The sequence below is a fragment of the Mus musculus genome, chromosome 15 (genome assembly GCF_000001635.26).
Source record: "Mus musculus strain C57BL/6J chromosome 15, GRCm38.p6 C57BL/6J".
Lineage (NCBI taxonomy): Eukaryota > Metazoa > Chordata > Mammalia > Rodentia > Muridae > Mus > Mus musculus.
In genome coordinates this window covers 81,559,185-81,702,563 of record NC_000081.6, presented here as the reverse complement: position 1 = coordinate 81,702,563, position 143,379 = coordinate 81,559,185, and the positions used below count along the sequence as shown (strand labels likewise).

General features: G+C 44.5%; 3 protein-coding genes, 1 non-coding gene and 1 pseudogene across 14 annotated transcripts; 2 read left to right on the top strand and 3 right to left on the bottom strand.

Moving 5' to 3' along the window:
- The first annotated feature begins 5,190 nt into the window (after positions 1 to 5,190).
- On the top strand, positions 5,191 to 16,398 carry Chadl (chondroadherin-like). Of its 4 annotated transcripts, none has more exons than NM_001164320.1 (6): positions 5,277 to 5,335; positions 6,540 to 6,714; positions 7,321 to 9,030; positions 9,411 to 9,577; positions 10,258 to 10,456; positions 16,162 to 16,398. In NM_001164320.1, exons 1-5 carry the CDS (start codon positions 5,328 to 5,330, stop codon positions 10,442 to 10,444), a joined length of 2,247 nt encoding a protein of 748 aa, NP_001157792.1. In that variant the 5' UTR covers positions 5,277 to 5,327; the 3' UTR covers positions 10,445 to 10,456; positions 16,162 to 16,398. The 4 variants fall into 4 exon arrangements, 3 of the variants coding, with proteins under 3 accessions (XP_030104318.1, NP_001157792.1, XP_006520805.1); XM_006520742.4 differs by lacking the exon at positions 5,277 to 5,335 and adding an exon at positions 5,891 to 6,049 and having other exon boundaries at positions 16,162 to 16,387; XR_383996.4 differs by lacking the exon at positions 9,411 to 9,577 and having other exon boundaries at positions 5,191 to 5,335; positions 16,162 to 16,387.
- Positions 14,249 to 38,675, bottom strand: L3mbtl2 (L3MBTL2 polycomb repressive complex 1 subunit). 4 transcript variants are annotated; one of them, NM_001289711.1, is made up of 18 exons: positions 38,540 to 38,675; positions 35,168 to 35,405; positions 33,801 to 33,934; positions 32,314 to 32,437; positions 31,417 to 31,496; positions 26,932 to 27,049; positions 26,172 to 26,306; positions 25,651 to 25,739; positions 20,413 to 20,644; positions 19,917 to 19,993; positions 19,507 to 19,611; positions 18,574 to 18,721; positions 18,181 to 18,263; positions 17,616 to 17,850; positions 17,118 to 17,183; positions 16,243 to 16,353; positions 15,573 to 15,624; positions 14,249 to 14,718 (listed from the first exon to the last, which is right to left on the bottom strand). In NM_001289711.1, the coding sequence occupies exons 1-18, from the start codon at positions 38,561 to 38,563 to the stop codon at positions 14,550 to 14,552; spliced, it is 2,220 nt and encodes a 739-aa protein (NP_001276640.1). In that variant the 5' UTR covers positions 38,564 to 38,675; the 3' UTR covers positions 14,249 to 14,549. The 4 variants fall into 4 exon arrangements, 3 of the variants coding, with proteins under 3 accessions (NP_001276640.1, NP_666105.2, NP_001276641.1); NR_110362.1 differs by having other exon boundaries at positions 14,249 to 15,624; positions 20,090 to 20,644; NM_145993.5 differs by having other exon boundaries at positions 14,249 to 15,624.
- Positions 27,668 to 28,632, top strand: Gm18284 (predicted gene, 18284; annotated as a pseudogene).
- An 11,811-nt stretch (positions 38,676 to 50,486) lies between the features above and the next one.
- Ep300 (E1A binding protein p300) lies at positions 50,487 to 116,355 on the bottom strand. Of its 5 annotated transcripts, none has more exons than NM_177821.6 (31): positions 115,842 to 116,350; positions 101,019 to 101,656; positions 94,191 to 94,367; positions 91,948 to 92,209; positions 91,041 to 91,154; positions 89,149 to 89,394; positions 86,439 to 86,532; positions 85,701 to 85,838; positions 82,447 to 82,564; positions 81,328 to 81,502; positions 79,039 to 79,116; positions 77,930 to 78,039; positions 76,089 to 76,226; positions 75,030 to 75,461; positions 74,092 to 74,271; positions 73,827 to 73,971; positions 72,445 to 72,563; positions 70,711 to 70,950; positions 70,052 to 70,140; positions 68,480 to 68,560; positions 66,330 to 66,386; positions 65,721 to 65,798; positions 63,517 to 63,584; positions 62,673 to 62,823; positions 62,423 to 62,569; positions 62,011 to 62,124; positions 61,139 to 61,304; positions 59,373 to 59,537; positions 57,528 to 57,689; positions 53,944 to 54,225; positions 50,487 to 53,762 (listed from the first exon to the last, which is right to left on the bottom strand). In NM_177821.6, exons 1-31 carry the CDS (start codon positions 115,933 to 115,935, stop codon positions 51,582 to 51,584), a joined length of 7,239 nt encoding a protein of 2,412 aa, NP_808489.4. In that variant the 5' UTR covers positions 115,936 to 116,350; the 3' UTR covers positions 50,487 to 51,581. The 5 variants fall into 5 exon arrangements, with proteins under 5 accessions (NP_808489.4, XP_006521152.1, XP_006521153.1 ...); XM_006521089.2 differs by having other exon boundaries at positions 50,492 to 53,762; positions 68,480 to 68,590; positions 115,842 to 116,355; XM_006521090.3 differs by having other exon boundaries at positions 50,492 to 53,762; positions 68,480 to 68,590; positions 70,711 to 70,929; positions 115,842 to 116,355.
- Positions 110,365 to 110,473, bottom strand: Gm22067. The gene has a single exon (XR_003951735.1). It is a non-coding gene; the product is annotated as a U6 spliceosomal RNA (small nuclear RNA).
- Positions 116,356 to 143,379: the final 27,024 nt, after the last annotated feature.

Here is a 143,379-nt window from a genome sequence, read left to right as displayed (position 1 = left end):
CACAAAGGATCCGGTGTGTTTCTGGGCACCCGCATGGCATTTCACAATTCTAGTCCTAGGGGATCCGAAGCCCTTTGACCTCTGCAGCGACCAGGCACACACATGTTGCACGGGTACCCATGCATGCGAAACATTCATACACTTAAAAGTACATAAAGCTAAAGAAGAAAAGCTGGTACCGAGCTACATGGTGATATTTTGTCTCAAAGGCACATGTGGAAGGCAGGAAGCTTGCCTAGGCTCACGGCCAGCCTAGCCTGGTTTGCATGGTTCAACTCCAGGCCAGGCAGGGCGGCCTTTAAGACTAAAAAACAAAACAAGGACTAAAAGATGGTTAAGTTTATATACTGCTCTTGCAGAGGGCCCTGAGTTCAGTTCCCAGCACCCACACATGGTAGCTCCAGAAGATCAAAGGATCTAATATCTGGCCTCTGAGGTAGTCAGCATTCATGGACTATAGCACACAGGTACACCTACTTTCAAATAAAAAGGTAACAGATTGCATATAGGAATATGGGGGGCGGGGGGCGTTAAGAGCACTGACTGCTCTTCTGAAGATCCTGAGTTCAAATCCCAGCAACCACATGGTGGCTTACAACCATCTATAATAATATCTGATGCCCTCTAATGCTGTGTCTGAGAAGACAGCTACAGTGTATTCATCCATAAAAATACTTAAAAAAAAAAAAAAAGATGGGAGGGCTAGAGAGATGGCTCAGTGATTAAGAGCACTGACTGCTCTTCTAGAGGTTCTGAGTTTAATTCCCAGCAAACACATGGTGGCTCACAACCATCTGTAATGGAATCTAGTGCCCTCTTCTGGTGTGTCTGAAGACAGCAATGGTATACTCATACATAAAATAAATCTTAAAAAAAAAAAAAACAGGGCTGGAGAGATGGCTCAGGGGTTAAGAGCACTGGCTGCTTTTCCAAAGGTCCTGAGTTCAATTCCCAGCAACCACGTGGTGGCTCACAACCATCTATAATGAGGTCTGGTGCCCTCTTCTGGTGCGTAGGCATACATGCAGGCAGAACATTGTATACATAATAAATAAATCTTTAAAAAACATGTAAAATTTAAAAAAACATATGGGCTGGAGAGATGGCTTAGCATTTAAGAGCACTGACTCTTAACTCTTCCAAAGGTACTGAGTTCAAATCCCAGCAACCACACGATGGCTCACAACCATCCATAACGAGATCTGACTCACTCTTCTCGAGTGTCTGAAGACAGCTACAGTGTACTTACATATAATGAATAAATAAATCTAAATATATATACATATATATATATATGTATGTATGAACCTAGCTATGCTAGCTCACACCTTTAATCCCAGCACTCAGGATACAGAAGCAGGTGGATCTGAGAGTTCAAGGCCAGCCTGGTCTACAGAGAGAGTTCCAGGACACTCAGGGCAGTTAGGGCTTCACAAAGAAACCAGGTCTTGAAAACTATTTTTTAAAAAAATGCACTTTTGGAGAGATGGCTAAATGGTTAATAGCCACACTTGTTACCCTTACAGAGAAGCCGAGTTCAGTTCCCAGCGCCCCTGTGGCCATTCCGCAGAGGAACAATCTGCAAGAGGCAAGAAGGCAGTTTGCTTCAACACAACCAAGTAGCTATCGATTCAAACTTTGGGGGAGTTTATTTTAGGCACACTTAATGACAACAATCTGTAAAGTACACGGACACGTTCAGAAGATCGGTTCTAGAGGCTGAGAAAAACAAGCTCACACCGGTCTGGGGGAGGATCCCACGTGATCTTGGCCACACAGATAAGTGTAAAGGTCACCCGGCTATTAACCAGCCTTCTGGGTGGGTAAAAGGTTAAGCATCCTTTCCTTTGAAGGAACAACCCAAGAGTTGTTCTAATGCTGATCTGTGAAATCTCTGTGCCTCCTACAGCTCAAAACCTTACAACAAAACAAAAACATGATTTGGGGCTAGGGAGAGGGCTCAGAAGTTAAGCATAGATACTGCTCTTGCAGAGGGCATAGGTTCAGAACCCACCTAGGAGCTCACAATAGCCTTTAAGTCAAATTTCAGAGGGTTCAACTCACTCTTCTGCCCTCCATGGCTGCATGAATGCACTTGATCTGCATATACTCAAGCGAGGAAAGGTATGAAATTACCTTACTGTTGTAAAAGCCAGAGAAGGCCCACAGCTCACACCCTAAAGGAGAAAACGGAACTGCTTGGGTGTGGTGATCCACATGGTTGGGGAGTGAGGCAGAAAGATTGCTGTGAGTTTGAGAACAGCCTAGACTGCAGTGTTCAGAGTAAGATTTCATCTGGGGGGTGGGGGGGCAGGAGGCAAAACTTTACAAGACAAAGATGTCCACTTACAAGTGGTGCATACCTTTAATCCCCACACTTTGGGAGGCAGATATCCAGTTCAAGGCCAGCCTGGTCTACAAAGTGAATCCAGGACAGCCAGGGCTACACAAAGAAGAAACCCTTTCTCAAACAGAAAATAAAAGCGCATACTGCTCTAACAGAGGACCTGAGTTCCATTACTAGCACCCATGTCAGGTAACTCACAACTTCCTGTAACTCTAGCTCCAGAGAATCCAGTGCCCTCTTCTGAACTCCCTGGGTACCTACATTCATGCACATACCCACACACATAATTTTGAAATAGGGTTTCTCTGTGTAGCCCTGTAGTACTCTGTAGACCAGGCTTGGCCTTGAACTCAGAGACCCTCCTGTCTCTGCCTCCTGAGTACTGTGGTAAAGGTGTGTGCTATCTATCACTGCCTGGATTTGAGCTCTGGAATTTAAAGCCAGCTTATGAAATAGAGATGCCATCTGAAAAGAGAGGAGGAGGAGGAAGGAGGAGAAGAGGAGGAGGAGGAGGAAAAAAAGGAAGAGGAGGAAGAAGAGGAAGAAGAGGAAGAAGGAGAAGAGGAGGAGGAGGAAGCGGAAGAGAGAAGAATGGAATGGCACTCATTGTTTGGACCAGAGAGCACACGTACTTTTCAAGAGAAATGAATTTTAAGCTATTCTAATGAATTGCCGTAGGATTGCCCTTCATCAACAGCTGTACTACCGGCTTATACTCCATAGAAATGAAAGCAAAGATACAAATGAACACTGTGCACTAGTTCTTTAGATCTATTCTCAGGCTAGAATCAAGAGGTAGAAGCAACCCAGTGTCGCATCCGCCAGAGGACTAAGCTGAACAAAGCAAAGCCGCTCATACAAGGGAGGTCCTCTGCCACAGAGCCGACGGGACTTCCGTTGGATATAAAACGGAGGTGGAGGAGATGAGTAGTTAAGCTCACTTACATTTAGTATGTTTGTGGTATATTCATCCATACATTGGATATTTTGTAGCAATAGGAAAGGCTTAGTTTTTTACATCCCTGCCCCCTGGCCTTGAGATAGGCATACACCTTTTATCCCAGTCGTTGTGAGTCAAAGGATGAGGATCTTGTGTTCTGAGTACTCCTTGGCTACAGTGTATTGAAGGCTAGCCTGGGCTATGTGAGACATTCTTAAAATACACCCAGGCATGCTGGGCAGTGGTGGCGCACGCCCTTAATCCCAGCACTTGGGAGGCAGAGACAGGCAGATTTCTGAGTTCAAGACCAGCCTGGTCTACAGAGTGAGTTCCAGGACAGCCAAGGCTATACAGAGAAACCCTGTCTCAAAAACCTAAATAAATAAATAAACCAACCAACCAACTACGTATCTCAGTGGTGATGGCACATACCTTTTGTCCCAGCACTTCAAAGCTGGAGCCAGAGACAAGAGCCATCTCAGATGCATAGCAACTTTGAATCCACCCAGGATTACACAACACCAGGATTACACAACACTGAAAACTGAAAGCTGCCATGCACCAGAACCACGGGTCTGAAATGTATGTGAGTGTCTGCTGGGATCCAGCTGTGCTGTCTCTTGATGCAGAGTGTCTGTGGGTTGGTTTGTTTTTTAGACAGTGTCACACTATGTAGCTGTGTCTGGTTGTTAGTTCCTGGAACTAAAGGTGTGTACTACCATATCCAGCCTTGGAAGTTTTGAAATATATACATATATATCCTCCAGAGATGCATGCTTAAATACACCTTTTCTTTTTCTTTTTCTTTCTTTTTTTTTTTTTTTCCGAGACAGGGTTTCTCTGTGTAGCCCTGGCTGTCTGGAACTCACTTTGTAGACCAGGCTGGCCTCGAACTCAGAAATCCGCCTGCCTCTGCCTCCCGAATGCTGGGATTAAAGGCCTGTGCCACCACGCCCGGCTACCTTTTATTTTCAGGACAAGGTTTCAGTGATCCCAGGCTGGCCTTTAACTTTCTATGTAGCCAAAGTCTGGCCTTGAATTTCTAACTCCACTAACAGAAAAAAGGGGAGGGGAGAAGAGGAGCTGTAAAAATATCTAAGACAGGACTAGACAGGGGGCTCATTGTAGAGGACCTGGGTTCAAATCCCTCACATGGAGGTTGACATATCTGTGATTCTACTTTGGAGGCTCTGGCGCCCTCTTCTGGTCTCTATGGGTACCAGCCATGCTTCAATGCACTCTACACATATAGACCACTCACATATAAAGTTAAAAAAAAAAAAAAACTAAAAAAATGTAAAATATCTCAGATGAACCGGTAAGTCTGGTATGTTCTTTAACCCTTCTAGTTCCATCTCCTAAGGTGTACACAACCACCTGGTTTACGCCTTAGGTCTGTTTATAGAATGAAACACCATATAATCCATTAGAAAGTGGATATAACGCTAGGCACCAATTTGGATATCCTCAATAATACGTTCACATGAGAAGGAGAATAGTTGCAGGATACAGATTTATGTGTGTGTAGCAGCTTCAGTGTGTGTGAGTGCATAAGCTCACGGAAAGGAAGGAGTTAAGGGCTCCCCTGTGCCTGGGTTCCAGGCTCCTACCTTAACTCCTGCAGCAACCTCCTGAGCTAGCTTTTAACTTTCAGTTGCTGAATAGTTCTTCCTAGGGTCGCGCGGAGTCCACAGGAGCCCAGTGATGCTCACCCACCAAAAGGCTCCTCCAGACACCACCCCCCCCATCTCCATCGCCACCCATGCCCACCGGCCAGTCCAAGGACTCAGGCCTGAGCCACGTTGTTAAGCCTGTGCTGCAATGGCAGCCTGTAACTCCAGCCTCTGCTCCCACCCCCTGCCCACAGGCTGGGGAAGCCCCAGCTCGGCTGGGCTGCTTACAATGCTTCCCATTCAGCTCGGTCCTGGCTGCCAAGCCCATGGGCAAAGGGGGGTGGGTACTGCCGGTGGCCAGGCAAGGACTGTCCCTGGTCTTTCCCTTGTGTGGGGCCTCCAGACAAGGCTGGCAGTTCCAGTCGGCATGGAGAGGTGAGTTTTGGGGCCCAGGGAGTTAGAACTAGATGGCTAGAGAGGGTCAGTTATCTGCTTGTGCCTCTGAGAGGCCAGCTATGGAGCCACGGGATCCTCCTGTACCTGAGGTTCCCCAGAGGTGGCCCCTAAACCAACCCCAGAGGTAGCTGTGCCTGTGCATCCTGTGGGGGTAGTGCTTTGTAGCCTTATGAAGTGGGATCTGTGGCAGTCCTCTTCGCCCTGAACCTTTTTCCTCTTCAGTTATCAGCCTAATAGGCCTCCTTCCTACCCTGACCCTCAAGCCAGAATCTAGAGAAGGCCGTCAGCGCTGAGAAAGGGGTGACTTCTGGGACTAAAAGGAGACAAAGCCAGACAGTAACAATCCTGGGAGCAACTACAGGGAGGTCCGTGGGATCAGGGAAGGCAGCTCAGAACTTACCTGCGACCCAAGCATATACCAGGGGGAGCTGAGTGAATTCGCTGCTGCTCGGTTTGAACAGTGGTGCCACTCAAGGTGTGTGTTGGAGAATCTAGACATTCTTCTTGAGGCACCAGGAATTTGGGACTTTTCACTCACAGGGACAGCGAGACACTAGGGAGGTTTCTGGAAAATTCCCTCTGGCTGTTGGGTGGAACAGGGGTGGGAAGAGGCCAGGAGAGCCATGGTGGCAACAATCATCCCTAAGAAGAAATGGGCAAGTGGCTGGAGTTGCAAGGTGGAGAGATGGACAGGTAGGTGGGTGCATCAATAAATAGACATGAGACCTACCTTGCCACCTCCCCCGTAGTACATAACTCAGGCCCTCAGTTCCCCTGTCACAGGCCAGTCAGCTGTGTGGACTCAGGTAACACGAGGACAAAGGGGAAGCAGGCACAGAGGCTTGGGCTGCCTGCTTTACCGAGACAGCATCTCTCAGGCTCTTCAGCATCTGGACCTCCTAGTCCACCCTAAAACCTGGGCTAGGTCTGGGCCTTCCCTCCTGCTGCCAAACCAGGGCTGATAACAGAAGCTCCTCTTCCCTCCCCCCATATGACGTGAGGGAAGAGAACCAAGCCGTAGCACTTTCCTGTGCCCAGAGAATGAAGGCCTGAGTCCGGAGTGGGCTGTCCTGGGTCAGGGGTTCAGTGCCCACTAGCATTGGTGTTCCCCATGGACAGCAGCACTCTGTCTGTTTCTCTCTGTCTCTCTCTCTCCCCCGCCCCTTCCTCCCTTCTCTCCCAGGCCCCAGAGCTCCATCTGGGTCTTTATGCTGTTGCTGTTCATGGTGTTGCTCCAGAGCCCAGCCTGGCACGTAGCTGCCCAGCGATGCCCACAGACCTGTGTCTGCGACAACTCAAGACGGCATGTTACCTGCCGGCACCAGAACCTCACCGAGGTGCCAAACACCATCCCTGAGGTCAGGAGAGGGAAAATCCTGGCATGGGTTGGCAGTGTGGCAAGAAAGAGTGGCAGGAGCCTGGGCTACACCAATGGCTCTACCACTGGCTGGCTGGTTCCTGCTTCTTGAGCCTGGGTTATCTAGGTCTGAATGGGAAGAAAAATAACCAGTGAGGGCCAAATCCAATGACACACACACCTTTAACCCCAGGACTCAGGAGGCAGAGGCAGGCAGGTCTCTGAGTTCAAGACCAGCCTGGTCTACAGAGTGAGGTCCAAGCTAACCAGACCCAGGTTTACAACAAATAGCAACAACAAAAATAAACTAAACAAGCCAATAGCAGTATAATTTATTTAAAATCCTTTTCGTGTGGCTGAGATACCTAGATGACCTGCAAATAATAATGTATTTGTGTCAGGTCCTGGGGTGAACTGGGGCGGGGGGTGTCTGGATAAGAAACTTTTTTGCCCGGTGGTGTTATGAACTAATGGGTAAGTAAGGCAAGAAGAAACGGATCACAGTAAGGGCTGCTCTGTGGCTAAAGAGACTCGGAAAGATGATGGGGAGAGGCCAAGGCTCGAGTGCCCATGTGGCTCATTCTCCCTTCCCCTCTCCTGTCCCCAGCTGACCCAGAGGCTGGACCTCCAGGGCAATATACTGAAGGTCCTCCCTGCAGCGGCCTTCCAGGACCTGCCCCACCTCACGCATCTGGACCTGCGGAACTGTCAGGTGGAGATGGTGGCCGAGGGTGCCTTCCGTGGCCTGGGTCGCCTGCTCCTCCTCAACCTGGCTTCCAACCGCCTGAGCACCCTGCCCCAGGAGGCGCTGGACGGGCTGGGCTCGCTGAGGCGCCTGGAGCTGGAGGGGAACATGTTGGAGGAGCTGCGCCCGGGGACCTTCGGCGCCCTGGGCTCGCTGACCACTCTCAACTTGGCCCACAACGCCCTGGTCTACCTGCCCGCCATGGCCTTCCAGGGGCTGCTGCGCACCCGCTGGCTGCAGCTGTCTCACAATGCGCTCAGCGTCCTGGCCCCCGAGGCTCTGGCCGGCCTGCCGGCGCTGCGCCGTCTCAGCCTGCACCACAACGAGCTGCAGGCCCTGCCCGGGGCCGCCCTGTCCCAGGCCCGCAGCCTGGCGCGGCTGGAGCTGGGTCACAACCCGCTCACCTACACGGGAGAGGAGGACGGCCTGGCGCTGCCCGGCCTGCGGGAGCTCGCACTGGACCACGGGTCCCTGCAGGCCCTGGGGCCCCGGGCCTTCGCCCACTGCCCGCGCCTGCACACCCTCGACCTCCGCGGGAACCAGCTCACCACCCTGCCCCCGCTACAGGTCCCCGGCCAGCTGCGCCGCCTGCGGCTGCAGGGCAACCCGCTGTGGTGCGCCTGCCACGCACGGCCCCTGCTCGAGTGGCTGGTGCGCGCTCGGGTGCGCTCGGATGGCGCGTGCCGGGGCCCGCGGCGCCTGCGAGGCGAGGCCCTGGATACGCTGCGGCCCTCTGACCTGCGCTGCCCGGGCGACGCGGCGGCGGGGGACGGGGATGGGGACGAGGACGAGGACCGGCCGGCCGGTCCCCGCGCTCCTCCTCTTCGCTCCCCGCACGGAGAGGCCGCGTGGGCCACGCCCTGCCCTCCAGCCTGCGCGTGCGTCGCCGAGACCCGGCACAGCACTTGCGACGGCCGCGGCCTGCAGGCCGTGCCCCGCGGCTTCCCCAACGACACCCAGCTCCTGGACCTGAGGCGCAACCACTTCCCCTCGGTGCCCCGCGCGGCCTTCCCGGGCTTGCGCCACTTGGTGTCGCTGCACCTGCAGCACTGCGGCGTCGCGGAGCTGGAGCCCGGCGCCTTGGCCGGCCTGGACCGCCTGCTCTATCTCTACCTCTCCCACAACCAGCTCTCGGGCCTGAGCGCCGCCGCCCTCGAAGGGGCCCCCAACCTGGGCTACCTGTACCTGGAGCACAACCGCTTCCTGAGGATCCCGGGGACCGCTCTGCGGGCCCTACCCACCCTTGTCTCGCTACACCTCCAGGACAACGCGGTGGACCGCCTGGCGCCCGGGGATCTGGCAGGAGCGCGGGCTTTGCGCTGCCTTTACCTGAGTGGCAATCACATCACCCAGGTTTCACCCGGGGCGCTCGGTCCAGCGCGGGAGCTGGAGAAGCTGCACCTCGACAGAAACCGGCTGCGAGAGGTGCCGACTGGAGCCTTGGAGGGGCTGCCGGCGCTCAAGGAGCTGCAGCTCTCGGGGAACCCGCTCCGGGCTCTTCCAGACGGCGCCTTTCAGCCCGTGGGGCGGTCGCTGCAGCAGCTCTTCCTGAATAGCAGTGACCTGGAGCAGGTGGGTGCTGGCTGATGTGCAGGCAGCAAGCACGCGTCCCTAGGAGGCATTCCTTCGGCAAGCATTTAAGGCAGGGCATGAGAACGCTAAGATAATCCAAACGTCCCCCTCAGCCCTTAAGGAGTTCAGGTGCAGCTAGAGGCATGGGAGAACTTGAGTCTGAGCAGTTACCTGCTCTTAAGAGTCTTGGCCGTCATAAGGGTGGGGTTCCGGCCTAACTGAAAGAACCTGGGCATTGTGTGACTTGGAATAAGATCAACCTGGGTTCTAACCTCCGGACTACCCCTCCACCGTAGACCACCTTGGGCCTTCCATCTCTCTCCTGGCACAGCCCAACCCTGCGGTGGAGGCTCACCACAGGACTGGGCTCTTCCTTGCAGATTTCTCCCAGGGCCTTCTCAGGCCTGGGAAAAGGGCTGCGGAGCTTGTACCTGCACAAGAATCAACTTCAGTCCCTGCCTGCCCCGCTGGGGCTCAGCGGGCTGGAGCTGGTCGACCTCAGCGGTAATCCTTTCCACTGTGACTGCCAGCTGCTCCCGCTGCACAGGTACACCCCCGGCGGGACTCCCACCCCTGGTCAGGACCAGCTGTCTCGCCAGTCAAGCCCAGCTATCTCCTCGGAGGGACTGTGGCTGTGCGCCACTGAGCCTTGGGATGGTGTTTAGCTAACAGGTTACTTATAGTTCAGCAAGGAAAGCCAGGATGGGGGCTTTAGGCAGGAACTTCTGGGAGGCAGAGATGAGGGAGGAACACTGATTTCAGGTGTGCTCAGCTTGCTTTCCTATATAACCCAGGACCACCTACCTGGGCTGGCAACTGCTCTTCCAAAGGTCACGAGTTCAAATCTCAGAAGTTGGCCTGAGCTTCGTGAGACCCAGTCCTTGTTGTTCTAATAGAACAAGCATCTGTGGGCAAGCGAGCCGACTACTCTAGTAAGTTTAGGCTCTGAGTCCTGTGAAGGGATGGGGAGCAGCCCAGCCACGTCGTTGTGGCTGCTGGAGAACCAGTGAGGCAGACTGTGCCTGGACATGAGAGCACTGATCTCCTTTCTATGCAGAAAGGATCAGAGGCTTGAAGTGACATGGAGCTGAGCCAGCCAGCCAGCACGCAGTAGACTGCTCCTCTGGTACACTGCCTCCAAGCTCTTGAGCTCTCCTCATGCTCCCTCAGGGCTACTCTCGCCCACATTCATCCAGAGTGGGCTCCCCATCTCTCTCTCTTCCTCAGGTGGCTCACTGGGCTGAACCTGCGGGTGGGTGCCACCTGTGCCACCCCTCCCAGTGTCCGTGGCCAGAAGGTGAAGGTTGCAGCTCCTGTCTTTGAAGCCTGCCCAGGCTGGACTGCCAGGAAGGCCAAGAGGACACCAACCTCCAGAGGCAGTGCCAGGAGAACTCCCAGCCTCAGCCGACATTGAGGAACAGACAAGGTTAGCCCTGGGAAGCTGAGCCCCGACTTTTCCCAGTCCTGCCTTGTGATTCTTGAGCTGGGCAGTGACCCATGGTCTCCTTGCATGATGCAGTAACAGCCCTTCCCCTCATACTCATGACTTGACGCTTTTGTCCCAAGTCACAACTTATTCATCCCATCTCTGTTTTTACTCCATCTGCGTGGACCCCGCCCTTTCCCATCCTGACCTCAGGGAGGAGAGGGGGAGTTCAGGCCTCCCACCCACCTGTCAGTCACAGGCTGAGATGCCACTTGATGGGACATTCAGGTCCTGACCCAGCCTCAACTCTCAACGTGCCTTGATGTAACTCTGAGGGCTGAGCAGGCTGCTGCAGGGTGAGCCCCTAGATGCAGGAGGCCCCAATGCAGACGCGTAAGACCAAGTGTGGAGTCCAAAGGGAGGAGACCGTGTCAGAGAGGAAACGAGCAAAGAGAAAGGTGTTGGGAAGGTGGGGAGAAGGCTGTGTCCCGCCCCCAACTCTGGGTTTGAAGACTTGAGGCAATCAAGTGGTGTTTATATTAGTTCCCCCGAGGTGGCCATGAGACTGAACTGTGAACTGGGTACAGCACAATGTGCCTGACTGTCCTTGGAGGTTTGAGGTTGGAAATCAAAGTGCTGATTTTTTTTTCTTTTTTTTTTTATTACGTATTTTCTTCAATTACATTTCCAATGTTATCCCAAAAGTCCCCCCCCCCCACTCCCCTACCCACCCATTCCCATTTTTTGGCCCTGGCATTCCCCTGTACTGGGGCATATAACGTTTGCCTGACCAATGGGCCTCTCTTTCCAGTGATGGCCGACTAGGTCATCTTTTGATACATATGCAGCTCGAGTCAAGAGCTCTGAGGTACTGGTTAGTTCATAATGTTGTTCCACCTATAGAGTTGCAGATCTCTTTTAGCTCCTTGGATACTTTCTCTAGCTCCTCCATTGGGGGCCCTGTGATCCATCCAATAGTTGACTGTGAGCATCCACTTCTGTGTTTGCTAGGCCCCGGCCTAGTCTCACAAGGGACAGCTATATCACCGTCCTTGCAACAAAGGCTTGCTAGTGTATGCAATGGTGTCATTGCTTGGAGGCTAATTATGGGATGGATCCCTGGATATGGCAGTCTCTAGATGGACCATCCTTTTGTCTCAAAGTGCTGATTTTCAATTGCAGCCTGGAATAAAGGAGCCCATCTTGCTGTTGCTGGCCGGTGGCCTGTGCCATTTTCTAACCTGCCTCTTTCAGTGTGGTACTCTCCATCCTTCTGTTCATCAGTCAGTACACTTCTCCTTTTCTTAAGGATGGCAGCTCAACATATAGTGACCTTTAATTTATCACTGTCATTTAATAGAAGACCCTAATTCCAAGAGGTCGGGTCCTGAGTTACTGGGAGTTTAACTATCTTCTACAGAAACATAATTTAAGCCACAAACTGTTCCTAGTGGAGGCAGGGTTAGAGTGGGGAAGGAATACCTCACTGTGGGTCTGGGGTACACACCTGCCACACAAGCATGAGGGCCTGAGCCCCCATAAAAGCCAGACACACAGCAGGACCGTCTACAATCCTAGCGCTCCTACAGGGAAGTGGGAGGCTGAGATAGGAGATTCCCAGAAGCCCATGTGCCAGCCACCCTGGCCTCACAGCAAACAACAGAGACCCCATCAGGGGCTGGGATGTCTGAGAGCGTGCACTGCTCTTACAGAGGACCCAAGTTTGATTCCCATCACCCATGTAGGGCAGGTGGCTCACAAATGCTTGTAACCCCAGCTTCAGGGGACTTAACAGCTTTGGCTTCCACCAGCACTCACAGGAGAGGTAGAGCTGTGTGAGAGACAGAGGTGAGGTGGTGGTGAGACAGGCAGAGACAGTCTTAAGGTAGAAGGCAGGAACTAGCACCCGTGCTGTTCTCTGATTCCCACACACGTATGTTCACACACATGGATGAATGCATGCGCACACAAGAAAAGATCTCTAAGCTACAGGATACAAATCCTCCTTCGGGCCAGGTGGTGGCTGTGGCACACCTTTGCTCTTTGTATTTACATATATTTTTCACATTTACCGGTGCATGTGTCATTGGTGTGCGTGAGAAGGTCTGAGCATAGCCCAAGGGAGTCGTTTTCTCCACCTCCTATGAGGGTTCCAGGGATCAAACTTAGGTACTCAGCTTCATGCAGAGTACCTTTACCCATTCAATGCACCCCTCCCAAGTATGTGCGGACTGGACTAGGCAACTCAGAGTTCATACTCTGAGCCAAGGTCATTATCCATAACCCCCGGGGCAGACAGATGATGGCACTCCAGGGCTGTTCCCTAGCACCAGTGCCTGGAGGGAGGCCAGGCCACACTGTGTTCTGGCACTCTGCATGAAGCCCAGCAAGCTTGCTGTGTGGTCCATGAACGGTATACTTAAGGAGTGTCCCAGCAATGGTGGTGACTGCAGATCAACCCAGGCTCAGCACCACCACTGTCACTTATCCTGTGCAGCTAAGCAAACAATTTATATCCTCAGCCTTCCTTTTTCACATCTGTGAATGAAACCAAGATCTGAAATGAAGTAGTGGGCTGGAGAGATGGCTCAGTGGTTAAGAGCACTGACTGATCTTCCAGAGGTCCTGAGTTCAATTCCCAGCAACCACATGGTGGCTCACAACCATCTGTAATGGGATCTGATGCCCTCTTAAGGTGTGAAGACAGCAAGAATACTCCTATAAATAAATCTTAAAGAATTATCATCCCAGTGTGTAGTAGCCTAGAATCTAGCATGAAAGGTTCGTCGAGACTGGGTCTGCAGAAGGCTGAGAAGCAAAGAGTGGGCTCCTGAAGTGTTGAGATTTGGTCTAATGATCACTGAAAGCCTCCAGTGGAGGAAGTAGGGTATGTGGAAGAATGATGCCAGCCAGGAACTCAAATGCTAAGACTCCAAGACCTTTGGTTCCCATCCAAGGGCAAGCTGGGTACTGGGTTTCTCTGTATAGCCTTGGCTGTCCTGGAACTCACTCTGTAGACCTCAAACTCAGAAATCCGCCTGCCTCTGCCTCCCAAGTGCTGGGATTAAAGGTGTGCTCCACTACCGTCCGGCTTCATCCTACAACTCTTCTGAGGGAAGGTTGAGCTCAAGGCCAGCCTGAGCTACCTAGTAAGACAAATCTGACCCCTTGACATCAGCAACATCAGTTATGTGCATTTCTTAATTTCACCAACACTGCTACTCCAACTTGGTGCCAGGGTTGGAACTTGGGACAGGTGAGCTCCAAGAACCACTAATTACAATACAGATACAGTTATGGAGATGGAGGCCGGTCTTTGTTCTTCCCTTCGAATAGTAACTGTCTTCACACTCGACACTGAAGTGGCATGTCAGAATATATATACCCTGTGGGTTTGACTTTAGCAAGGGACTTGTCTCATAGAGGTGTGGTAGCGCACATCTCTACCCCCGAACTCAGGAAGCGGGAGATCAGAGATTGAGGTTGGCTCAGGCTGTATGAGAGCCCGTTTCTGTTGTTCTAACTGAACGAGAATCTGCAGTCAGCCTAAGCCTGGCCAGCCCCAGCTCTCAAGTTTTATCAATGAGCCCACAGCCTCCCTCCGCTCATCTGTGAAAGGACGGGGAGTCTGGGGGCCAGGCAGGCCTGGAGTGGAGGGCAAACATCCAGCTGCACCCTCTTTTGTCAGGGGTCTCATGCTCAGATGTCTATCTCAAGGCACACCTGGGCCACCTTCCTCCCTCTCAATGTCTGCTCCTAGAGGCCGAGGCCCACTCATCTGATATCATCACATTGTTTTCTTCAAAGATTTTATTTTTATTTACATTTAAGGATGTGCACATTTGTATCCACGGAAACCAGAGGCCCAGGCTCCCTTGGCGCTCACGATGCAGGTGCTGTGAGTGGGTGCTGGGAATTGAACCTGCCTTTTACTGTGGACTTTCATCTTCTTCCCTTTGAGGAGAGCAGGCAGGCAAAGGCCTCTTTCATGGCCTAGATTCTGCACAGGGTGGGCTATCTTTAGCGGATAGATCAAGACCAACTTCTCTCAGAACCTGCCCAGTCCATGATGACTGGCCACTCACATCTCCCCTCAGGGATGAACAAGACTTGACTGGCGTAGGCCCAGAGATGGCCACACGGCACAGCCACAGCCGTAGGGAGCCACTGGCCTCACTGCTTCAGTCCAAATCCCAGTCAGACACAGGGGCACTGCAGGAGCCCCAGGGCTGTTCAGGATGATCCTGGAGGGCCAGGCCAAACTGTCTAGCCGGGGGCTGGGTGCACAGGCCTCGGAAGGCAGAGGCAGGGGGATCCCTACCGGTTTAGAATCTGCATGGGCTGCATACCAAGCCCCAGAACAGCAAGTACTACATAGACCCTGTCTCAAAAATAAAACAAAAATGTGTCCAAGTGAGAAAACCAAAGGCCAGATGCTGTGAAGGGGCTGAGCAGTGGCTGGGCTAGCCAGGCAGGGAGAGGGAATGTTAGTTAGCCCAAGCCCCGCTCTAGAGAAGGATGGTCTCTCTCAGGCAGTTCCCCGACTACATGGACCAAACTACTGTCTGATCCTGTACCTGACAGCAAGTAGCCTGGCCCGAGTCTCCCTTAGGGGCTCAGGTCCCTGTACATCTTCCCAGCTGTTCCCTCTCAGAAAGGAAGTCAGTGTTCTTGTTATCCCTGAGGTCAAGGCCCAAACCCAAATCTCTCGAGCCCGCTACTTGGTCAATTCCCTGCCACAGTGGGGCCCCTGGGACATCAGGCGGTGCAGGGTGCCCCCAGGAGGTACATGACCCTCAATTTATTTTGGGCGGAGGTGGCTCCGTCCTCACCCAGCGTCGGCTGCTCCGTAACCTTACTTCTACCACTTGCCTGGGTAGACCATGGGGACCAGTCTAGTTTTCCAGTGTGCTGAGGGTGCAATGAGTGCCAGCCAGAGGGCAGAGGCAGCCCTGGAACGCCAGGCTGTCCATTCACTGCACAGCAGTAAAGCCGGGCCTCCTCTCTGCTCCATGCTTGGCTTCAGTTAGGGTCCAGGCTGATGCCAGGGAAGTCTCAGTTGTTCCTCTCCTGCTTGATGCTCTCAATGGGAAGAGGCAGCTGTGGACTGGGCGACCTGTCAAGCGAGGAAATGTCCTGGTGCTCCTCCTTCACACACACAGCGATAACTGTGGAGAGGGAGGGAGGCAGAGAGGTGGGAATGAGCGTGTGAAGGTGTGACGGGCTGGGGGTAGGATGAGAGGCTGCTGAGGAAGTTAGCTTCCTTCAGAGAGGACTTTGGAAGTTGCTGGGAGCCACAGGGAAGGCTCAAGGCTGCAGGCACAGCTGGTGAGAAACTAGCACTTGCAGCCAAGCTGACAGCCTGCGGGAGACCCTATGGAGGGAGAAACAACTCCTGAAATTACTGCTGATGCTACATGTGCTATGGCACGTGATACCCCAAATACACCGCAGTAAGATTGAGGACCCCAGGCAAATCCTGGCCAGAAATCTGGCACCCGAGACCCTGCTACACACTTTAGTGAGCCTGGGGGTATTTAGAGGCAGGGGAGGAAGGGAAAGCCAGGACACATGGCTGGAGAGAGAGACTTCTCAGTTCAGAGCTAGATGGGGTGGTTAGGAGATTTTTTCCAGTCCAGTGGTTTGAAAACTATTCCGTGCCTGGAAAATCTCCTTTAAGCTTGACTCTGTTCTTCTGTGTCCAGGTAGAGAAACAAAGAGACCACATCTGAGAGTGGAGCAGCCTGCCCCTGACCGCTGACCCTACCCAGCCCACCGGCTCTTACTGTCATCAGGAACTGGTTCCGAGACCCCCAAAGCCTCAAGGTTGTCCTCCAGTAAGGGTTTCTTGGAGCCCTGTCTGAGGGGCCGAGTCTTGGCTGATGGGATTCTTTTCCCTATGAATAAAAATAAAAAAAAACAAAAACAAAAACAAAACCAAAATACCTAGCATTAGTGCTAGCAGGCAGTGTGGAACCAGCACAGTGGACCTGGACCCCAATTTTCAATATCCCTTCCCTTATCAGCCAGGTGCCTGAGGTCAAAGTAGTGTGGATGCTAGCTAGCTTGTGTGTTGCTTTCTTTTCCTTCTTTTTTCAAGACAGGGTTTCTCTGTGTAGCCCTGGCTGTCCTGGAACTCACTCTGTAGACCAGGCTGGCCTCGAACTCACAGAGAGGCCCTTGCCTCTGACCCCGAGTGCTGTGACTAACGGCGTGCGCAGCACTGCCTGGTGATGCTTGATTTCTTACGGAACATGGCGTGTTCAGGTCCCCACTTTGAACAGCACAGGCTCAATTCAAATGCCACTCCTACCCTGGGACACCTAGTCCTGCTGTGGCTCTGTCTCACTGCGGAACATCCTCTTCTCTGCTTGATGCCCGCGCTGTGTCACTACCTTTCACACTGGACAGTTGGGAATGACTTTGTCCCCTACCCTCCTCTCCTGTCCAGGAGTGAGTGTTGGGAGGGGGAGGGTTCCTCTCTCTCTGCCTTTCCCCAGAACAATCTAGAGGTTGCTTGGCAAAAGCAGCAGCAGGGACAGGATGGGACCCCTTCTCTCTTCCTCAGCACACACTGCATTCCTATCCCATTACTATGTTCCGCGCGGGGCAATGTGTGGGCAGCGCCAGGCCGGGCTCAGGGCTTTGCCGCTTTACTTACTTTTCTTCCCAAACTGTTTCTTCTTCTTCTTTGTGGTGTCCTTGCCTTTCTGAGGTGTGTTTGGTTCTAATGTTTGAAAGAACAAGAGATGAGATGAGAAGAGAGTTCTGGAAGGTCACAGGGCACCTCCATCGGAGGGCACTGGCCCTCATTTTTGAGAGAAGCCAGACACTGAAACAGGATGGGGAAGTGGCAGGAGAGCAGCTATACCATCCGCCCCCGTCACCAGGGCTGCTCGAGGGGTGTGGGTGGGTACACAAGGGCCCAGGCACAGGACAGAGCGGGCAAGATGTAGGAAGGTGCTCTGCAGGGCAGGGGAGAGGGAGACACGACCAGGAGCAAAATAAGAGGCAGGGCACACACTCTGCTTAGTGCAACCTGGAGCCTTCTCCGTCTCATGCTAGAGGACGCTGGGCATGTGGAGGAGCAGCTGGCAGAAAGGGAGAAGCCCGGAGAAGCATGCTCAAGAACTGTCTGAGCTGGGCAACCCTGTCCCACCTGCGGACACAGGCGGCTGGAGCTGGTAGCCGGTGAGCTCACACCAGCCGACAGGGTAGATGTCCGGGGATTCGCAGTCCACCCACTGATCATACTCATTGTCCCAGCCGTCGAAGTGGATGCTGAGGAGCCGATGCACCACCCGCTTCACAGTGGCCACACAGATGAGCCGGGGCTCCATCAGGTCCACAGCCTCCAGCTTCATGCCCACCTTGAAGCCATGGTTGGGGCAGTCCTGGATGGGAGAAGAAAGCAGTTGCCCAGCTGGCCAGTTCTAGGCCTTAGCAAGTGTCCAGGTGGGCAGGAAGCTGCTGGCGGAATGGAGTAGAGAGAAGGGCCACTGGGAGAGGTTCCTTCAGGCAGCAATCCCATTAAACTCTCAAGTGCCAACCCCTCTGTGGAGAAGGGACAGGTCCACACTGTGGTCCAGCAAGTATCCACATTAACAGTTTTCTAGAAGCCGCTTTCCTGATCCCAGCAATAAAGACTTAAAGAAGGGGGTTGAAATTGCCCCTGGCCGCCCCAGACTCGCTGACCCCAGCACTGGCATCTGGAGTCTCCTCACCATGTTAAAGAGTCTTGCTGGAGCAGCTTTTGACTTGGTCTTCTCTAAGTAGGTCTCCCAGGCAAAAGGCTGTGTCTCATACCCTGGGTGGGAGAGTGTGATAAAGAAGAATGAGGAAGGGGGTTAAGGGCAGCGCAGCACACTGCAGGGACCCCGCAGCTGAACCCCAGCGTGGTCTGCAGCGATCCTTCTCTGCAGCATGACATCTGCTCTAGAACAGTCCTGCTGCTCAGCTCCTGGATGGCCCTAACACACAGGAGTGGTCCTGTTCACCAGCTACACATCGATCGGCTGGGTCAGCCCAGGCAGTGTAAAGGTAGTGGTGGCCAGAGAGGCCCATCCCCTCTCTCATGCCAAGGTGCCACACATCAGGGATCCGGGCTGTGGCCTCACCTTTTGGGGGTGTGAGCTCAATGTCATTCTTTTGGCAGAAGGTGGCTGGGAAGATGGCATGGGAGGAGGCGTGGTAGCAGAACCAATCGGAGCCATCCGTGGAGGGCCCCCCATCCACACAGATCATCAGGTAACCATCCAAGAGCACCTAGGAGGGGCCAGCAAGATGGCTCAAAGGGTAAAAACTGCCCAGCACGACCTGTTTTGATCCCTAGAACCCATACAGTGGAAGGACACACCAGCTACCACAAAACTGTCCTGACTTCTATGCACATATAAATGAATGCAATTAAAAACAAAACCAAAGCAGCCCTAGGGTAGGGTACAAAGAAATGGATGGCATGTGTCATTAACTGCAAATCCAACAAGGTGGCTATGATTGGACATGAGACATGGATCCAAACAGATCGTTGAATTCTGCCTTCTGCCAAAACACCCCAGTTTTGGTGTTTGGCAGAGTACTGAGGAATGGAGGGATAGTGTATCCTCTCCACCAGATAGCCGACCCGAGGCAGTCAGGACTGCACCTGCCTTACTGCCGCCAGGCTCTGAGTATGGAGCTAGCATGTGGCTGGACACAGAGCAGGCTAGGTGGACAATTAAGAGTGTCCTTAGGCTCAGCAATGGTGGCAGGTAGGAGCAAGAACCTGGGCTGAGGCTCTGGGCATGCAAAGGTCGGGCTAGTGGCAGAAAGGTCTACTTGAGGGGGCAGTATTTAGCCGCTACCTGATACAGGACAACACTTAAAAATATTTAGTCTAAACCCTAACAAGAAGGTTCTGATAAAAAGCAGGAGTGAATAGTCTCCCTTTACCATACAGAAGTTACGGGCAACAAGCAGCCAGTGTCAGAGGCCCACGACCATACAGTGAGAGCACAGCCCTGTGCCATCTGACCTTTAAGCAGCCATGCTGGCAGTGGGAAGAGGCTCACCTTGCAGATGGTTGCTACACAGATACTGCCCAGATTCAGAGGGTCAATGGCCTCTAGTTTCATTCCTTCCTCGAACCAGCCACCTTCTGTGTAGACAGCGCGGACCTTAACGGAACGATGCAATTGTGGATTCAGGAGAAGGTAAAGGATAATCTTCTCATACTGCAGACCCGGGATGGCAACAGAGGGCAAAGGACAGTCCCACTGGGTGTGGTGGTGCCAGAACTTAGGAGGCCGTGACAAGCCAAACCAGGCTACAATGGGACCTTGCTTCAGTCTACTCTCCTAAAGGTTCTCAGCATGTTAAGGACGGTGGGACAATCTCTTACAAAAGAGGCAAGGGACAGTCCCACAGAGAAGCCAATGAAGGAGTATGGCCAAGGGGAAAGTGCCCACAGGCTGTACCTCACCTTCTTGAAGAGGTAAGGTACAGCATCACAGTAGATTTTCCGGAAGGTGGGGTGATGAGACATGTCACATCGTCTGTCTAGGGAGATGACGGAGAAGATGGAGGAAAAGGGAGGTGAAGGCAGCCCCTGGTTATCCCATGCTTCTCCCAGAAGTGTGTGACCAGGCAGGCTACCTTTGTTCTCAGTTGTGCCCCAGCTGCTTCCCTAAATGGGAAAACAGAGGACCCTGGAGCAGTAGTGCGGACTATGCAGCATGGGGGATCCAGGCTCTCTGGTTCTGGGCCAGTGGCAATACCATCTGTGTTACATCTTGGTTTTGCTGTTCATACTGAGCTGAGTGACCTGAGTCACTGGCCTCTCTGATCCTCAACATTGTCACTTGCAGGGTAGCAATGACAGGCCACTTCATCGCACTACTGTGGGGCACAGCAAAGGTCCTGCTGATCTTTAGGGGGAGGCTGAACCTGGAGTCGCAACAGCCAGGGGTTCTACTGACCTGACATCTTGATGCCGTGGCCAACACGCCGGGACCAACCCACTGGGTGGATCAGGGGACTCCACATATGGCACCAGAAGTCGTCATCACTGTCACCATCCTCATAGAGGAGCCGGAGGCGACCCCCGATTACTGTGTCCACCACGGCCATGCGGGTACGTGACACCTGAGTCTTGTCTACAACCTCTAAGCGCATGCCCTGTCGGAAAGGGTACTTCATGCTTTCCACCATCTGCAAGGGCACAGGAAGGCAGTGTGTCAGTCACCAACCCCACGTCCCTGCTGTCAGCAAAAGCTGAGTGTGCTGGCACAGGCCTTTAATCCCAGCACCGGGGAGGCAGAGGCAGGTGGATCTGAGTCTCAGGCCAGCCTGCTCTACAAAATGAGTTCCAGGGCCGAGCGGTGGTGGCGCATGCCTTTAATCCCAGCACTTGGGAGGCAGAGACAGGAGGATTTCTGAGTTCGAGGCCAGCCTGGTCTACAAAGTGAGTTCCAGGACAGCCAAGACTATACAGAGAAACCCTGTCTCGAAAAAACAAACAAACAAACAAAAAAAAAAACAAAAAAAAAATGAGTTCCAGGACAGCCAGGGCTACACAGAGAAACCTGGTCTTGAAAAACCAAAGCAAACTAAACAAAAGGTCAGCAAAGAAGGGATGCAGAGATGACTCAGCCGTTAAAAACATGTCCCTTCCTAAGGATCCAGATTAGATTCCAGGCTTATATGGCAGCTCACAACCTTCTATAACTCCAGTTCCTGGGGACCCAATGCCCTCTTCTGGCCTTCAAGGGACAGCATGTATAAGACACAGACATACATGCAGCCAAAACACCTATACACATAAATCTTTGTTTTAAGGGTCAGGACAGGGAAGGGTGGTGAAATCTCAGGGTCTCTGAGCCCTCCCGTCTTGCCTGAGCCCCAATCCCTCAGAACAGCACAGCGGGCAGACCTACAGTTCTCAGTTAGGCAGGATGATGGAAATCCCAGAACCTACTTCAGACCAAGGAAACTCAAATGACCTAGAAAAGTACAGGCAGACTTAGTTCTGGTGTCCGCCCTAGGCTTTTCACAAGCTCTGCACTGATCCCTTGGCACCTAACTCTTTCTTCTACCTCTGGTCCTCTGTGGGCGGCACATGCAAGATTTCGTCCAGTGATATGTAGCATACACATACATACATGAAACAGTTTGCACATGTGACTCCTAGGGCTTAGCACACTTGAACAGCAGTCTACGAAGTGCAAGAAAGCAGGATGTCTGTATCTAAGGTAGGCTGTCGGGCTTTTTATCATCAGGACACAGTTGACTAAAGAGCAGCTCGGGCCTACAGATGCTGATGCTGAGCAGGGTTGTTTCTAAACATGCTGGAGGGGGCAAACTCAGAGATTACAACGCAGTAACAGAAGAGCTAACCCAGTATCCTAAACCAGACAGACCTTGCCTTTCCAAAGCTCATGGCTAGACTACCTCCTGCCACCAACCACAGGTAACAACAGCTCATCTAGGAGAGTAACAGGCCTAGGCCTGTCATGACATAGTCCTGGACTTGTAAAGCTTAAGCCACTTCCTCTACCTGGCCTTCTCTAACACATTCCTTTTAAGGCTCATTCTCAGCTCAGAGCCAAGACATTCAGTCTGGTTTGCAAGAGAATGAATGAATGACTGCATGCAGGCATGCCTGACCCAGTGAGGAAAAGACATTACTGTGGGCTGGGCATGATAGTGCATACCTTTAGTTGTCCCAGCGCTCAGGAGGCAGAGGCGAGTTCAAAACCAGTCTGAGCTACATACTAAGTTCTGGGACAGACAGTACTACGTAAAGAGACCCTGTCTCAAACAACAAAACCCCTAAAACATTACAGCATTGGGTTTGGTGGTTCCTGTCTGTAATTTCAGCACTTCAAAGCCAGAGGCAGAAGGATTAGAAGTTCAAGGCTCAGCCGGGCGTGATGGCGCATGCCTTTAATCCCAGCACTCAGGAGGCAGAGGCAAGCGTATTTCTGAGTTCAAGGCCAGCCTAGTCTACAAAGTGAGTTCCAGGTCAGCCAGGGCTATACAGAGAAACCCTGTTTCAAACCCCCCCCCCTAAAAAAAAAAGAAGTTCAAGGTTAGGCTTGCTAAATGGTTAAATGGTTCAGTGGGTAAAAGAACTTTGCTGCCAAGCCTGAAGGCCTGAGGTCAATCCCTGGGACGCTCACGGTTGTCTTGACTACTACTTCTTCTTCTTCTTCTTTCTTCTTCCTTCTTCCTTCCTCCTCTTCCTCTTCCTCCTCTTCCCCTTCCTCCTCTTCCTCTTCTTCCTCTTCCTCTTTCTCTTCCTCTTCTTCTTCCTCATCCTCCTCTTCCTCCTCCTCCTCCTCCTCTTCTTCTTCTTCTTTTTTTGTTTTCTCGAGACAGGGTTTCTCTTTACAGCCCTGGCTATCCTGGAACTCACTTTGTAGACCAGGCTGGCACCTCGAACTCAGAAATCCACCTGCCTCTGCCTCCCAAGTGCTGGGATTAAAGGCGTGCATCACCACGCCCGGCTGTCTTGACACTTCTACCCACAAACTGTAAATAAATGTAAAAAGTTCAAAGGCACCCCTCACCTACATCAAAAGTTTGAAGCCACCTTGGCCTGTATGAGACTGTCTCAGAAAACAAAACCGACAACAACCCACACACATACTGTGCACTTACTGTCTGGGGCACTCTCTACCAGCCCACCCCATTCTGCCCTACCACCCTTGCTTTCAGAGGCGTCTGGCAAAGAGTCAGTCCAGTGCTTCTCATTGGGGACACCTAAGCTGTGATCACCCTGTCAAAGCTCAGTACTTCAAGTCTTCTCTGAGGCAGTGCCCTCCCAATGAGCCTGTCTGGAACCCTCTACTGTCTGACAGCACCTTGTTCTCTTTAGTTACCTTCTAACCCCAACTGGGGACTAGTAGTCCAGTTCTACCCATGGTCCCTCCAGAGTGCAAAGCAGGATGGGCTGGGAGCAATCTGCACAGGTTTGCAGACTGGTCCACGTGGAACACGCCCATATTCTCGTGAGTGTGCCAACCCCGGTGGCCGCACCACCTGCCATCATCTGTCTGTAAGAGTGTTGGCTGAGCAAGAAGCAGTTGCCCCAATCACTACATATGCCAACTATGCAACGAGGGGTAAACAGGAGACAAAGCTCCACTTGGCTGAATATGGAGCATGGGAAAGCCAACAGGAGACACAAACAGCCAAAGACACACAAACCCAGGAAGTTCAAAGGAAAAACTATCTCCACTTTGCAAAAAAAAAAAAAAAAAAAAGGAATGCTCCTGTGAAGTGCACCGAGCACAGCGTGGGAGAGACTGGTTCTCTACCAGTTCAGGCGACCCACACCCAGGACCTTGTCTGTGACTCCATCTTGTTTCAGAGTCGGCTTGCACAGCATCCATGCAGGAACAATTCAAAAGCTACTCTCTGGGAAACCAGTTGGAAAGCTGCCCCTCTGAGAACATGTCCTGGCGACAGCAAGTGTTCCACGCCGCGCCCCCCCCCCAATCCTGCTGGGACGCCTAAAGATGCCATGAACGCCGCGGGCAAGAGACCTCAAGGTGTCCCGGGTACCATCAGGGACATGGCCCAGTGAGGTGGGAGACAGTGTTCTGTGAGCCTCAGGTCTTCTCATCTACGGTTCCCACGAACACACCCTCGGTCAGGTAAAGCAGCTTTCTAAGCTTTTGCTGTTTTATAAAAGAGGATCTCATTACAGAGTCCCTGCCTGCTTACAACTCCTTATGTAGACCACACTGGCCTTAAACACACAGAGACCCATCTGCCTCTACATTTCAAGTCCTGGAATTAAAGGCCTGTGCCACCATGGCCAGCCAAAGCAGCTTTCTCTGGCTGAACTGCTATGTCCATACAGATGGTTGAGTAGCCCCAGTTCAGATGGGGGCTGTTTTTATCACTATTTGTGTGCACGACTCTTACTTCTCCTACCAGGTTGGAGAATCTAGGCAGATATATATTTTCTTTCCTTGTATTCCCACAGTGCTGTTTTTAACTCCTGCTTATCCATGTGTATCTGCCCTCGTGTATGTGTGTGTGTGTGTGTGTGTGTGTGTGTGTGTGTGTACCTGTAGAGGTGAGATGAGGTGTTAGATCCCCTGGAGCTGGAGTTACAATTTTGAGCTGCCTGATGTGGTGCTGGGAACTGAACTTGGATCCTCAAACCGACCTGGACTCATAATACAGACTCAGTGTAAGATCCACTTGCCTTGGCCTCTCGAGTGCTGGGGTTAAAGGCATGTGCCACCACGGCCAGCCTATGGTGCTGTCTCTTACCAGCACATAATACCATCTCTGAGTGATTACTCTGCGTTGCCCAACTCTGTTTTATGCCAACTGGACACAAGCTAAATGCATTTAGAAGAGGGAAACTCAATGGGGAAAATGCCCCAGCAGACTGGGCTGTGGGCAAGTCTATGGTGCGGTTTTCTTTATTGATGATTGATAGGGAGGGCCCAGCCCGTTGTGAGCAGTGCCACCCCTGAGCTGGTGTTCCTGGATGCTACAAGAAAGCAGGCTAAAGTCGTGCAGTGGTGGCACATCTCTTTATCCCAGCACTCAGGAGGCAGAGGAAGAAAGATCTACAGTTCTGAGGTCAACAGAGTAAATTCTAGGACAGTCAGGGCTACACAGAGAGACCCTATCTTGGACAAACAAATGAGTAAGTAAGCAATCAGACTGAGAGAACCGTAAGGGAGTGAGCCAGCACATAGTTATCCACCATGGCCTCGACTTCAGTTCAGGCCTCTGGGTTCCTTCCTGAACTCCTGCCCTGATCTCTTGGATGTGGAAGTATAAGCAGAATTAGCCGTTTCCTCTCATGGTTGCTTTGTGGTTAGGGTTTTATCACAGCAATGGGAACCTCAGATACATTGAAAATGCAAGGGCAAGAATCTGGGATGTTAAATCCCAAAGGCCAACAAAGCAACATAGTTGATATGCTGTACCAGGGTCTTGGCAGGGAGGCAGGTGGCCAGCAACTGCAGCAGCACTGGGCTGAAGGCTGCCCAAGACGTCTCAGAAGAGTATTTTGATGGGGAACGAGGGGCTGTACACATAGTGCTAGTGTATGGAAATCCCTAGGTCCCACCCCCAGAATCATAAAAACAAAACAAATGCCTGAATCATATGAAGGATGGAAAAACTGACCGATGGAAGTGGGAGGAGGGAGGGAGGGAGGGAATGAGCTGGGAACCCAGCCAGACCTTGATATGGAAGTCTGCAGGAAGTGTCCTGGAACCCACCAACCGCTTCATGAGGTAGCTCTTCCAGTCAGTAAACTTGGCATGGATGGCTGCAGAGACACCGGCAGAGACTGTTGACACAGACTGATCACACCTTCACCAACCCAGAGATCAGCTACACAGACATAACTATTAAGTTCTGCAACTTCAGGCCAGTGATGACATCATCTTATAAAACCAGCCTCTGGGAGCCAGAGAGACAACTCCCTGGTTAGATGCACTGGCTGCTCTCCCAGAGGACAAGGGTTCTGTTCCCAGCACCCACATGGTGATTCACAACATCTCTAACCCCAGTTCCAGAGGATCTAACACTCTTCTGACCTTCTAGCACACACAGTGAACAGACATTCACTACTCAGGCACACAATACCAACAAACAGGCTCTATAAATGCAAACTGTCCAGGGACTTCTAGACTGGGTAGGGAAGGCTTCTGCCCAGAGCCCTACAGGAGCCAGGATGGGAGCTTTCTCCTGAACTCACTCCGTGGAGGTACCAGGATCTTGCTGTTGATGGCACACCACCCAATGGGGTGGACATCCACAGTTCCCAAGTTGCACCAGAAGTCATGACTGGCGTCATTTTCAAAGCCTTCATATCGGAGCAGCACCCGGTACCCTGAAAGGACAAGGGACTTGTGATGTGGGGAAGGCATGGGACCTGTGACATCGGGAAGGCAGGTTCTCAGACTTTCTTCCTTCTCTAGCACCAGCCAGACTTCCTACTTCCTATCCAGGAACTCCTTCCAGGCTAGTGGGGTCCCCGACATACAGAACAAAACAATATCCACGCTGCACTCTTAGAAAGCATCCTGAGCTGGCGATTGCTCCTATGCCCTCATCATCCCCAGAATAAACCTTATAAAAAAAAAATCTAGGTGGTGGTGGTGCACACCTTTAATCCTAGCACTCAGGAGGCATAGGCAGGCAGATCTCTGAGTTTGAGGCCAGCCTATTCTAGACAGTGAGTTTCAGGACAGCAAGGGCTACACAGAGAAACCCTGTCTCAAAAAAACCAAAACCACCAACTAAACATTTAAAATACGTAACAAAACAAAACTAACTTTCAAGATTTAGCCCTGTGTTCTCATCTAAAGGAGGAACATCCCTAAGAAGGGGAGAGAAAGCTCATGGGTGACATTTTGATTTATGAAACCCATTTCACCCTCTAACACTAACCACCTACTAGATACGACACATGGCAAACAAATTTCAGACCCTGCCGTGGCCAGAACAGCACCCACCAGCTGCCTGGATGACAGTGGCGATCCAGTACACCCGGCTGGGGAGCACAGCATCGCTGTTGAGCACTTCCACCTTCATCCCCTTCATGACGTCTTCCCACTGGTCATAGAGGGGTACCTGTGATGATGAGAGCATTGGTGGGCTGAGAAAAGTGAGCCCCATGGGCCTGGGCCCACTGTCCTCTGACCCTCACCCCACATCATGCATGGTGCAGAAAACTAGGAATAGAGAGATAAATGGGGCATGCCCAGTGTCCAGAAACATGGAAGCACCATCAGGGAGGGCCAGAGACACAGACCTGCTTCTCATCAGTGCAGGGCCAGCTCCTGACTATCAGTGTGGACACTGTGGTGCACCTGGGTATCTGTCGTTTGGCCAGCTGTACCAGTGACTCAGCACAGACATTACCTCCCTAATACCATTCCACCTGGGCTGGCAGAGCTGGCAGAGCACACCCACAGCCTACCCCGTCCCTTCCTACTGGGTGGCTTCTCCGACCTTCCCAATGCTTAATCCTTGATTTGCTGCCAATGAGAACCTGATGCTCCTTTAGGAAAAGCATCTTCTTTCTCTCTCAGACCTGACCTAAACCACTAACAACCCATATCCCTAGGTGACAGGTTCACAGGGACCTGGGGAAGCACAAAGAGGCCCGGACACACGGAGCAAGCACTTTATGGAGCATCCTGAATCTTACGTTAAACATGATCTAGTTCCCTACAATAAAAAGGCTGGGAGGACGCAGTGCCCAACATGGCGGCTGCCTGGCCCGCGGGCCGGGCTTCCCCAGCAGCCGGGCCTCCGGGCCTTCTCCGCACTCTGTGGCTCGTGATGGTCACCGAGGGACACTGTGGGGCTGCTGCCTCTGGCGCTGTCGGGGGCGAGGAGAGGTGTGAGGACCTCAGGGTGGGACAATATATTTGTAAAAAGAACCAAAAATAAATGATGCTACGCAAGAACCAGTTAATTGTACAAACTACACAGCTCATGTTCAATGTTTTCCAGCACCCAAAATAACTTATAAAGGATTTGAGTGGTAATGAAACACATTTTACTGGAAGTGAAGTCGGTTTTCTCAAGCCCATAACTTGCCGAAATGTGAATGGCTATTCGTACAAAGTGGCAGTTGCATTATCTCTCTTTTTGGGATGGCTGGGAGCAGATCGATTTTACCTCGGATATCCTGCCTTACGCTTGTTAAATTTTTGCACCGTAGGATTTTGCGGAATTGGGAGCCTAATTGATTTCATTCTTATTTCAATGCAGATTGTTGGACCTTCAGATGGAAGTAGTTACATTATAGACTATTATGGAACCAGGCTTACAAGACTCAGCATTACTAATGAAACATTTAGAAAAACCTAGCTGTACCCATAAGTGTTTAATAAGATAAACAGATTTGAGCCTCCCTGATTTCAATCAAGAGCCCTGTGTGCGGAATTCCAGATTTTTCTTTTCTTTTAATATCACTTTATGGGTTCTAGATGATGTTTTGACATGTGCTCAACCTTGATTTGTTGATTTAGTTAAAATATACTATTCCAAGATTTAACAGTCTTTCTTAAAATCAGTATACTATTTTAGTGGACTTCTGTCTCTATGAGATAGCTCGTCCATTACTGTTACTATTGTATTACTGTCATGTTCTTTACATGTCACTAGTCATTTTTATTTGTGAAAAAATAAAAAGATAATTTATTTTAAAAAAAAGGCTAGAACTAGGAGAATTTGGGGGCAAGAGAGACACATTCATTAGCAACTCAGAGAAGGGCATAGTAGGACCTAGGACCAACTTGTCATAGCGCAGGACAAGCAGGACAATCCAGGAAGGCCAGGCATGGCTTACTGAGGTCACAAGACAGCCTCAGGAGGCCTTCTGTCAGGTTTTACGAAATGGGGTTGAAAGCCAGAAGAAACTGGGCTCGATGTCTGACACCTGTGAGCCAGCACTTGGGAATCCGAGGCAGGAAGACTGCTCTCAGGTCAGCCTGGTATACACAGTGAGTTCTAGGCCAGGCTGAACTATAATGCAAGACCCTGTCTTAAACTGAAAAAAAGTTAGAGACAAAAGAAGCCCTGTTGTAGATGTTGCTCTAGGCTAGCACAAGGTACAGCTGCTGGGCACAGTTAAGTTCTTGACTTTAAGGCGGGTGTGTTGGCTCACGCCTTTAATCCCAGCACTTGGGAGGCAGAGGCAGGCTGATTTCTGAGTTCGAGGCCAGCCTGGTCTACAGAGTGAGTTCCAGGGCAGCCAGGACTACACAGAGAAACCCTGTCTCAAAAAAACAAAACAAACAAACAAACAAAAAAGTTCTTTAAGTTCATCCAAAGCATCCACACAGAGCCTCAACCCTTCACCCTTCAGAAGAACTGGGAGCCCCACTGAGTGTTTGGCATCAGAAAGGGTCTGAGACAAGGGCTGAGGGTGCAGCTTGGTGGTTAAATTGCATTCAGTTCCTAGTGCCAGCAAAAAGTAACATGGGCCCTGAGAGTTAACTAACGGAAGACGGGGCATGGTGACACATACTTGGGAGGTTGAGTCAGGAGGACCAGACATACAAAGCTATCCTCAGCTATATAGCAAGTTAGAAGCCAGCCTGGGATACATGAAACCCTGCTTCAAAAACAAAACCAAACCAAAAAAAAAAAACAAAACCCAAAAAACAAACAAACAAAAAACCCAACAAACAAAACAAACAAAAATAATACCAGTCCATGGTGGAGGCAGAGGCAGGCAGATCTCGGTGAGTTCCAGGCCAATCTCCTCTACAGAGTGAGTTAATGAGTTCCAGGACACCCAGAGCTACACAGAGAAGCCTTGTCTTGAAAAGCTAAAAACCAAAAACCAACCAACAAAACAACCAAACAAACAAAAAAACGCACCAAAATTAAAGCAACAAAAACCAACCCCTCAAAACCAAAATCAGGGCTGAAGAGGACCAGGATTCAGTCTCCAGCACCCACCCACACAGTGGCTGACAACCATCTGCAGTACTCCACTTGTCCCCTTTGTCCCCAGAGACAGGGTTTCTCTGTGTGGCCCTGGCTGTTCTAGATTTTGCTCTGTATACCTTGAACTCTGAAATCCACCTGCCTCTGCCCCAGAGAGTTGGGATTACAGGAATGTACCACCACCAATGCCTGGCACTAATGCCCTGTTTTGACTTCCACACACACCAGGCACACATGTGGTATACACACACACACACACACACACACAGACACACACAAATAAATGTAGAAAAATTTAAAAATGAACAAACAAAATCCCACAAGTAAAACAAGTACAACTTTCTTGTTTTTGTAGACAGGGTTTCTCTGTGTAGTCCTGGCTGTCCTGGAACTCACTCTGTAGACCAGGCTGGTCTAGAACTTAGAGTTTCACCTGCCTCTGTCTCCTAAGTATTAGGGATAAAGGTGTTTGCCACCACCACATCACCAACAAAAATAATTTTAATGGAGGAAATAAAACATGAAGAATAGAAAAAAAAGAACACCCCTGAATTCAGACCAACCAAACTCTGTGTAAATAATGTGTCAACCTTTCAAAAACCAGGAGCAGTTGTGTATGGCTCTTATTTTTTAATTTTTTTTTTTTTGAAACAGGCTCCTACTAGTTAATTCTGTAGACCAGGCTAGCTGAGAGATTTGCCTGTTTCTACCTCTCAAATGCTGAGATTAAAGGTGTGTGCCACAACTGGGCAGTGGTGGTGCACACCTTTAATCCCAGCACTTGGGAGGCAGAGGCAGGTAGATTTCTGAGTTCAAGGCCAGCCTGGTCTACAGAGTTCCAGGACAGCCAGGACTGCACAGAGAAACCCTGTCGGGGGGGGGGGGGGGGGGGAGGTGTGTGCCACTACATCTGACACTACTGTGTATGTGTATATATAGATAGATATGTATATTTATGTGTGTGTATTACATATACATCACATATATAGTTACATATACATAGTTATATATGTAGATACATAATAAATTTTATATAATTATGTATGTATATAGGTTTTGTTTGTTTGTTTATTTGAGATAGGGTTTCTGTGTAGCCCAGGCTGTCCTGGAACTCTGTAGATTTCTCAAACTCAGAAATCTGCCTGCCTCTGCCTCCCAAGTGCTGGGATTAAAGGCATGCTCCACCATGCCTGGCATGTATATATATAGTTATACCCACAAACACATTGGTACTTTGTCTGCATCTGTGTCTACACCCCAGAAGAGGGTATAGGAACCCATGAGAATATAGGTAGGTTGTGAGCTGCCATGTGGGTGCTAGGAACTGAACTCAGGGCCAGTGGAAGAGCAAGTGCCCTTAACTGCTGAGCCATTTCTCCAAGCCTACAAAATAAAGGCAGATTTCTGGCCACTCATCTCAAGGATGCTGTCCAGCCTAGAGCAGCTCAGCTGAAGTGTATGGGAAGCAATGAGGCAGGCAGCCCGAGTTGTGCTATCCCCTGGCAGTCCCTCCCCTGTTGCCAGACACTCACATGTTTAAAGCAGCTGACAGGAGCAGCCTTGTAACTATGATCCTTCAGGAACTTGCCCCAGTCGAAGCCCAGGACCAGAGCTGCAGAGCACAAAGGAACAGTTGAGGCAGGGAACGCACAGCAACCACGTTACCACAGCAACCACGTTACAGCGTGAAGCCGGAGGCCCATGGGGCTCTAGGAACAAGCCCCTGGCCACTGATAGCCACCAGGAGTGTGAGCAGCCACAAACTTCTCTCCCTTTTTGCTCCACAGAAAGGGAAATCATGGGGGCTGGTGAGATGGCTCAGTGGGTAGGAGCACCCGACTGCTCTTCCAAAGGTCCGGAGTTCAAATCCCAGCAACCACATGGTGGCTCACAGCCATCTGTAACGAGATCTGACGCCCTCTTCTGGTGTGTCTGAGGACAGCTACAGTGTACTTACATATAATAAATAAGTAAATCTTTAAAAAAAAAAAAAAAAAAAAAAAAAGAAAGGGAAATCAGATATAGGATGAAATTGATCCCACTGCACCCAGTCATTGGCCACGCCTACTTAGCAAGGGCAGGAGCAGCAGCGACAGCTGACCTGGCTGCACAGTGCAGTTTCAGCCTCTCTGAGGCTCAGCGATCACTATGCCTGGAAACCTGAGAGCCCTTCCCACCTGCTGCACACACCCTGGCTTTGCTCTGCACCAGGGAGAGAGAAACCATGAGGACAGATACTAAGAGAAGTAAAGTGGCTGACTCTTGGTCTCTGTGTGCTGGAGGAGGCAGGCAATAGAGCCACTCAAAGGAGTGCCTACGGTCATTTCCACAGAAGCCAGCAGGTGGAGACAGTTCACTGTAGACCTGGATCCCCAACTTCCCAGCAGGCCATCTCCACCCTAGTCTCCCATCCCTGGATTCTGTCTCACCATCTTGTCCAGTGGGTGTCCCATCTGCTAGTTGTCCTGTTCCCTGGGCATGGAGAAAGGCTCCAATTTTGGCAGACCAGGCTGCCTTGTGCAGGACTTTGGCTTTCTTGGTGGGTGGCTTTCCCTGCAGGGCAAAAAAAAAAAAAAAAACGAACTGTCGACTATGAACTTGAATCTGTTTCTATTTTGCTTTGTTATTTCTTTTGAGATACGGTGGCCTAAATTTGCAGCTATTGTGCTCAGCCTCCTGAGTGCTAGGGTCCCAGGCATAAGCCACCATGCCAAGTAAGGAACTCCTGAGGGTGAGCTCCTGGTGCAGCTATCTAACCTCTGGGCTTGAGTTTCCTCTGTAAACATAATGATGAATGAGAACACTCAGGAGACACCTGCAGAAGGCTGGGGTCAGCAGAGCTGCAGCTGACAGACACATGTCACTCAGGCCTCTGAGCTCTCCCTAACATCTCACTGCAGTCACTGCCCTCCCTCCATGCTCCCGGCTCATGGAGAGCTAAGCTGAGTGACTGAGGGAGAGCCGGAGACAACATCCTGTACGTGTAAATGCTCTGGAGAGAACATACAGAGGGCCTCTCCTGGGCATCTCAGGGAACACTCACGTCCACACCTATAAGACAACTAAGCTCCAATGATAAAGGCCAAGGCCAGGAGTCAAGGCAACACACCAGCCAAGTGGAGGCACAGCTGCGTAAAGTCTGACCTTAAGGAAGTGAGTCTCAACCCCTTTGATTGAATATGCGACCCTTTCAAAGAGGTCATATATCGGATATCCTGTGAATCAGATACTTACATTATGATTCAAAACAGTAGTAAGATTACAGTTATGAAATGAAGTAGCAGTGAAAATAATTTTACGGCTGGGGCCACCACAGCCTGAGGAACTAACTGTATTAAAGGGTCACAGCATTAGGAAACTCGAGAACCACTGCCTTAAAAGACACCAAAAGCTTTGGCCTTTTAAAACAGGAATTGCTGGGCGTGGGAGGGCACACCTTTAACCCAGCAGTGAGGAGGCACAGGTAGCCAGCTCTTTGTGAGTCTGAGACCAGTCTGGTCAGCCAGAGTCACACAGTGAAACCTTGTCTCAAAAATAATGTAAGGGGCCTAGTAAGACGGCTACTGCTTAGAGCACTGGCTGCTCTTCCAGCCGATCCAAGCTCAGTTCCTAGCACCCACATGGTGGCTTACAACTGCCTCCAACTTGACAGGGGACTTGACACCCTCTATTGGTCTTCTCAGACACTGTACGCATGTAGTGCATAGGCATTTATTCAGGCAAAACACTCATACACACAAAAATGAATAAAACATAAATAAATAAATATGGGCCACTCTTTGAGGGAGGGTCTCATGTACCTCAGATGACCTCTAGGAATAAGTCCCCCAAGCTGGCTAAGCCGTTCACCTCCAGTCACATGATGGCTCCAGCCCAGCATCCAGGCCCCAGGATGGGTGTCAGGGGCTCTTCTCACCTGTAGTCTAGCCAGGATACTGGCTTTCTTGGAGTTGGAGGAGTAGCTCCTGGAACACGAGACGCTGCAGAACCTCTTGGTCTTTGAGAAGAAAGCTTCTCTTGTGCCCACGATACCACACATCTCACAGACAGCTAGGAAGAGAACTCAGCATGTGACTCCCTGACATAACTGCTTTAAGTCAAGCAAAACCTTCCAGAGCACTGCATCAACCATGTGAGTGTCAGGCTCTGAGGCTGACAGAGAGGAGGGCGTGAGCAGTGGATGGAGTTCTCTTCCAAGAGCAAGTCTCAGTATGTGCTGCCCTCAAACTTGCAGGCTCAACTGACCCTCCACCATCAGCCTCGCCAGCAGCAGAACTCCAAGTGTCTGCCCCTCCACCTAGGCACCTCCGTAGGCTCTGTACCTAGAGCTGAGGCTAAGGGACTGGAGATCCACATGAACGAGTTTTAGAGAGAGGAGCGTGACCAGAGGGCAGGTGTGCTGTCTGACCTCACACTAGATCACCTGAGGAGCCTTCTGTATACTGCTGAGGCTGGAGACTGCCATGCCCTGGGCTCCAGGGACACAGCCATCTGAAGGGCTTCCCAGATGGGCTTTCCAGCTCCCCAGATGACGCTAATCTACAGCCCGGGTTATAAACCAGCCCCTGGGGTCAGATGCTCTCCCTAATGATTCCTGCTAGTCTTGACGCTCTCAGATTCTGAGAGAAGGGTGAGAAGAAGACAGAGGAAGAAAGAGGAAAAAGAGGAAAAGGACACGAAAAGGAGAAGTCAACATGGGTGGAAGGAAAGCTGGCCACACGGCCCGGCCCAAGAGTGCCGGTGTGAAGGGATGGGAGGGGGTGGGACAGTCCTAAGATTGGAGCCTGCCTCTTCTCAAGGACACACGGCCCACACTCTGGCCGCCCTCACACAGGGTCTAGCAGCCATCCAAGTGCTACCTCTTTGAAGTCAGCTGGCTTCCAGATGATTCAGGGCCACGCCCTTCTGCCCACCTCCGTGCCTCCCTCTCTGTGCCTCCCTCTGACCTGAAGACCACTTTATCCTGTACACCTCCTACCCCACACTTGTCAGCCCACAAGCTATTTCCTGTTCCTCTGTTCAAAAGCACTCACACCACTGAGTCTCACTGTCTTCATACCCAGACTCAGGGACTGCCCAGCCTAGTCATACAAATGTAATAGAATTTAACAAGTGCCAAATAAACTCAAGAGGCTTTGGAGAATAAGACTTTAAAACTAGACTGCAGAGAGGAAACGACCCTCAAGGACAGTGCCTTAGACATCTGGCTGTCTCCACCCACATCCTCAATTCTTCCACAGCCTCCTCCTGCCTCCTCTCCATCTCAGGCCACTGGGAAAGCACCTGGCTCAGAACCACTTCCATCCAAGGAGCGGTTGTTCGCAGAGCTGAACAGATGGAGAGGTGAGGTGGGCAGCTCCCCTGCTTCCCGGTCCTCGTTCTCTGCTTCACTTGACTCCTCCAAGTAGGAGCTGCTCTCGCTGCCCGCACTGCTGTTGTAACTCCGGAAGCTGTCGTAGCCCCCAAAGAGATCCAAGTCATCTTCCTCCTCCTCTTCCATTGGCTCTGAAGATGGCGCCTCCTAGTGGGAAAACGACAAGAACGAGAAGTTACAAACTGGCTAATCCATCCAGCATGAGTTGGGGATTTGAATGTTGGTCCTCTGAAAGAGCAGCAAGAACTCTTAACTGAGCTGGGGGTGGGGGGCTGGCACGCCCCTTTAATCCCAGCAGTGAGGAGGCAGAGGCAGGTGGATCTCTGTGAGTTTGAGGCCAGCCTGGTCTAGGACAGCCAAGGCTACACAAAGAAATCATGGCATGAAAAACCAATATACGGGGCTGGTGAGATGGCTCAGTGGGTAAGGGCACCCGACTGCTCTTCCGAAGGTCCGAAGTTCAAATCCCAGCAACCACATGGTGGCTCACAACCACCCGTAATGAGATCTGATGCCCCCTTCTGGTGTATCTGAAGACAACTACAGTGTACTTACATATAATAAATAAATAAATCTTAAAAAAAAAAAAAAAAAAAAAAAGAAAAACCAATATACGGCGGTTAAGAGCACTGACTGATCTTTGGAAGGTCCTGAGTTCAAATCCCAGCAACCACATAGGGGCTCACAACCATCCATAATGAGATCTGATGCCCTCTATCCTCTTCTGGTGCGTCTGAAGACATCTACAGTGTACTTAGATATAATAATAAATAAATAAATCTAAAAACCAACATATATATATACACACACACACACACATATCTATATACATATCTATATCTCTATCTATCTATCTATATATGTATATATTCATTTAAAACATCTAGGAGACTAGGTATAAGAGGCTAGGTATTGTGGTACACACCATTAATCCTAGAACCCTGAGCTTGAAACAAGTCTGGTCTACACAGCAAGTTCCAGGTCAGCTCAGACCGCACGGTAGACCCCAACACCCCCACCTCTCTCTTCACTCTCTTTTTTCTTTTTGTTTGTTTGTTTCTTTCTTTTTTCTTTTTCTTTTTTTTTTGAAACAGGGTTTCCCTCAGTAGCCCTGGCTGTCCTGGAACTAGCTCTGTAGACCATGTTAACCTAGAATGCAGTGATCTGCCTGCCTCTGCCTCCCAAGTGTTGCGATTAAAAGTTTGCACCACCACCCTCTGGCTAGTAGATCCTCTTAAAAAAAAAAAAAAAAAAAAAAAAGAAGAAGAACAAGAAGAAAGAAAAAGGCAGGTGTGGTAGTGAACGCCTTTATTCCCAGCACTCAGGAAGCAGAGGCAGACAGATCTATGTGAGTTTGAGGCCAGCCTGGTCTACAAAACAAGTTCTCCAAAAAACAAAACAAGAAAAGAAAGAAAAGAGGACGGGAGAAATGTCTCAGCGGGTAAGAGCACTGACTGCTCTTCCGGAGGTCCTGAGTTCAAATCCCAGCAACCAGATGGTCGCTGCTCGCAACCACCTATAATGAGATATGACGCCCTCTTCTGATGCATCTGAAGTCAGCTACAGTGTACTTATGTATGATAATAAATAAATCTTTGGGCCGAGGCAAGCAGGGACTGAGCAAGCAAGGGTGACTGCAGAGAGTGGGGTTGACCAGAGAAAGCAGAGGTCCTAAAATTCCCAAAAACCACATGAAGGCTCACAACCATCTATCTGTACAGCTATAGTGTTCTCACATAAATAAATAAATAAACAAACAAACAAATAAGAAAAAAGAATGGACTGTTTCCTCCAATGACCATCTGTACAGCTATAGTGTACTCACATAAATAAATAAACAAACAAATAAGAAAAGAGAATGGACTGTTTCCTCCAATGACCACATGGCTAAGTGCAAGCTGTGGTTGGTTTGAGCCTCTGCTCAGCACCAAGACCCCTCATACTGGTAGCTTGGGTACAGAGCAAAATTCCAATTTCAAAGAACAGCATCTATTGAAAAGATACTGTTTCCACACCACTATCAGGTCAAAAAACGCTGCCAGGGATCAGAGATCTACACAATAATGTGGAAATATCCTAAGCACCTCAAAAAATTTTTACTGGGCTAGAAGGCATTTGAAACTCTTTCTTCCCTCTTCTGTATATGTACATCCAAATGATCTCAACTCAGAAACAAATTTAAGACTGCCAGGCCCTCTTGCTGCTGCCTAGACCACTGCTCCTTGCAATGTATCCAATAAACCTGTTTTCTTCCTTAAAGGAAAACAGGGAAAAGAAAAAAAGACTGAGAAAATTGAGACCCAGGCTATCCCAAGGAGGCTTTGAGTCAGATGACTAATTGTATGGTGGTATGGACCACAGCCGTGAGTTGAGCTCTGATTGAAATCAGCTACTGATCCTGGGGCAAGTCACTTAAGGTCTGTGGGACAATTTTCTCATCCACGACAGCTGTTGGCTCACAGAATGTGAGGTAGCGATGAAATGCTACATAAAAACGTACCTAGCTTGTAATAGGAAAAAACGTGCCTAGCTTGTTGGGCAAGACAGAGGTAAAGAGAATGACGCTTTGGGCCAAGGTTCAAATACGATCTCTAGTGCTTCCTAGCTGTACGATGCACAGCGAGTCAAATGCACTGCCTCGGTTTCCACCAAATAAAGACAACACCACTATTTAATAATATTTTGGGAAGGGATGATAAACGTAAAACACTCAACAGTGCTCAATAAAGCTTAGCAATTATTACCGCTAGGAAACGGCAAGAGACTTCAAATGCAAGGTGCGGTGGGTCACCGGCTGCGGTACCACGGAAAAAGCGTAACGCAGTTTTGGAAACTGACGTACTTGGTGACAACCTCTTGCACTTTGCAGCTGTGTCGACCCAGAGGGCTGTTTTAATCCCTCCCTAAAGAAGATGGCTGTGAGCGTACGGGGAGACCAGCACGTGAACGCTCCCAGCGTGGAGTAGGAATCAACTCCGATCTTCCTCCCTTCACTTCCCGCGTGGAAGGGACAGGCCGCACGATCCTAAAGCTCAGAACCATGAAACCAAGACAAAGTTCAGAGCCCAGTTTCCCTGCCCCTGGCTAGGGAGGCGTTGCCATCCTTCCTTCGTCACCAGACCAAAAGGAACCTCGGGGGCCTCTGGCCGAGGCTAAGCTCCGTACCTCAGTTTACCAATCCTGCAACTGTCCACCACTAAGACATCGCTAAAACGGCGCGTCCGCCGAGCGAGGCGTTTGGGGCTCCCCTTCCCGCTTGGGCTGAGCCCTTTCCCTCTTACCTCAGTGCCCCGCGGTTTCTCCATGATACCAAATTCAATTCCCTCAACCGTCACCAGGTGCAGGAAGCCATATTGCCCTCGCCGCTCTCCGAGAGTGTGCTCATTGGCTGCTGCGCCCGAGCTGCGGGCCAATCATGCCGCAGGAAATAGGAAGCCGGTTCCGCGCTCGCCCGCGCCCCGCCTCCATTAAGGAGGGGCTGGGTAGCCGTGAGGATTAGGGGAGTTGTAGTTTTCTCCTGGGTGCACGAAAAGGGTCGTTGCCTTAGTAATGCGAAATCTCCTGAAGGGTACTTCTAGGGTTTTGTTGTTGTTTTTTCAGAGACAGGGTTTCTCTGTATAGTCCTGGCTGTCCTAGAACTCACTCTGTAGACCAGGCTGGCCTCGAACTCAGAAATCCGCCTGCCTCTGCCTCCCAAGTGCTGGGATTAAAGGCATGCGCCACCACGCCCGGCGGGTTTTTTTGTTTTTTGTTTTTGTCCTTTCTTAGTCAAATTTCAAACCATCTGAGCACAAGGGATTGGACGTGCCAGCCCCCCCCCCACACACACAAAAATTCGCACTCTCCCCAGGGGCCCCAGACAAAAATTCACACTCTCCCCAGGTAGGAAGTAAAGGTGCTCTTGGACAGGAATGCCTAGCAGAAATGCCTAATCCCTCTTTCAATTCAGACAGGAACAGGAATATTCTTAAACTCTATGTCCGTCTGCTCGCTGGGGCTTATGAGATGGTTTAGTAGGTGAAGGATCTTGTTCCATGAGCCTTTCTACCTGAGTTCAAATCTCTGAGCCACAACATAAACCTGGAAGTCAAAAAGCTACTCACAAAGTTGTCCTGACCTTTGTGTCACGCACATAAAACAAACACACAAGCTAAATAAATAAATGGGGAAAAAAAAGCCTTGGACTGGAGAAATGGTTCAGTGGTTACTGGCCACTTTTCCAGAGGTACCAGGTTTGATTCCCAGAACCCAGAACAACTCACAAAATTCTATAAACCCAGTTATAGTGGATCCTACTTTCTCTTCTGGCCTCTGATGACGCCAAGCACTAACATGGTCCATACATATGCATTCAGCAAAACCCCCATATCCACAAATAAATTATACGGATAGATGTTATAACCTTAAATCTAGGAGAGATGACTCAGCCTGTAAGTGAGTACAGCCAGAGCATGGAAAGCTGAGTTTTGCCCCCCAGTGCATGACAGAGCATGCCTGTGATCCCAGCACTAGGTAAGCAGACACAGAAGGATTCCCATGGCCTGCTGACCAGCCAGCAGCGATACAGTGGATAGCAAGAGATTGAAGAAGACACCTGAAGTCAACGCTTTTGCCAACTGGAGTATACATGTGGATTGAGTCCCCTATAGAACTACTCCTTCCCATCCTGGGTTCTCAGGAATTGTATGGCCTTACAAGCATCTAAAGTTCAGACAGGTCTGGATTAGTTTACTTATCCTACGTGAGGGCTCCCAGACCCACTCCCAGCTCCCTGCCTCTCTGCGTTGCTTTTTATTTTTAAATTTTTATTTATTTACTTTTTTAATGTGTTATAGGAGTTTTGCTTGCACGTATGACTGTGCACCATATGTGTGGCCAGTGCCAACAAAAGCCAGAAAAGGGTGTGGGATATCATGGAACTGGAGTAACACGGTGGTTATGAGCTGCCATGAAAGTGCTGGGACCGAACCTGGTTCTCTGAAAGAGCAGCCAATGAGCTTAAAAACTGAGCCCTCTCTCCAGCTTGTTTTTATTGTTTCTATTGTTTTGATTTTTTTTTTTTTTTTGAGACAGGTTCTCTGTAGCTGGATTGGCCTTGGACTCAAAGAGATCCTCCTGCCTCTGCCTTCCAAGTGAGTGCTGGAATTAAAGTCAGGCATCTTCATTCCTGAGTTTGTTACTGTTTTTTTTTCCCCCTTTAAAGCTTTTGAATACAGTCTGTGCCACCCTCATCTTCCTCCCTGTGGAGCCGTTGACTGGAGTGTGGTTGACCTACCAGGAGCCACACCTTAAAGAAAACTGACTCTCCCCCCAAAGTCTGTCTACTGCCCTAGTGCCTCATCTAGGGGGAGGAACTCACAACCCCCTTCCCACCCTGTGCTGGGTGTTGACTGACCTCATCTGGTGAACTCAGGACCTTCGGAAGAGCAGTCAGTGCTCTTAACCACTGAGCCATCTCTCCAGCCCCTAAACCCTTCTCTTGTCTCAGATTCCTAGCAGCTGGACTTGGAGAGATGACTCATCAGTAAACAGCATCTTGCAGAGGAAACAGAGGAACCAGGTTTGTTTCCCAGCATCCATGTTGGGTTGATCACTACCACCTGGGACTCCAGTTCTAAAGGATCCGAACCCTCTGGACTCTGCGGGCACCTACAATCATGGGTATGCACACGCTCACACACACACACACACACACACACACCACCTATACATGGAATTTAACAAAAACAACAACAAAAAGACCAAAATAATCAAAAACCAACAACAAAACTCATAGGGTTGGAGAGAGGGCTCAGAGTTCAATTCCTTTTTTTTTTTTTTTTTAAAGACTTATTTATTACTATATCTAAGTACACTGTAGCTGTCTTTAGACACACCAGAAGAGGGTGTCAGATCTCATTATGGATGGTTGTAAGCCACCATGTGGTTGCTGGGATTTGAACTCGGGACCTTCAGAAGAGCAGTCAGTGCTCTGAAAGGCGGAGCCATCTCTCCAGCCCCAGAGTTCAATTCCTAAAATCTACATGGTGGCTCATAACTCTCTATAACTTCAGTTCCACAGTCTTCTGGCATGGACACACACACACAAAGTCCATAGATTAAATAAAAGTAAACTTAAAAGTCAAAACAAACTAGGCAATGATGGCTCACGCCTTTAATCCCAGCCATTGGGAGGCAGAGACAGGCATATCCAAGTTCGAGGCCAGCCTGATCTACAGACTGAGTTCCAGGACAGCCAAGGCTACACAGAGAAAGCCTAAACATATAAACAAATAAACAAACAAACAATACATCAAAACAAAGTCAAAAAAACCTTGTTTGGATTTCAAGTAAATTCCTTAGGACTCGGTGACATGACCTAAGTTCTCTTTCCCGCCTTTACACCTTTGCCAGGTGCATTCCTCTGTTCTTGGACACCGAGCTGAAGCTGACCTTAAAGTGAGGACCAGAGGATGAGCTATAGTTTTCATAAAGCAAATGCATTTTTTTAAAGATTTATTTATTTATTATATGTAAGTACACTGTAGCTGTCTTCAGACACTCCAGAAGAGTGGAGTCAGATCTTGTTACAGATGGTTGTGAGCCACCATGTGGTTGCTGGGATTGGAACTCCTGACCTTTGGAAGAGCAGTCAGGTGCTCTTACCCACTGAGCCATCTCTCCAGCCCACAAATGCATTCTTATATTCAAAAGTTGATCTCAGCCAGGAATAGGGATATATACACCTTAATCTACCGCCGGGGAGATAGAGGCAGGAAGATGAGCAAGTTCAAGTTTATCTTCTGCTATATAATGAGTTTCAGCCACAAAGATCACTCTCCGGCTGCTGTGTGTAGAACAAACCTAAGGTAGGTCAGGAGAAACAGCAGGAAGGCCAATTAGAAACTTCCTGTGATAACACAGGAAAATGATGGTAGGTTCAACCAGGGCAGAGGCTGATCTGTGAGGACAGTACGCTTGGGGGGGTGGAAAGGGAATGGAGGTTTTTTTCTTTTTCTTTTTTTAAAGATTTGTTTATTGTATTTATATGAGCACATTGTTGTTTTTTGTTTGTTTGTTTGTTTTTGTTTTGTTTTCTTTTGGTTTTTCGAGACAGGGTTTCTCTGTATAGCCTTGGCTGTCCTGGAACTCACTTTGTAGACCAGGCTGGCCTTGAACTCAGAAATCTGCCTGCCTCTGCCTCCCGAGTGCTGGGATTAAAGGCATGCGCCACCATGCTCAGCATATGAGCACACTGTAGCTGTCTTCAGACACACCGGAAGAAGGCATCAGATCCCATTACAGATGGTTGTGAGCCACCATGTGCTTGCTGGGAATTCAACTCAGGACCTCTGGAAGAGCAGCCAGTGCTCTTTTTTTGTTTGTTTGTTTTGTTTTGTTTTGTTTTAGAATTTATTTGTTGGGCTGGTGAGATGGCTCAGTGGGTAAGAGCACCCGACTGCTCTTCCAAAGGTCCAGAGTTCAAATCCCAGCAACCACATGGTGGCTCACAACCATCCACAACAAGATCTGACTTCCTCTTCTGGAGTGTCTGAAGACAGCTACAGTGTACTTACATATATTAATAAATAAATCTTTAAAAAAAATTTATTTGTTATATGTAAGTACATTGTAGCTGTCTTTAGACACCAGAAGAGGGCGTCATATGTCACTATGTATGCTTGTGAGCCACCATGTGGATGCTGGGATTTGAACTCAGGACCTCTGAAAGGGCAGTAAGTGCTCTTACCCGCTGAACCATGTCTCCAACCCGAGAATTTTTTTGAGAAGGATCTCATGTGTTTCAGGCTGTCTTTGAACTCACTATGGAAAGGGGATTACAGGCATTGAGGCAGGCTTTGCACTACCTGAGCCCTTATGTCAAGCACAGTAGAACTTTAGGAAGAGTAACTGAGTCTGGGTGGGAAACAGAGGGAACCGTGAGAAAATGACCTCACAGTTAGAGGGTGAACTCAAGCAGGACTGAAAGTCCTTGCGACTCTTGCCTAAAAATCTCAGCACCCAGGAGACTGAGGAGGGAGGGTTGTCCGTGTTTGAGGTCAACCTGGGCTCCAGAGTGATTTCCAGGTTATAGGGTGTTCCAGTGTAAGACCTTGTTTACAAACAGAAGAGAGAAAAGGTAGTGGGATGTGGATCTGGAGAGATGGTTCCATGATTACAAGTGGTTGCTGCTCTTCCAGAGAACCCATGTTCAGTCTTTTTTTGTTTCGTTTTGTTTTGTTTTTTTTTTTTGTTTTTTTTTCGAGACAGGGTTTCTCTGTATAGCCCTTGCTGTCCTGGAACTCACTCTGTAGACCAACCAGGCTGACCTCGAACTCAGAAATCTGCCTGCCTCTACCTCCCAAGTGCTGGGATTAAAGGTGTGCACTACCATTGCCTGGCATGTTCAGTCTTCTTTCTTATCAGACAGCTCACAACAGCCTGGAACTCCATCTTCAGGGGCTCTAACACTCTCTTCTGGCCACTGCAGGCAAAAGGCTCAGGTAACACACCGACACAAACACACAAATTACAAAAAATAAATAATAACAATAGTAACAAGATGGGTATGGTGAGGCTTGCCTTTAATCCCAGCACCCAGGAGGCAGAGGCAGAGACAGGAGGATCAATCTGAGTTCCAGCCTGGTTTACATAACAAGTTCTAGACCAGCAGGGGCTACAAAGTGAGATCCTGTCTCATCATATTATTAACACTAATATAATACATAATGATAAATCTGTTTTTTGAAAGAGGGGAATACAGAAAGGGGTTGTAAAGGTTAGTAAGCAGGTAAAAACACCCCCCAAAGTTTTCCTCTGACTGCCAGGTGTGCAGTTTGGCATGTGGCAGCCCACATACACAACAGCAAACAATGAACAACTGGGAAGCTGGACACGTAGCTCAGTTGGCACTGCGAACCCAGACCTGGGTTTGATTGCAGTGGCACAAAACTGTAACCTCTGAATTTAGGGTGTGGCGGCTGAGCCTGAAGGATGAGAAGGTTCAGAGCTAGCCACAGACAGCTACATAGCAAATTCAAGACCAGCCTGGGCTACATGAGACCCTCTCTAAAAGCAACAACAAAAGAATTGTGCTTAGTCCTGGACACCTATGCTATAGTAGAGCAAAGACAAGAAGGTAGCTGGGACTATAGGACCCAGACCTGGGAGCAGGCGTCATGGAGCTTCTATCACTTTGTTTTTTTAATTGGTTTTTTCGAGACACTGTTTCTCTGTGTAACTCTGGCTGTCCTGGAACTCACTTTGTAGACCAGGCTGGCCTCGAACTCAGAAATCCACCTGCCTCTGCCTCCGGAGTGCTGGGATTAAAGGCGTGCGCCACCACCGCCAGCTTCTATCACTTTTTATTGAGTTTGAATGAATCAGAAAATCCATCACCCCATTTTATTACACTGTAGCTGTCTTCAGACAGACCAGAAGAGGACATCAAATCCCATTATAGATGGTCACGAGCCACCATGTGGTTGCTGGAATTTGAACTCAGGACCTCTGGAAGAGCAGGCAGCACTCTTAACCACTGAGCCATCTCTCCAGCCTAAATTTCTAACCATAATGTGTTTCATCCTCCACTTCCTGAAAACAGAAGCCCAAACTTTCCAGTTTCATGGATGGAAAAGAAGAGCTGGGTCCCCAGTAACAAGAGCCCTTACCTAATTTAAAATGAATTAGGAGCCGGGTGTTGTGGCGCACGCCTTTAATCCTAGCACTTGGGAGGCAGAGGCAGGCGGATTTCTGAGTTCGAGGCCAGCCTGGTCTACAGACTGAGTTCCAGGACAGCCAGGGCTATACAAAGAAACCCTGTCTCGAAAAACCAAAGGAGGGTGGGAAGAAGAGATTCCGATAGTCATCCTTTCCTGTATGGTGTGCGTTTGCATGCCTTTGTACTATGGTAGCATTTGCATGGTTCTTGTTATGGGTAGGGAGACAGGTAACTAGGCTGAACCATCAGGATCCCAAGTGTCTGTGGAAGAAATCCCTGGATGGCAGTCTTCATCTGAATGGTATCAGGTGGCATGCCTGCTTGATGAGTGCGGTCTACCATGTGAATATGGAGATGTTCTGACAACAAAGGTTTAGGGACTGGAGAGATGGCTTGGTGGTTAAGAGCACTGACTGCTCTTCCAGAGGTCCTAAGTTCGATTCCCAGTAACCACATGGTGGTTCACAACCACCTGTAATGGGATCTGATGCCCTTTTCTGGTGTGTCTGAAGACAGATTGCAGTATAACTCATGTACATGAAATAAATAAATATTTAAAAGAAAAGATTTAGCGGAAAATTTGCAATCTTTGAGATTAGTGCACAAGAGTGGAACCTGGTGGCAAGCAGTGGCAGAGATCGCCTGACCACTGCTGTGTAGTTAGAAACTCATCTGAGGCCCTGAGACGGTGTAAGAGTTTTTTGGTTGAAAGGAACAATTGCCACAGAAATGGAGCTGTGGCTAGGCCAGCCTCTGATTTGGCAACTAAATTAGATCAACATGAGGATGAGAGAGATATGGTAGAGTTGGTAACAGCAATAACGAGTTCCTCCTCTGCAAGTTGTCCTTGTGTAAGACTGTGGCAGCTCAAAACGACCACTGTTGTAAAAAGTTAAGTAAATGTCAAGATGTTCTTTTCCCAGAATTGGCCTCCGGTTCTTAAGTCTGCCCCTTTTAATGCAGTTAAAGGTTAGCCAATGATAAACTGCCAGCTCTAAACTGTGACTGAGAACTGCTCTAAAAAAGATGTATAAAAGGTGTACACTTTAGCTACTAGCGGTCGCTTCCATCCTGATGTAAGGACGACCCCAGCATGCTGGACCAATAAACCTCTTGCGTTTTGCATCGATCTCCATCTCTGCGTCTCTGTGAGTGGGGCATCCTGGACGTAAGGCTTTTCGGGTCTTACACTTGTAACTCTGCTGTGTTCTGTTCACGTATCAGTCAGAAGTCGCCAGAAACCAGATGCTTACTGAAGAAGAGGCACGAAAGTTAAAGAGACAGAAGATTGAAAATATCAGAAGGAACCATAACTACCTGCCTTTCATCACGGAATTACTAAAGACTGTAGCAGAACACCAGCAGTTAATTCCACGTGGGGAAAAGGCAAAAGAAAAACAGAATGCAAAGACAGCTCAGGAAATTACGTGAAGACACTATCCAGACGTGTGTGCACTGTGCTGCACTTAATTTCACGGACACCATTAAATTGAAGGAACTTTGAACAACATCCTAACTGACTCAGTGCATGTTTGACATAGCACCAGTCTGTTTTGTCCTTTATGCATGGAGTTAAAATTTTTTCCCTGTCTGTATCATGTGCATGTAGTACATACTAAATAAAAGTGATATTAAAAAAAAAAAGCAGCAATGGGTCCCCCTCAAGTCCAACCTTGAGTAGAAGAAGAGGGAAAATCTGATGCAGCACACAGATGTGGGCACTAACCATGGTCCAATGTAAGGCAAGAGTGTGGCAAGCCTGGCTTGGGAGGCTATAGGACCTGGGAGGAGATAGGACCAGTGTGACTTGTGTGGATGCGGGAAAACGGAATAATGTAACTTCCTGTTCCTTCTTAAGGCAAAGGCTGAATGGCCTGCGTCAGGGTCAGAAAGATCAGGTCCTGATGCGCCGGCTTAGCAGAGCCACTAGGAGCACTTGCCTATATCCATCTCAAGTCCTCACAAACATCAGGAGCTGAAGAGCCACAGAGAAGCAGCAGATACAATTGAAGAAATTAGGAACAAGGAAAGCTGTGTTTGAACCCCAGTTCACTGGGCTGTACAGAACTGTGTTCACAGAGGAGAGAAAAGGCTGCTCCAGCCGGGTGTGGTGGCACACGCCTAGAGGAGACAGTAATGAGGGAACGCCAGAGAAGTCTATCTGGGTTACTTGAAAACAAATGTTGAGCAAAATTTATGTTGAGCTGGAGTTGAAAGGAAAACAATGTGATAGAAAGCCTGTTTGCGCTGTGCTAAAGAACCCCAAGGGACAGCAAACAGAAGACATCTGTGAGAGAACAGTACAGGTGAAGAGGATCCAGACTGTCCTAGGAGTAGACCATTATCCCCCCAGACTAAGGAGGGGACATTTACCTCCAGCAAAAGGTTATACTAGGGGTGAAATTAGTTTGCCCAATCAGGAACTCCCCCAACCACCAGGGATGGTAGATGGTGTCTCAGCAGTTACTGCTACATCCACAGAGCCAACCCAGGGCAGCTCTGACCCAGGGAGCCCCAGGTAATGCTGGGAGAGCTGCGTCTTCTGCTCTCTGGCTCTGAATAGGTACGAGCAAACTAAGGCCCACAGCGTTCATCAGGTGTGGAGAATGCTTCATGGAAGAGCTCCAGGATAGGGAAGCCTGGTAGTTCAGAGAGAATGGCTAAGGATCAAGAGAGCTAATTACATCAGCGCTTCCTATCTATGCATGCAGGCTTTGTACCTTCATTAGTGGAGGAAGCAATTGATTAAAAAAAAAGGATGAAATCCTCTGGGCTCACCCATCACTGCGGAGAACAGATGACAGCAGACCTTCAGAGTGCTTCACCGTTATCTTTGTTGTATGGTGGTTCAAGATGTTGCCTTGTCCTTCCCACCTCCTGTACACATGTGCACACATCCACACACATACACAAACAGTGCTTGCAGATTTGGTAAGCCATTGGAGAGGCAACCAGTATATTCCATCTATCTTATGATCCTACTGGGGCTGGGTTAATTAAAAAGAAAAATGGGTTGCTAAAACAACAGCCAAATAGTTTAATTCTAAAAAGTACCTTACATGGGTGGACAAGGACACTCCTGGAGGCCATATAGTTACTGAAGGAAAATCCCAGTGCCAGGGGTGGGCTACCTCCGAGTTGCTGCCCAGGGAAGCCCCTGAGGCATCTCCAGCCATAAAGCTACTCCCTCAATTCTAACCACTTCTAAAGCTCTTAACAAGTGGCTGTTACTGTGGCATGGTGGCCCATTACTTAGCCATGTCTATAGTCACCCCAACCCCAAAACTCAGGGATTACTGCAGAATAAGGGGCACAAAGGATGTAAAAGCCCATGGAAGGAGTGGAGTGTTAACAGTCTCCTCAAAGATTAAAATATTCCATCTTGAAGGGAAGTTCCTTAAGCAGGGAGGTAAACAACAACAAGAATAGTCTCAGGAACTCCCTGAAACTGAGCAGATTCCCTAGGCTCCTCCCTGACAGAGTAAGCAGGGAGTAAGTCTTCAGAGAAGACTCAGAACAAGAAGAGCAGCCTTCGAGAGATTTAGACCAACTGAGGCACCTGAGAAGGATATTCTCCAACCTGCTGAGCTGCCTGCAGGCAGTGGGAAGAGCTTTAGGTTCCCAGCTTTGTGAGCTGTGTAACCCACATGCTGGTGGGCTTTGATGATGCAGCTGTCTCTGAGTCATTCCTGCTCCTGTAAGTAATCCCCCCTCCTAAACTCCTTAGTTCACCAGGTTGGACCTTTGGTGATATCTTTATTTTGGTCTGATGTGGGTTCCCTATTTTGGGTAAGGCCCTGATCAATCAGTAGCAGCTTGATTACAATAAGTTTTTGTCATTTGCATTGGCTAGGTGTTTGAGTTGGATCAAAGCAGACCCCATAACAAGTGGATAAATATTTACCCTCTCCAGGAAAAGGTGTGTCACATAAGGAGCACCCACATGGTGACCCACAGCTTTCTATAACTTCCATTCCAGGTCATCTAATGCTCCCACATGTGGAGGCACATATATACATTCAGGCAGAACACCTATATACATTTTTTTTTTTTTTAAGGATTGGTAGGCCGGTGGCACACTGTCTTAATCCCAGCACTCTGGAGGCAGAGGCAGGCATGTTTTGAGTCTAAGACCAGCTGAATTGACATACTGACTTGCAGTCTGTCAAAGAGGTATACATAAGTCTTTTGTGTGTGTGTGTGTGTTTTTTTTTTTTTTTTTTTTTTTTTTTCCCGAGACAGGATTTCTCTGTGTAGCCCTGGCTGTCCTGGTACTCACTCTGTAGACCAGGCTGGCCTTGAACTCAGGAATCTTCCTGTCTCTGTCTCCCAAGTGCTGGGATTAAAGGTGCGTGCCACCACTGCCCGGTGTTCAAACCCATATCAAAATAATGCTCTTCTATTTCAAGACTTAAATTGTATGAAGAACTAATTTGAGTCATTAGCGTCAGAATGCCTGCAATCCCTGAGGTCAGGATTACGTGGTGAGTGCCTGCATTAAAACAGAAAAACCTCTCAAGTCATCCATGGGTCAGAGGGCTGACCTGGTGGATCCTTACCTCCTGCCTGAGTATCAGTGAAGAGCTGACTCTGGCAAGTTGCAGTAATTCAATTTATTATTAATCAAATGTAATAGTTTTTAAAGGGTATTCTTTACAGTATAGGACGTCCTGAATCAAAGTGGGAAAATGTTAGGGCAAGAGGTAATAGTCTCTCTCTGTTCCTCCTGGTTGTTTGGGAACTGGATTGGGTTAGCCTCAAAGTCTGTGTCTGCCTTTGCCTCTTAAGTGCAGGAATAAAGATGTGTGCCACCACCAAAGGCTAATAAATAGCTTTTTCCATGGGCCAGGGTTGTCTCAACTGTGTAACCCAGGCTGGCTTGGACTTGCAGTGGTTTTCTCACGGGGCTTCCTCATCTGGTAGCTAACCACACTTTGACATTTGGCTGGTAGAGATGACTATCACCTGAACCTTGGAAAAACTCATCAAAATGTAATAAACTATTGCATGCATTTCCCTTTTCCTCTTGCTCTAAATAGTAGGCTTGCTAAGTAGCAGGTTTTTCTTTTCCTATTGTGCCGAGATCCACTAAACTGGGTCTTCATAAGCCTGGGCTTCATGTCCTCCAGTTTGCTACAGTCGACAATGACTTCCAGCTTTTTTTTTTTTTTTTTAAGATTTAGTTATGTATGTGAGTACACTGTAGCTGTCTTCAGACACACCAGAAGAGGGCGTCAGATTTCATTGTAGATGGCTGAGCCACCATGTGGTTGCTGGGAAGTGAACTCAGGACCTCTGGAAGAGCAGTCAGCGCCCTTAACGGCTGAGCCATCTCTCCAGCCCAGTGTTTATCTTCCTGCTTCTACCTTGTAAGGACTGGGACTGCAGGTAGATGCCCACTGTGGCATTCCCAAGGCTGGTTGGGGTCTAACTTATACACATCAGGCAAACCTGCACCAGCTTCATTTCCAGGCCTAGCCTTGTGTTCTCTAAGAAAGAAGATGAGCCCCAAAGAAGTGACACCAAGCTCAGGTGTCTGTCTCACACAGTTTATTTAACAATAGGTAATAAGAAATCAAATTTAACAGTCTATACAGTGATCCAAAGTTCATATTTATAAGTAATCAACCTTAATTGCATGATTTACAACAGTTGAGGGTTTTTGCTTTCTATTTTCAAGTTTTACAGAAAGTGTACGTGTGTGGGGCAGAGTAAGGAAGAAAGCAAGTGAAGAAATCTCAGACATTTGCATGTTAAAATCACCCCACTGGAGTCATTTCTTACCCTCTTTTTAAATTTTTTTTCCTCTGTTAGATGTAAAAATAACAAAAAATTTTTCTCAAGAAACAGAAACCACAATATTATAATACATCAATTTGGCAGCTGCCCCTGTATATTATGAAAAAGTCATTTTTTTCTCTACATGTACAAATTATCTTAATACTTGAAGTTTTACCCTTAGACTTACAGAATAGAAAATTTTCTGGAGCACAAAAGTTGACTTGAGGGATGGAAAGAGGAGGCTTTTTATTTTATTTTTTAAATGTTTTTAAAAGAATGAACATCTTTGCACCCAGAGAAAAAAATTGGTATTTTAATATATTTATATATATTTATATATATATATATATATAATGTAATTTTACGTAACATTAACCCCTTTTGTCCTCTGGTTTTAGAAATGTTCTTTTTTTTTATTTAAATTCTTTCATAAAGTGAGGAAAATAGGGAAAAATGTCAACCATCTGCACCAGTAAATAATAACTATTAATATTACATATTTTCATTAATTTAAAAAAAATAATAAAACCTATCGGCAAGGCAGGAGCATATGGTTGGCTTCAGACCTCAGTTGCCTCCCAGTGCACACTTGAACCACACACACAAGGGGAAAAAGAGCTGGGGTAACCAGCCATAACAAAAATATATTCTTTGTAATCTATTATCCCTCAGGTTCATCTGGCCTGTTTACTTTAAACCATAAATGGCTACTGCACAGTTCTTACATGTTCCAAGGAAAATGGGTCTTTTAGGCTAAGAAAGATTCAAAAAAATTGTTTTCAGTACAAAAAGTCTTGTTAAGAGAAAATAATCTTTTGCTTCCAAAATACTACAAGGTGTCTCTAGTGTATGTCTAGTGTACTCTGTGAGAGGTTTGAATTCAAGTCTGCATTATCGCTGCTCAGTCCCAGGTCCGTGGCACTTGCCCCGTGGAGGTTTGCCATGCCAGGATTGCTAGCGAGCTGTGAAAGCATTGAATTCTGGTCTGGGCTGGCAAAATGCCCTTGTTCCATAGGGTTGGCAGCCTGGGCAGCTACCAGTCCAGGATGTGGGGAACTGGTCTGTGGAGAAACATGGTGTGGAGAAGGCTGAGGCTGCATCCTCGGAGATGGGCTGGAATGGGGGGGCTGAGACTGTGGTCGAGGAGAAGGGACAGGCTGGGGAGAGCGCACTTGATTGGAGAGAGAATTAGGGATTTGTTGACCTTGTAGGTGTGGGGACTGTGCCTGATTTGGGAGCATGTGCTGCTGTGGGCTCATAGGGTTGGGCTGAGCAGGAGACCCCATCTGTTGTTGAAGAAGTCGCTGCTGATAGGCCTGTAGACTGGCTCCTGCCTCAGCCCCCAGAGCCTGGGGAAGCTGACCCATTTGTCCCATATTTCCTTGCTGCATTTGCTGCATGTGATGCTGCATTCGCTGCTGCTGCTGCTGCTGCGGTGGATAGCCAATTCCTTGGGGCTGCTGGAACTGGTTGGCCATTCCAGGGCCGATTCCTGGCCCTGCTCCCTGCTGTTGCATCATCTGCCGTCTTAAGATGTCTCTGAACTGTGAAGGCATGGTATTGTGATTCATGTTCATTTGCTGAGCTTGGGGACTCATTGCTCCCATGGGTGGCTGGAGCTGCTGCTGCGGCTGCTGCTGGGGCAGGCCAGCTCTCTGGACACCTGCCTGCAGAGGATTCATGTTCTGCAAGGCTGGGTTGGAGTGGACACCTTGCTGGCCAGGCATGGTAGGTGGCTGCAGCCCTGGCTGTCCCTGGGTCATGCCAGGCTGTCCAGGGAGAGGCTGTGGATTAGGGTTGGCATACTTGGCAGCCCGCTGCTTGATGAATGCAGCCAACAGTTGGGGGTTGGCATGAAGGATACTAAGCACCTGTTGCTGCTGTAAGGGAGAACTGGGAGACCTGAGAGTCCGCAAAAGGTTTTGTAAGGCTTGTTGAGACACAGTGCCTGGCTTGAGAGGGCTCACACCCACTTGGCCCAATCCTGGTTGTGGAGCCATGTTTAAAGGCTGACCATGCTGGGCCACTGACATCATGGCTGGCCTTGGCATCCCTGACTGCATCTGCTGGGGCTGAGGCATTCCTCCTTGGGCCCAAGGTGGCTGTTGCTGCATTCCTGCTGGACCTATTCCTGGATCCAAATGCCCACCAGGACCTCTGGCCATAGGAGGTGGGTTCATGCCCATAGGGGCCATGGGTGACATCTGGGGCATCTGGTGCTGGATTGGCCTTTGGAAAATCTGTACATGGGCCATCTGGCGCTGTGTCTCTGCTGCCCTCTGAATTTGCATTGCCATTTCTACTGCTGCAGGTGGAGGCCCTGGAAGGGGGGCCTGAGCAGTCTGAGGTGGGGTAGGTGGGGTCACCTGGCCTGGTGCCTTACCCTGGGACACAGGGCCAGTAGTCTGAGTCCTGGGTAAGTAGGGTGTCATGTTGTTGGGAGGAGTGGGCTGTGGTTGAGAGGTGGGTTGGGGCTGGGGTGTCTGTGGGGTGGCTGGCTGTTGGCCAGTAGGGGTAGTTGGTGTAGCAGGAGTTGGGGACGGCAGGCCCTGCTGCTGCCCCGCCACACCAGTTCGTTGCATGCTGGCCATCCTCCTACGGAGCATCTGAGCCTGTTGGAGCCGGTGCTGCAGCTGTTGCTGCCGGAGCTTTTGCTTGATGTTGAGGCAAAATGGCACCGGGCACTTGTTCTCCTGGCAGTGCTTGGCATGATAGCAGCAGAGGGCAATAAGCTGTTTGCAAATGGGGCACCCACCATTGGTTTTCCGTTTGCAGCCTTTGGTGTGCTGCACAACCCTCTTCATCTTCTGGCAGGAAGGCAGGGAGCAGTTGGCGTTGCGGCACTGACAGGCATGCACCAGAGACTGGATGCAGCGTTGGATGCTCAGGCGGCGGGAGTCTCCTGGGCTCTGTGTAGCTGCAGCTTGCTGGTTATTGCTCTCATCATCTAAGCCAAGGCCTAGTTTCTCCATTTTGTGGTCATGATTTTTAGTGTTATAACAAGTGATGCACAGGTCATAATCCTGAAGGAGAAGAAAAAAACCAGAAGATGCAGGTCAACTCTGCAAAAGTGAATAAAAGCTCCCTTTATAAAACACAACCAATCTCTTCAGTTCTGTCCTTCCCAACAAGAGGGCAGAGGTTTGTAACACATGTTTACATCACAGCTCACACAATGGGGACCTTCCCACATGTAGTGCCTACCTCACACACAGTGCAATGCCAGCGTGTCTCCACGTGGTGCTTGCACTCGTTGCAGGTGTAGACAAAGCGATCCTGACTCTGTGTATGGAGCTCCACCAGCATGCACATGGTAGACCACTGGGCTCTTCGAAGTGAAGAGAACTCCAGGTGCTTGTCCCTTGCAAGGGTGAGAAATGCATCTCTACCGTCCATCAGGTCACAGGGGATGAGAGGGTCAGGATCAACAATGGGAGGCAGGGAATTGGGAGCAGGACAAGCGATGAGGCGGATCACAAAGAAAACCTGCCAAAAGAAAAGCTCATTGTGACTTTCGAACTGCAATGCCACTGCAATAGAAAGGCACCTGAGGAGAAGAGAGGAGAGCACAGAAGGGTTAGTTGAAGCCCTTCATCCTTGTTCATTCTGAGACTTTAAAGATCTCACAACCACCTGTAATGAGATCTGATGCCCTCTTCTGGTGTCTGAAGACAGCTACAGTGTACTTATATACAGTAATAAATAAATCTTTGGGCTCTCTGGCAGGGGTCAGAGTGAGCAGGGCCAGAATGAGCAGAGGTCCTGAGTTTAATTCCCAGCAACCATATGATGGCTCACAGATGAACCATTTGTACAGCTACAGTGTACTCATATACATAAAATAAATAAATCTTAAAGTCTTTAAAAAAAAAAATCTAAAACTCAGGCCAGGTATAGTAAGTGGCTCACATCTTTGATCACAGCACTCAGGGAGCAGGAGTTTGAGGCTAGCCTGGTCTATGAAGAAAGTTCCAGGATAGCCATGGCTGCTACATAAAGAAACACAATCTTGAAAAAAATAAACAATGCCTCCCCCTCATATCCTGTTACTTCATTTCAGTAAAACTTCAAGGAAAAAAACAAACAAAAGCAAACCACAGACCAGCTCAGGGACAGAACATGTGCAGTGATTAGTATACTTTAAGATGCAGTCTGTGGCTTAACCTGAATCTAAGTACTAGAAAGTATACAATTAATCTAAGTGGAGACATCCTGTAAAACCTGTATAGAGGTCTGCTGTAAACAAACACATGCAACAAAATCATAATCAGTTTGGATGTTTTTCTCAGACAATAAGCCAATGGCACACAAAGTCCACATACCTTTCCGATACACATATGTATGTGCATGTATTTTCCTCTTTCTGTGCATGAGTGCTTTGCTTACTTGAGTCTGCACCAAGTGTGTGCCCTTTCCCCAGACCCTCTACTCTTGGCCAGTTTTGGAGAGGTTGAAAATTTGTATGAATTGGCATAAAATCCTAGTCATAAACTTGAAATGCATCTCCAAAGTCTGAGATAGATAACCTAAGCTGCTTGCAAATGGGGCATCCACCATTGGTTTTCCATTCGCAGGATAGCCTAAGATTTGATAAATTAAGTCAAATAAAGGGCTGGAGAGATGGTTCAGTGATTAAGAGGACCAGAGGTCAAGCCCCAACAGCCACACGAACGTCCCATGTCTGTTACACCAGTTCTCTATCCCCTCTGCTGGAACTATGAGCACCTGATGCATGTGGTGCCCGCGCGCGCGCACGCACGCACGCGCACACACACACACACAGACACACAGACACAGTGGTTGTCGGAGCACTGGCTGCTCTTCCAGAGGACCTGGGTTCAATACCCAGTACACACATGGCAGCTCAGAACAGCCTGTAACTCAAATTTCAAATTCTAGTGGACCAGCCACTCTCATACAGACATTCATGTAGGCCCAACACCAAATGTACATAAAAAACAAAAACTCAGTCAAATCAATCACTATTAGCTCTTCAAGCAGTACTACACTCTCAACATTGGGCAAGGCTATTAGTAATATTTTCTGATAGTGGTATCCATTAGAATGCAGGAGGACCTTCCATGCCAGGGGCATGGGTGAAGAGATGGCATTGGGCATCTATCTAGCTTTGGTTGTATCAATCTGTTAGAACTAGAGAGGAAAAATATGGGGGAAAAATGCTTTGAGTATTTGTACTTCCCTCACCATACTGTCTTTTCTAGAGATGGCTAACTAACCTAATTACAAAAATTAAGTCATCAGTCTTCTCACAACATAACTGTTAAGTTTAAGAAATTCCTTATGAAACTGGGCGTGGCGGTTCATGCCTTTACTTGGGAGGCAGAGGGATCTCTGGTAACCTACAAAGTGATAACTAGGGCTGTTACAGGACAGAGAAACCACTTCTTGTAGAGCAAAATAAATATAAAATAAAAAAAAGGGCTGTAGAGATAGCTCAGTGGTTAGGAGCATTGACTGCTCTTCCAGAGGTCCCAAGTTCAATTCCCATCAAACACATGGTGGCTCACAACCATCTGCAATAGGATCTGAGGCCCTCTTCTGGTGTGTCTGAAGACGGCTACAGTGTACTCATATAAATAAAATAAATAAATCTTTTTAAGAAAAACAAAAAAAAAAAACCCAAAAAATAAAAATAAAAAGGCTATTATTTCATCTTAGAATAGAGCTGAACTGTGATAAGAAAAAGAACACAGAGCTGGGCAGTGGTGGTGCATGGGCAGTGATGGTGCACGCCTTTAATCCCAGCACTTGGGAGGCAGAGGCTGGCAGGTTTCTGAGTTCGAGGCCAGACCAATCTACAGAATGAGTTTCAGGACAGCCAGGGTTACAGAGAAACCCTGTCTCGAAAAACCAAAATAAATAAATACCCCCCCTCCCAACCAAAACAAAAAACCACACATGGCCTAGGGATATAGCTGAGCTCGGGAGCCTGGTCCTAGGTATGATTAGACTAGGCATGTAAGACTGTCCTTAGCTACACAGTAAGCAAAGACCAGCCACATCATAAAACGATCTCAAAAACAACAAAATATTCCCTTCTTCCTTATCATGGTTTGCTCAGGTGTTGCTCTTTGTCACTAGTTGCTTTTGTAGAGGACCGAAGTTCCATCCCCAATACCTTCATGGTGGCTGTCTTTAACCCAGTTGCAGAGTATTTGGCATCCTTTTCTGGCATGCAAGCAAAATACCCATACACATAAAACTTAATAAATAAATAAATAAGCAAGCCATGTGAGGAACACTAACTAACTTGTCATTTAGAGGGTTTAATATGATTATGAATGTTTCGGAGTCAGTCTTAAGTCTAACGCTAAGCACTTACAAACTGGGATGAGAGTGGGGCTCTAAGTAACATACAACATTTGAAGAGCAAATCTGAAAAAGCGTTGGAACAGGATATTGATCTCAGAACTAGGAAGACAGAGGCAGGTGGCCCTCTATGAATTCAAGGCCACCCAGGGGGTTACAGAATAAGACCCTGCCTTAAAAACGTCAGAAACCCAAGCAAATTTATCAACAGGACTAGATAAACAATGCTTATCCTTTAAGACACAATGCAACACCATGTAAATTTAGAACAGCCTCAAAGAACATTTTTCATAAGCAAACTCTATATGCATATTCTCTTCATCTCAGTCAACCCTCTTCCAGTCAAATCATTTCTTCCCTCTGAATTTCCAGCAACCTGGAGTTTTCATCATGCCAGTTGGGTGAGCAGCTTAGAACCCCACCTGCCACATCCTTCCACCCTGGTGGCTGCCTCTCACCTCTTTATGCTTTTCCATGGTGGCATACAGTTTCTGAGAAAGGTCATTAGACACATTGGGCATACCAGGCTTCTTCTTATTGCCCCTACTCAGGCTGCTCTTGTTTTTGCTGGTTTTCTTGTTATTCTTCTTCTTAGCATTTTTGCTGTCTCCTTTTGTTACCTGTAGGGCAGCACAGAGGAGAAATGAAAAGGCTAGGTTGTTAGGATTGATCTGGATATGAGGCTGAAGTCTCTCTTTAACTCTTGACCGAGAATTCTTTTTATTATTATTATTTTCTGCAGTTACTCATCACTCACTATTTTCCTTTTAATGTTTCTTTTCTCTCTCTCTCTCTCTCTCTCTCTCTCTCTCTCTCTCTCTCTCTCTCCTTACTTCCTTCCTTCTTTCTTTCTTTAACTTGCAAGCAAATGCTTAACTATTTTTTTTTTGTTTATCTGTGTAGCTTGATGAATGTATGCCATCTGTGTGCAGGTTCTCTCTCTGATAACAAAACTGGAGTTACAGAAAGTTAAGAGATGTTGTTTTGGGTACAGGGAAAAGAACTGAACTGGGTTCCTTTTGAAGAACATCAAGTACTCTGAAGCCTTTCTAAGTTGCCTGCCAACAAAGACCCCAAGCTTCATTATGGAAATGAAAGCTTGTAAACTTGTATTTTTAGAAGAAGTCTCAATTTGCTGGGCACTGGGGACCGATGAATTTAATCCCAGCACTCAAGAAACAGAGGCTGGCAGATCTCTGAGGTAAAGGCCAGCCTGGTCTATAGAGTGAGTCCCAGGAAAGCCACGGCTACACAGGGAAACGGTCTTTAGAAAACAAAACAAAAAACAAGAAGAAAAAACAGAAAAGCCCCAGTGTGCAGAAGCCATTGACTAAAGAGGTCAGATACAGACAAGACTGAAGAATGAGTGGCACCATGGCCGGTGACCAAGGAAAGGAAGAGGGAAACCAGCAAGCTACCAAACACTCTCACCTATTCAGTCATGAAGTTACCCAAAGGATAAATCTGGTAAATAAGGGGTGGGGTGGAGTGGGGGAGGGGAGGGAGAGGGAGAAACACAGAGAACTTGAGATTACGGATGGGCACTGCCATGCTTGCCTTAAAAGGTCCTGGAGCCAAACTTAGTCATCTAGGGCCCTTGTATTTGTGCATACCATGGCACACACCTGTAGAGGCCAAAGGACAACTTATGGGAGGCTGATTCTCTGCTTCAACCATGTGGGTTTAGGGAATGAATTCTGGGTTTGGTGGCCAAGTGCTCCAGCCTTTTTTTTCCCCTTCTTTTTGGACAAGGTTTCACTATATAGAAGTCTGGCATTGGAACTCAATGTGTATCTGCCTACTTCTGCCTCCTGAGTGCTGAAATAAAAAGGTGTGTGTCACTCCTTCTAACCTGCCCCCGTTTTATTAAGCTGAAATCCAGAGAACAGTCAAGATGTGTCTGGTCAGTAACTGACCAGGATACTATGAAGGAGACAAGTTAACTCTGTTCCAGGCTTTTGTCTGCCTGTGATGCTCAGCACTTCTGGGAAAATAAACTAGAGAGCATATGCCTGTAGTAGCTATAATTTGGCCTATTAGATGTATTTTTCTGTACAGTTTTCCAGGAACTTATATTGCTCAATATCCAGGATACTACTTAGAAATACAGAGCCTCTTCGTTCTAAGATAGTTTGGCTGCTATAAAGCCAAGGTTGGCCTTGAAGTCTGGGACCCTTAGTGCTGAAATGAAGCCCATTACACTTAGCAGAATTTAAATTTTACACCAAATTGAGAGTGTAAACTCCTTTCTGTATTGTCAGTGAGGTGTCAAGGTAGACACTGCAGACACAGAAAGCCCTTACATCAGTACTCTCGTTGCTGGTGTTCTCTTCCCGTTTCCTCTCTTCCTCTTCCTGTTCAAGCTCCTTGATGCTTTCTTCTAGAACATTGGGCCAGAAATCACCTTCAAAGTAGGGTAGTTCCTTTGCACTTGTTAATCGATCTTCAGTAGCTTGTTTTAAAATATCCTGTAAAAAAATTCCCATGATTAGAATTTTTTTTTTATTTATAAAGGTTTATTTATGTCTGTAAGTACTCTGTAGCTGTCTTCAGAAACCAGAAGAAGGTATCAGGATCCTCCCATTACAGATGGTTGTGAGCCACCGTTTGTTTGCTGGGAATTGAACTCAGGACCTCGGAAGAGCAGTCAGTGCTCTTAACCACTGAGCCATCTCTCCAGCCCCTGATTAGGAATTTCTATGCTTTCTTTTTAAAATATCTATCTATCTATCTATCTATCTATCTATCTATCTATCTATCTATCTATCTATCTGTTTTTTGTTTGTTTTTTTTTCGAGACAGGGTTTCTCTGTGTAGTCCTGGCTATCCTGGAACTTACTCTGTAGACCAGGCTGGCCTCGAACTCAGAAATCTGCCTGCCTCTGCCTCCCAAGTGCTGGGATTAAAGGCGTGTGCCACCATGCCCAGCTCTATTTATTTTTTGAGACAGGGTTTCTCTATATTGCCCTGGCTTTCCTGGAACTCTATAGACCAGGCTGGCCTCAAACTCAGAGAGATCTGCCTGTCCTTCCTGAGTGCTGGGACTGAAGGCGGGCACATGTACCACAACCACCTGGTTGGCTCTGTTTTTAAAAAGCTTTCATTGTATGACAAACATGAAAATGTTCTCTAGGGCACAGGCCAGATTTAGTCACAATACTCATTTATAACAATGTATTTCCTTCTTTCTTTTAGAGAGGGTATCACTATCTATCTACCCTTGGTTCACTATGTACAGAGCTCACTATGTAAAGCAGGCTGGCTGGTCTCCTTAGAACTCAAGAGATCTATCTACTCCAGTCTCCTGAATTCTGAACCATACCCAGTTCTTTCTTTTTTGAGACAAAGTGTCCCTTAGCCCAGGATGGCCTGCAACTCCCTATATAAACAAGTCTGGCCTCAAACTCAGAGATCTACCTGCCTTTGTCTATCCACTTAGAGTAAAGACATGTACCACCATCTTACTTATGACAGATTTAATTATTAAAAATTAGATTTATTTTATATGTATACATGTTTGACTGCATGCACATGTGTGCTCACAGAGGCCCCTGGAATTAAGAGTCAAGGATGGATGTGAGTAACCATCTGGGTGCTGGGAATCAAATCTGAGTCCAAGTGCTCTAAATTACTGATCCATTTCTCCAGACCCCCATGACACTTTTGAACTTTGAATTATCCTGCCTCAGTTTCCAAATTGAGATTATAGGCAAGCACTACTTTGCTCATATGTAAATCACCTAACACCCAGCCTTTCTAAATTTGAAAATTTATGTATTAAAATTAAACTTTAATAAACTAAAATTATAACAGTTACACGTTATAAGACTGAACAAAGCCGGGCATGGTGGTGCATGCCTTTAATCCCAGCACTCAGGAGGCAGAGGCAGACAGATTTCTGAGTTCGAGGCCAGCCTGGTCTACAAAGTGAGTTCCAGGGTAGCCAGGGCTACACAGAGAAACCCTGTCTCGAAAAACCAAAAAAACCAAAAAAAAAAAAAACTGAACAATACTTGTCAAAGAGAAGACAGAAAATAGTAGACTAGTATGTTTCTATGTTCCAACTGACCTTGTAGTCATGGACAATACGTTCTGATACAGCCTTGTCAAGCATCTTTTTGTACCATTCTTGCAGGCGCTTGGGCTTTGGTATCTTCTGATCAGGTGGATGGCAATGGAAGATATAGTCATCCCCTTCACTGGGTGGACAGGCCCAGATGTGCCCTGTTGTGTATCTAAAAACACAAAGAGAAAGACATCAAGATATCATTTGTGTTAGAAAACGCTACAGTAGTCCTCCTAGAGTAGTGGAGGCTACAGGTGCAAACCACTGCACACAGTACGTGGTAAACAACAAGGCAAAAAGACAAGGACACAAATGTTTACTCTCAATAAGACCCAAAAGCAGATGCACTAACAGTTCTCATACCACTACTTGTTTTCAAAGGCCATTGAGGAATGTTGTAAATTTCATTTACAGAAATTGGTTCTTGATCCTAAAACCTCAAGTCTGTATTTTAAGATCAAAAAAGGGAAGAAACCCATCCTAAAAATTAAGTGTAAGGGGAACTGCTATAAGTTAGGTGGCAAATACTCTCCAGAATTGATTAGGTAAGGACTATCTGCACATGTTAACCTATAAATGAACTTGTACTCTACACGGCTGGGATTGTACGTATCATATTCAGCATGTTGTTAGTCTTTACACACAATTATAAAAGGATCAAGAAAACATTTTATTTCCAAATGAATAATATCAATAGTTTCAACAAAACAGAACAAAAGAATTGGTTTATTAGTTAAAGCATGGTGATATCATCTTCATATCACAGAAGATCTAACAAACTGAGTTCATGGCTCCACTGTATCATAACCAACACGAGAAAGCAAAAATACATAATTATACATTTTCTACAACATATCACTTTTTAATAAGCTTACCCTAATTTCTTGACATATTCCAAATATCCAATTAGAATTTCATGATAGACTGCAGTCCGCAAGCATTTAGGACGGAAGAAATGAACACTATCGAGGTAAGATATGTATACCCTCCTATATCAAAAACAAGGAAAGAAAAATGTTTCATCACGTATTAAATTATTATTTATATGGCTAAAGACATCAGCATTCCTTCCTGTGCTCTTGTTACTTGTAATTATCATAGGGAAATCCCAGGTGTGACTATGGGGATCTGGGTCGACCTTGGCTTCTATGTAGGACTGACCTGGTACATGCTATACTCACCATCCTGTTTCTGCCCAGTGTGCTTTTCTGCCAGTTATCACAGGAACCCAATCCCCTTGCCATTCCCTCTCCCACAACATGAGAAGCTGGTCACATTGAGTCCTACCTCTGGTTGGGAGGGGGGCAGTCAGAGCCATATTCTTGAACATGCATGCCGAAGAAACACAAGTCAACACCATCAATTTCTTCAAAGGCAAACAGGGCCTTTGTTCGGTATGGAAAAGATTCTGCCATCTCTCCACTATCTACAAACCTACAGATGAAAAGGAAATCACAAATCATTCAGGTTGAAATCAACAATAATTGAGTGTGCACAATTGTAGATCTATAAATACAAAATAGATATCATTAGACACCTTGCTTTCATGCCTGGTTTCACTTCCACAGTTTTGTCAGAAGCATGAACAACCCGAACAGTGACCTCTCCTGATTCAGGGTGATTTTGTCGCCTCAGAAAGTCATTCACTCGATTCTCCAGAAAGGTCCCAAGTCTGGTAGATGGCAATCCTAGAAATATAAAAGTTACAAGTTACCAAGTTAAGGTCTTGTGCACAATTACAAATGTTAGAGTAGGAAGAACATTACCATGGCTCAAATTTTACTGTCAATATTGAGGTTCAACTAACCTGATGTATTTGTTTTTTTTTTTTTTCAACATAGTAAGATATCATATCACTCAATACAAAGTATCAGGTAAGGCCAGAAGGTGCCTGTTAATTTTACAGTGATTCTAGTCAGTCACTTTTACATGTGCATCACATTATGACATGAGCCAAATCAGGAAGAAATAGAGGAGAAAATGTATATTAGAACTTCAGTGATTTTTTTTATAGCTCAATATTCAGTATGCTATAGGATTATTTTATTTTAGCTAAATCTCTTTTTCTCTTTTGAAAGAGGGGCTCACTATGTAGACGAGGCTGGCCTCAAACTCAAGAGATCTGCCTGCCTCCTAAGTACAGAGCTTAGAGGTATGTACCACAACACTTGTTAAAATTGATCAATTTTGGCCATATATACATATACATATACATACACACACACACACACACACACACACATATATATGCAGAGGCTGACTGCAAACTCAGAAATCTGCCAGCCTCTTCCTTCCCAGTGCTGGGATTAAAGGGTGTGCCACCACCGCCCAGCTATTTGTAATTGTTTAAAGTAAGGTTTACCTCTAAGAATGAGACTTACTTTTAGCAGAAAGCTTATTTTCTTTCCTAGTTCGTGCAGTTTTCTTTAAACAGCCATCACAGACAAACCTAAAACGTAAACCAGGACTTTGTTTATATAACATAAAAATTAAAGCACCATGTAACAAAATCTATCATTCAAATCCAGGTAAACGCAAAAACACTTGGCACAAGTTCCTACATATATAACAAAGTTGGTATAACCAGTATAGAGTTTTTAGAAGGCAGGTCTAGGATTTCTAGCTGAGAGAAACAAGATAACTGTAATCCCAACTGAGAATGGGAGACAGGAAGATCAAGGAGATCCTGGCGAGCCAGTGTGAGCATCTCAAAAACACCAACAAGAAAGAAGCATTTTGCTTTCTCCTTAGGCTTCTGTGCTACATGGTTATTATAATCCCAGAGCTGAGAGGGATGTGAGGAAGGGTTGGTCAAGGCTATATACAGATTACAAAGTAAGTTTGATGATAGATCCACGTTTCCTCACACCAACCACAGCCACACACACACAGATTTCTCTAAGTATACACTAGGCAAGTTCCCTACTACTGAACTATATGTATCCCTAGCTATTATACCCAGGCTGGTCTTCAACTCCCAATTTTCCTGTGTCACCCTTTGAGGATCAAGAACTGGCATTAAATTCTATAATAAAACAACTTCTAATTACAAAAAAATACAAAAAACAAAGCAAGCTTAATATATGTTTTTTAAAAAATAATTTAGTCAGGTGGTGGTAGTGGTGGCACACGCTTTCAATCCCAACACTGAGTTCAAGGCCAGCCTGGTCTACAAGAGAAATCCTATCTCAAAAAAAGTCTCTGGGTATATGGCACTTACATGTGGGTGCTTATGGGTTCATTATAATAATGGTTACAAGTAGTTGTGAACTGCTGACTTGAGGGCTGAGAACTGAACTCAGGGTCTCTGCAAGAGCCATTTATTTCAGCCAATTATTATCAATGATTGTCTTTAACTAGCAGACTGGTCTTAAACTCTGAATTACAAGAATTTTAAGAAACTTCTTAAGCCTTTTTAACATGTCAACCTTATCAAGCATGTCTCTTATATATAAAGGGGAATCTAACAGAAAACTGAAAGGTAGCCACTGACAATCACTTATTGGCATTTTCCCAGATGAATGATGCTATCCGTGGGTACTCTTAATTTTATTAAAAAAGTAGTCTAATAAGGGGAGCATTAGACAGCAAGGACATTCTAACCCATGATATAACTTGACTCTGACTTGTTTTCCTTGGGAAGAAAGACTAGCCCTTTAGCCGGGCAGTGGTGACACACGCCTTTAATCCCAGAACTTGGGAGGCAGAGGCAGGTAGATCTCTGAGTTCCAGGACAGCCAGGATTAGAGAAAAATAATGTCTCAAAAAACCCAAAAAGTCAGCCCCTTTCTCTCAAAATGAAAAGTATCATTTCTGACTCTCATTTGAAATACTATGAGTCTGTAAGTTACTGGTCCCCCAGCCTGGCCAAGACTCATTATTATATCATTCCAATTAGGATGCTTCAGGAAGGACAACTAGGTATTCCTTGACTTTGTACCACTACCTGTTCCCTTTTAAGACCGTAGTTATCAGTAAACACTTTCAAATCTGGCAAATTGTTACAGCTAATACTGGCTTTAATATCAACATAACATTTCCTTCCTTGTATGGAGATAGACTTTATCTATCTATCTATCTATCTATCTATCTATCTAAAAATAGATAAATGTATATGGGAATCTACCTACAAAAGGCAGGGATTATAGGTGGGTACCATACCTATAGAGCTATTACAGATGTTTTGAGTATCTTATACTTTAAGTAGCAAGTGCTTTATCCAGTGTGCCATCTACTCAGCTGCTCTTTATAGTTTAAAACTGGGTTTGTACTGATCCTTTTCCAATCCAAAGAAAAAACAGTTTTGGCAGTGTTAGGATAAAACCCAGAGCCAAACTGACAGGCATATGTTGTACAAATGAGCTAAACTCATCCTAAAGAAAATGCTTAGAAGAACACTGCTTCGTCCAGGTATGGCAATGTACACGTTTGATCCCAGCACTCAGGAGGTAGAATGTTCCTGGCCAGCCAATCCTACATAGTAAGGCCCTAACAAAATCTGTAACTTTGAACATACAAAACAGTTATGGAAAAGAATGCTCTTGGAAAGAAAATAAAACAGATCTGCTAATGTCTCAAGCCTCACCCAGATGGCCAGATGATCTCGTGGTGAAGGACACAGATCTGGTGCATCTTTCTTCCACACTCTGTGCACTCAACAAACCTGAAATGAACAGCATGAATTCTAAGATTCTGAAGCATCATTGACAAACATGTCCAGTATCTTCTGTAAATTCTATCAAAAGACAACTGTCATGCCCAAAGAGCTAAAAAATTAGTTTAGTGGAGTTTTTTCTGGCTTTTATGTTATAGGGAGGGCAAGTTTCAGAAGCGATAAAGCACAGCTATGTTACCAACAACCTAACATTTTAATCCAGAAGGGCAGCTGCTCTCAATTCAGAGTTAGAAGAGGGAACATGTCCTCTTGAATGCACGAGGCTCAGAAAGCTGACAGGTAGGCTAAGGGATTCTGAGGATGCACAGGAAATGCAGTGAGGAGAGCACAGCACTGGGCAGAAGCAGTGTGCTGTTTGACAGGGAACATTAAATGAACACTAACTGTAAAGCTATAGATGGCCTTAGGCCCTGTAATATTTATGATAGGCAGATGTTAGTGCAAGAACATTAGGTTATCTTGAAGGAAAAAAAAAAAAAGGGCAGAGAGTATACCGATAATTCATGGGAAATTACTTACAGTTCAGGATCCAACGTGTCATTTTTTCTCTTGGAAAACTGTTCTTTATTTATTGTACTAAGGAAAGAAAATAGACATAATGAGAAAACAAACAAAAATAACGACTACTTGAATATACAATGCTCTTTGAACAAAATTCACTTTCTGTGACTATTTTTTGGGTCATAGAAAATGCAGTTGTATATAACGCAATCTATGATGTCATAATTAGCAGACACACAAATCCTCTTGAAACAGGGTCGCATGTAGCTATGGTTGGCCTTGAGCTCACAGAGCTTACCTCCCTCTGCCTCTGCAGTGCAGATTAAATATGTTGTATGTATAGTTCTATTTTGAAATCTGGTTCTATGTAGTGTCTAGTTTATATAACCAGTTGTTCCCAGATTATAAACATGATGTTCACTGTAGAGGCAGAGGCAAGTGGACCTGTGAGTTTGAGGCCAGCTTGGTTTACATAGTGAGTTTTGCAAGAGCTATGTAGTTGAGATTCTGTCCTGGAAAAGAACAAAACCAAACAAAAACAAAAATAAAAACAAAAAAGAATAGTTTTACTTGGGACTTGGGAGGCTGAGGATGGAGAACTGCCTGGAGTCTAGAATAAAGAGTAATACCCTACCCTTATCACTCTTCCAAGAAGTACAAAGAAATCAACCAGAGGACAGGTAGGTATGGTGGTGTGCACCTCTAATCCCAGTGTTGAGAGGCAAGAAGATCTGAAATTACAGACCAACCTGGGCTACATAGTGAGATCCTACAGGGATAGGGGAAAAACACACACACAAAAGGCCACCCCTCTGTATTTGAGGGAAGTTTGGTTTTAGGAATAAGATGGTCAAGTCCTGTTTTTGTTTTTGTTTTTATATTGAGACAGTGTTTCTCTGTATAGCCCTGGCTGTCCTGGAACTCACTCTTTGACCAGGTTAGCCTCTACCTCAGAAATCCACCTACCTCTGCCTCCCAAGTGCTGGGATTAAATACATGTGCCACCACTGCCTGGTGTATGCTTTAGGTTCTTGCAGCTATCTCAGACTAAATTTGAAGGACAAAAATGTTTGATTTCATAGTATTAATGCCATCACTTCCCATACTGCCCAGGACCCCCAACTCCCCTATAAAACTAATTTAAAAGCATATTTTACATAATAAATAAAAGTCTCAAGATTCATTCACCTTCCTGCTTGTCCTTAGACCTTGATAGAAGACCCAAAGACCAAGAGCATCCAGAATGACATGGAACTTTTAAACTTTTTAGACTCATTATAGACTTGCAGAGCCAGGCAGGGAATTTTACACTTACTAACCTCAGAGTCTTACTGATTTAAAGTTTAGAATACCTCACAGGCCACTCTGTGGTTCCAAGGGTAAAAATGTTTGATTTCATAGTATTAATGCCATCACTTCCCATACTGCCCAGGACCCCCAACTCCCCTATAAAACTAATTTAAAAGCATATCTTACATAATAAATGTAAGATAAATGACTCACTTTCCTTTCCACAGCAGGAAAGCCTTCCCTAGTGTGTACTTCTCTGGTTCTGCTAAGAGTCAAAATGCCTCTTTGTAGGTTCTTAGCATCTATTCTCCTACACAGGCAACCAGAGCCTACTACACTGTATTTCAACAGTAACTGAAAGGGAAAGTGTTGCTGTATAAAAATAAATTACAAAGTTCCAGGCAGGCTTACTTAAAGCTATACAGTAAAGTCTACTAACTAGGGGTATTCTGTTAACCTACAATAGAAGATATAGGGCATTATGAGTATAACCTCATTCAAACTCAATATACTTAATAATGAAATGCTTTTGTACAAAATTTCAATTTTTAGAAGAGAAGGTATGCTTTTATAAGTACTTATTATTATGACTAAGATGACTGTCCAATGCTTAGATAATTTTTAGTACAGAACTTTGTTAACAGAATCTAGGCTAACCAGTTGAGTAGCCAGAGATAAAAGTACAGGTACCTCTATGTGAGAAGGCAACGGAGACAATGTAATGTAATTTACCACAAAATCATTTGTATTTAAACAGTAACCGATGATTGGTGGGATACAGTATTGGACAGACAACAGTCTAAGACCACTTCTACATGTGAGAACAATCCTGTGAGAATGGAGAATTAAAAGAGCAGATTCAAAACGTAGTTACTTACGTTTGAGGTTGGGAAGGGTCATCACCCAAAGAAACGCTCTCCCCTTGGATTTCATTGAAACACTTCTCACAGAAATGATACCTGTCGGCAAGAAGGCCATACTGGGGTGAACTGTTCCGTTCACACAACACAGCCCAAGCCAAGCAACGAAGCCACCAATCACAGCAGGCCAAGGAGGGGAACGGGAGCAGAGAGCAGGTCATCAACGGCGACAAGGACATTCAATGATGCAGATTTATGGGCCCCACAGTTTGGGTTTGTTTTGTTTTTTTTGATTGTTTTGTTTTTTGTTTTTTTGTTTGTTTTTGCAATCAAAGCCAAGCGCAGACAACGACAAGCATGGGGGAGGAAAAAAAAACAAAACAAACGAAGAAATGAGGGATTGCAAGACAACAAAAAACAAAAGCAAGACAAGACAACACAAAGCAGAAAGCCAAGGCAAAGCACATATTAGCATTAAATATTTCAATGGGATCACAGGTAGCAAATGATTACACCAAATAAAAAAGACCTTTCACTTAGAACCATACTGCTTGATTTTCACTACACAGTGCTGCTGCCAACACGCACGCGCGCGCGCACACACACACACACACACACACACACACACACACACACACAGAGTGTGTATGTATGTATATATATGGTGTGCACTGCCACCACCATGCAAGATTTATTTATTTAACGCATGTGAATGTTCTGTTCTCATGCAAACCAGAAGAGTGAAATGATTGCATTACAAATGGTTGTGAGCCGCCATGAGGTTGCTGAGAATTGAACCTAGGTCCTTTGGAAGAGCAGCCAGTACTCTTAACCTCTGAGCCAGTGTTGGCAGCGTTAAACAGGTCAGGGCAATCACTGCTTAGATATGCAGGTCTGTTGCAGAGATCCAAGAACAAACACTAGATGATCTCTAATGAAGTATGATTACTACCAATAAGAGATTAATTATACACGATCAAGTGATTAGTGTATACAGCTACTGGGTAAGTGAAGACTAAGGCAGAGAACATTGGATACTCATGTTTACATAGTTAAAACAATGTGTGTATATATATTTTTTCACATTTTCTTTTTTTTAGACAGGGTCTTATGCCATCTAGGCTGGCCTCAAATTTACTTATATAGCCAGTCAAGTACAACTTTGAAGTGATCCCGGAACCTCCTCTACCCTTCCAGGACTTGAATTATAGCTTTGAACCACTATAATCCGTATACAAGGTGCTAAGCTCAAACCCAGGGCTTCATGGATGCCAGGCAAGTGCTCTACAAATTAGCTAGACATCAGCTCTGGGAGATTACTTTGTTTCTAATTTGCCTGACACAAAGTAAACACTCTCCAGAGCTTTTTAGTCATAATCCAAGAATTAGGGTGAGATAAGGTTCACAAAACTTGCAACTTTTTTTTTAAACTAGAAAATACTATAGAAAGGAATGTATGTAATACATATGTTTTAAAGCAGGTAACAAACCACAATGTGTGTGCGTGTGTCCCCACACTCGAGATCTGGATTGCACGTAGGTCTATATACAAGGACACATGGACCATGGTCCACATATGGTTAAGCTTACCTGTTCTGGTAACTGTAGTAAGTAGCATCACGGGGGATTGTGCATAACTGTTTCCCATAGCAACAAAGAGTCTGTGGAGAAAACTCCAACTGCAAAAGAAAGTATTTATTTAAGAGTGCAAACACCTGTAGTCCAAGGCAGAATAATGACAAAGGCAGACCACAGACAAGTCAGTGGCAACTCAGCTCTCAGATCAATCACAGTCAGCCATGACAAACTTTTAAAAACCACCAGCAGTTTTCATCAGGCTGAGCAGGCATATCTGTCCATATTATTTGCAAATACCTATAGGCACAGTAAGTGGTTATACTGAGGACGAGAAAGCGTCACGTGTGGAGCAAGCTGCATCTATAGGGACATAATGAAGCTCCTACATGAGCTTAGTCTGATGAGTTAATACACTGAAGGCTCAACTCTGCCACACAATTCTTATAGATGTTAAAAACAGACAACATTGTGTATCAAGGAAAGGGCTTGTTGGGGTTGGTAGCACACTGGTAAAGTGATTCAATGATCTGTTTTGACCTCTAGCCATATGAGAAGAGGAACAGAGATGGGGAGACTCTGTCAAAGTCAGAAGCAGCATATTTTTAACCCAAGTCACGACTAGATTCTAGTTATCTTAGAAGTTAAAGACAGGTCTGAAAGATACTTCTTACCTTTCTGCCACAACAGTATCCAAGGCTTTGCATGACAGGGTCAATTTCTTGTTCAAATACTTCAGAAAGTTTAGAGCAATATTTGTATACCCTTGAAGTTTTACGGTTATATAACCAGGCATTGTTGAACATAAGCCAAATATCATCTATATATTGCCAGGGCTCTTGGTATTGTCCAGTATCTAACTTCCTCTTGATTGTAGAAAGATCCATGGGGCTCTTCACAATATCAAAGTAATCCTAAAAGTGTAAGCAACACCACATCACATACTCATGAGCAGGGTATTTAGGGAAGAGGGAGTGTCTTCCTATTATCGTCATTAATTTTCCACATAATGTTATGTGTCTTGATATGTCGTCCCACGAGTTGATTGAAGTCTGTCACTTCTTTAAAATATGAATCTACCAATTTTTAAGAGGTTTTGAGGATTAAGTACTAGAAGGGCATACAAATCCTAGAGAATCAGTGTTCTAAGGTAACAGAAAAACATGGAAAAAAAATCCTAAATAAACACATATGAAAATCTTTTATAAAACCAGCAAGCAACCTGGGTACATTACAATGTTCAAACATTTCAAAGCTAACTTTGGGAAAGCAAGTAGATGACCATGAGTTTGAAGATAGTCTGGTCTACAGAGTCAATCTCAGGCTAACCAGGGACACATACACACCCTAACCCAACCCTCATATCAAAAAAAAAAACAAAACAAAAATAAAACCCCAAACTTGAGGGTTGAAATAGAGGAAGAGACCCTGGCTCAGCAGTTAAAAAGCATTTGCTGCTCTTATAGAGGCTACAGGTTCAGCTTTATGCACCTACATGATAGATCACAACCATCTTCAACTCCACTTCTATGGGGACTTACCACTCTCTTTCGGCAGAGGAACCTGGCACCCAAAATACACACCAACACACCAACACACACACACACACACACACACACACACACACAGAGAGAGAGAGAGAGAGAGAGAGAGAGAGAGAGAGAGAGAGAGAGAGATCATACACATAAATCTTCAGAACCAAGGGACTCATCTTTCTGCTGTGATCTATAGCTGTTGAGATGATAGTGAATTATTGACCTCTAACATACCAGAGAGAAAAATCAATCTGTAACACATAAAAATGTACACACTCCTGAAGTATCAGTACATGAAGGCCAAGGCAGGACCTACAAGTTCAAGGATAACATGAGATATAAAGAGAGAATCTCTCAAAATCTTAACCAATAATAGGCAAAGCAGTACTTGTACACCGACCTTCACAGCAGCCATAGTCTCAATAGCCCAAAACTGCAAATAACTTCCCAATTAAATACATACACAAAATGCAGTAATATCAACATAACTGAATACTAAATGATTTAAAGGAAGCACTGGGTGACACAGTCACATAACATGGAAGAACCTCAAAGGCTGTACTGGTGACCAGGGGTCAGTGCAAAGCACTTGCTAAGCTTTCATTCCACACTGAGTGTGATTCAAACTAGAAGAATCCAGGAGTTAGGCAGTCCTAAGGCTGGGAAAGTAAGAGTGCTGCAACTAGCAATTTTAATGGACGTGGGGTTTATTGGGGGAGGTTATGAAAATGAATTAAAACCATGGTGATAGCTATATAACAATGAAAATGCTAAAACTTGTACACTGTACATAGGTTAACTTCTGTAACAGCAATCATGTTAATAAAGTTGTTTCTCTATCTAAAAGAAAATAGAAAAATACCAAATACTTACAGGGATTCCTAGAAGCTGCGGGTCCACAGGCTGACGAAAGGGAAGAGATTCTGGGTCCTGCCGGTAAAGTGCCTCCAATGTTGGCATCAGAGCCTGTCGTAATTCCTCTGGTTTGAAAACTTTAGGGAGAGTCCATTGAAATTAATTACTGACTGAGCAAAGGGATGTTAAAGACATGCATGTTCAAAGTTCTAAAAGCATCTCAAGTATCCGAGACACTGAGGTGACATGGTCCTCAGAGAACCCTGACTAAGGGCTCACTTGCTATTTTTAATTCCCACTCTGATTTAACTACTTCCTGTAAAACAACAGAGCTATTCCATCCCTCATAGATGAGTTACTTTTCCTGCTGCAGGTTTATTGAGAATGAACTTGGCCAAATAGAAACAGAAATCAAAGGCTCCTAAAAACACAGAAGAGACTTCGCAAAGAAACAGTCCAAAAGCTGTGTGTGGAAAGAGGGGTGGGTTCTGTCAAGCGGAGCTGGCAATGTCCTCTTTGAACTGGGGTAGCTGCACATGGCAGCACTTCTAACACCAGGCACAATAATGCAGGAAGATGTTTGAGGTAAGTTTGTGGGATATAGAGACATTAAGGTTCTGTTATGGAATGCAAGCTATGAAGAGTTCAAGAAATAAGAGATTGATAATTAAAATTTTTTAATTTAATTTATCTGTGAGCATTTGTGTACCTGTGCACAAATGCATTTGGAGCGTTTAAACAACAATTTGCAGGAGTCTTTCCAGCATGGCTGCCATTTGCGTAATGTATGTCTGTGTCTCTCTGTTTGTAGACGAAGGGTCAACATTAGATGAGTGTTTCCATTCAGGTAAATAATCTTGTTTTCCACATTTAATACTTCATTTTATGTATTTCTAGGTTTGTGTGAATTTATGTACTAAAGCCTGACGACAAAAGTGGGTGTTTGGTCCCTGGAATTGGAGTTCCAGGGAGCTGCTTCGAGTCCAGTCTGCATCCTCTGTAAAAGCAGTTAAGCCCTCTTACCTCTCTCCATCCTCTATCCCCAACACCTGCCAAATTGGAGTCTTAGTAGTGTTAGGGCCTAGACTCACCAACCAGCAAGTTCCAGGGATCCTCCTGTCTCTACTTCACCAGTTGTCAAATTACAAGGGTACCACCAATGCTCAGCTATAAGACAGGGTCTCACTGTCAACCTCAGCTTTATCTGGAATTTGCTAAGTAGTAAACAAGGCTAGCCTTGAATTCAGATTTTTCTGCCTCTGGCTCCCAAGCACTGGGATTAAAGAAAGATGTTCACACACCTGAAGCATGCACACAATTGGTGGGAAACAAATTCAGACCTGGAGTGTTTGTGGGACAAGCATTTTACCAAATGGGTGACCTCCTGAGCCTTTACTTACTCTTCTTCTTTGACTGTCCAGGAGCTGGGGAGGACTGGGTAGCAGAGGTGCTTGGCTGTTCTTCCTCCTCTTTCCCATCAGTTTTTAACTCAGGGCCTCTCTCCTCCATTTCTGTAGGTTCTACTTTAACATCCTCACCTTTAGCCTGAAAGGCAAGACAGGAACTTTCAGTACTTTACAGACAGATCCCTGGGAGTAAATCCATTACTATCACCTTGCTTATTTACTCTCTCACTCCTCCAGTCTCCTTTCATAAGAACCTCACCTCCTTTGTATCCTCAGGTTGAGCATCTGCTGGTTCTGGCTTATCCACCTCCATTTTAGACTCCATTTTCACTTCCTGTGAAGGCTGCTTCTCAGGAATGGTCTGAGAATTCACTTCGGTGCTACTAGTAGATGGAGGGTTTGAGACCTGGCCTTCAATGCTCACAGCTGGCTGAGAAAGCTGGAGAGACAAAAAGAAAAGCACACAAAAGCTTGTCAGTTGCTTAGAGTTTAACTTTAAGTTACACAGCAGTGACCATTTGTGTTGGGAGCAGTGTCACTGGACCCACTGATGTCTCTTACTCAGCTCATCTTAAGAATGGGAGGTACGGAGCCAGGTGTGGTGTCGCACGCCTTTAATCCCAGCACTCGGGAGGCAGAGGTAGGAGGATTTCTGAGTTTGAGGCCAGCCTGGTCTACAGAGTGAGCTCCAGGACAGCCAGGGCTACACAGAGAAACCCTGTCTTGAAAAGCCAAAAAAAAAAAAAAAAAGAAGAAAAAGGAGGAGGAGGAGGAGGAGGAGGAGGAAGAGGAAGAGGAGGAGGAGGTGGAGGTGGTGGTACTGGACTCCCAATGCTGGCTGGTTTGTTTTACTTGAACAGCTACCAAGTTTTTGGTGTTAGTTCCAAAGAGGACTTCCTTAGAGAATTTGATCCCTGGTAGAGAGGAGAACCGACTGCTACAGGTTGTCCTCTGACTTGTGTGTTTACGTGTAATTAGTCCCATAATGTTTTAGTTTAATTTCTCAGTACTGCAACTTAATCTGTTTCAAAATGTTTTTATGTATGTAAAGTATATTGTGATGACATACTTTTTTACCCTAGAACATAGAATAAAGCAAAATGGGAAGCAAAACTAAACAAAACCATGATAAAGAAAAACAAAAACATTGCTGGAGCTTAACTTGTTCTACAGACACTCCAATACACAGCTACTTACCGGAGTGGAAGGCTGAGGAGGCAGCAATGGTGCTGTTGGGGTAGGAACAGAAACTGCTGTGCTCTGCTGTGACCGAGGCTGTTGCTGGGACTGGTCAGCAGAAGGAGCAGCAGGAAGTGAAGGCTGCACTTGGGGAGGCAGATGTGTTGGTGGTGTAGGTGTTTGTCTAGATGAGGGATGCAGAGATGGGGGCTGTGGTCCAGGTGGTATGGCAGGAGGTGTAGGAACAGGTGTTGGAATTGCTGTTGCTGGTGGTGGTTGATTCCCTATGCTTGGGGGGGTATGATGAGGAGTAGGGGTGCGGCTAGGAACAGGAGAAGGTGAATTCTGATGAGCTTGTTGAGGCAGAGTAGGACAGTGAATGTGGCTCCCTTGAGACCCTGGAGGCATTATAGGAGAGTTCACTGGGCAAGAAGAACTGGACATTTGTGCCTGTGAAAACGAAAAATATATGATATCACAAAGGCAGAACATATAGTACTTAGTACACATGGTAAGTATAAATAAAAAACAGTATCTAACATTTTTCATTCTGAGACAAGGTCTTGCTATATAGACCTGGCTAGCTTTAACTAAGAGAGATCCATTCACCTGCCCCTGTCTCCAGAGCAAGGATTAAAAGTATGTATGCCTGAACATAATCAGTTTTCAAAGAAGGGGGAACATTGAAAATCCTACAGGATTAGGATTTGTGCATGCCTGACTAGAAAGCAGCCACAAGAGGAAATCAAACCCACTGGAATTGGAGTCACAGGCACCAGCTTGAACCACATGAGATCTAGTCTCAAAACTCCAAATAAATATTTCTAAGAAGTAAAGGTTTGTTCTCTGAGTTAAAGGCCAAGGTTAAATGGTGAGACCTGTCTTTGAACAAAAGAAAATATAGACTATTTCTCATGAAAATTGTTATCAGCAGGAAAGAATGTCTCTGCCTGCCAAGCCTGGAAATCTGCATACACTCTCAGACACCACAGAGAGGAAGAAGGAGAGTCGGGTACATACTATTGTCCTGTATGTGTGCTATATGTGCACATTAAGCATAATTTTAAATAAACATACTTGAGACACTGGTGCTTGACCGCTGGATGGAGCCAAAGGCATGTTTGTTACATTCATTCCTTGGGATGTGAACTGAGTCTGGGAGAGGAACTGGTTCTGGCCGGAAGCCTGCTGCATGCGAGGTCCATAGCCCATAGGCTGCAAATAAACAAAAAGAAAGAAACACAACAAACCATAGGTCACCAACTGCTTCATTATAATTATTTTCCAACTGTAATTAGCAATCACTCTTGCCCTACTATCCAGATTCTTGCATAGAGAAAAATAAAAGACAATAGCTTGGGTAAGAGAAGCCTAAGGTGTAAGTGAAAGAACTTGTAGTCATGTAAAAACTAATAGGAATAGGCTTGTAAGTACCAAACACAACCTCAAGAAAGAAGAAGGTGAAGGGACACAGGGCTCCAAGATATCTAGAACTCTGACAAGAAACAAACAACTTTTCTCTTCTAAAACTGCCTTACATGAGTCTAGACATTTAATAAAAGGAAGTATGGAGAAATAAGAAATTACAGTAATGTGAATGAGAAACCTCTCTGCACAGTCGTGGTCAGTTGAAAATCTGGTCTCCAGCTAGGGGCACTATTATGAAATCTTCAGCAAATATAGCCTTTTTGGACACTATGTCAGTAAGTGAGTGTTGAGTTTATAGACTTACAATCCCCTTTTACATCTCAAGATTTGTGCTCCTGCTGCCATACCTAACATGCCACTATACATGTCTAGTCCCCGGAATCATATGCCAAAATAAAACTCTTCCTTAAGATGCTTTTTGTCATGGTATTTTACCATAGCAATAGGAATATACCTTCTACTTTCCCTCTACCTCATTTTGTTTTTAAAAACATATTATTGCTACTTTATGATTCATTTTATGTGTATGATTTACTTACATGTACATATGTATATCACACACATTCCAGGTAGTCATGGAAGTCAGACTATGTTAACATACACCCTAGCTCTGTAGTCATGGATGTTGGTGAACCACCATATAACGTCACTGACCAACTGAGCCAGAATGCTATAGAAAAGCAACAACTCTCCGACTACCTGAGCTATTTACCCAGGTCCTCCACTTCATTTTCTCAGACAGGGCCTCCCATAGAACCCGGAGTTCACATTTTAGGCTGGGATGGACAGCCCGTGAGCTCTCAGAAATCTCCAACTGTAGCACTGGAGTTCAAAGTGTATGCCACCATAGCCTGGATTTTATGGGCTGATGGGGATCTAAGATTCAGTTGCTTATACTTTCACACCATCTCGCCAGCACAAATCAATTGTGTTGTATATTAATTCCTGACCCTCCAGTTCTTTCAGATTTTGTATTTAGCCAGGCATGATAACACACATCTTTAATCCTAGCACTCTGGAAGTGAGCAGTAACCTGATTTCTGACTTTGCAGTCAGACTGGTTTCCATGAAGAGTTCTAGGACAGTTAAGAGCTACATAGTGAAATCCTGGATGACTAACAACTAAACGTACTCTCATCTATAAAATACAGTCTACTTAACTGGGATTGGAGGTTATTTTATGGTGCTAACGAGACAACCAAGTCTTCTACGTGCTCTTTTACTGAGATACATTCTAAGCTATACTATGTAATATTAAAGGCCAAATATATGAAAATTACACTATTAAAAGAGGTCTCATGTGGTCAACATGTGTCAGAAATAAAAGGTACTTGTAACTAAGACTGAGAATCTTCACTTTGATCACTGAACACACATGGAAGAACATACATGCAAGAACTAAAACGTGTTCTGCTTAGACAGTAATGTTTCCTGAAGTTGTAACAAAGAAAAAAGAATTTTTTTTAAAGGGTAGAAAGGATAAAACTAACCGGATTGAGTGACCCAGACTGAGCCAATTGTCCATGGTGCTGAAGAGGAGAGGGTTGCCGGGGTCCAATAGGGGGCTGTGGCATATTCATCTGCCCAAATTGATTCAAACCTGTGAATATAATATTTCAATACTTTTGTTGAATTTAAGAACAAGACATAAGTTGATATGAGATTCTGCTCATTTTCTTAGGACCAACAAAGTAATATTGATATTCTGAATCACCAGCTAAACAAGGATATTATTTGTTGTATGTATGTATGCATGTACATATATATGTATGCATGTGTTTGTTTTTCTGGACAGGATCTTACTATGTAACCCTGGCTATCCTTGAACTCAGAGATCTGCTTGTCTCTGCCTCCTGAGTGCACCACCACTTGGCATTTTTTGGCTTATTATAGTTTTTTTCTTTGTGAGCTGTTGGCGTTCCTCTGGAATAGCAGACAGTGAGTGTACTTAAACCTTGTGCCAATTCTCTAGTCCAAAGCAAGATTATTATTGATAGTTTCTAAACTAAAATTTACAACATGCTAAATTGTTACTTTAAAATTTTTAAGAGAGTCTCACTGTGTAGTGCTGGTTAGCCTGAACTCACACTTTAACTTATAAACATCCACATGACCCTGCTTCCCAAATGTTCACTGCCAGCTAGTAAATTAGTAATGGTATTATTATTTTAGTTTATTTTTGACGCAGGGTTTCACTATATATTTCTGCCTAGTCTAAAATTTACTATGTAGATCAGATAGGCTTTGAATTCTCAAGAGTGCCATCCACCTGCCTCCGACTCCAGAGTGCTGTGATTAGAGGCGAGCACCATTATGCCTGGCAGTGAGTTGGTTTTCAACGGATGCTTGCTTGCTTACTTACTTACTGAATTCTACTCCTGAACCTGTCAGCAACTCAATTTCTCATTCTCCCTCTCTTTGTGGATTTCTACTACAAGAAACTTTCAAATTTCCAAAGCAGACTATTACAAGACTTGCTGCTGGGTTAAATCAGGAATTAAGGTGGCAAGCAACATTCTGTTCTACATCAGAGACTCTTAAAAATCAACCATGTTTAAAAAAAAAAAAAAATCAACCATGTATCATTTTCAAACGTTACCAGGCTGTGGAGTCATCCGAGGCATCATGTGGTTCGGCACACTGCCACGGATCATAGACGGGTCAGGTACAGGACCATCTGGAGTGGAAAACACAAATAGTTAAATATACTTTTGTTTCTTAAAAACAACAAAATTACATCAAGCATTAATAGCTTAAACAATCTCTAACTGGACAAGAATCTCAAGAAATGGACTCCATATTATACTAGACCATTTTATGCTTCTTAAATATAAAACTTAAGATGAGATTAAAACATTTAAGTGTGATATCTTGTTAGATTATCTCTACATCTCCTAGTTAAACACTTTCAACCAGGTACACAGAGTAGAGTGCTAGTCCACTAAGACAGGTCTGTGAATAAAGGTGCTTTCTTTTGAATCAGACAACCTGAGTCTGATACCCAGGACCCACAAGGCAAAAGTAGAGAAGTGACTATTGCAAATTGCCCTCCAACGTCTGTGTGGTGTGTTCAAGTGAACCACCATCAGCGGTTTCTATTGTTCTGGGTAAGGTGGACCAAGCACTTAGGAAGCTAAAAGAAGGATTACTGTGAGTTCAAGTCCAATTTGAGAACCAGTTCAAAGAAACAAACAAACCAGAGCTGATTGCAGACCTTCCATTATACAGCCTGCAGCTTTTTCTACTTCAAGAGTTTTCCTTCTGTTACCAGCCAAAAACTTAAGCCTAAAGCACACTTTCCCCAGTACTTTGGATTTTTTTCACTTATTTGCTGGAGTTCTTTCTCTGCACTTTGGCCATGTTTTTGTTGCTGACCTCCATTGAAAAAGACATAGTTTCATTTCATCCTCTGTTCCATCCTCCTCTAGACAGCTGCTAAGATTCACACTTGCTTGCCCTGTTGGTTTACTCAACACAACAGATACTGATATCACATACCTTAAGCACCTTCTGCTAATCTTCCCAACTACTTCTTACTCTGTATTTTAGTACATAGAAATCTAAAAGTATGTCAATAAATGAATTAAATAATTGATAAGTCACATATATATGTATGTATGTGTATATATATGTGTGTGTGTGTGTGTATATATATATACATATATATATATATATATACACACATATAATTACTTAAGGTCAAGAATGGTGTTAAATCAGAAATGTAAGTTAATACATATTATGAAATGATACCTTTTGAACTGTCTTTAGCCTTGGAATATACAGTAAAATGTTACTGTAATGTGAAGCTGTTTATACTAAAGTATATGGCTAGGTATGGTGGTACACACCTTTATCCCAGCACTTGGGAGGCAGAGGCAAGCAAAACTCTGTGAGCTCAAGGGCAGCCTGCTCTACATAGTGAGACCCCTAAAACAGCCCCAATAGGCTCATATTTGAATGCTTTGGCTTCTAGTGAGTGGAGCTATTTGGGAAGGAATAGGAAGTATTGCCTTTATGGAATGAGCATAGTCCTTGAAGAGGGTATGTCACGAGCTTTGAGGATTCAAAAGCACAGTTACACCCAGTCTCTTTCTGTCTGTCTATCTTTCTCCCTCTGTGGATCAGAATGTAAAGCTCTCAACCCCTGATCCCGTACTACAAATGTTTAGTTCCCACTAGGATCACGGGCTAATTAATCCTCTAAAACTGTAAGCATCTGCCCAGTTATGTGCTTTCTTTTATAAGAGTTTTCTTGGTCTTGGTCTTAGTATCTCTTTTTTTTCTTTTCCTTTTTTTTTTTTTAAGATTTATTCATTTCATTTACATGAGCACACTGTTGCTGTCTTCAGACACACCAGAAGAGGGCATCGGATCCCATTACGGATGGCTGTGAGCCACCATGTAGATGCTGGGAATTGAACTCAGGACTTCTGGAAGGGCAGTCAGTGCTCCTAACCACTGAGCCATCTCTCTAGCCCAGGTCATAGTATCTCTTATAGCAAAAGAACACTTAAGACACCCTGTCTCAAAAAAACTAAAAACAAAACAAAAACCAAAGTAAACTATCAACCAAAGAAACAAAACAAAACAACAAAAACCCCTGGATAATAAAATGCAATTAGCAAATTTCCATTGAGCCCTGAAGATGGTTGGTATACCAAAACCTACTGGCTACCTGTCAAATATAAGACAGTAGATGCTAGAGAAAGCCAATGGAAATATGGAAGCTGCTATTTTCTACTTGGAAGGCTCCCTTGAGGAGTAAAAATAATTGTAGGTTATCAAATTATTCCAATTATCATATTCATAAATGTTCTATTTTTCCACTCGTTTTTAAAAGTGGATATATTATTTTCTTATACTACATATAATAAAAAGTACTTACTGGTAGTCATTCCTGTTGGTTGCTGCCCCATGTTCGACCCAGTATTCATAGGAACTGGACCCATGCCAGGAGCATTCGGTAGCATGTTCTGTTTCTGTAGTCTAGTCCTTCGTTTCTCTTCTAGTTCCTTCTGGATCTTATAGATCTTCTCGGCTAGGAGGTGATAGTATTCCGCCTTGAAGAAATTTTAAGTAAAAAGGAGAAAAGAGAAATTGAGTAACAGAAAAAAATGAACTAAGCAAATATTGGTTCATTTAAACGATAGGTAAAAGCTAAAGCTGGCTGTAGAGGCAAAGGTAGGCAGATCTGGGTTTGAGTATAACATGGTCTGCAGAACAAGTCTCAGAGAAACCCTGTCTTGAAAAAACTAAAAAACCAAAAACAACAACAAAAAACAAAAAACATTAATAAATGAGCTCATACTTATAACGTGTGATTAATAATTTTACTATGAGTTTACAAAACAAATTCACCCCATATTATAGAAAACAGCACAGAACTATTAACAGTACAGCAACTGTTCAAGGTAAGTCACACATAATGCATGGTAAGAAAAGGTAAGCTACACATGGTGGCACTAGAACTGTAGGGGCAGATCTGAATTTGAGGGCAGCCTGATCTACAGAGTTAGTTGCAGGACAGCCATCGAACATGGAGAAGGATAAAGTGAAAGGGAAGAGAGAGTGAATGAGAAAAAAAAAGGTAAGACAATTGACATACACTTAAAGACACTGCTTTGTTGGCTAAGCTTAGTAATGCCACATGAAATCTTATTAGCACCTGGGAGTCAGAGACCAGAAAATTTTACATGGGAACTTGTCTCAAATCAATAAACTGCTTTTTTATTTTAACTGTTCAGTACTGGGAAGGTGGGTCGGTAAAACTAAAGAGAATCCTCCTAAGAAAACCAAAGCTGTCATGTTATAGAAGACAACTAAATTTATCTTTTGTTTTTCTGAGACAGGTTCTCATGATGTGGCCTCAAACCCATACAGATCCTCACACCTGTGCTTACAGAGTACTGAGATTAAAAAACATATGCTACCCTGCCTTACCCAAGACAAGTAGGTTAAAACTCAACAGTCCTACTTCAGAAAAGAAAAACAATTATGTGCTCACTCTATTGTTTGCAGATTCATACATGTCCCCTTCCACTTTACGAGCATATGCAACAAGATTTTCCATCCGTCGGTCTTTTAAAGCAGCAGGATCCGGAGTGGGAAATATGGCTTGAACACTAGAACATAAAATAGAACAACTGTACTAACATGTCAGCTTTACCCAAATTCACAAGACAAAACCACACAATACTGTGACATTTTTCCTTGACCAGCATGGACACAGTTCATTCATAAAATATAAAATTATTTTTTTGGCTGGGTGATGGTGGCCCAGATCTTTACATAGCACTTGAGAGGAAGAGGCAGGTGGACCTGTGAATTCCAGGCCAGCATGGCTCTGCAGAGTGCGTCCAGGACAGCCTAGAAACCCTGTCTCAAAAACAAAAAACCCCACACTTAATTTGAAGTTGTTCACTAAGTCTCATCTTTACATGTTTTACATGCATGGATGTCCGTGCACCATGTGTGTGCAAGGCCAACAGAGGCCAGAAGATCAGAAAAGGGGATTAGATATACCAGGACTTCAGTTACATACAGCTGTGATGTATCATGTGGGTGGGCTGGGTTAGACATGGTTCCTTGGCATAGCAGCCAGAGTTCTTAAATAAGCCACCCCTCTAGGACTACAAATACTCTTATTTTTCAAAATTCAGCAACAGAATAATGCATGCCCAGTTTTACTCTTCTCTAATGGTATCCCTAATTTTGAACATATTTTTCTTATTTTTGGAGATAGGGTTTCTCTGTATAGCCCTGGCTGTCCTTCAACTCTTATGTACAAAATGCTGGCATTAAATTCAGCGATCAGCCTGTCTCTACATCCTAAGTGCTAGGATTAAAGGTGTTGGGCATCACAACCCTGGAACGTTTTCTTAAAGAAAATTAATATTACAATATTAAAAACTTATTAGTGATAGATAAAAGGTTTTGTAATCATCAAAAGTATCCTCATAAAAATACTTTTGGGACTGCTTTCTGTTAGAGAAATCCAGCTTGGTTTTTAGTACCAATCTCAAAGAGCTCCAGTGGATCAGACACCCTCTTGCACTCACATCCACATACAATAAGCTCACACAAACACATACATGTAAATAAAATTAATTACTTTCTAGTCTTTGTGATTATGTAAAATAGTATGGGGTGCTACATAAACTGAGAAAAATCTGACTTTTCTTCTAGTATAATGAGCCTTTAGACATTAATAGTTCTTTTACATGAATTTTCCTTATTAAAACAAACACCCAGAACTTCAATGGAGCGACAGGGACATCAACTCACCCACAAAACTTTCAGCCCACAATTTATCCTGTCTACAAGAAATGGAGGGATGGAAGATGGAGTAGAAACAAAATGGTGAACCGATAACCAGTCCACCTGGAGGTCCATCCCATGGGAAAGCACCAGTCCCTGACACTATTACTAAAACTCAGACACTATTACTAAAATGCAGAGACCTATAGCCAAACATTGGGTAGAGTTTAGTGACTCTTCTAGAAGAATAGGAGGAAAGATTGTGGCCCCTAAAGCGATTGGAACTCCACAGGAAGACCAACAGAATCAACTAACCTGGACCCTTGGGGCTCTCAAAGAGACCTAATCACCAACCAAAGAGCATACAAGGTAGGGCTGGACCTAGGCACCCCACCCCAACAATATGTAGCATATTTGCAGCTTGGGCTTCAGTCTGTTATTAGTCTGTGGAATACATAATTTTACCCGGACTGCCTTGTCTAGCCTCAGTACGAGAGGAAGTGCCTATTACTGCAGAAACTTGATATATCATGGTGAGGGGATACCCAGGGATGACTCTACCCTGTCAGAGGAGGAAGAGAGGGAAAATGGAGAGAGTTGGAGGGGGCCCGAGAGGAGGGCGCAATTATTGGGATATAAAGTAAATAAAGAGAGAGAAAACATCCCAATAACGACGCAAACATGTTTAAGAACTCATAAAGGAAGAACAAAAAAATGCAAATTTCCTATTGTAGAATTTTCAGATTGTAAACTTGGGTATGGTGGCCATCATCTTTAATTTCAGTACTCAGCAGGTAGAAAGGCAGGAGAATCTCTAAATTCAAGGCTATCCTGGCCCACACATCCAGTTCCAAGACAACTAAGACTAAAAAGAGACCCTACCTCAAAATACAAAACAAAACAAACAAACAAAAAACAAAAAACAAACAAAAAAACCCTACTATATTCCCTGCAAAATATATGGCAACAGCAGTTTTTAAAAGACTTAAAAATGTGTGAGAAGCCAGGCAGTGGTGGCTCATGCCTTTAATCACAGCACTTGGGAGGCAGAGGCAGGCGGATTTCTGAGTTCAAGGCCAGCCTGGTCTACAGAGTGAGTTCCAGAACAGCCAGGGCTACACAGAGAAAAACCTGTCTCAAAATAAATAAATGAATAAAATAAAAAATGTGTGAGAAGGGCTAGAGATAGGGCTCAGTCATTAAGAGCACTGTCTGTACTTCTAGAGTTCAATTCCTAGCAACTACGTGGTCTCTCACAGTATCTGTGATGGGCTCTGATACCCTTTTCTGATATGCAAGTTGTAAGTGAAGATAGAGTACTCACATACATAAAATAAATAAATAAATAAATAAATAAATAAATAAAATAAAATCTAACTAACTGAGCCATACTGCCAGATCCAAAAATCAATGATTTTTATTCAACATGTTTGTTGTTCATGTGTGCAGTCTATGGAATGAGTGTGAAGGCCAGAGCACAGCACCCCTTCAGGAGTCAATTCTCCCCTTTCTACCAAGTGAGTCTGGGGTGTGGACTTGACAGCAAGAGCCTTTACCCACTGATCTATCTCATGAGCATCAGATAAACAATTTAAAGTAAATTTAAAAGTAGTAAAAATAATCTAATTAATCTGGAATCTAGGCATATTAATTTATATGGTAGTGAAAAAAATACTTTTAAAATAAAATTAAGAAAATTAAGAGAATAGACCAGGCAGTGCTGGTGCATGCCTTTAATTCTGGCACTTGGGAAGCAGAGGCAGAGGCAGGCGGATTTCTGAGTTCAAGTTCTAACACAGCTCTTATGAATGATACATGCCACAGTCTTTTTTGTTTTTGTTTTTTCAAGAAAGAGTTTCTCTGTATAGCTCTGGCTGTCCTGGAACTCACTCTGTAGACCAGGCTGGCCTCGAACTCAGAAATCCACCTGCCTCTGCCTCCCAAGTGCTGGGATCAAAGGCATGAGCCACCATGCCCGGCACATGCCACAGTCTTACTTACAGTTTATGAACAAGGTGGTTTCGAAGATCCTGAGTAATATCTTCATGCCACTGTTTTCGAATTCCAGTACTAGATGGCTGAGCTGCTGTTGGCAAAGGACCCAGGGAGGCCACACCAGCATTTTCACTCATCATTGGGCTTTAGAAATCGAAGAAAAAGTAGGTTTAGTGAATAAGTATTGGAGACAGACTTCACTTAATTAGAGCTAACAGTAATTACTTTGATGAATGGTGACTGAGTCTATTTAAGGGGCAAGTGTATGAGACTACACGTTTTGCGTGTGTGTACATACTTCAATAAAGAAAAGTGTTACATTTCCTTATGAAGGATGAGAGTGAATTCTTTATTTAAAAACCCAAGTCATGTCACTAGGCTGTGTTGCCATGTAGACACATGGTTAACTTTCACAAAAGCCATTAAGCAATAACTGAAAAGCACATTAGGAGAAACATAATTTTTGAAAACCTCATACATGTGCACAATACATTCTGATGATATCCATCTCTAAAGAATGCACTAGATCTAGGTGCAACACTGCAACTCCCTGCTTCTGTACCTGTGGGGTATAGATTAAACCAAGTCTGTGACTCACATGTCAAGTATATATGTGTGTATATACATACATACATACACATGGACATCCTGCTCATTCCTTTCCTTAAAGCTACCTGCAAATTAAGAAATCTAAATAAAAGAAGAAATTCTTAAGAATTTGAAGGGACTCAGGGCACAACTTACTTTTGAGAATTTATAGTTGAATGCAACATGGAGTCAGAAAGAAGATTTGGCGTCTGAACCCCAACACCTCCATTTACACCCATAGGACTAGCACCTAGGGCAAAACAAAGCAACAAAAGAAATAAAGTAGGTACCACAAAAACAATACCATAAACAAAGAAAACAACGCAATTAATAACACATGAAGTAAAAAAAGAGGCACAGAGGTTGGAAAAAGGACTCAACTGGTAAAGTGTTGGTATACAAGCAAAAGGACAGAGCCCAAATCTCACACACATACATAAAACATTGCTGTGGTGATATCAAATGTCACTCTATTGCCAAAAGGAATGATCTCCAGACCTCATTGGTTAGCCAATCTAGACAATGAGGAAGCTCCAGGCTAATAAAGAAGCCAGAGACTTGAGCCAGGCTTGGTGGTGCACACCTGTGATTCCAGCACTTGGAAGGCAGGGGCAGATGGATTTCTGAGTTGGTGGCCAGCCTGGTCTACAAAGTGAGTTCCAGGACAGTCAGAGCTATACAGAGAAACCCTGTCTCGGAAAACAAAACAAAAAAACCTCAAAAAAAAAAAAAAAAAAAAAAACAAAAGAAGAAGAAGAAGAAGAAGTAGTAGTAGTAGTAGTCGTCGTCGTCATCAGAGACTCAAAAAATAAGGCAGAAAGTGAAATAGGAAAACACAGACTTTGTCTCAAAAAAGGGGGTAGGGAGCATGACATTTCTAATTCCAGTACTTAGAAAGCAAAGGCAAGCTGATCTCTAAGTCAGAGGTCAGCCTGGTCTACCAAAGTGAGTTCCAGGACAGTCAGAGTTACCCAGAGACCCTTTCTCAAAACAAAAACAAACAAAAATTGAAGCTTGAAAGATGGTTCAGAGGTAAAAAGCACTTGCTGTTTTTGAAGAGGATCTGGGCTCAGTTCCTGACATTCACATGACAGCCCACAATTATACAAATTTCCAATCAAAGAAAGTTAATGACCTCTTCTGACCACAGGCTCTACAGTGGTGAACAGAAATGGGCAAAATCCAGAAAAATAAAAAATTAAAAAACAAAAATAGGACTGGAGCCAAGCGGTGGTGGCACACTCCTTTAATCCCAGCACTTGGGAGGCAGAGGCAGGAGGATTTCTGAGCTCGAGGCCAGCCTTGTCTACAAAGTGAGTTCCAGGACAGACGGCCACACAGAGAAACCCTGTCTCAAAAAACCAAACCAAAAAAAAAAAAAAAAAAAAAAACCCAACACCACCACCACCACCAACAAACAAAACAAAACCAAACCAAACAACCCAAAAACAAACAAAAAGGACTGGAGAACTTGATATGGAATGCTTGCCATGCTAACAGGAGTTCTCTTTGAGCTCAAATTCCACACCACCTACGATGGAGTATATATACTTGTAATCTCAGTGATGGGAAGGAAAAGACAGCACAGTCCCTGGGGTTCTGTACGTAGTCAGCAGAGCATAAAGGGCATGCTGAAAGTCCCAGTGAGAAAATATAGAACAAACAAGATAGGCTGGAGATATGGCTTAGTGTTAAGACACATGCACTTATAGATAGGGACACATGAACACACATAAACATGCGTGGGGAGGCTAGAGAATGCTCGTACACAAACACACACACTCTCACAATTAAAAACAGTGAAAAGTAGGGGCTGGAGAGATGGCTCAGCAATTAAGAGCATTCACTGGCAGCTCTTCCAGAGGACCCAGCTTAAAATCCCAGCACCCACATGGCAACTCATAACTGTAATCCCAGTTCCATAGATCCAATCCCTTCACACGGAAATATGCTAGCAAACACCAATACACACAAAATAAAAAATAAGATAATTAAAAAATACTGAAAGTAAAAACATCTTTAAAAACAAAACAGAAGTTGGAGAGCCTAAGAGCACTGACTACTCTACCATAGGATCTGGGTTTGATTACCAACAACAACATCGGGAACTTCAGTTCCAGCGTACTGCCACCTCACTTCTGGACTCTACGCATGTAGTGCAATGACATACAAGCAAGGGGAAAAAAAACCTCATAAATACAGACCTTGTCTGAAAACAACCAAAAAAAAAAAAGTGTGTGTGTGTGTACACGCGCGCGCGCACACACACGCGCACAAAGACACACAAACAACAGCAACCAAAACCAAAAAGGAATACTTCTTGCAGGTACTACAGCACACCAAAATTTAACATTTTAAAAACAAGAATAGCTTTAGCCAGGTGTGGTGGTGCATGGCTTTAATGCCATCACTTGGGAGGCAGAGGTCAGCCTGGTCTACATAACAAACTCTAGGACCATACAGAAAGATACTGTCTGAAAAAACAAAAGTAAAACAAGAACAACTAGGGTTGGCCAATGAGATCACTCGGGGTAAAGGTCCATAAGACACATCTCTGGAAATTCAAACTCAACTATGAAGAACAAAAGGAAGAGGAAGGTATTAAAAAGGTATGAAGCATTGGCAGTAATTGTTTGTAGCATATGAACTATTAAGGGTGCTCTTCATGCTATAACTTAAAAATATTTCAACTCCAAAAATCATTTAGTAAAAAATAAAACAAAGAGAGACAGAAGATGTAGGGAGGGAGAAGGGCAGAAACAGAAATAGAAGAACAGGAACAGGGAAAGGGAGAGGTTAATTTTGATTTATACATGCTATGTTCACATTTAACCAGTATCACGTCTGGACTGGAAGACACACTTACTCATGTTGTTCACAGACCGCATGCCCTGGGGAGACTGTCCAGATGGCTGGCTTTGTTGATTCTTTGCTTGTACCTGGGGTTGTGGTGGAATCTGGTTTACTTGATAGGGTAGTCCAAGAGCAGCGTAAGCTCGCTCTATAGAGCTGGGGTCAATCTGACTAACAGTGCTTAGGCTAGGAGTGGACTGCTGCCCCACTCCTAGAGAGCTAGGGTTTCCAAGCCCAACTGGTGCTCCAGTCAAAATTGCTAGAGAAGACAAAAACACAGTATTAGACCACTACAGTTGGTTAGAAAAAATATTAAAATGCTTAAATGACATTTTTAAAAGTCTTATTATAATGATGTGTCAGAGTAGTAGAAATCTGTGTTTCCCTCCAATTAATTTTTGGAAAAACTTTCTAGATCCATGCTTTATATATGCACATGCAAATTTTTGGTTTTTCAAGTGAGGGATTCTCTGTGTAAAGCTGGCCGAGTTGGACCTTGCTTCAAGTTCAGATCCACTTGCCTCTGCCTCCCTAGTGCTGAGATTAAAGATGTGTGCCACCACGATACATAGCTCCAAATTTCTCTTAACAATTAATACTTAATATTTTTTCTAAGAAAAATATGGTAGCTGCACTTTTTGAATGTAGTATTTTTACTTATTACTTTTCTATGAGAACAATTTTTAAATTTATTTTATAAAATAAAACTCAAACATATACACTGACACACAGACAGACAGACACGCGTGCATGCACACGCACACACGCGCACACACACACACACACACACACAGAGTTTTAAAAGGCTAGGTGACAGTGGCACAAGTCAATAGTCTCAGCACTTGGAATGCAGAGGTAGAAGATGTCTGTCAGTTCAAGGCCAGGAGAGCTACAAAACAAGTTTCAGAACAGACAAGGCTGTCACACAGAGAATATTTTGAAGACAATCAAAAAAAGAAACCCCCGCTAACCCCAATCCAACATTTCTCATTTGATCTACCCACTCAATGCCAAAACAACAATGCCAGGCTGGTGAGATGGCTCAGTGGGTAAGAACACTCAATGACTGTTCTTTGGAATGTCTTGAGTTCAAATCCTAACAACCACACTGTGAACCACCTGTAATGAGACCTGACACCCTCTTCTGGTGCGTCTGAAGACAGCTAGAGTGTACTTATGTATAGTAATAAATAAAAATAATAAATAAATCTTTGGGCCGGAGCAACTGGGGGCGAGCAGTATTGACCAGAGCAAGCAAAGGTCCTAAAAATTCAATTCCATATGAAGGCTCACAACCATCTATACAGCTACAGTATACTCATATATTTGAAATAAATAAATAAATAAAAAGAAAAAACTTGCTTCAATGCTTCAGTTTTGAAAATTTTAAAGAATACACGACAGTACACAATTACAATCCCAGCATTCAGATAGCTGAGACAGAGATAGCAAGTTCAGTGCCAGCCTGGGCTACATAGCAAGGCTATCTCTAAAGGCAAAAAAAATTTTTTTAAAATTTGTCATCTATTGATGGTTTTAAGAATACGAAAATCTTATTTCCATTTTCTTTTTTTAGATTTACTTATTTTACATATGTGATTACATTGTCGATGTCTTCATACACAGCACAAGAGGGTATCTGATCCCATTACAGATATGATGTGGTTGCTGGGAATTGAACTAAGGACGTCTGAAAGAGCAGTTGATGCTCTTAACTCCATTCCAAGAATAAGACATACTTCTTTTTTGTTTTACTAATTAAGAGAGAAATAGAAAATCTTTCATCCAGAATGGCATGGCAGGACCAGAGTCTCAAACAGTCAAGCAGTAGTCTACACTCTGTCAAAGGGCACTAGTATGCTGCTCAAAAAACTTGGTAAAAATCAGCAAGATTTAATCACTTACACTGTTGATTTCGCTTATCCCCAGCATTTTTGAGAGGAAGACACACAGGACAATCATGCCTTGTGCAATTTTTCCAGTGTGAAATGATTTGTCGAGAAGATGCACAATGTGCCACTAAAACAAACAAGAAAAAATTGTTAATTCTTTTTATTTACAGGAATGACATACAACTTAACAAGTGCTCCAAATATAAAGATATTCTAAACTGTAGTGCAGAATACATGCCTATAAAACAGTGACACTAGACATAGAAGTATTCAGTTGGGCAAAACTCTATTGTGTTGAGTAATTGCCCACATGGCTAAACTGGAACAAAACAGAATAAATATCACAAACTATTACAACTTCCTTTCTAACCATGTACTACTACTTACTTACCACTGAGCCATCTCTCCAGACCCATAATTTATTTTCTTATTGCATAAATCTTTCTGATAATATTTATCATGTATAAACAGGTAGTGTAAAAGTTTTAAAGACAGCTCAGTCAGTCAAGAGCTTGCAATGCAAGCTTGAGAACCAGAGTTCAGACCCTAGTACCTTAAATATATCATGTTAACCCCAATGCTTGGGAACTGGTGATGCTAAACTCTCAGAACAAACTACCTGACAGCTAGACTAGCCTAATCAGTAGCCTCTGGCAAATTTAGGGGTAGAAGAATGGCTCAGCAATAGAGTGCTCCTCTACCAAGTACAAGGCTCAGGGTTCAATTTCAGGAACAATACAAACAAGCAAGCATACACCCAAGAAGTTGTATTTTATTGGTCAGGAACTCACCTGGTGTACAAAGTTGCTTTACTTATAAAGGGGGAAAGGCAAAATTTAATGTCAGAACATGTCTATGTCTAAAATGTCATCAACATAATCAAAGTACCAAATAAAAATATCATCCTCAAAGTTACTCACCTTGGCAGGATTTGCCTGACTGGCAATGTGTCATATGGTTTAGGACATTTTTCATGGTACGACAGTGAGGAAGGTTGCACTGCCTCACTTCCCCATTAGCTTGCTCCCGGCGCTGGCACTTGTGAGCATGTAAAAGGAGAACAAGCTGCTGCTGGATGAGCTTGCGCTTCTCTGGATCAGCTGTGTGTGCTCCAGAACCCATTCCTGCGGCAACTGGAGTCACCAGGCCTGGCTGCTGGACCGATGGGGTAGGCTGCTGGCCCTAACAAATGTAGCAAAGATATATTTAACAGTGTTACAAGTGTGCCATCTTTTAACAAGGACTAGGTATTTTCAAATTAAATCCTTGGTGGTGACCTACTGTATGTCAGAATTCATTCTTTAATTTTGGATGGAAAGAATTCAATGTATACACGATAAATAGCTCTTAATCAGAAAGATTAATGGAATAAGAAAATAAATTATGGGGCTGGAGAGATGGCTCGGTGGTTAAGAGCACTGACTGTTCTTCCAGAGGTCCGAGTTCAATTCCCAGCAACCACATGGTGGCTCACAACCATCTGTAATGAGATCTGATGCCCTCTTCTGTTGTGTCTGAAGACAACTACAATGTATTCATATAAATAAAAAATGGTACATATTTATTAGACACAGAGAACTAAACGGAAAGGAAGAACAGGTAATTTCCACATTCTCAGTATTAGAGGCTCAGTAAGGGAACAGTAAGACCCAGAACTCAAGTCAATCTTCTATAGAGCAAGTCTGAAGCCAGCCTGTTACCAGATCCTGCCTCAAAAAACACATAGGGACTGGAGAGAGGTCACAGTTGTTGAAAGTACTTGCATTTAGTTCACAGTATACATATGCAGAACTCAGACTCCTGTAACTCCAGCTCTAGAGAACCCAAGATGCTCATCTAGCCTATATTGGCGCACTAGCCTATATGCATGCACACGTGCACATAAAACACAAGAAGAAATCTTTAAAAAAATGTTAAACAAAAAACAAGTATTGGAATTGAAAACGTGCTACCATGTGTAGCAAATATAGTTTTTACACCTCTTAAAAAAAAAAATTAACTCTTCCCAGTAGAAGTTATTCCTTAGGACAGTGAGGACATATTTTTGTTATTTGGTTTTTTACTTCGTATGGTTTTTTAAATACAAACAATCAATACCACACAAAATACCAAAACTTGTAAAAGTAAATAAAATAAAATTGTTCTAGGACAAATCTCAAAAGTAAAAACAAACCATTTAATTCCTAAGTAGAAATTGTTTGAACCCAAATCAGATACACCTCCACAGGTGTGAGTCTCCATCTCCACAGATTAAAGTTGTGCTCCACCATGCCTAGCATGTCCTCTTTCTTTGGTTTCTTTTAAGGTCTTATCTCAGGTCTGGAATGGCCTGGAACTGGCTATGTAGATATGGCTGGCCTAAACTTACTGAGAGCCACCTTACTGGAAATTTTAAACATGAAAACTGTCCATTACAGATGCTACTTAATGAAGCTTAACCGTAGCCACTCATGCAGTTGGTTCATCCCAAAAGAGAAAAACAAAAAATCATTTTGTTAATTGAAAAAATTACTGTTACACTAATAGAAATAAAACTAGTATTCACAGTCCTTGAGAGAAGCCTTTGCAGTAAGAATCTCCTGCAAGCGCAGAAAGGTTCTTCTTCCTATTCTTCAGTAACAAGGCTTACAGCGAGCCTGCTGAAGGACTCACTGTAGCTCACATTTACTCTGTGAATTAGTCTTCCAACTCATCAGTTAGCACAGCAAATAAAATGCCATGTGGAAATTTTACAAAGTGAAATTCCATTCCAAGGCACAAGGGTAATTAATATACATCATGTATCTTAAGGTCAAGTATATATAATACCAGTGTGTTAAATGCCAACCTAATATGCTCACAAAGTGGCTCAATACGTAATTATAGTGACCTGAGTATACAGTTCAAGATTCACATTAGAAGAAAACTAACTTCTGCAAGCTGACTTCTGACATTCACAAGTTTACCATGGTATTGTGCACACATCTATTCTGCATGCACATAAATGTTAAAAAGAGAAAAGAGCCAGGCAGAAGTGGGGGCAGAGGCTGGCAGACTTCAGAATTCCAGGACAGCCAGGGCTACACAGAGAAACCGTGTCTCCAAAAGCCAAAATGAAAGGAAGAAGAAGAAAGAAAACAAAAAGACAAGAAAAAGTCTTAACAAAATAGTGCTAAGTACTCACCATACTGGGCATTCCCCCACCAGGAACTGCCTTTTTGTCCATTGCAAATGGAGATAAGTTATTTGGTAGAACAGTCTTTGTCTGAATTTGGAGACCAAGGCCACTTGCTCCAATCTGCTGTCCAGAATTCTGAGTGTATGGTGAACCATAAGGACTGGGATTGTTCATCATTCCCATCTACATAAAATTAGAAAAAAGTGTCATTCTCTGTATTACTAAGACATCACCATGACCATACTTCATGTTCTATATTAGAAAACCATTTTAAATAAAATCCTTAGAGTATTCAAAAAAAAAAAAAAAAAAAAAAAACCATAATGAAAGACTCAGGAGTATCGCTTAGCAGGTAAAGGTGCTTACTGCAAAATTCTATCAAGCCGAATTTGATCCCCTATACTTGTAAAAGTGAAAGGACAGGACCAACTCCACGAGGCTGTCCTCTATACCCTCTACACCTGGGTGGTATATACTCTTTTTAAGAATTCACATACAGCCAGGCGTGGTGGTGCATGCCTTTGATCCCAGCACTCCCGAGGCAGAGGCAGATGGATTTCTGAGTTCGAGGGCAGCCTGGTCTACAAAGTGAGTTCCAGGACAGCCAGGGCTATACAGAGAAACCCTGTCTCGAAAATTTAAAAAAAAAAAAAAATTCACATACAATCAAAATAAATACAACACAAATTTTAAAACTAAAACACATTGAATAAAAGTGTATGCTTACCAAAGTATGTATCACAAATTAAGGTTTAAATAGAGCCATGACTACAAAAAAACTTTTAAAAGCATTATCTTCTTTGTGCTCAGTTTATCTGGAGCCATCCCACTATACAATGAAGAATGTTAAATATTTTAAACTGAATTTGTTTTTGCATTCATGAGAGCCCATACATACACACTTGCATGCACTTACCCTAGTGCATATAAAGAAGTTAGAAGACTATCTGAGTCAAAGATACTAGGTCTGGGCAATTGTCTTTACTACCAAGACATCTCACAAGTAAGTCTCTCACTAAACTTGGATCTTGCTGATTAAGCAAAGGAGCCTGGTCTTTGCCTCTCCATTGTTAAGATTAATATGCCACCAGAGCTGGCTTTTTTCTTGGGTGCTTTTGACTAATAAGTCCCTGTGCTTGTGTGGCAAGCATTTACGGAATAATTTTTCTTAACCCCCACGCCAACTGCATTTTCCTACCAGGCTTGGTTCTATGAGGCCTACAATCCTAGCACTTAGGAAGGAGAAGCAGAATTACCAGTTCCATGGCAGTCACATTCCCACTCTTATGTGACTACCTAGTATTAACTAGTAAAGGAAATATTAGGATCACAATAGTGCAAATGTTTTTCTTAAGTAGTACCACGTACACTCTTTAAGATATAATCTCACTATGTAATCAAGGCTGACTTGGAAGTGCAATCCCCCTACTCAGCCTCCCAAAGCTGGATCATAAACATGCACAACCACACTGCTTATTTTGTGAGTGTTCTGTCTGGATGTATGTGTACCACTAACATGCAGTGGCTTTCAAGGACAGTAGAGGGCATCAGATCCCTGCAACTGGTGTTAGGGTTGGCTACAACATAGATTCTGAGAATAGGACCTGGGTCCTCTGAAAGGGGAAGAGAACCAGGGCTCCTAACTACTAAACCTTTGCTTATTTACAGTAGCAATATTTATTCTAAAATAATAATAATATCCATGCCTATACTGAATTATGGTATATTTATAATTGTATCCTTAATGAAAATGAAAATTGAGACATAGTATGAAAGCCAATTTACCACATAACTTTGAATGACACAAGAACAAATAACAATGTTTCTAAAACTTCACAGAAGTAAATAAAGTGTAGACATTTGTAAGCTGCCTCAGTGTCTATAAATAATTATAATGTCTGTGTTCACATAAATCTCAATACAAACTGAAACTGGTATTGTATCTCAGAATATCTACCTTCCCATTATTATACTTTCTGTCACTTGAAGCCTTTTTTCTCTCCCCCAACAAACAGAAGAAAGATAGGACTATATTTGTGTCTGCTACAATGATGTTATTTGATCTCACTTCCCTTTATAGCTGGTAATTCCTGATGTCCAATTACCCACCATAATACAGACACTGACCTAACCTGAAAAGGAAAAGAAAGGACCAGTGTTGCTATCCTAGATCGAAACATTCAATCCTGCTGGGAGCTCCTTCCTTTATATAGGAAGCTGTCAATTAAAAATCAATTCAGGAAGGTCCTGAAACTGATCAGATTCACTAGATCCCTCACTGCCCAAATCAGCAAAAAGCTGTTTCCCCTATACAGAAGCTGAGCTACAGCTTTTCTCTCAGAGGAGAAAAGCTTCAAAGAGGACTCTAAGGCCAGACCAGCTACTTAGGAGCAGCAGAAAGTAGCCAAGCTGCCTGGAAGAAGTTTAGACCAACTGAGGCACGTGGAAAGGATTTTCTTCAAGCTGTAGAGTTGCCTGCAGGGCAATGTCTAGGTTTCCAGCTTTATTACCCGTGCTGGGTGGGCTTTGGTGATGCAGGTGTCTTTGAGTCATTTCTTCTCTTCAACTCATACTCTGGTAATCACCCTAATAACGCTCACTGCTGCACCAAATTGGATTCTGGTGATATTTATGCTTTAGTCTGTGATTCCCTATTTGGGTAGTAGCCATTGTGTGTTGTCTCTCCTCAGGGAAAGTTGTGTCACACAACAACCAGGAAGGAACAAGCAAAAAACACCCTCTATCCCACAAAAGCCTTAAAGTATCATTCTTCCTTTGCTAAAAGCAGTCTTGCACATATTAAATACCCTGTTGTTAATTTCTGCTGCTGCAGAAAACTAGGATTGTAATAAGATACATATGGACACATTAGAAATCAAATATTGGGCTAAAGAGATGGCTCAGGCAGTTCAGACCACTTGTTTTAGCAAATGACTCATTTCCCAAGAATCCACATGGTAGAACATACGTTCCATAATCCCAGACTGAGGGAATCTTTCTCTGGCATTTGGTGTCACTAAGCATACATGTACATGGTGAACATACATACATGTGAGTAAAACACTCATACATATTAAATAAATGATTACAAAAACAAGCTTTAATATCAGCATCCAGAAGGATAGGACAAGAGACCTGAATTTGATAGCTCTTGAGTTTGAGACCAACGTGGGCTACATAGCAAAACAAAACAAAGCCAGACTTGGTGGCAAATGAGTATGAGTCTCCCAGCAGATCAAAGGCCTTAGACCCCCCCCCCCCCCGGAGCTATATTTACAGGGGTTTGGGTACCAATCATCATAGATCCTGAAAATTCAGATCCAATGTAAGATCAGTACAAGTTCTTTAACTGTTGAGCCATCATATCTCTACGACACACTCTGAATGTAAAACTTTACAGATCTAGAACTCTTAGTGCTGGAGATAAAGAGCTCAGTTAATATAATTCTTGCCTGACACCCATGAAGACCTGGATTTGACCATCTGTACCCCATAAACTGAGTGTGGGTTACTTGCATGAAATCTCAGCATTCAGAAAGTAATGGAAGGAAGATCAGTGTTACACAGGAAGTTGAAGGCCAGCCTGGGATAGTGAGATCCTGTCTTTAATTAAAAAAACTCTAACATTACATACAGAAATGTATCACAGATTGATGCCAAGAGTAAATTCTAAAAATTATATTATCACTATTTGGGGAATGGAATTTACTCTCTTAAAGTAAATACTCACTTGAATGAAGCTCAGAAATATTTTAGGGGAACTGGTGATCAACCCTAGGTTCTTGTTCATACTAAGCACACTTTCTACACTGAACCCTGAGCTACATCCTAAATGTAGCAAAATCCATCCCCACCATCATCCTCCTGTTTTTTGAGATAGTATCTCACTATGTAGCTTTGGCTATCCTGAAACTCTGGCAGACAAGGCTGGCCTTTAATTGAGAGATCCATCCATGTGGCTCTGGCTCCCAAGTGCTGGACTCAAAAATGTGTGCTACCATGCTCAGCTTAATATTTATCTTTTTTGCCCCATGGTTGTGCAAATCTTTAAACCTGGTACTCTGGAAGCAGAGGCAAGCAAATTTCTTTGAGTTTGAGGCCAGCCTCATCTACAGAGCTAGTTCCAGGACAACCAGGGCTGTTCAGAGAAACTCTGTCTCAAAAAACAACAAAATAAACAACAAAAGCATCTTAAGTTGTGAATTTCCCTATTGAAATGTAAGCTCTATGAAGGTAGAATTAATGTTTTGCTCACTGCCATGTATTCAGGATATAATCTGTGAAAGCACAGAGTGGAGAGATGTCCTGGGACAAGACGGGAGGTTCACAACTGCCTGTAATACCAGCCACACGGGGAAATCCTGTGCTTCTGGTCTGCAGCTTCCATGTGTACTGCATATGAACACACACACAATGCATATGTACACACACAATGCATAATTTAAAAATAACAACTTTTTTTTTTTGGTTTTTTTGAGACAGGGTTTCTCTGCATAGCCCTGGGTATCCTCGAACTCAGAAATCCTCTGCCTCCCAAGTGCTGGGATCAAAGGCATGCAACACCACTGCCCAGCTAAGTAACAAATTTTTAACACACTGACTTAGGTTCCTCCCAATGAATCTCTCTCTCTGTTTAACACTTGTCTGACATAATTAGGTAAGTTCCACATTATCTCCACATTGACAGCTGTTCTATACAAAAAGCTAGGGAAGAGCAGCAGCCGAGATGTCCCTCAACTAACAAATTTCTACAAAAATTTATACATATACACAATGGAATTCAGCTGTAACTGAAAATTAAATTTGAAGGAAAATGAAAGCATGAGGTAACTCAGGCCCAGAAAGATAAATTCCACACAATCTCTCATATGTAGATCTTAGCTTCAAATATTTAAATTTGTAAGTTTAACTTCAGGGCACATGCAGAGGTGAGAACAACACAAAGATACCATGGTAGGATGTTTATGTGTGTTAGAGGGAAGAGAGCTTAATACATTTGATATGGTAGAACAAAGAACACTGTGGATAGAAAAGTTTTGGGAGTTGGGGAAAAGGCTAGTCAAATCTAAGAATATATGAAAAACCCATCTAGAAACCTGCTATTCTGTTAGCTAAATAAAAATACAATTTTAGAGGGCTAGAGAGATGGCTCGAGGGCTAAGAAGACTGACTGATCTTCAAGAGGTCCTAAGTTCAATTCCTAGCAACCACATGGTGGCTCACAACCATTTGTAATGGGATCTGACTCCCTCTTCTGTTGTATCTGAAGACAGCTACAGTGTACTCATATAAATAAAATAATCTTTAAACACAAAAATACAATTTCAGGGCTGGCAGGATGGCTTAGATAAGGTAAAAGATTTTGGTATTTAAACTTGAAGACAATGCTGTTTAATCCCCAAAACCTACATTAAGGTGGAAAGAGAGAACTTCACTAAGTTGTGTTCTATCCCCATAGTAGAAAAGAAATGTCCACAAACACATCACATACAAATAACAATAAAAAATGAAAAAATACAAGGACAAGAAAGCTAGCTCAGTGAGTAAAAAAATTAATGAGATACAAGCTTGATAACCTGAATTAGGATACAGAGAACTCCTGTAAAAGCCAGGAGACTATCTTAAAGCTTAAAGTCCAAGCAGAATGAAAAAAAAAAACAAAAAAACAAAACACTATTCTTAAAACAGTAAAATGGTAAGGAGGACAAGTGTCAAGTGTGCCCACCCTTTTTTTTTTGGATTCATGGCTGCCTTGGAATTCACTGAAATCTACCTGCCTCTACCTTGCAAGTCCTGGGATTAAAGATGTTCCATCACTCTGTCAGGAAAAAAAAATTTAAACAGAAGTATTCTGCATAAGTCTGCTTATGCATACTGCTGCTCCGAAAGCCATAGGTTACTAAATGAAAAATCTCAATGCCAGTTGGAGATGCCCCAGAAGCCACCAATATCGACTACTGCCATTGTTTCAATTGTCCACCTGATCTAGATGGTAGAATAGTACTTTTGAAACCACACACTGGTTACAGAACATGGAGAATAGAGACGGAATGGAGCGGGAAGATTCCTCCCTGCTGACTAGCTTTCATGTGCTAGGAGGTAAAATGTAGCAGGCTGCTAGGGCGTAAAGCCACTTGGTCTTACCAAACCATGCATATGCAAGCTACAACAACGCTTCCAGGTAAGATGTTCCCAAGGCTGCTATAGTATCCTTACTATAATGAGGGTAAACCACAGGTTTCTTGATTGGATTTCAGGTCTGCTCCACAGGAGGAAAGTCATGTCTCATTCATGTAGTAGCCCATAGTTATTTCCTAACTAAATTAATAATATGGTATCAAGTACCTTCTTAGTGTTTTTGTTTAAACCTACATACTAGTGCTGCTGTAAGCCTTGGTCCTTGGTCCTTGGTCAGAGCATCTTTGTTTTACACTGGACAGTGATTAACCTGAGTTCATGGCCTAGAACCCTCATGAATAAAGGAGCTGAATGAAATAGAACAAATGAATTCTCTGCCTAAACAGTGTTAATACCCGTTATCTTAAAATTGTACTTTTATAAGGAGACTATAAGGATAATGTAGATTCTAAAAGGAGTTAAAAAGATTCCAAAAGTTAGAGACCAGAAAGATTAGGAATCCATAGGTTACCATTTCAAAAGAATCATGAAGGTACAGGATACCAGTCAAGTATAAAAATATTTCCTATAAATTTAATAAAAGAGCTTATGACTTGAACCAACACATTAGATCCTTGGCACATAAATACAAAAATAAGTAACCTTGAACTCGATCACTAAAATGGACAAAAGGTTACAAACACAAACAGTACTTACCTTAAGTGGTTGGGGGCCTCTCAATCCTGGCTGTCCTCCCATCTGAGGAGAGCCCTGCTGTAGTGGCTCAGTCAATAAACTGCCAGCATTGCCCATGCCTGCATTTGGGTACTGCATGTTTGGCCGTCCCCGGCCTGCTCCAATGGAACCGTTCATGACTTGATTGGGCATTATCCCTTGTCCATTGCCTGCAGCCAACATTCCAGGATTCATGCCAGCATTCATCCCTGTGTTCATTCCCATGGCAGGCTGGTTCACTGGACTGTTCATCATACCTGCTGGGGACTGAGTAGGACCCTGATTTGGTCCACTACTGCCAATCCCCATGTTTGGAGAAGTCAAGCCTGTCTGTGCCATTGGGCTTTTGACCATGCTATTTATCAAACTTAATCCAGGGCTGTTCTGTTGGGCCTGGCTGGCCATCGCTTGGCCTGGGCCACCGACTCCCATGTTGAGGTTTGGGGAGCTACCAGACCTCAGCAGTTCTGACAGCTGTTTATGTTTCGAGGCTGCATCTTGTACTATGCCAAGACTTGTCTGAAGCTGACTGATATCGCCACCATTGGTTAGTCCCAATTCTGTAGAGTTGATTAATTCATCTGGTAAGTCATGTTCCAGGTCAAACAGTGAACCAAAATCTAAAAACAAATAGAAAAGATAAAGGTTAAATGTGACACAACCAAAATCAGAAGCTCTTAAGACAATTTAGTTCTCGGTAAGCATAAAATAATTACATCTTACAACTCTCCAAAGAAAACTAAATGTTTATTTTATTGAAGTTTTTTTAATATACTAAAATAGTATTGTATTCTTTCCTAAAAGGCTAATTTTGGCTAGCCAAACAAGCTATAAAACTTAAGAACTAGCCACATATGGTGGCACATGCCTTTAATCCCAGGACCCAGAAAGCAGAGGCAGGCAGATTTCAGTGAGTTTGAGGCCAGCCTGGTCTACAAAAAGAGTATAGGACAGCCAGGGCTTGTTATATAGAGAAACCCTATCTTGAAAAACCAAGCCGGGTGTGGTGGCACACGCCTTTAATCCCAGCATTCAGGAGGCAGAGGCAAGGTGGATTTCTAAGTTCGAGGCCAGCCTGGTCTACAAAGTGAGTTCCAGGACAGCCAGGGCTATACAGAGAAACCCTGTCTCGAAAAACAAAACAAAACAAAACAAAAAAAAGAAAAAGAAAAAAAAAGAAAAACCAAACCAAAACAACAAAAAACAAACAAAAACAAAAAACAAAACCCGACCCAAAACCTAAGAACCGAGGCATAACACCAAGTTAAGAGGACTGAATGTTGGCACAATACCTACTAAATGAATTGCTGAAACCTTAGTATTAATAATTGTTAGAAGGCATGCTGGGTCAGTGATGACTCTAGAGAATTGCGCTTGCAGCTAAGCCTGACAACTGGAGTTCATGGCCAAGAACCCTCATGGATAAAGAAGAGAACAGATTCCTATAAGCTGTCCTTTGACTTTCACACTCACAGGGATAACTCACAAAGACGTGTACACAGACAAATTAATTTAAGATTTTTGTTTTCAATTGTTACTTCTTAGTGTTTATGTGTGTGCCAACGGAGATCAGAAAAGAGCATCTTCCCTGAAGATGGAATTAGAAGTAGTTGTGAATTAGAAGTAGTTGTGAGCTGCCTAACTTGGGTACTGAAAACTGAACTTAGACCTGTGGAAAGGTAGGAGATGCTTGTAACCACTGAGACTTCTTTCCTATGCTTTAATAATTTCTGTTTAAATGCTAATCTAAATTCAGCATGATGGCTCACGCCTAGAGCCCTAGCACTCCGGAGCTGAGGACAGAACAGGCTTACAGAGGGAAATCTTGTCTCAAAACAAAATCCTCCAACTTTTGAAATTAAATTGGGCAGTTCCAGTGTTCCTTAGAAAGTAAGTTAAAATGAAAACTAAGTACTATAATACATATACAACCAACACAAGTCTGGATGCAGTAGTACAGAACCAACTGTCTACCACAGCTGATCACTTCTCATATCACAAGTACAGCCTTTAATAGTGAAGTGGATTTGGTTACATATCACAAAAGTTTGCCTTAACCAAAATCTAGCCAGAAAGTGTTATGCCTCTGGGTACTATTTAATTGCAAACAGCCACTCTCTACCTCAACCAAGAATTGTAGACATATTACAGATTTTGGCTTAATATTGGCGCCAGTATTCTTTTAGCCCATAGTTACAGCATACTCCTATAATGCCAGCACTTGAGAAATGGAGACCAGATAAGGAGTTCAAGGTCATTCTAGACTATATTAAACAAACATCACCATCTTACTGACTTGTTTTAATGCTTAAGTGTTTGAGTTTTCTCTCCTTTAAGGTTTTCAAATAGTTTCCAAGAAAAAAGCACTAATGAGCTGGGCTTGGTGGCGCACGCCTTTAAATCCCAGCACTCGGGAGGCAGAGGCAGGCGGATTTCTGAGTTCAAGGCCAGCCTGGTCTACAGAGTGAGTTCCAGGATCAGCCAGGGATATACAGAGAAACCCTGTCTCGAAAAACCAAAAAAAAAAAAAAAAAAAAAAAAAAAAAAAAAAAAAAAAAGCATTAATGCCGGGCAGGGGAAGCATTCGTTTCATTTCTTCTTTTAAAGAACCTGACCGACCCTTCTACCATAAACATGTAAGAAATAAAACATGCTCAGAGGACAGTCTGCACAACTATTGCAGAGGATGCAAGCTCCCCAATTCATGAGGCTCAGAACCATTTGTAACTCCAGTTCCAGGGGACTTAGTATCTTCTACTGGCCTCCAAAAGCAACACATTCATGTATACAAAGACAAACACAAATATACAAATAATGAAAACAAAAAACAAACAAAAAATTTAATTAAAAAATCCATGAGGGCTGGAGAGATGGCAGAGTGGTTAAGAGCACCGACTGCTCTTCCGAAGGTCCTGAGTTCAAATCCCAGCAACCACATGGTGGCTCACAACCATCTGTAATGAGATCTGACGACCTCTTCTGGTGTGTCTGAAGACAGCTACAGTGTACTTAGATTTAATAACAAATAAATAAATAAATAAATAAAATCCACGGATAATTTGGAACATAAATTTTAAATGAAAGTGACTGAAAGCTACCATTCAAAAATTGCCTAATATTATACTTTTTTCATTACATCCTTGATATTTACATAATTGAGATTACTTTAAGTATTTTTTTTTACTTTCCACTGGAATATAATAATAGAAAATAGTCTATTATCATCATACTGAATATAGTGAAGAAACTAAGATAACCTTCAACTACTTATTCTTATACATGTCACAAATTATAGAGAAAAGTCACAAAATAAACATAGTAATAAAAATCGCAGGAGTAGTCCACTAAGATGGCTCAGCTAGTAATAAAGCAGGCAAATCCTGTCAAGTTTGATAATGAGCTGATCCCCCTACCATCATGGTGGAAAGAGAGACAACTCAGATTCACAAAAGTTGTCCAGTCCTGGCACACACAAATAACATGTGGAGAAAAAACTAAGGTCTGGAAATAAAGCTCAGTTGTTAGTGGTCAATGTTTAAAACACAGGATGTGTGGATTCCCCCACCCCCGTCCCCAAAAACCCTAGTTTTGAGGGGGAGTGCTAGATAGCTCTGCAGCAGAGAATACACACTGCTCTTGCACAATTCCAGTTTAGGCCTTCTACTTATATGTTAGTGCATGGCACAGGCATTTAATCCCAGCTCTTAGGAGGCAGAGGTAGATAGATTTCTGTGAGTCCAAGGCCAGCCAGGACAGAGAGATCCTCTCTCAACAAAACAAAACAAATTAATAAATTGCCCAGAAGTTAAAAGCAATGGCTGTTCTTAAAGAAAAACCAATTTAAATTATGTCACCAACATGGTGGCTCAAAATCATCTGTAATTAAAGTTTCAGAGGATCCAATACCCTCTTCTGGCACTGCACACAGACATGCATAGGGGTAAAATGCCTATACACACAAAAGAAAAATAAGTGAAATAGCAAGTAGGCAGATCTCTTCCAATTTGAGAGTGGTCTGGTCTACACAGGATGCTCCAGATCAGCCAGGGCTACATAGTAAAACCTTACGGTTTAAATAAATAAATAAATAAATAAGAGCTCAGTTGAGTGGGAGTGACAGCGCAAAGGATGAAAGCACTTCTTGCTCTTGCAGAAGACCCAGTTCTATTCAAAGAACTTACATGCATACATGGTTCACACAGACATGTGCAGGTCAACGCTCACATGTAAAAAATAAAAATCAGCGGAACGGGCTAGCAACAGGCTCAGTGGTTACGAGCACTTGCTGCTGTTGCAATAGAACTGAGTTCAGTTCCCAGCATCAAAATTGTCAGTTCACAACTGCCTGTAAGTCTAGCTAGAAGAGATTTTACACATTCTACTGGTCTCTACAAGCACACACATATGTGCACACAGGTGCACCCACTTACACAAACAAAAATAGGGTTTTTGGTAAATCAAGTGAATGCTATATTCACATTAAACCCAAACCATGCTATCACTGTATGATGTCTTGACTTTATCAATAAACTTCAGAGTTTGTTGAGAAGGAATACCTATAGAAGAGGATAAACAGAGAAAGTAGCCAATCATTTATTCTTAAAATCTCGAGTTGCCAGAAAAATAGATGGCTCAGTAGGTAAAGAAAACTTGCTCCAAAAGCCTGACCACCTGAATTCAAATCCTAGAATACAGATAAAAGTAATGGAAACAACTCCACAAAGTTCTCTAACCCACACACCAAATGTACACTCAATAAAATAAATAAAAAGCCTCTGGTCAGGCAATGGTGGCCTTTAATCTACTCAGCACTCAGGCAGATATCTTGAGTTCTAGACCAGGTTGGTCTACAAAGGAGTCTTAGAACAGCTATTCTGCTCTCAGGTCCTCTCCCTGCAACTTACTCTGGATACTCGGCCATCACAAGAGTCTTCACCAACCATTTTCTTACTCCTAGAGTTTTTGTTGAGAAAACCCAATAATGGCAAATAAATTCCTTACCATGTTTGTCTTATCCATTTCTGTCTCAATGAAAACATCCAAACACACAGCATACATTCTAGGCACATCGTTTGTATTTATGTGAAATACCCTTCCCCATGTCTAACAAAAGCTAAGTACTTTCAGCTCTAATCACTTTTGTTAACATGCACCTTTTGCTATATGAATTTTTCCAGCAATATCTAAGACCTATGTCTGAAATCTGAAATATCTCTATCAGCTATCTTTGGGGGGGGGTGGCGGCAGTGTTCAATCAGGCCTATAGGTTTGTGTAGGCCTGGCTGTTCTGGAACTCAATCTGTAGACTAGACTGGCCTCCAACTCACAGAAATTCACCTGCTTCTGCCTCCCAGTGCTAGAATTAAAGGCAGGTGCCACCACCGACTGGCCCCTATCAGATACCTTTAAAGACTACCAGTGCACTGTTTGTAAGGAAACTGTGTGTGTCTGTGTATACCACCTTAGCAGAAACGACCTTGGTTGATCTTCTTTATATTATTCTAAATGTCTAATCTTCGGTAAATATTCAGCAACTGCTAGTTCCAAAGGAACAGGCATCAAATGAAGACAGTATGTCCAAGGTTTGAGTCACTTCCCTAGTATATACATTTGATCCTCCATCTGTTCATACAACACATACATATACCCCCACACACACACTTCTCTTCCTATAATCCCTTGGTAAGTTAAATTGCCCACCCATTTTCCCCAACTTGAAACTTGAAAATAATCAGATTTCTCCACCTGGCTACTTATACTGGAATCAATACCCAGTTATAATATCTCAGCCACCTAACTTTCAAACCTTACCACTTTTTTTCTATCTTCTGTGAGAAAGACCACCTTTACTAAAGCCAGAAATCTTTAAAATTCTCTTCCCTTACTGCCTCTTCCCAGGTCTTACCTCATTTTAATATCTTAAGTATAATTCTACATCCATTTAAACAGCTAAAATATGCAATTTAAACTTCTGTAAGCATTGTTAGCCACACATGTTTAACCCCTCCATCATCTCTAACTTCTTACTATCCAGGCAAGTGGGATTTATAGGTTAATGGAATGACCACACTTTCTAGCCTCACACACTCCTCTATTTCAGCCAAGGTACATCATAGGTGTTATGAGATTCCACAACCAGACACAAACTCCTCACAGACACGCACCAGTCTGAAGTGTGATTACAGAAGCTAGACTTCATATTCACCTATCTGTTCCTAACTATACTTCCCAAATAAATGCTGGTCACACCAGACTTTTCCAGTGTCAGTACCTGTATCTGCAAATTCTGGGAAGGAAAAACAAAAACATGTCTGTTTGAACATGGAGTTTTCATAAACCAAGAAAGCATAAATGTCCAGCATATAAGTATATAAAAAACATTAGACCAAAAAGCTACTGCCATTGTTAAAACTCTTTGTTCTAATACTCTTTAAATTGTGGTTCACAAGCTAACAATAGGCCATGAAACTCGTCTAGGGTGTTGCAATTAGTGCTTTGAAAAACCAAAACTAAATACCTGAAGGACACTAAGGCAGAAGGGAGGAAATACCGCTCATTCATCAGTAGAGTTGGAAGATGGCTTCTGTTAACAAAGTGCTTGCTACTCAAGCATAAAGACCTGAGGGAGCCCCTAGCACCCATGTAAAAGCCAGGTAGTGGCACCTATTTCCAATCCTGGGCAAGTAGATAGAGAAGGTTCCCTGAGCCTTGCTGCCCAGCCTATACAGCCTAAACAATGAGCTTCAGATTCAGTGGGACCTCATCTCAAACAAATTAGGTCAAGTGTGATTACAGAAGATAGCCAATAAAAAAAAAATCACGCACTGGTCCACACACATACACCAACATACAAACACACACATACACATACAATAAGTTTTACACCCTGACTAAGGTTTCTGGCTCTACATTTAAATGTAGTTCTTAATCCTTAAGGTAGGTTTTGATGGCTCAGACCTGTGACCCTGACCCATAGGAAGCAGGTAGGGTTGTCATAGTTTGAAGTTAGCCTGAGATAACATAAGACTCTGTCATTCACGTATGTATATAATCTTGATGTGATAAAACTAAACTAAAAAGCACTACATTTTTCTTCCTCTTTATAGGAAAGTAACTTTTGGCTGGGGGGTGGTGGACTACTCAGGAAGCAGAAGTAAGCAGATCTCTTAAGTTCTTAGGCCAGCCTGGTCTATAGAGTGCGTTCTACAGCAGCAAGGCAAGGGTAACATAAAGAGAAATCCTGTCTCAAAAAATAAAAAGAAGTATCTTTTGGACAGGCACAGTGATTCTACCTCAGGACACCAGGACAAGTAGAAGCATCTCAAAAGATTTCAAGCCAGGCGGTGGTGGCCTTTAATCCCAGCACTTGGGAGGCAGAGGCAGGCGGATTTCTGAGTTCGAGGCCAGCCTGGTCCACAGAGTGAGTTCCAAGGCAGCCAGGACGACACAGAGAAACCCTGTCTCGAAAAATCAAAAAAAAAAAAAAAAAAAAGATTTCAAAGGAGTCTGAGCTACTGTGCTATTACAGTGAGTTCCAGCCCAGAATGAGACTTTGTCTCAAAACAACAAAAACAGTAACTGAAGAGATGGCTCAGCAGTCAGTACTTGTTACCGCTAGGGTTCAATTTCCGGCACCCACATGGTACCCCATAACTATCTGTAACTCTAGTTCCAAAGGATCGAATACAGAGAAACCCTGTCTCGAAAAAAGCAAAAAACAAGAACAATTTGATTCTGTTTCTCATACTGCTAATAAATACCAACTAGTTTTAAATTATTTAGATACAAAACACTGTGTGGTAGCAAGTACATACATTGCTTTGGTTGATTTTTTTAGAAAAAACCCTTACTCTAATCCAGTCCAGCCTAAAAACTTGCAGTTTCATGCTCCCAACTCCCAAAGGCTGGGATTATAGGTACACCATGGTAAGAGTGCTTTATTCTTAGGTTTGCCTCTCTGCTCCCTTATTCTTATAGCACTGGCAGACTTAATCTTTAGGTGGGTGATAATAAAAGTCTGCTACAAGACTTACTTGATCACTACCTCTCTGCACTTCTTTCCTTCGTCTTTATCCTTATCTGTATTTCCATAAAATAAAAGTCTACCACTAATGTCCTGTGGTGGAGTTGGCAGTAACTTCTTCACATTTCATGTGTGTACACATTGCACAATATCAAGTGCTGTCCCGAGCTTTAGATTTCTTTTGTCTCAGGGTCATTTATGTAGTAGTATCACTTTGTAGCCCAGGGTAGACTCTAACTAGAAATAATTAATCTCATCCTCCTAGAGTTTTAGGACTGCAGTTTTCCTAAGCACTGTACAGAACATTCCCACTTATTCCTTACCACAGTCCTGTAACAGTGGGCACGACAGGTAAGGAAGAGGAACTGTAAGTTGGTTCAGTTAATAAAGGCAGGGGATTCTCAGTTGTCCAAGTCTGACTCCAAAGCCCATTCTCTGTCACCACTCAGCTTTATTGTTCAGTAGGGGTTTGTTTTGTTTTGTTTTTTGAGATTGGCTCTCACTACGTATCCTTGGGTGACCTAGAACCTGCTATGTAGACAGACCATGCTAGCTTTAAAATTATCTTCTCAATAAAACTTGGATTGTTCTTTGAGGTATCTAAAAGACTGTGTTATCTAAGAACAAATTTTATATGTGGAGCTAGAGAAATGGCACAATGGTTAAGAGCATGTACTGCTCTTACAGACAACCTGGGTTCAGTTCCAAGCACACGTAAGACAGCTCCAGTCTCGGGGATCCACACCCTCTTCTGATCTGAAAGCACCAGGTACACTCATGGCATACACATACAAGCAAAATACTAATATGCAAAATAAGTAAAAATAAAAAAGTGAAAAAAACTAACAAACCAAATTGCTAAGAGGCTTAACTAATAAGTATCTATACTCTTAGCTGTCCATTGTGTCTGTACGTACATGCTCATCACAGCATGCATGTGGTGGTCAGGACAAATTTGTAGATTGGCTCTCCTTTTTACTTTTTATTTAGGTTCTACAGGTTGAACTCGAATGTACAGGACTGCACAAGCAAGTATTTTTACCCACTCGCCATCTTAACAGCCCCATCTTATACTCTTTTCAAGAAATGAGCAACAAAAAAAATTAATCAAAATTTCAGAAAGAAACTACTTACTAGCCATCATGTGAAAAAATAGTTATTTGCCAAAAAAAAAAAAATCACTATATTTTGATTTCTTCATTTTTGTTTTGAGGTAGGTAGGGCCTTGTTACATTATAGCTAAGGCTGAGCTCAAACACTCAATCCTCTTGCCATCGCATCTTGACTGTTGGAATTATAGGTGTACAAAAATGACCATGCCCAACTCACTTTTGTGACATCCTTATACAGGAACCATGCTAATCTTCTCTGTATTATTTCAATCTTAGTCTATGTGTGGCCAAAATAAGCACAAAATTAAATGTTTGATTTATCTTAATCTTTGGTATAAACTGTTTAACTAAAGTTTCTCACACTTACAATAGCTTCAAGCAGGTATAATGCAGCATGCCTGTAGTCCTAGCTACTACAGAGGCTTAACTGGAAGGTTGGTTATACCGTAAGAGTTTTCAGACCACCTAGGCAACACAGTAAGACCCCATCTTTAAAGTAAAAAAAAAAAAAAGGAAACTGAATGAAAACCAAAAAATGAAAATGAAAACTACTTCCTATTTCTCATTGATTAATTGTTGGATATTATAAACTGGAAAAAATGACATCTGAGGTTTTTTTTAATTTACCACAATATATTACTTTATACTCCCACTTATGACGCAATATTTAGCATGTCTACGAACACCACTCTGCATTCATCTTTAAGTGTTTCAAATTATTTTCTTCAAGAGGGGGTAGAAACTAAATGCCAAAGGACATTAGCCCTCTTCTCCTTCTCCACCATCAATTCACTCAACACTAGCTCCTGATGGGGAAAAGAACCCATACTCTGTCACTGTCAACCAGACAATCTACTTGAGGGCCTTTCACTGAATTTATAAGGCTTTGAGAAATTTAAGGTGTGGGGCAAAGCGTTCTGCTGTATTTCATCAGTCAGCACAGCAACACCTCCCTAAACCATGAGGTTGGCTGTTCAACCTATCAGATTTTAAAGCAACTCTAACATACACATTTTGCAACTAAAATAAAAACAAAACAAAAAAATTAAAGCATAATGCCAAGATCTGAGCAAAAACAAAACACAACTCCATAGACGAATTCTGAGTAGGATGGTAAGTCATTTACTTTATACAGTGTTATCTTAAGAAAAATAAAACATATTTTTAAAAAATTGTGTGGCTTGCCCCTGTAATCCCTCACTGGGGAGGCAGGGGCAAAAAAGCTGTAGCAAAACAATCTTTACCAGTTCTCTAGTATACACTAGTATACACTCTTTACCAGTTCTCTAGTATACTCTAGTATACACTCTTTACCAGTTCTCTAGTATACTCTAGTATACACTCTTTACCAGTTCTCTAGTATACACTAGTACACAATCTTTACCAGTTCTCTAGTATACACTAGTATACACTCTTTACCAGTTCTCTAGTATAAACTAGTATACACTAACCTAGTGGTCAAAATTCAAAGTAGACTTCATACACTGTTTCCTTAGTGTCTTTGAAACTGGGATAGAGAGATTGGTTTGGGACATAAATCCAAGCCAGTTCAGTTATCCACACAGAAGGGCTAGAGAAGGAAATGTATACTCTACTGAATTGTGTGCTAAGTCCTAAAACTGTTACCCATCTTTACACAGCCTCTTAAGAGTTCTTTAAGTGATTTCCAAGCAGTGACAAAATGTTCACTGAGCAATGAAGGAAAAAGATCACACTCATGACTGCCATCATTTAAGATCAGCAGATATAATCAGTTCAACAAGTATTCAAAAACTTACCTATTAACTTCTGTGAACAATTTTTTATATATATATAAAAAAGTTTACAAATAGCTTTTATGGTCTTCTAGGGGAGAAAGAATAGAAGAAAGTTAAGTTTCAGCAGGACAATTAAGAGGCAGAAACAATCTTTGAGAATGGTCTTCATGTTGAGTTCTAGGACTGCTAGAGCTACATGAGACTCAAAAAAAAGAAAAAAAAATACTGAAATGCAAACACTGAAGTACAAAAACAAAGACAGACAGAGAGGAAAGAAGGAAGGGAAAAGGGAAGGCAGGCTTTTATTGTTTCCCATTTCAACAGAAAATGTGAACCTAAATCAAGTCACTGGACTTAACCTGGCAATTTCATAATGTACCTGGGGTCCTCTTAATTCTGCATTGCCACCTAAATCCAAAAGCTGACAGGGCTTGGTGGCTCACACCTTCAATCCCAAGTACTTGGGAGGCAGAAGCAGACAGCTCTCTATGAGCACAAGACCAGCTTGGTCTACATTTGAAGTTCCAAGACAGTCAAGCTGGCTGTTACATAGAAAAACTTTGTCTTGAAAACCCCAAAAAGAAAATAAGAAAAAAGGGGTGGGGAGTTCACAAGTTGGGTTAAATACTCATCTGTTTTGTGATACCTCAGAGCTTACCAACTCACAGACTTAGTTGCTTTCTTATAAAAAAAATACATTCAAATATTTGATAGGTATATATACACCACACATTTTATAAGCCTAATGTACTTTTTAAAAAGTTTGTAGAGTCCAGCTGGAGAGATGGTTCAGCAATAAATACACTGGCTGTTCTTCCAGAGGACATGGGTTCAATTCCCAGGACCCACATGGGAGTTTACCCCAGCCTGTAACAACAGACAACAGTCACAGGAGATGCAACACTGTCATTCATATATATATATGTATGTATGTATACACACACAGAGGCAAAACACCAATGTGCATTTAAAAAAAATTTTTTAGAATTTTGGCCAGCTCTAGATAAAATCAGGCACAACAACCAACTTTCATGTTTATAAACCACCCAATGAACATCTTAAAAAATCAAAATGCAAGTCTTTAATCAATGATCTTTAATCCCAACACTGCAGGCAGAGGCAGATAGATTTTATTATGAGTCCACATGAGTTCCAGGACAACCAAGGTTACAACCCTGGGGGGGAAGGGAAAAGATCAAAATAAAGACACTGTAAGTTATTTTTTTGTTTTCTTTTTGTTTTGTTTTTCGAGACAGGGTTTCTCTGTGTAGTCCTGGCTGTCCTGGAACGCACTCTGTAGACCAGGCTGGCCTTGAACTCAGAAATCCGCCTGCCTCTGCCTCCCAAATGCTGGGATTAAAGGCATGCACCACCACTGCCCGGCTTGACACTGTAAGTTTTAAATGTAAAATGCTTCCTTACAAGTTGCCTAAAAATGTATTACTATCACGTTTCTGGATCCAAAGAACTACCAAAATGTACGTAATGGCACCCACATGGTAAATTCATTCGCCCAACCCTGACAAAAAACTAGAAAACTAGGCTGGTATAATTTAAATTATATACCTGTTGGGCTTGGTGGCACACACCTTTAATCCCACCATGAGGAAGGGAGGCAGAGTCAATCATTTCTCTCTAGATTGTAGGCCAGTCAGGGCTATGTAGTGATACCCTGTATCAAATTAAAAAAAAAAAAAAAAAAAAAAAAGGAAAAGAAACAAGCAGGTCCTTGAGACACAGGCCTTTAACCCCAGCAAACAGGAGGCAGAAGCAGGTGGCTCTGTGAGCTTAAGGGCAGTCTTATCAACATGGAGAGTTCTAGGATAGTCAGAGCTACAAAAACCCTGTCTCAAAACAAAATAAAACCGACCTAATGGTATATAAATTTTAAAAGAAAAAAAATTTAACCGTCACTACAATGTTAAGAGAAGAAAAATTACTAATATTACTATAATCCTTACTACTAAGAATAAACCAATCTCAGTATTGAAATTTTTTAAGACTCTAGAAGTTGGTGGTCCTGGTGGCACCTGCCTTTAAATCCAGCACTTGGGAGGTAGAGGCTGGTGATGTGAATTCCAGGACATCTAGACCCACACAAAGAAAACCCCAGCCCCACCACTACCACCCAAAGACTCCAGTAATGACATTCAAAGATACCCAAAGCAAGTTTTCCCTTTTTTAACCATGAAAGTTAGCCAAAAGCTATACAATTTATCAGATAAAGAATGCAGTAGTCCATCTGAACAGAATTACATGAACAGACTTTATGACTAAGTCACTCAAAATCAGAACATCCAAAAATTTAATTTTAAAAAGTTTTCCATAATATTTCTTGTTACTGGCTATGTCAAATATGGTAACTTGTGAACATGTTACAGAAGTACACTTATTATGGGGGCAGAGGAGGAAACAAAAATCCAGAGCAAATATGTCTATAAAATATCTATGCCTATGAATTTCAAAGACATAATTTAAAAAAAATTCTCTAAGACTACGGAAACTTTACAGCTGAATGCTCACATATAACTAAAGTTAGAGCCTTAGAACACTGCAAGACTTATCCTTCCCAACTGTTGCAGGTGAGCAAAACTCATGGTTCGAAATACAGCTGCTAAAAAAGCAGAGTAATGCACTAGTTCTATCTTATTTCCAGGCCTTAATAGAAATCCTACTCAGAAACATGGCCCACACATTCTCTACAACTTGCAGGGTACGTTTAACTCCACTATACACTCTCATTGGCAGAAGGAGAGATCTGGAGCCTCTTCTCTGAGTTAAAGGGATGCTTGCAGTAAGGAGGAACATCTAGTGGACTGTCAGATGACTAGCCATTCTTCTTCTTCTTCTTCTTTTTCTTCTTCTTCTTCTTCATTATCCTGGCCTCTCAAACAAGTCAGACAGCAAGAGAGGACCAGGTCAGTGATCATCAGAATAACACTAAACTAACAGTAAGCAGGAAAAAGAACAGACAAGGGAGAGTCTCCCTTCAGGTCTCCTAACAAAGGGGCTGACTGGAGAAAAGAATTCCTTCATCTTGTAAACTGGAATTGCAAAGGTCCAAAAAGCAAAACAAAACAAACATGCAAGCACAAAACCTCCTGTTCATTTTTAAACTTGTACAATCACTTTAGTTGGAAGTTCATGACTGGGAGTCTTTCAACTTATTATCTCCCATTTCTAAGTACCTAATTCCAGAAAGGCTTCATCTTTTTTCTTTCCCTTCTAAGTAAGAGTGTGACAAACTGCAAAGGAAACGCCTCAGGTCTACACCTCAACACGCAGTTTGAGACATTTTGGTTTCATGGCAAATGGATATAAAATAAACTGCGGTCCATACTGACTCTTGAGGCAAGGATGGGGAGAGGGGACCTAAGAATGAAATTTTGTTGAACTTTAGTTACACTTAAAACCTTGGATCGCAGACACCAAGATTTGTCTTCCGCCCCCATTCCTCAACAGAAAATCTGCCTCACAGGAGCAAAAATCATTAAAGGTGGGAAAGCAGAGAAAAAAAGAATTCATTGCAACAGGGGAGAAAGAGCTGAAATCCCTCATTCACCAGTAACAAAAATAGTAAAAGTGCATAAAAGCCCTCACACACGATTGTACCGGCATTTCCCAAATTAAATTGCATGGAGCCAACAATAAAGGTCCCCGCAGCTCCCACTTCCAACCTCTTAATTCCAGAACACACAACGATCTGACATGACATAGTGTTGCAATGAATGTATCAGAAGGCAAAGAAAATGGTTGGGCTACTGGACGTCTTCGACCAGTCCATTCAAAAACCTTTAAAATTAAACACCGGCCGGGGAAATGGGAAGAGATACACAGAAGCACCCTGGAATGAAGGTGCAACGAGCAGAAAAGACGAAGGGAACTATGGAAGGCCGGGAGTCCCGAGACTAACCTGTGCCATCGCTGGCGGACGCCGAGAGGGCCGGAGATGAGAGTTTAGGCCGCTTGGCTGAAGGCGGCCCGGGTTCCACCACATTCTCGGCCATTTTTAATTCTTTCGGAGATACAACCGAGGAAAAAAACGAGAATCCTGAGGAAATCTCTTCTCCGAAACGGGGTCCCCGCCCCGCTCCTAAGGGTGGGCTCCGGAGCTCCGCCGCCACCCAACAGGGGTGGGGGGAAGTTCCTTTTTCTCTTCGCCTGGTTGCGGTGGCCGGAGAGGGATGCGGACTCAACAGAAATGGTAGGGGCAAGTGCGAGGGGCCGGGCCTAAACCAGGCCGGGAGGAGGGTACAGCAACACTGATCCCACGAGCACGTCCGCTGCAGCGAATTCTCGGGAACTCACAGCTCTACAGACGCAGTCCCCAGCCCGCCACGGCGAGCCCCTGCCCAGCCGAGGTCTCTCGGAGCTCCGCCGCCGCCATCAGCTTCTTCCTCCTCGGCGCTGTCCTCCTCCTTCTCATCGCCACAAGGAGGCGGGGGCGAAAAAGGGGGAGAGGAGGAGGCGACCAGAGACACTCACCTCCTCCCGGTGCCCCCTCCCGGGCCTGCGCCCCCACCCTGAGAGCCGCCCTCCTCCTCCTCCTGCCGCTGCGCTCCGCGCCGCCGCTGCCGCACCGGCCCCTAATGGCCACACTGAGCTCAGCCGAGCCGAGAGCCAGACTGGCGCCGGGGCCGCCTCACATCGCGCAGCGGACAAGCAGAGGCGCAGCAGCGACGACGCCGAGCGTGGAGCTCGCCGGCCCGAAGGGCCAGGGGGGCCGGGCCGGGCCAAGCAGGGCCGTCCGCCCGCAAGCCCGCGCTGACGCCGAGCCCACCGACGCGGCCTCTCCGCGCGCCGCGCTTCTCCGCCTCCACTCGCAAGCCCGGGGAGGAGAAATCAGTCCGGCCGCCTCCCTGGCCCTCACCCCCCCGGCAGCCAGGTGCCTGCCGGGGGCTCGGCTCGGGGGCCGCCTCGGACGGCGGGCAGAGGCGCCGCGGGGCGCGGGCTTATGTAATGGTTTCCCCCCCTTAGGCGTCGACGCCGGCCCGGGCTGCGGTGGGGGTGTGTGCGGGCAAGGAGGGGACTGAGGGTCGCCTCAGCCTTTGCGCCCCGGGGCCCCCAACCACTGTCTCGGTCCCGGCCGCTGCTCTCCAGCCAGGTACCCTCCTCACTCCCTGCTCGCGCAGTTCGCACTCAGCCGGGCGTCCCGCTTGCCCCACTCTCTCTCTCCCGGTCCCTCTCCGCTCTCTCTCCTCCTCCCCCCACCCCCCCCACAGGCTAGCACACAAACAAGATGGCGGCTGTTGTTTCTTGCCTCTGCCGAATCCTCCTTACAGGATAGCGGTAGCGGCGGCGGCGGCCGGAAATGAGCCAAGATTGGGGGGGGGGGGAGGTGAGAGGGGGAGGGGCCGAGAAACAGGGAGGCGGGGCGAGGGCGGGGCCTCTGCCTTGCAGCTCACACAATGGGGGAAGCGGCGCCGGGGGCGGTGCCGGCTCCAATCACGGGATCCGCCCAAGGGCCCCAACGCGGTAGGCGCTTCCGCAAACTCCCCCGGCGTCACTCGGTGGCTCCCTTTAAAGGGGAGGTTTTGAAAGAAGTTGTGGGGGGGGGGGGGGTCCGGGGTGAACTTAGAACGTATTTTCGGTCGGTGGACAGTTAGGTGCCTGGGCTGGGTCTCTGAGCAGAACCGAGTCAAAGCTCAGGCGCTCCTCTGCGAAAACAAGGAAAACCACGGTCAGAGCTCCCGGGGTTTGCCCTCTCAGGTTGATCTTTGGAACCCCATTAAATCCGCCAAACACCTGTGTTTCATCGTAGACACACATTCCATCCTCTTCATAGCCTTCTCGAAAGCAGCAGTTCATATCTCAAAGTCACATTGCTAGTCCTTTAAGTTTTCTCTGAAATGTCTAATTCAAGAATGAAAAATTTGGATTACGATATTGTTAGTTAAAAAACTAGGAGGGGGAGGACCACAGCAGTGGGAGGCTGTTTAGGGCTAGACCCTACCTACATTTTTGCCCATCACGTGTCCACACATCCTTACCAGCTACCACTCTTAAAAAAGAATCCTTGAGAACTACTTTTCTGAACCTGCCTGAAACTTCCAAGGTCTTTTGAAGGTATTTTCCACCCATCTCTAGCAGATGAGCTTAATAAAAGGCCACTTTCTGCAGTGCCTTCAATGTAAATATGGGAGAGGACAAAAAAATGTTATGTGCTAAAAAAAATTATAACACTAGAAAAATGTGAGGAAATGCTCCTAAGTCTAGTGTGTAGGGCAGCCCAATTCGAAGCAGAAAGCAGGGGGTATGCTTTTAGGGTTCTCAAATTACAGGACTTCTGTGTTTGGGATCCTCAAATATAGGGAAAGTACCAAGGTTCTATGTGACACTGAAGGAAACCTTCGAGACATTACCTATTGTATAGGTAGTTTGCCTACTATTCCTGTGGCCTTAACAGTTCAGTCACCAGTACTACCAAGAAAATAAATTTTTTCTCAGATCTATTTTTTAATTACATTTACCTTGTGTGTCTCTGTTGATATGTATAAATGTGTGAACATATATACCCATGACCCACATGGGGAGGTCATAGGATAATCTGGAGGAGTCATTTCTTCTGTACCCGTGTTATGGTTCCAAGGATCCAACCAAAAAGCTCAGGCTGAGCAATTGGTTCTACGCTTGCTGAACCCTCTCATCAGGTCATATTTTCTCATATTTCATATATTAACCTGTTTTGCTAGTGGCCAGACGTCCTCTGTTTTTGCTGTTTTGACTTCTAAGAGTATAGCTTGAGAAAACAGAATTAGCTGAATGGTGGTGGTGGTGCATGCTTTTAATTCCAGCACTCGGGAGTCTGTGGGACTCTGTGAATTCCAGACCAGCCTGGTATACAGAGCAGGTTTCAGGATTACACCAGACAAGCCATTTTTCAAAGAAATAAAAGAGACTCTAAGCTGGTGAGTTGAAGACCAGGTTTCCATCCCCAGGAACTAGGTGGTAGGATGAGAACTGGCTCTGAGACATGACAAGCATCTGAAACTGATGGGAATGATCCTGTGAAGCAATGCTAGCTGGCCACCACAGGAGTCCTGTCTTGTGATCTTCAAACCTAGTTCAGGCAAACTTGTGGGGAGATGCAGCAATGAGAATTGAAGCCATGGTTTGGCTTAGAGAGGCAAGTTGATTTTTACTTTGAGACAATGTCTCAGTAAATTGCCCAGGTTATCTTTGGACATGCAATCCACCTGTCTCAGCCCCCTGCACACTATAATTATAGGTGTAGACCACCACAATGGCTCAGAAAGTACCTCCTTAAAACTGTCAAGAGGGATAGCTGGGCATCGGTGGCACATGCCTTTAATCCCAGCACTTGGGGCAGGTGGATTTCTGAATTCGAGGACAGCCTGGTCTACAGAATGAGTTCCAGGACAGCCAGGGCTATATAGAGAAACCCTGTTTCAAAAAAAAAAAAAAAAAAAAACCTCAGAGGATAGGGCTGGGGATGTGGCTCAGTTGTCAGAGTGGTCTCACAGCATGCATGAGACCCTGGGTTCAACTCTCCTGCATCATAACTGGGCATGGCTTATACACACCTGTAATCCCCGCAAAGGAGAATTGGGAGCACAGACATTGAGGTGAAGGCAGGCCAAGAACCTTTACATTAACCTGTACTACATCAGAATTGGGATTATGCCTTTTGGGAGGAGGAGACAGGAAGATCTCTTAGTTTGAGGCCTGCCTGCTGTACATAATGACAGGACAGCCAGAACTACATACTACATAGAGAGACCCTATCTCAAAAAAAAAGGGGGGGATTTCAGGAGCTGGAAAGATCACTCTTTCCAGAAGACTCTAGACTTGATTCCCAGCATTGACATGGCAACTTCCAACCATCTGTAACTCAGTTTTTTAAAAGATTTATTTATTTTTTATTTATATGAGTACACTGTAGCTGTCGTTAGACACCAGAAGAATGTGACAGATTCTCCCTTTACAGATGGCTGTGAGCCACCATGTGGTTGCAGGGAATTGAACTCAGGACCTCTGGTAGAGCAACAGTAAATGCTCTTAACCACTGAGCCATCTCTCCAGCCCTGTAACTCAGTTTGAGGGGACCCTATACCCTCTCCTCTAAAGTCCCCAGGCGTGGCCCACATACATACAGGTAGAGAAACCACTCCTGTCATGGGATTATATCTAATGTAATCAAGGGAAATTTAATCAGTCATAGGCTTAGCTGTATAGATTATGGTAGTCAGGCAGGGTGGGACATGCCTTAAATCTCAATACTCCAGAAATGGAGGCAGGCAGGTATCTGGGAGTTCAGGGCTAGCCTGACCTACTCAGAGTTCCAGGAAAGCCAAGGCTACATAGAGACATCCAAAAGAGAAAAAGACTGATCACTGGGTTGGGGATATAGCTTGGTGGTAGATGGCTTAGGTGAATTTTAGAATCTATCCTCAGCACTGGAAAAAAAGGAGGAAAACATTTATGCAAAAGAAGTTGTCTATTGTCATTTGGGGGACCAAGCAGGTAAGAACTGGGACACATCTAGTAGCTTCAAGATTTGGAGCGCTTAATCTCCTGTAAGGTAGGTTTCATCATCAGGCCGACTTTATTCCATGACTTAGAGGCAGAACATAGAGTTAGTCTGCACAAAACCTTGGGCTCCATCCGTATCACAGGGTGGAGGAAGGGTAGTGACATGGTAACCGTTCACTATACCTTTACCATCTTATACCATCCTATGGAATCCAGAAGGAATGGAGGCAGGGGATACTCAAGTCTAAGAGCACCCTAGATGATAGACTCCAAACTCTGAATAGGAAAGCAGTGAAAAGGTAAGGATTGTATATATAAGTCAAAGGAGGCACTAGAGCCCCAGGGAGATGGCCCAATGGGAAAAGTGGTTGCCACACAAACACGAGGCCCAAGCTTTGACCCTCATCACCCATATTAAAACAAAACTTCCAAGAAAGGGACCCACATATCTGTAACACTACCACTGAGGAGGATAAAGACCCAAAAGGAACCCCAGAGTTTGCTCGCTATGTAGCCAACTTTCCAGACAGCTGAGCTCCAAGTTTAATGAGACTCTGTCTCAAAAAGTAAGGTGGTAGACAGAGAAACCCGGTCTTTGAAAAGTCTAACAAAATAATAATGAGGTGCAGAGGTATAGGGGAAGACATCCGCTAACACAACTCTGGCCTCTACGTGCATGTTCACATGATCACAGACATATGCACATGTGACACCAGCTACTGGAAGGGTGGAAAATGAAACAGTATAAGGGTATTAACACTGAAACCTCTCCATGAACCTTCCCAAGTGCCCCACGATTGCCATAGATTCAAACCCTAGACAGAAGAGGGAACACAATCTCTTCCGATGTGCTCACATCAGTTATACTTGGCCAAGATGTCTCCACATGAGTCACAGGCATGGGGTCATCTCATTTCTGGCCAGCCCTTCTGCCCCCTTTACTTTCTTTCCTTTTTCTTTTCCTTTTTTTTTTGTTTTTTTTTTTTGTTTTTTTTTTTGTTTTTCGAGACAGGTTTTCTCTGTGTAGCCCTGGCTGCCTTGGAACTCACTCTGTAGACCAGGTTGGCCTCGAACTCAGAAATCTGCCTGCCTCTGCCTCCCGAGTGCTGGGATTAAAGGTGTGCACCACCACACCCGGCTCTTTTCTTTCTTTCTTTCTTTCTTTCTTTCTTTCTTTCTTTCTTTCTTTCTCTCTCTCTCTCTTTCTTCCTTTGCTTTTTACTTCTTTCTTTGTTCTTTTCTCTCTCTCTCTCTCTCGCTCTCTCTCTCTCTCTTTCTTTCTTTGGCTTATTGAGTCTCTGAGCTTCTCTCTGTAGCCCTGGCAATCCTGGAACTCAATATGTAGACCAGGCTGGCCTAGAACTCACAGAGACCAGCCTGCCTCTACTTCTGAATGTTTGAATTAGAGATATGTGACACCACCACCTGGCTTTACTTCTATAGTCTTAATAAACCTCCTCTGGAAAGAAATTGGTCAATTCAGAGGAAATTGCTACTTAAGGATATCTGGATTAGTTAACTCCCAGGAGCACTAGAAAGAACAGCCCTTGATAGGTCGGTCATAGGAAGAGAGACTGTGGAGAGTTCCTATCAGATATGGAATGTCGTTTTAGGAAAATAAAATGCCGATGATGGTACCAATCCATGTAAGAGCACTGAAATATGAACTTTAAAACCGAAGCTGAGGATGGCAGCGCATACCTGTAAACCCCAGAGCTAAGGAGGCAGAGGAAAAGGATTCAAAGTCTGCAAGGCCAAAGCCAGCCTAGGAAACATACCGCTGTCTTTAAAACAAGGATTTTTAGCAGAGCGGTGGTAGCCCACACTTTTAATGCCAAAGCCAGGTAGATCTCTGAGTTCAAGGCCAGCCTGGTCTATGTAGTAAGCCACACCTGTTATGAGAGAAAACCTGTCTCAAAAAACCTAAATAACATTTAAAGTAAGGTGTGTTGGTGACACACACTTTAATCCCAGCACTTGAGAGGCAGAGGTAGTCGAATCTCTAAAAGTTCGAAGCCGGCTTGATGTACAAAGCAAGTTCCAGGACAGCCAGGACGACAAGGAGAAAAACCTATCTGGAAAAACAAAAGCAATAACCAGGAGGAAAGAGAGGAAAAAAGGCAAAAAAAAAATTTTTTTGTACATAAACACACATATATACAGTAGACATTCTGTATAATTACGAGACTGAAGAGATGGCTCAGCACTCAAGAGCACTTCGCTGCTCTGGGAGGACCTGGGTTTGATTTCCAGCACCCACCCCCACACGAGCCCTCACAATCCTTTGTAAGTGCAATTCTAAAGAATTCAAAACCTTCTTTTGGCCTCCAGCCTCTGAGGGTATCAGGAACAACATATGTGGTGGTACACAAACACACATGCAGTCAGAATACCCATAAACACAAAATTTTTTTAAAAAGAAAGAGAGCAAGGCAGTGGTGGCACACGCCTTTAATCCCAGTACTTGGGAGGCAGAAGCAGGCTCTTTTTTTTTTTTTTTTTTTTTTTTTTTGAGTTCAAGGACAGCCAGGGATACCCAGAGAAACTCTCTCAAAAAACAAACAAATGAACAAACAAACAAAAAACCAGAAAGTGAGGAAGAAAGAGAGAAGAGAAAGAAAGAAAGAAAGAAAGAAAGAAAGAAAGAAAGAAAGAAAGAAAGAGAAGAGAAAGAAAGGGAGAAAGGGAGAAAGAAAGAAAGAAAGAAAGAAAGAAAGAAAGAAAGAAAGAAAGAAAGAAAGAAAGAGAAGGGAGAAAGGGAGAAAGGGAGAAAGAAAGAAAGAAAGAAAGAAAGAGAAGAGAAGAGAAGAGAAAGGAAGGGAGAAAGGGAGAAAGGAAGAAAGAAAGAAAGAAAGAAAGAAAGAAAGAAAGAAAGAAAGAAAGAAAGAGAAAGAGAGAGAGAGAGAGAAAGAAAGAAAGAAAGAAAGAAAGAAAGAAAGAAAGAAAGAAAAGAGAAAGGAAGGGAGAAAGGGAGGAAGGGAGAAAGGGAGAAAGAAAGAAAGAAAGAAAGAAAGAAAGAAAGAAAGAAAGAAAGAAAGAAAGAAAGAAAGAAAGAAAGAAAGAAAGGCAAGAAGCCAGGTGTGGTGGCACATGCCTTTAATCCCAGCACTCGGGAGGCAGAGGCAGGCAGATTTCTGAGTTTGAGGCCAGCCTGCTCTGCAAAGTGAGTTCCAGGACAGCCAGGGCTGCACAGAGAAACCCTGTCTCAAAAAAAAAAAAAGAAAGAAAGAAAGAAAGAAAGAAAGAAAGAAAGAAAGAAAGAAAGAAAGAAAGAAAGAAAGAAAGAAAGGGAAAGGGAAAGGGAAGAAAGAGGCATAATAGCACACACCTTTATTCCCAGCTGTTGAGAGGCAGAAGCAGACAGATCTTTGTGAGTTCAAGCCCAGCCTGGTATACCTAATGAATCCAGCCTGGACTACATAGTGATTTCAAGGACAGTCAAGGCCACAAAGGGAAAACTGGCTTCAAAAATAAATAAATAAATAAATAAATAAATAAATAAATAAATAAATAAATAAATGCATGCATACATACATAAATACATAAATACATAAATACATAAATAAATAAATAAATAAATAAACAAACAAATAAAATTAACAGTGGGTCTAGGGCTGAAGAGATGGCTCAGTGGTTAAGAGCACTGACTGCTCCTCTAGGGGTCCTGAGTACAAATCCCAGCAACCATATGATGGCTCACTACCATCTGTAATGAGATCTGATGCCCTCTTCTGGTGTGTCAGAAGACAGCTATAGTATACTTACCTATAATAATAAATAAATCTTTGGGCTGGAGCTAGCAGAGGTCCTGAGTTCAATTCCCACTAACCACATGAAGGCTCACAACCATCTGTACAGCTACAGTATACTCATATACATAAAATAAATGAATAAATCTTTAAAAATAATAAATAAATCTTAAAAAAATAAAAATAAAAAAATAAAAACAAACCAGTGGATGGAGTAAGATGGCTCAGCGGATGCAATGCCTACTGCACAGGCATGGGAAGCGGGGTTTGGACCCTTCGTATCCACAAGAAAACCCAGGTGGCACGTACACCTCCTTCCTATCTGTACCCCCAGTGCCTGGAGGTAAAGGAAGGAGGGTTGCTGGCCAACCAGTCTAGCCAATTGGTGGACTCTACACCCAGTGAGAGCCTGTCTTGAAAAAAATAAGACGGAAAGTGAAAGAGAAAAACAGCCAAAATCAACCCTTGGCCTACGCACATGCCCCATACAGGGGCACTGTCTCCGTCAGGGTTTCTGTAATAAACCATGATCAAAACCAGCTTGGGGAGGAGAGGGTTTATCTTGTGTTACAGCTTGCAGTTCATCATCCAGAGAGGTCAGAGCAGAAGGTAGGAGCTGATACAGAGACCATGGAGGAGTGCTGCAGTTCTCTTCTTCATTCCTCAGCCTCCTTTCTTCAATCAAGAAAATATGCTACAGGCTTTCCCACAGGCCAACTAGGGGGCGGGCGGGGGGGGGGGGGAGGGGAGGGAAGGGGGAGGGGGGTTTTTCTCAACCAAGGTTCCCTCTATAAAATGATACTAGCTTGCATCCAAACCTGACATAAAACTAGCAAGCCCAGGCTCATGCACCACAGACATGAATGAATACACACACAGACACAGACACACACACACACACACACACACACACACACACATTCACTACACAACACTTACATGATATACTAAATGTATTGCAAATACATCCTGATCCTCTCAAAATAAGCAAAACCATGACTCAAAAAATTATTACTTTGTAATCAAAAGAGAGCTTCTTCAACGGATGGTAAAAGAAACATATGCAAATGAAATGTCTTTCTGATGCCTTGTAGCCTCTTAGCTCAGGCCATGCCCGGTAACTATGACTGCAATGTGTGGACCTATCAGAAGGGGATGCTAACTAAAAGATCTCAAAATAGCTCTGCTCAGCTTGCTGTGGCAGGTGTGCCTCTGCTCCAATCAGAATAGCTCATTCTTTACTATTGTTGCTATGTGACAAACTATTGGCTCTCAATCTTATTCCCAGCCTCCAGAGAGGGAGGGAGGGTGGGCAGAGAGCGTTTGCAAGAGCTTCTTTCCCAGAATCTAAGGTAGCTACAATGTCCTCAGCAGGAGCTATAACCCAAGGCATCTTGTGTGTAGCCACTGGAGGACCATGGGGCACATGACCCTGGAGATAAAAAATTTCAAACAAACAAACAAACAAACAAACAAAAACTTAGTTCTAGCTGGGCAGTGCTGGTCCATTTCTTTTAATCCCATCAATTCACAGGCAGAGGTAGATATCTGAATTCTAGGTCAGCCATGTCTACTGGGTTCTGAGAGAGCCAGAGCTACACAGAGAAACCTCATCCAGAAAAACCAAACAAACATCTAGCGTAGCTCAGTGGACATTTGTGAACTTGGAACTTGGGCTCCAGATTCAAAGTTAATAAAAGTCATATATGTTTTCCATCTTCCTCTGCTGATTATTTGGAGAGACAAAAACTCACAAATGAGGGACGATACCATGTGACAGTTGATAGAATAATGGCTTTATTGGGTACAGTGTGGACCCAACGTGTTTCCTCTCATGAGGAGTGCCTCAGAGGAGCTCAGCTTTGGATATGGCGGTATGATTGCTGGATATCTATGTAGAATTCAGCCATGGCACAGACAACCCTGTAGTAAAATTAGGAAATCCACATACTGAGACATCTGCTAGAGGCAGCTAGAAGTCTGAGCACAATACACCAAACACAGTACTTTGGAGAAAAGAAAAAGACAATGTACTGAGGAGCCTGCCCTGGAAATTCTGTTATAGAACTACCTGTAACTCCAATTCCCGGGGGAATTCTATGCCTCTGAACTCCCCCAGGTACCTGCAGTCAAGTGCACATACTCACACAGACACACATGCATGGAATTTAAAATAAAAATAGTTTTGCCGGGTAGTGGTGGCACAGGCCTTTAATCCTAGCTCTTGGGAGGCAGAGGTAAGGTGGATCTCTGTGAGTTCAAGGCCAGGCTGGTCTACACAGGGAGTTCCAAGACAACCAAGGCTACACAGAGAAACCCTGTCTTGGAAAAAAAAAAAAAACAAGATAAATAATAAGTAGTTTTAAAAATTAAATTAATTAAATTTGATTTAAAACTGGGAAACACTCATTTGATATAATCAGGTGTCTCTTTGGATCCACGTGGGCAAAGAGGCTGAGTTTGAACCCTGGGCATTGGTGATGTGGCTTATTAGGGAGCTAAATGTATGGCCTAAGGCTCACTAGAAGCAAGCAGGACAGCAAGGCTGCATGGATCCACTCTTTCAATGCGACAAACACCCCAGACCATGTGACATCAGGTACAAGTCCAGGGGACACAAAAGGAACCTCTTCTTATTGTCCTAACCATAAGGCTTACTGCAGGTTAATCCTTTAAACCACTTTCCTTTTTGTTTTGTTTTGTTTTGTTTTGTTTTGTTTTGTTTTGAGACAGGGTTTCTCTGTGTAGCCCTGGCTGTCCTGGAACTCACTCTGTAGACCAGGCTGGCCTTGAACCCAGACCAACTTCTGTATTAGTCAGGGTTCTCTAGAGTCACAGAACTTATGGATAGTCTCTATATAGTAAAAGAATTTATTGATGACTTACAGTCTGCAGCCCAATTCCCAACAATGGTTCAGTCGCAGCTGTGAATGGAAGTCCAAGGGTCTAGCAGTTACTCAGTCTCACACAGCAAGCAGGCAAAGGAGCTGGAGTTATGGCCTTTATGAGCCACTGAATATGGTGGCTGGGAAGGGAACTCCAGCCCTCAGCAAGAAGACACTGATTCTTAACTGCTGACCCATCTCTCCGTCCAGTCCCTGTCACACAGTCTACTTTTAAGACAGGGTCTAATGATGTATTTTTGGTGGGCTTGAAACTCACAGTATAGAGCATGGGTGGCCTCTGCCTGCCTCCGCATCCTGAGTGCTAGGTTTGAGTGTGCCACCAACTATTGATGCTCTGTTCAGCTGTGCCCTGTCCCGGTTCAGCTTTCTATGAAGATCTGACAGACCGGGCATAGAGTACACATCAGTCATTCCAACACTTGTGAGGCTGAGGTTGGAGATTTCATGCAAGTTTGAGGCTAGCCCAGACCATGTAGAGGTCCAGGTTAGCTTGAGATACAAAGCAGGATCCTATCCTGTCTTTGAATGTAGCTCCGTCTATAGTGTACTTGCCGAGTAGGACAGTAACTGTGTCCTGGTGGCACATGACCTCCATACTAAATCTAGTCCATCTTGGAATTTGTAAGATCCTGTATCAACAAAACCATACAAGTAGCTGGAGTGTTGGCTCAGTGATTAAGACTTGACTTTCTGGGTAGGGGAGTAGGGGGGAGGGTATGGGGGACTTTTGGGATAGCATTGTAAATGTAAATGAGGAAAATACCTAATAAAAAATATTTAAAAAAAAAAAAGACTTGACTTTCCCAGGAGCCATATTAGGCTTTGGACAAAATTACAGCCCTCTCCTGGCCTCTGCAAGGACCACCCCATCCCAGCACACACAGACAGACAAGATAGACAGCCACACATAAATAGAAATAAAATAAATCTTTTTAAAAAACCAACAAATGGACTTAAGAGATGGGTCATCGGTTAAGAGCACTGGCTGCTCTTTTAGAAGTCCAGAGTTCAATTCCCAATACCCATGCATCAGCTGACCACCATCCATAACTGTAGTTATAGATAGTTATATATTCCCCTGGGATCTGATTCCTTCTTCTGGTGTGCAGACATACATGCAGATAGAACACACACACACATATACATTAAATAAATAAATAAATCTCTACAACAACCAACAAAAAACTGGGAGCAAGGGTTACATGGTCAGAAACCTGGAATAGATTGTGCCTCAAGCAAGTAGAAAGGAGGACAGTTACCTGAGGCTATCCTCTGATCTATCCACCCTGGGAGAAGCTAAGCAAGTGTTGTTAGTCACACACCCCAGTGCAGTACAAATGCAGGTGCTCCCAGCCATGTACACACAAAGAAAGCAAGCTGACTTGCTTATAACTCTGAGCAGCTAGACAGCAAAGAATCTACTTAGCACTCACAACACCCTGGCCCAAGGTTCGATCCCCAGTACCGAAAAAAAGTTAACAAAATGCCTTCCTGTTTCTGTTGGGTTAGAGACCATATAACTTTGAACACCAAGTTACATAACTTAAAGATCACATATGTTAGGGGTGGAATTTGTCAGCTACAAGATACCACTATCTTTTACTTTTGTAGATAATATCAAACTTGTGAGTATTTATGATTTGTTTTTTGTTTTGTTTTGTTTTGTTTTTGTTTTTGTTTGTTTGTTTTTGACACAGGGTTTCTCTGTGCAGCCCTGGCTGTCCTGGAACTCACTCTGTAGACCAGACTGGCCTTGAACTCAGAAATCTGCCTGTCTCTGCCTCCCAAGTGCTGGGATCAAAGGCATGTGCCACAACTGCCCCCCCCCCAGTATTTATGAATTTAAACCACAGAAAATGACCCATGAGTTGCTATTATCAAATTTCTCTCTCTTTCTTTTTCCTTTCTTCTTTCTTTGTCTTTTCTTTTCTTCTTTCTTGCTTCCTTTCTTTTCTTTCTTTCTTTTTTTTTTTTTCTTAAGATAGGGTCTCTTTTACGTGTAGCTCTGGCTATCCTGGACCTCACTTAGAGACTATATAGGTTGCCCTCAAACTCAGAGAGATCTATTTGCCTCTTTCTTGAGAGTGTTGGAATCAAAGAGGCATCACATCCAGCCTGGTGTTGTCAAATTCCTTAATTTGAACCACTCCAGAGAACAAGAACTGCTGCTTTTGTTGTGTTTTTAGTTTTTGTAGTAGTTACTAGTTTGTCCTGTGTTTTTTATTTATTTATGTATGTGTGTTTGTTTGTTTAACAGAAAATCTCTTGCAGCCTTGACTGCAATATGTAGCCCTGGCTGTCCTAGAACTCACCATATAAACCAGGCTGGCCACAAACTCACACAGAGGACCTGCCTCTTTCTTCCAAGGGCTGGAAATAAAGGCGTGTGACCTCCTGCCCAGCTTGGTGTTGTTAAATTTCTTAATTTTAGCCTCTAACTTGGTATATGCCAAGGATGACCTGGAACTTCCTAGCCTCCTTCCTGACTCTCTCTCCCCTGGGATTGTAGGTGTTAGTCCTTCCCAAACAACCTGGGGCCTTGAACTCCTGAGCAAGCACTCTGTAGCTGCTCACAGCCTCAGTCCCAAAGGTTCTTGTTTGTTGTTTATTTGTTTGCTTGTTTGTTTGTTTGAAACAAGGTTTCTGTGTGTAGCCCTGGCTATCCTGGAACTCATTCTGTAGACCCAGTTGGCCTCCAACTCAGAGATCCACCTGTCTCTGCCTCCTGAGATCTATGATTAAAGACATATACCACCACTACCCAGCCAGGAAGCTGAGAGAAAAGGGAGAAATTTAATAAATTGGTCCCTTCAAAAAACATTCTCGGCCGGGCAGTGGTGGCTCACGCCTTTAATCCCAGCACTCAGGAGGCAGAGGCAGGTGGATTTCTGACTTCAAGGCCAGCCTGGTCTACAAAGTGAGTTCCAGGACAGCCAGGGCTACACAGAGAAACTCTGAAAGAAAGAAAGAAAGAAAGAAAGAAAGAAAGAAAGAAAGAAAGAAAGAAAGAAAGAAAGAAAGAAAGAAAGAAAGAAAGAAAGAAAGGTGGGTGGTTAGAGGAAGTCAGTTCAAAACTTTGTGGCTGGCCTCAAACTCAGAAATCTGCCTGCCTCTGCCTCCCGAGTGCTAGGATTAAAGGCGTGTGCCACCACTACCCGGCTTGATACATGCCTTTAAGCCAAGTATCTGGGACGAAGAGGCAGGCAGATCTCTGAATTTAAGGCCAAATAATTTATATAGTAAGTTCTGAACCAGCCAGGCCCGTAAAGACTGCATAACAATTTAAGTGCCCAGTGACCAAGGACTGGTTAAGCACAGATTAATATTCCTTTTTTTGTTTGTTTGTTTGTTTCATGAAGTTCTTACCATGTAACCCTGGTAGGCCTAGAACTTCTTATGTAGACCAGGTTGGTTTGGAACCTGCATCTGACTGTCTCTTTAGTTCCTTAATGCTATGACTAAAGCCATGAACCATACATGGCTAAGCTTAGTGTTCTTTAAAAGGGAGCAGCAAGGATAAGGGGTTTTTTTTGTTTGTTTGTTTTCCTTTTTTGAGACAGGATTTCTCTGTGTAGCCCTGTCTGTCCTGGAACTCACTTTGTAGACCAGGCTGGCCTTGAACTCAGAAATCGGCTTGCCTCTGCCTCCCAAATGCTGGGATTAAAGGCGTGTGCCACCACCACCACCTGGCAGGAGAAAGTTTTTTATCATTCCTTTAAAAATCATTTGTAGGGCTGGAGAGATGGTTCAACAGTTAAGAGCACTGACTGCTCTGCCAGAGGTCCTGAGTTCAATTCTCAGCAACCACATGGTAGCTCACAACCATCTGTAATGGTGTCTGACACCCTCTTCTGGTGTGTCTGAAGACAGCTGCAGTGTACTTACATATAAAAATTAATCTGTGGGCTGGAGCGAGCAGAGGTCCTAAGTTCAATTCCCAGCAACCACATGATGGCTCACAACCATCTGTACAGCTACAGTGTACAGTGTACATAAAATAAATAAACAAATAAATAAATCTTTTTAAAAAATTGTTATCATTGTCATGTCTGAATGGGGACAACACACTTCAACATGCATGTGGAGGTCAGAAAACAACATTTAAGGGTTGGTTCATCACACTAGGCATGGTGCTTCAGAACAGCCAAGACTAGACAGACAAAACAAACAGAACTTGGTTCTCTCTTTATGGGGCCTGAACTCAGGTCATCAAACTTGCATTTAAAAGCACTAGATGCTCTTCTAGAGGACTCAGGTTCCATTCCAAGCAACTATATGGTGGCTCATAATTGCAGACAACCGTAGTTTCAGGGGATTTGATGCCGTCTCCTGGTCTCCATGAACACTCCACATGCACATGGTATGTGTATGTACATACAAACAAAACATCCAAACATATTTTTAAAAAAAAATCTGCCTGGCAGTGGTGGCAGTAGTGGTGTACAGCTTTAAACCCAGCACTCGGGAGGCAGAGGCAGGCAGATCTCTGAGTTTAAGGACAGTCTGGTCTATAGAATGAGTTCCAGGACAGCCAGGGCTAACCTGTCTTGAAAAACCAAAACTCAAAACAAAAACTTATAGAAGCAAAACCAAGAGATTAGTTTATTATTGTTTTTTGTTTGTTTTTGGTGTGTGTGTGTGTGTGTGTGTGTGTGTTACTAACATTCCTTCTCACAGGAAGATATAAGCAACGAAGAAACAGCTACCCCTTCTCCTAAGGTCCCAATGACAAGCCAAGGCACAATTCAGACACAGTTCATTCTGGGAAACCAATGTGTTTATTGGGCTTCCTTACAGAGAGTTTACTTACAGGAGTGTAGGTGCCTCTCCCCCAACAGGCTATACCTGAGAAGCCATTACCTAGAAGAGATGAGGACTTTGTCTTTCTTCCTTCCTTCCTTCCTTCCTTCCTTCCTTCCTTCCTTCCTTCCTTCCTTCCTTCCTTCCTTCCTCTCTCTCTCTCTCTCTCTCTCTCTCTCTCTCTCTCTCTCTCTCTCTCTCTCTCTTTTATTAAAGAATAGAGTTTATTCAGGACATGGGGAGGGGAGTTAAGAGGGGAGTAGAGGCAGAGAAAGGCAGAGAGAGAAGTAGAAGAGAAGAGGCTAGCCATGAGCACATGGGGTAGGGGGAGAATGGGAAAGGGGCGAGGGGACAGAACGGGAGCAAGACAAGGAAGGCGAGCAAGAGCAAGGACTTTTTCTTAACCCAACAGATAAAATTTTCTTTAGTCTTCTCCAGACTACATTCTCTAGCCTACCCTGATGCCAAGTTCAGTTAAGGCACGGGTTCAAATCAGCCGTGGTAGGGAGGAGCCGGATCCTCGGGGGAGGAGCTCAGCTTTCTCCCCCTCCATTGGGGGGTGTAAACAGTCAACAGGCCAAGCTGGATCTCTTGCAAGGGGGTAGAGTCTCCAAGATGGTAGTTGCTTGGCTTGAAGGGCAGTCATGAATGATGAATGTGTTTGTGTGAGGCAAACGTGATAACCACTACACTACGGAAACTTGTTGAATGTGTTTGTGCGTGTGAGTGTGTGCAAGTGTGTGCTTGCTTACACTTGCTCATGCAGAAAGCCAGAGGTCTACATCAGCTGTCTTCCTCTGCCTTCTTTTTTTTTTTCTTTTTTATTTATTTATGAGAAAGGGTTCCTCACACTGGCCTGAAACACACTGGTTGGTCAGACTGGTTGGCTATGTAGCACCAAGGTCCACCTGTCACCACCTAACAGCCATCATTATTACATACAAATTATTCGTATAAGAAAAGGAATATATCCCAAGATATATGATATGGGTAAGGAGAACTGTACTGGTAGTATATCTCAGTGGGCGAGTACTTGGGCAATATATGTAAGATCTTAGGTTCAGTCCCCAGCACCACAAAAAGAGAAACTGGGCAGACAGAAAAGAATACTGGGTTGGAGAGATGGTTCATCATTAAGTACACTAGCTGTTCTTACAGAGGCCCCAGGTTCAGTTGCCAGCACCCACACTGCTCACAGCCATGCCTATGGCCAGTGCCAGGAAGTTTCAATACCTTTTTCTAACTTCCTTAGGCACCAGGTACACATAAGATGCACAGCCATAGACACAGGCAAAGCATTCATATCACAGAAAAATAAAACAAATGAATCTAAAATAAATGTATTGAATTCTTTATTTTTAGTTTTTATTTTGGAGGCAGGGTTGGAAACAGGGTTTCTCTGTGTAGCCCTGGCTGTCCTGGAACTTGCTCCATAGACCAGACTGGCCTCAAACTCAGAGATCAGCCTGTTTCTGCCTCCCAGTTGCTGGGTTTGAAGTTGCACCAGCACTGCCTGGTTGAATTCTTATTATAGGCTGGGCCAGTGCTAAGGTATGAAGGTACAGTGCTGAACGAAACAGAAAATATGTATATATGGAGACACACACTGAATCCAGCAAAGCAGCTATGTGTGATGAGCACGATGACCGGACACACAAAGACACAGGCAGCAGGGACATCCAGTGGTCTTGGTAGGTGGGCAGAAGGTGTAAGATTTATTTGGGAGCAGAGAGAGAGACAGACAGACAGACAGACAGACAGTGGGAGTGGTTTTAAAGGAATTGAAGCTCCAGTAGAGGAAACAACATTTTGGAGGGAACAGACCAAAGTCCATTTGAGGAACTGAAAGAAATTCTGTGCAACCAGAAATAGACATGAGCCTGTTTAGAAGCCGTGCAAGAAATCAGGTATAATGCAGAGGAAAAAATGAAAGGACAAGACAAGCTGGGTGTGGTGCTGCATGTATGCCTGTAATTCCAGTCAGTGGGAGGCAGAGGCAGGAGGACTGTGGTAAATTTGAAAGGAGTCTGTGCTCTATAGTGAGTTCCAGGGCAGCTTGTGCTACAGAGTGGGACTCTGTCTCGGGGGGGGGGGGGGGGGGGGGGCGGCACACATCAGTTAAGAAGCTTCTGTATGCCGGGCAGAGGGGGGTGAGACACACTTTCAATCCCAGCACTTGGGACACAGAGGCAGGTAGGATCTCTTGAGTTCGAGGACAGCCTGGTTTACAGAGTTTCAGGACAGCCGAGACTACACAGAGAAACCCTGTCTCTATCCCCAAAACAAACAAAAACAAAACAAGAAGGAAGAAAGAAGAAGGGGAAGGAGGGGGAGGAGAAGCAGCAGCAGCTTTGGTGGGGGGAGGAGGAGGAGGAGGAGAAGCAGCAGCAGCTTTGGTGGGGGGAGGAGGAGGGGAAGAGGAAGAGGAGGAGGAGAAGAAGAAGAAGCAGAGGCAGAGGCAGCTGGAGGAGGAGGAGGAGGAAGAGGAGGAGAGGCAGCAGCTTTATTATAAAGAACAGTGAGGCTGTTCACACCAAGTCTGATGATTTGATGTAACTGTCAGTAACTGGAATCTGGAATCCACATGATGGAGAGAGAGAATCGGCTCTTCACAGTCCTCTGACATACCCATTCTGGCATGGCTGCCTTCCCCCCAATAAATAAATGTAAAAAACAACAACAACAACAGTGTTTTCGTTTTGTTTTGTTGCTTGTTTGTTGAGATGGGATTTTTCTGCTTAGCCCTGGCTGTCCTGGAGTTTGCTTCATAGACCAGGCTGGCCTTGAACTCACAGATCTTCCTGCCTCTGCCTCCTGAGTATGCATCACAGGCTGTTAAAAAAAAAAAAAAAATAAGACTTTGCAACCTCTGTGTTCGGTCTCTTGTGATGGTTTGAATGGGAGTAGCCTCCGTATTTGATGCTTGGGATCATTCAGGAGTGGTACTACTTAATAGGATTAGGAGATGTGGCCTTGTTAGAGGAAGAGAAATGTAGAAAACCTAAAAGGACCGATGAGGTAGCTCCGTGGATGGAAGTGCCTGACACTAAGCCTCAGGACCTGGATTTAAGCCTCAGGACCCAGGGTGGTCTCTGACCTCCAGCCTCACACCATGGCAGCCCTGTGTTCACACACTTTTACACACTTACATAGTTACATACATAAATGATTTTTAACATGGGAATGACTAGAAAGATGGCACTGTAGTTAAAAGAATTACTGGTCTATTGGCAGACCAGAATCCCAGAACTCATAGGTGGTAGGCAGTTTCCATGCACCTGTGACTCTAGCTTCAAATGATATTTATACGTTTCCCTTCGGACCTCTGGGCACTTGCACACACAGAGACTTATACACACATAAGTAAAAGAACACATTTTGTTAAAAGGTTGTTTTTAGTTTATGTATATCAATACTTGACACTTGTGTGTGTGTGTGTATGTATTATATTGCACATATATATAGCATATACATATATATGCTATGTATATATGCAATACTTGAGTGACTAGGGCCCACAGTGGCCACAACAGATCCCCTAGAACAGGAGTTACAGACAGTTGTGAGTTGCCATGTGGTGCTGGGCACTAAAGTCAGGTCTTCTGAAAAAGCAGCCATGTTAACCTCAAGTGGTGGTTTGAATAGGAATGGCCTCTACTGGCTCCTATAGTTGACTGCTTGGTCATTAGGGAGTGTCACTACTTGACAACGGCTAAGTATGGCCTTGTTGTGACCTTGTTGGAATAGGCATGACTTTATTGGAGTAAGTGTGCCATGGGTGGGGGAGGGGCATGCTTTGGAGTTTCCGAGTTTAAGTTAGTTCCAGGTCTCTCTCTTCCTGCTACCTGTGGATCCAGTTGTAGAACTCTCCAGCTCCTTCTCCAGCACTGTCTGCCTGCAGGCCACTATGCTACCTGCCATGAGAAGGGACTAAATGGGAATGATTGTAAGTCAGTCCCAATTAAGTGTTTTCCTTTGTAAGAGTTGCTTTGGTCATAGTGCCTCTTCACAGCAACAGAACAGCAACTAAGACACCCTCTGAGACATTATTCTAGTCTCAAATATAACAAATCTTTAAAAAATGAAACATAGGAGCTGGGCAGTGGTAAAGTACACACTGTTAATCACAGCACTCGGGAGGCAGAGACAGGCAGATCTCTGAGGGTTTGCCCATCATGGTCTACTCAACTAGTTCCAGGTCAGCCAGGGCTACACACAGAAACCCTGTCTCAAAAAACCAAGACAAACCAAACCTTCCAGACATGATCACACTTTCTAACCTCAGTACTTGGGAGGCAGAGGCAGGTCGATCTCTGTATGATGCCAGCCTGTTCCACATAGTGAGTTCCAGGCTAGCCCTGGGCTACATAGTGAGACCCTGTTCATAAGTAAATAAATAGACCATGGCCAGGCATAGTGGTGATACCTTTAATCCCAGCACTTGGGAGGCAGAAGCAGGCGGATTTCTGAGTTCGAGGCTGGCCTGGTCTATAAAGTGAGTTCCAGGACAGCCAAGGCTACACAGAGAAACCATGTCTCGAAAAACCAATAAACAAACAAACCCTGCACCCAAAGGTGACCACAGGCCGCCTATGCCCCAGGTCAGTGTTAGTACATGTAAAGGATGCTACAAAGAAGATGTGTTCCATGATTGCAGGATTCTCCTAACCACTCCAAACTCTGGAGTTTTCCCAAGTTCGTTTTCCTTCTTGTTCCTGTAGCAATGAGGTGCCTTCTGGAAGCTGCCCTGGTCAATGACAGGAGATGCTGTACCCAGGTCTTTACAGCTTGGTGTCATTTCCAAATTTGGAAATTTAGACTCTGTCAGCTAATCTCTGCCATGTATGCTAGGCAGTACCTCAGCTTTCAAGAGGAAGCTGGAACTCAGTGCTCTCAAGTAGGAGATCACTGAAGTACCAGTCAGGACTCCTGAACCAAGCATCATTTGGGAGCTTGTAAGATTTTTCAAATGTTTATGGATGCCAGAAGGCCATAGAGTAGACGGCGAGGCCACCAGGAGATCACTGGGCTGCTGTCTTCTCAGGGAGGGTATCATGGTACAGCTTTTTACTCTGCTCACACATTGAGGCCCAAGCCTGAGAGACTCCAGCAGACCAAGCTCTGACACCAAAACCAACTTCAGAGGGTTATGTTCAGGCCCACATCCACATGCTTCCACCTGGAATAACTCTGTAGTAACACAAGAATTTCTCTTGAATTTGTAGCTAACGTTTCTGCCACCTCATCAACCACTGTGCAACAAACACATAGACTTAAAACAAAACAAAAGGAGTGAAAGTACAAAATTTTTAAAAAGAAAGGCATAGTTGGGCATAATCCCAACACTTGGAAGGCACAGATAAGAGGAGTTCTGTGAGTTTGAGGCCAGCCTGTGTACACAAACAATTTCAGGAAAGCCAGGACTTCACAGAGAAACCCTGTCATAAAATGACAGCAGGCAAACAAGCCAGGCATGGTGGCATATACTTTTAATAACAGCACTGGGAAGTTAGAGACAGGTTGATCTCTATAAGCTCAGGGCCAGTCTGCCACAGAGTGAGTTCCAGGCCCGCTAAGGCTCCATAGTGAGACCCTGCTAGAAACAAAGAAAGAAAGAAACAAACAAACAAGTGTGATATTAAAACATAAGGAAGCTAAGGAGGGTAAGAAACTTCCTTGTGTGGCAGATAATATTCTCTTTGTTGTTGTTGTTGTTTCTAGACCAGATTTCTCTGTGTAGTCCTGGCTATCCTGGAACTCATTCTGTAGACCAGGCTGGCCTCTAAATCTTCCTCCTGAATGCTGGGATCAAAGTTATGTACCACTACCAGCCAGAATATTTATTTTCTTAGAAATAGTATTTAAAGCCATTTGTCTAACTGCCAAGTTCAGGCTTATAATTGCCTAAGATGCCCTAGGTGCTATACAGCTGTCAAGTCTGAATAACTTAACAGTTGATTATCTTAGTTTTCATGTGTTGGGGGGGGTGTACGTGCTGTAGACGTATCCATAAGTGTGTGACCACATATGTGTTCTGGATCATGCAGTGGTCCAAAACTGACATCAGGTGTCTTCATTGAATATTCTCCACCTTCTTCCTTGAAGGAAGCGCTTTCCGTTGAGTCCAGAGCATGAGGATACGTCTAGCCTACCCAGGCGACTGGCTCTGCGAATTTCATCTCTGCTTTCCAAGAACTAGGATTACAAGCAGCTGTGCCTTGGTGTTTTCATGGGTTCTGGGGATCTGAACTCTGGTCCTCAAGCTTTCAGGGCAAGCCCTTTTCCTGCGGAGCCATGCCCCATCCAAATGTTATCAAGAAAAAATCCAAGAAAGGAGAAAAGTTTGAAAGGGCATATGAGCATTTGAATATGTAAAGTCTTTGCCAGAAGTCCAAGTGATTGAGTGCCATAAAGGAGTGCTGGGTGCATGAGAGGGAGAGAGAGGGGAGCTGGGGAGACGACTCTGAGTTGAGAACTGTGATTGGTACATCATTAACATATCAACTGTGCCTGAAATCAAAAAATGAAACAAAAGTCTGAGAAACTAAGAGGAAGTGAGTGAAATTAAGAAAGGCTTTTGGATTTTGGTTTCTGTTTGTTTGTTTGTTTTGTTTTACTTTGGTTGAGTTTGGTTGTTGGTTTGCTTTTTCTAGACAGGGTTTTGTGTGTGTGTGTGTGTGTGTGTGTGTGTGTGTGTGTGTGTGTGTATGTGTGTGTGTTGGCGCGCGTTTGCGCGCAAGTGTGTATAACAGCTCTGGCTATCCTGGAACTTGCTCAGTAGACCAGGATAGCCTAGAACTCACAGAGATCCACCTGTTTCTGCCTCCTGAGTGCTTGGATTAAAGGCATGTGCCAAAATGGCCTAGCCCTAAGATAGTTTTTTAAGCTGGTGGCTTTTGGAATGAACTACTGTTTGTAGGAGCTATAATTCCAGCAACAATCTATAAGCTGCGTTGGAAAACCAGATGGTGAGAAACTTCAGTGCTTGAGTATGACTTTGAATTTCTCTAACCCCAGGGCTCCAGAGGCAGAGGGAAGGGGAACTCTGGAGCTCTATGAATTGGAGGCCAGCTTGGTCTCTGTGAGGGTTTCAGGATAGCCAGGACCACGTAGTGAGACCTATAAAAAAGGAAGGGAAGGAGGGAGAAAGTGAGGAGGGAAGAGGGCAGGGAGGAAGGAGGGAGGGAAAGGAAAGAAAATCAATGTTTGCATGCTAGTCTGCCAGGTATGGCCAAACATTGTGTGCCAGGGTCTATCTACCTTGCTAGCTAACTTGCTAGCCTGCATGCGAGCCTCACTCTCAGCTTGAATGGATTGAATCATGACTAAGAGATGATTAATAAAACATACCTTTGGATGTGTCTGGGACCAAAGGTCCAAAGAGGATAAACCTAAGGAGGGGAGGACTCGCCCAGAATATGAGCAGCACCTATCCCCTGACCTTACCAGATGAAGCAATCATCCTCCCTCCCTCCTCCCCTCCCCTCCACCCCTCCTCTCTTCTCTTCTTTTACCTCCTCCTCCCTCTGCTTTCCCCCTCCCTCATTCTCCCTTCCCTCCTCCCCTGCCCTCCCTCATTTTATTCTTTTTCTCCTTTCCTCCCCTCCTGTCCCCACTTCCCAGTACCAATAATGTGACCCGTTCAGCTTTACAGTGCTCTCCCCACCACAATGGAATGAAACCATGAGGCAAAATCAGTCTTTGTTCCTTTTCAGGTGTCAGGCATCTCCCCACAGCCATAAACGAACCCAGGCAAAGCCCAGGAGCACAGAGACAAACCAGACCCTGTAGCTGACCTCGTGAGACTTTAGTGGCCAGGATTCGGGTGATCCCAGTGAGCCAGTGCTGTAGAGAAGCAGGGTGAGGCCGGCAAGATCTCTCAGGGGGTGAAGCACTAGTCATGTGTGCCTCTTGACCCCAGCTAGAGTGATCTGGGAGAAGAAAGGTTAACTGAGAGAATGTCTCCCTAAGGACAGCCTTAGGCAAGCCTGCCTGAACATTTTTTTTTTCTTGATTAATTATTGATGTGGGAGGGTCCAGCCCGTGGTAGGAGGAGCCTGGGTTGTGTAAGAAAGCACATTGGTCTAACATAGAAGCTCAGATTTGTAATCCCAGCCCTCCAGAGGCAGAGACAGGTGGATTTCTGTGTTCGAGGCCAGCCTGGTTTACAGAAAGAGTTACTGGACAGTCAAAGCTACACAGAAGAACCCTGGCTGAAAAAAAAAAAAAAAAAAAAAACTAAAATAAAATAAAATGAAAGGAAGGAAGGAAGAAAACATACAGAGCAAACCGGGAGGATCAAGCCAGTAAGCAGGCTCCTCCATGGGCTACATTTCAGCTCCTACCTCCAGGTCCTGCTCTGACTTCCTGCCCTGACTTCCCGCAAGACGGACTATAAGCTGTGCGGTGAAATAAACTCTTTCCTCCCCAGAGTGTTCTTGGTCATGGTTTTTAGCACAGCAAGAAAAATCTAACGAAGATCCTGTGCAATCCCCAAAACCACTTCAAGGTAAAATGAGAGAACTGACGCTACAAAGTGGTTGCCTGCCCGACACACATGCATGATCCGATTCTGAAACACATGGTAATTATGCCTCAGGTTCCCAGCTGCTGCAAATACAGACGTGAGCACCATGCCTACCTTGATTTCAAACTCTTGACCCCTCTGTTTGAGCCTCCTGCGTGTGAGGGATATAGACTTGTGCCGCCACAGCCCTCCTAAACACAATAACCCAAGACAGTTCACGATGTGACTCTGGCTACCTAGAGCAGGTAAATTTCGATTAAATTAAGAATTTAATTTGCTGACTCCAGTGAAAACTAATAGTATAGGAATCCAGGAACGGAGCCAGATGGAGCAAAGGACTGGGAAAAGTGACCAGTTCCCAGTACTGTCACCTAACCTTTGATCTAAGCCGATATGGAAGCAGGCCCAGGAAACATACATTCTGAGGACCCGGGATTCCTGGCACTAGTCAGGAATTCCAGGAATTTCAGCTCCTGGGGAGGCAGAGGCTGTGTACCACCATGCCTGGTCTATTGGTTTGTTTGTTTCTTTGTTTGTTTGTCTGTTTAGAAGGATGTCCCTATGTAGCCTAGGCTCCCCTTCAACTCATGACCCTTAACCACTGAGTACTCAGTCTATCTAGGGTTTTGCCACTATTGGAAAAGAAGATTCTCAATGTTGCACAAGGAAACACAAGAAAGTAACCTGGCAAGGCAATTTCTTTGGGAGTGGGGTGGGGGATGTGACTACCCATTCCTGCCTATCAGGCACACTGACTGTGCAACAGTTTTACTTAGTTAGTTTGGTTTGAGACAAGGTATCTTAGTATGACCCTGGCCGTCCTGGAACTCTGTATACTTGACTGGCCTGGAACTCACAGAGATCCACCTGCCTCTACTTTCCCGAGTGCTGGGATTAAGGATGTGAACCACCTGGCTTCACTTAGTTTTTATTATAAGGCAAGAGGAAACTATCTCATCCCATTGGTAGGAGCTTGACCTCACAATCATTTCCAACCAGCTACTCAATGGGAAGGAGAAGGCGGTCATAGTTCATATGTTAGGCAAAGAGGCACACTGAAAGATAGGGGGCAGCCGGGTGTGGTGGTGCACGCCTTTAATCCCAGCACTTGGGAGGCAGAGGCAGGTAGATTTCTGAGTTCGAGGCCAGCCTGGTCTACAGAGTGAGTTCCAGGACAGCCAGGGCTACACAGAGAAACCCTGTCTCGAAAAAAACAAAACAAAAGAAAGAAAGAAAGAAAGAAAGAAAGAAAGAAAGAAAGAAAGAAAGAAAGAAAGAAAGAAAGAAAGAAAGAAAGAAAGAGGAGCTTTTGGTCATCGGCAGGCTAGCTGCCTATCATAGGAAAGAAAGCTTTTTTTTGTTTGTTTGTTTGTTTGAGACAGGGTTTCTCTGTGTAGCCCTGGCTGTCCTGGAACTCACTTTGTAGACCAGGCTGGCCTCGAACACAGAAATCCCCCTGCCTCTGCCTCCCGAGTGCTGGGATTAAAGGCGCGCGCTACCACGCCCGGCTGAAAGAAAGCTTTTCACACACACTCACACATATATACATATGTAGGTGTAGTTATATATGTATGTACGTATCTGAGACGTGGTATCTCTATGTAGCTGTTGTCCTGAAAGTCCCTGTGTAGACAAGTAGACAAGTCTAGTTCTGAACTGAAGGAGATCTATGCATCTCTGCCTCCCTAGTACTGGGATAAAGGCGTGTACCACTGTGCCCAGCTTCACCCCACTATATTTGACAGTGAGGGCTTTTCAGAAAAGGGAGTGTAGCTGGGTGGTTCATTCTATAATCCCAGAATTCATCAGGCTGAGGCAAATGGATTGCCACAAATTTAAAGCTAGTCTGGGCCACATATTAAGACTCTGTCTCAGGGCTGGAGAGATGGCTCAGCGGTTAAGAGCACTGACTACTCTTCCAGAGGTCTGAGTTCAAATCCCAGCAACCACATGGTGGCTCACAACCATCCGTAATGAGATCTGACACCCTCTCCCGGAGTGTCTGAAGACAGTTACAGTGTACTTACATATAATAAATAAATAAATAATTCTAAAAAAAAAAAAAAGACTCTGTCTCAAGAATCAAATAATCTGAATTGGTTGGGCATGGTTGCATAGGCCTTTAATCCTAGCACACAGGAGGCAGAGGCAGGCAGATATCAGAGCTAGAGACCAGCCTGCTCTACATATGGAACTCCGGGCCTACCAGGGCTATACTGAGAGAACCTATCTCAAAACAAAACAAAACAAAATTAGCAACAATAAAATCACCTCCCACAGGTGCAGGCTTCAGGAGATAGTCTTCAATGTCTTCACCATTGTATCACTGATACATTAACATAGAAAAACTATCTAGCATTGAGACAGTTAATATCAATATACTACTGACATTTGTTGGAGTAATGACTATGTCCTGAGAGGCAGATGGTACATGTCTGTAATCCCAGCCCTTGGAATGCCTTACAGAAGCAATGTTACTTTTAACAAGCCTAGACTACATAGCCAGCCCAACTCAAAAAGAAAAAAATATATCAATGCCCTAACCTATAAACCACTGTATACACCCCCACACACACATACACACATTTCTCCAAGGGGATTTTATAAATGTAATTAAAGATGTCAAATGGGATTGCATTGGCTTATTTGGCTTATTTGGGTGGTTCTGATACAGTGACAAGGTCTGTAAGGTGAAGAATTGAGCAGTTAGAAGCCAGATGCCCTCACACACACACACACACACACACACACACACACACACACACCTGTCACACGGTTCCCTTGGGAAGCTGAGGAAGCAGCAGCAGCATAAGTTTAAGGCCAGCTTGAGCCACTTCAGAATGTGACGACTAGGTCAGACTCAGCTCCACAGCGCAATTCTGTCTCAAAGGAAAATAATCCAAACAGCATTGGGAGAAGACTCACAGTGGAATATGCTTGCTGTCTGTGATGTTAAGGACCTCAGCTCAGATCTAC

Excerpts from the sequence above, each read along its gene's own strand:
- Ep300 (XM_006521089.2), bottom strand. The coding sequence starts at position 115,935 with ATGGCCGAGAATGTGGTGGAACCCGGGCCGCCTTCAGCCAAGCGGCCT. Across the intron at positions 81,503-82,446 it reads ATGAATCTGCAAACAATAGA|GCGGAATACTATCACCTCCT; the intron begins GTGAGCACATAA and ends AATTTCTTCAAG. Across the intron at positions 75,462-76,088 it reads GTCAAGCACCAGTGTCTCAA|GCACAAATGTCCAGTTCTTC; the intron begins GTATGTTTATTT and ends TCGTTTTCACAG.
- L3mbtl2 (NM_001289711.1), bottom strand. The coding sequence starts at position 38,563 with ATGGAGAAACCGCGGGGCACTGAG. Across the intron at positions 35,406-38,539 it reads AGAAACCGCGGGGCACTGAG|GAGGCGCCATCTTCAGAGCC; the intron begins GTAAGAGGGAAA and ends TTTTCCCACTAG. Across the intron at positions 31,497-32,313 it reads GACACCCACTGGACAAGATG|CTCTGGTCCTGGGCTTCGAC; the intron begins GTGAGACAGAAT and ends TGTGCTCTGCAG.
- Chadl (XM_006520742.4), top strand. The coding sequence starts at position 6,009 with ATGGGCAAGTGGCTGGAGTTGCAAGGTGGAGAGATGGACAG. Across the intron at positions 9,031-9,410 it reads ATAGCAGTGACCTGGAGCAG|ATTTCTCCCAGGGCCTTCTC; the intron begins GTGGGTGCTGGC and ends TCTTCCTTGCAG. Across the intron at positions 9,578-10,257 it reads CAGCTGCTCCCGCTGCACAG|GTGGCTCACTGGGCTGAACC; the intron begins GTACACCCCCGG and ends TCTCTTCCTCAG.